Source organism: Ambystoma mexicanum, chromosome 5p (assembly GCF_040938575.1).
Source record: "Ambystoma mexicanum isolate Mex_15411 chromosome 5p, UKY_AmexF1_1, whole genome shotgun sequence".
Taxonomy (NCBI): Eukaryota; Metazoa; Chordata; class Amphibia; order Caudata; family Ambystomatidae; genus Ambystoma; species Ambystoma mexicanum.
The window spans coordinates 263,335,246-263,479,424 of record NC_090930.1 but is presented as its reverse complement, the minus strand read 5'-3'; the positions used below and the strand labels follow the sequence as shown (position 1 = coordinate 263,479,424).

Below are 144,179 nucleotides of genomic sequence, written 5' to 3'. Positions count from 1 at the left end.
CCGAGCAGTTCGGGGGCCAGTATGGCTACATGCTCTTGATAAAATTCAGCCGTTAGCCCGTCGGGGCCTGGTGCCTTTCCTTTAGGGTGACCAGATATGGCCTCCACTATCTCATCCAATGTAATAGGTGAATCGAACTATTCTCTTCTTGCGGGGGAGACCACGGTGGTGGGTATCTGCTCCAGGAGATCCCGCATCTGCGATTCACTATGTTCAGGGGGTTGAGAGTGCAGTTCAGAGTAGAAGCCTCTGAAGACTTCAAGGATTTGCTGGTCGGACCACTGTATTGTCCCCTGATTGTCCTTGACATAAGTAATTTGAGGTTGGCCCCACTCACCCCTGGCCAATGCGGCCAGCGTTTTGCCAGGTCTGTCACCCTCGCTGTATTCCGGGCGGCCTGTGGACGGCTGAAATACTGGACTTCCCTAGTGGCTTGTTCATTAAAGATTTTGAGCTCCTCACTAATCTGGGCGAGGACATTCGGGTCAACCGAGGCCAGGTGGACTCGTTCCAGGTCCCATCGTTTGGTTTTGGTGCGGGACAGGGTGGCTCTTATAGTTTTGAGGACTCCCGACTCTCTGGAGATGGACACTCCCATAATGAAGGCTTTGAAGGCATCCCAGCGGACCCCCAGGGAGGTGGACTGTGGCGCATTGTGCTCAAAATAGGACTGAATGTCGTCAAGGATGTCCGCCTTAAATACAATGTCCTGCAGTGCAGCCGATTCAAATTGCCATGTATTAATGGTAGGGGCAGGTATTCCCAGTTCCAGGGTTATCAGAATCGGGGAGTGATCAGACAGTGTGTGCGCAAGTATCCGTGTTTCCATGACCCTGCCCAGCATAGGGCCGGATAGTAGGAACATGTCGATCCTGGAGGAACTGTCATGTACTGAATAGTAGTAAGTAAACTTCCGCATTTGCGGATGTAGTGCCCTCCATCATCGTGAATGTCAAGTGTAGCGCTGTGGGTCAGTAGTCTACGTGCTGCGCCAGACAGGGACCTAGGGGCTCTATCAGACCTATCCATCGTGGTGTCAAGTATGAAGTTTATATCCCCGCCCCAGATGATCTGCACCCCCACATATCCCAACAATATGGATACCACCTGGTCGACAAAGTCGGGGGAGTCAACATTAGGGCCGTAGGTGTTCACCAACAAATAATCCCTGTTGGCTATGGCGCAATGCAATACAGTGTATCTCCCCTCAGGGTCTATATAGCTCTTGTGGAGAACAAAATGAAGCGATTTATGGATCAGTGTTGACACCCCTCTGGCACGTGTGGAATATGAGGTGAAATATCTATGTGAACCCCATGTTGGCACTATATTTTTGGTCAGAGGGCCCGTTGAATGAGTCTCCTGCAGGAGCAGTATTTTGCACCTGTGCCTGTTGGCATAAGCCATAATTTTGAGAGTCTTGGTGTAATTGCTCTGTCCCCGCACATTCCAGGACATCACCGTTACCGGCATTTTAATGATCTAGGTAACATCCCACCACCGTTGTCGTAAAGTGAATCCAGGGTGGAAGCCACCCCAGTTGAGGCCGCCCGATGCACTGTGGTCTGCTGATCCGCCTCTGCCATTTTTCATAACACACATCAACCCCATTTCACCCCCCCCACCCTCACCACCCCTTCCAAGCAGGCAGTGTTACCCCCGTCCCCCAACCATATAATACTAACAAGTCCCACGAAAAAGGGGACAACAGGTGGTTCCCAACGAGGGTCCGCAGTCCCATTGGCACAACCGGGGCCAATAACCAACTTCAAATTAACAAAATTAAATATTGCAATCGCAGTGGGGTGCGCCGTTGCCATGTGGTGGACTCTTGAAAGAATGGGAATGGCAATAGGTTACCAGCAGTACCTCGCTTAACACATATGTAGACTGATCTCACCAGGCGCATGTAGGCCAAGTCTAAGCGAATTAAAGAAAGGGGTGAAGCCAACCGAGGGGAGAGGCCCACCACGCCCCGCACTCTGCGTCCAGGCTCGCAGACCCAAGCGGGTCAGCAATCCGCAAGTGGGGCATTAGTAATGGCGGGCCGGTGTGCGTGGCGAGGAGCTGCTCCCCGTCCCCGGTGGTAAACTATGCATGGGTGATCAGCACAAGTTGTCAATGCGCGCATACTGGTGAGCCAATAAGGCCGTATTACTATCAGCACGTGTAGGAATAAGCAGTAGTAAACATATAGCTGAATTACAAAGTGGTCTAGGTTCAGTCATCAACCATAGGGTTGCCGCTGGGATTAGGCAGTGGTATCCGTGACTCTATAAATTTGACAGCCTCCTCAGGCACCGTAAAAAAGAACAGCTTGTCTTTGAAGGTAATTTTGAGCCTGGCTGGAAAGAGGATGGCATACGGGAAATTCCGCTCCCGCAGAAGTTTTTTTACTCCCAGGAATTGACGTCTCTCCTGTTGCACCCAAACAGAGAAGTCAGGGAATATTCGAATGGTGTTTGAGTCGAGGCGAAGGTCGCCCTTTTCACGCGACAGGCGTAGGATGAGGTCACGGTCCCTATAGTTGAGAATCCTGGCTATGATGGGCCTGGGGAGATCTCCCGGCTTGGGATGCGGGGACAGGTCCCGATGAGCCCGCTCGACTGTAAAGAAGGGGGAAAGAGCAGGTTCTCCCAATAGGTCTTTAAATAGATTTTCAACCGCCAACTACATGCACCCCTTCAAGGCATTTTCGGGGACCCCAATTATGCACAGGTTGTTTTTACGCGAGCGGGATTCAAGGTCATCACACTTTGACTTTACCACCTTCATGTTGCGGGTCAGGGCGGTCACCGCATCCTATAAGGTGTGAAGTTGATCTTCGTTCTCCCCAATTCTGTTTTCCGCCTCGGTTATCCTCGTTCCTGCCTGATCGACTCAGGACTTAAGGGAGGCGACGTTGGCGTTAATATCATCCAGTTTTTCATGGAACGAGGCAAAGTTCTTCCTGGGCGGATGTCATAGCACCCTGGTCTGGACGTGGGGCCTGTGATGCTGGAAATGCATCTGAGGGACAGGGCCTCTGAATCCTTGTCCTTTTTCTGTTTTTACCGTGTGTTCTGTCCATGTGGGACTCCTGGCAGTGCAGCTCTCTCTTCTTGGTTTGGTGAACAGACCCATGGGATACCCTTATGGCACCCATGGTTAGGGGTACAACCCTGTGCCCCTAGTGTATGTTTTTGGGCACCTGTGGGTGACCCCAGAGCAGGGTATAGGCTGGTGGCAGCTCCGCGCTGAATGTGACAGGTGCTCCGGGTGTCCTCCATTTTGGGATACCCCGGCCCTGCCATTGGGATCTGTTGATTCCTGATAGGAAACAAGATGGCCCCTGTGGCCTCTTGCTTTCTATGGCCTGTTATCTTGTTTTACCAAAGTCCTGGGAAGCCCTGTCTCTGTCCCTTCCCCCTGACTGGCTGTTGGGTGGAAGTTCCATGTATGGTATTGTTGTGAAGGCCCAGCTAGACTGGCTGGAGCCTTCTCAGTGACTGTATGTTGTGGGTACCTCCTGTGGGTGGGACCTGGGTGAATGGAGTGTGTGACCAATATACACTTCTTGTTGTGGTTGTCTGGTTTCTGGCATGAGAGACAAAGACTGAGACAGCCCTGCCCGAAACTGGCCTGAATGCAGTGTGTAGTGTTGACTGGCTGGGTACTTGTCCCAATCCACATTCCCTGTTGTGAGTGTCTGGAAGGGAGGAGTGTGGCCTGAATGCACTGTGTGCCTGATTGGCTGACTGACTGCATGAATGCCCTGCAGTATGATTGGCTGCTGAGTGTGTGCCAGCAGCGTGGATGAGAGAGAGGATAGTATATCTGGGGACCTCTCACCACTGGAAAAGTGTTCAGAAGGGACCTTTGGTTGAGAAGCGACCATTGTGCTCCTAAAGCAGCCAGGGAGCTGAGTCTCTACTCTACGAGTAACTGGAACTGCTGATCCTCGACGTCCAGCTGGAAGAAGAAGACTTGCTGTGGCATTTGCTTTGACCGATCCGAAGGCTGATGAATTCGTCGAGGGCTGACCCGAGAGAGGACCTGGTAAGGCGCCCTCTTCCCGTGCTCCGAGGGACCATCGAGCACCGCTCCATCTTCGCCGAAGCGCCCTGGAAGACAGACCCTCGAAAGGCTGTCGACCCGAGACGGGACCGCTGAGGAGATCGAAGTGAAGCACCCAGACATCGACGCCGTCGAAGTCCATTGCCGTCCACCAGGGTTCGCAGGTTTGTGAAACCGCTGGAGGCCCGTCGAAGTTGTGTTGCCCAGCCGTGGGAACCACTTGACGCCGTGCCGCCGACGACCGGAGCCGTCCGCTCCTTTGCCTAAGAACATTCAATCGAAGGACTCTCTCGACCGCATCGTCGATCGCTTATCCTGCCGGAGAAAGTCGAGGCCGACCAACGCGCCGAGGAGTAACCTGCCGGTGGGTTTCCCGCCACCCGACGACCTCAAAGACTCGGACGATTCGACGCCCTTGCTGGGCTTCCGTCTCTACAATCTTTGCGGTCCAGAACTATTGTCATCGAGGTGCCCCGCACACCTCCGCCTTGCAGGACGCCGACGCCCCAACGCCGACGAGCACCGCTCGGACGAAGCTGCCGCCTCTTCAACATCGTTCTACCTCGTTTGTCGACGGACGTTCGACGCCCCGTGCCTCCCGCTTGAAAGGGAAGGCATTCAAGAAGGGCCGTCGATTCCCCGTCGCCGAACAGCGAGTCCCTCGACGTTTGTCGACGCCTCTTCGAGGAGCTCGACTCCACCAGGTACATTGGGGGGGTAAAAACATTATAGGAGAGAATAAGACTTGCAGAGCAATATATGGACTGGGCTGGTGCTATATCTTTCTTTACAGGTTGCCCAGGTGGGGGGATCTCCACACAGAACTGTGCCTAGTGGTAGGGGTCAGTATTCTGCCTATTGCTCAACCATCTTATTTTCTCTCCTCTCTCTATTGCTGGTTTCCCTCTATTGGTCTGTGTGACATTGGACAGTATTGTTAATGCACTGTAATGAGATCTAGGGTGGTACCACTTTAGGATTGTAAATATTTACCATTGTAGATTTTGCCGGAGTACAAAGTGAGTTACTATGATAAATGTACATAACCTTAACTATTGATTATATAAAGACTGTGTTCTAACCAATACAGAGTGTGGATATTCCTTTGTGGGGGCTTGGGGATACACTGTACTTAAGAACCAGCCTGCATCACCTCCTGAGAAGCTAGGCCTTGATTGCTCAACCATTGCTACCGAATAGAGAATCTTGGCTGGGGTCTCCTGTGCCTCTCCTCCACCATATAGGGAGCGGAAGTACAGACACCCCCCACCGGTCGTTGAGGCCCGTCTCTCACACTGGTGGCAAGCGGTGGGATGCTTATGGTTTTAAGAATCAGTGTATAACCGTGCCACTTACAAAGGATATTTGCCCTTTATTAAATTAAGGTTTAGTTGTGTACAAGGTAACTGCATTACAAACAATGGAGTCTATTGCGAATGGCAAATTAACTCGGATGAGCTTGGAGGCTCTCCAGAGTGCTTGTGAAGCTAGGGAGTTAGACTTTGTGGATAAGTCTAGTGCGGAGCTGATAGCTGCCCTGGTGGACTACCAGACTGATAGTGAAACTCTTGATGAGGGGGGGAATGCAACCAATGAGGACTCTGCCCCTGGGGTTTCTGCTGAATCTGTTTCTGGGAATGCCGCCATTCCTGATGCCTCTATTCCAAACTCCAGCAATTCCTTAGAGCTTGAGTTATTAAGGATGAAATTGGCCTTTGAATACCGCAAGTTGGAAATAGATGCTGAGCTTAAGAAAGAGGAGTTGGCTCAACAAGTGGAGCTCAAGAATAGGGATCTTGAACTCAAAAATAAGGACCTTGAACTCAAGAGCCAGGACACTGAATGTCAGAGGATCCAGCTAGAGAAAGCTAGAGTGGAGACTTCAGCTAGAACCAGTGAGAGTGTCAGGTCCCCAGCCACCAAATTTATGAAAGATTTGGTTGGTGTATTTGTGGAGGGTTCGGATATCCTCCAATGGATTGAAGCGTTTGAAATGGCTTGTGAGATTCATGATGTGGATAAAAGAGATTGGGCGAAGTGTTTGTTAAGCAGAGTGCCTCAAACCGGGTATGACTGTATTCTGAAGCTGAGTGTGGAAGAAAGGGGTCAGTACGAGTGTATGAAGTCTGCTTTGATTGCCAAGTTCGGCAAGACACCTACCCAATACCTTAGAAGGTTCAGGGATTTTAAGAAAAAGGAGAATATGTCTTGGGTTGACTGGGTGAGTGCTGCGCACATGAACATGATGGGGTGGATCGATGGATACAAGGTTAAGACTTTTGTTGAATTGTCCCACCTCTTGTTTTTTGAGCATTTCTCTGAAGCCTGTTCACCAGAGCTGCGTCAGTATGTGGCTGACCAGAACATTTTGGACCCCTTTAAGCTGGCTAGGTTGGCTGACAAGTGGGTCTCCCACCGGGTGTCCCCTAAGGACTCCAGTGGGAAGGACAAGGACAAAGAGAAGGGGGCCTCTCAGAAAGCTGAGGAGTCCCCCAAGCAATCACAGTCGGGTAAACCAAAACCTTCCTCTCCTAAGACCCAAAAATCTAGTGGGGATAAGTCATCTGGGGGTGGGAATAAGAGTAGTGGTCCACCTGCTGCAAAGCAGGCTCCCAGTGGTTCCAGTACCGTACCCCGCACTCCTGGCGCTTGTTGGGACTGTGGGGCTCTGGATCACAAAAGGGGTGACCCCAAGTGTAAAGGTAAGGCACTTGGAGTACAGGCTGTCAGCCTGACCTACCCTTACCCCGTGTCTGAGGTGGAGGCCACGGTCCTCCCCTCCTCTGCCGGGATCACATTTGGTGCTCCGGTGAAGATTTCCTTAGTGTCCCTTGGGGCCTGGGACCAGTATGCGGAAGTACTGGCGACTATCCCCCAGAACACCCGTAGGTTTTTGAGAAGTGTCCTCCTGAATGGCCAGCCTTCTACTGGTTTGAGAGACACTGGGGCAAGCATGACAGTGGTGGACAGGACCCTGCTCAGGCCAGAGGACTATGAAGGTGCTCCTCTGCAAACCACCAGGTTAGCTGGTGGGCCTCCCAAATTATCACCTGTAGCCTTAGTCACACTCATGATTGGCGACAAGACAGCGAAGCTTCCTGTCCTGGTTCAGGACAATGTCCCTGCTAACATTTTGTTAGGGAATGATCTAGTAGAGTTGGGGTTGATCTCGGATGGTCTTCCCATGACTGCTGCTGCCGTCACTAGATCACAGGTGACACCGGGTCTGGCTGTGGGTCAGATACCCGAGCCAAAGGCGAGGCCTAAGGCAAGAAGGCGGAAGACCAAGAAGGCCACCTCTGTGGAGGGAGCACCTTCTCTTCCTGCTGCACCCATTGGGATCCATGCTCCAGACGGGCTGGGTCCAGTGGAAGAGGCAGAAGACTCTCCTGTGGGAGAGGTTCTCAAACCGGAGAATCATCCCGACCTTCAATGCTTGTTAGCTGAAGGGGGACCCTCCCGGGCGGACTTCTGTAAGGGACAGAGAGAGTGCCACTCTCTCGAGGGACTGAGGAAACAGGCCCTGGCCCAGGCACAAGGAGAGGTGCCTAGGAATTTCCGGATTTATTGGGAGGGTGAGCTCCTTGTTAGTGAGCCCACTAAGCCTGAACCTGGTGCCCGCAAGAGGTTGGTGGTACCCCAGGTTTACTGGCCCTTCCTACTGCAGTTGGCGCAAGAGGTGCCCTTGGCTGGTCATCTTGGGACCAAGAAGACTAAGCAGAGGCTCTCTGCCCATTTCTACTGGCCACGGATGGGAGTAGAAGTGGAGTCCCACTGCAGGACCTGCCCAACTTGTCAGTTGTCTGGCAAGACTGGAGGCAGTGTCATTGCCCCACTGCAGCCGTTGCCCGTGGTTGGCACCCCATTTGAGAGGGTGGGCATCGACATTGTCGGTCCCCTTGACCCTCCCACTTCAGGTGGACATCGATTCATCCTGGTCTTGGTAGATCATGCCACCAGGTACCCTGAGGCAATACCCCTTCGGACAGTTACGGCCAAGGTGGTTGCCAGGGCTCTCCTGGGCATTTTCACCCTTGTTGGATTCCCCAAGGAGGTTGTCTCTGACAGAGGATCCAACTTCATGTCGAGTTACATGAAAACCATGTGGAAAGAGTGCGGGGTAACCTACAAGTTCTCCACCTCTTACCACCACCAGACCAATGGTCTGGTTGAGAGATTTAATAAAACTCTCAAGGGCATGCTAGGGGCTTTGGAAGAACCCCTAAGGAGGAAATGGGATCTCCTCCTGCCATGCCTGCTGTTTGCTTACAGGGAGGTACCTCAAGAGGGTGTTGGTTTCAGCCCCTTTGAGTTACTCTTTGGACATCCCGTGAGGGGGCCCCTCGCCTTGATCAGGGAAGGCTTGGAAGCCACCCCTCTGGGTCCCGCCAAGCAAGTGGGGGACTATGTGTTAGGCCTCAGACGGAGGATGACACAGATGATGGGACAGGCAACAGCAAATCTCAAGGCCAGCCAGGAATTGAATAAGTACTGGCATGACCTTAAAGCCTCGCAAGTGGATTGGACTCCGGGACAGGAAATCCTTGTGATGGAGCCTACCAAGCCTAGAGCTTTGGCAGACAAGTGGACTGGACCCTTCAGGATCATCTCCAAGGTGGGCGAAGTCAATTATCTGGTTGACATGGGAGCCCCTGGGGTAGCCCCTCAGCTATTCCATGTCAACAGGCTCAAGCCTTTCCACCGGCGAGCGGAAGTCTCATGTCTATTGCTAGCCTCCGGGCAAGAAGAGGATGAGAGTGAGCCCCTTCCTGATTTGCTGCATAGCAACCCTCAGGATGGCTCAGTGGAGGGAGTACATCTCTCTCCAGATTTGACAACAGAGCAACAGAGGGCCTGTAGGGCTTTGCTCCAACAGTACGCCTCTCTGTTTTCACTGAAGCCAGGCCTTACACCGTGGTGTAAGCATGAAATTGACACTGGTGACAGTGTACCTGTCAAAAGCAGGTGCTACCGTATGTCAGATACCGTCAAGAACCACATCCAGGCTGAGGTCGCCAAGATGTTGGATCTGGGTGTTATTGAACCCTCAACCAGTCCCTGGTCCAGCCCAGTGGTCCTTGTCCCCAAGGCAAGTTCCCAGGCGGATACCAAGGATTGGAGGTTCTCTGTGGACTACCGAGGAGTCAATGCCGTCACCAAGACTGACGCGCACCCATTGCCCCGGGCTGATGAGCTCGTGGACACCATCGGTGCTGCCAAGTTTGTGAGCACCTTTGACCTTACTTCAGGCTATTGGCAAATAGCTCTGACCGACCATGCCAAGGAAAAGACAGCCTTCTCAACACCTGAGGGACTCTACCAGTTTAGGGTCATGCCTTTTGGGTTGAAGAATGCCCCTGCCACCTTCCAGAGATTGGTCAACCATGCGCTCAGTGGGCTGGAAGCCTTTTGTGTGGCTTACTTAGACGACATTGCCGTCTACAGTTCCACCTGGGAAGAGCATTTGACAGATCTGGATAAGGTGTTGCAGGCCTTGAAAAGGGCTAACCTCACTATCAAGGCCACCAACTGCCAGATAGCTCAGGGGAAAGTTACCTATCTTGGTCATGAGGTAGGAGGGGGTCAAATCCAACCTCTCTCCAGTAAAGTACAGGATGTACAGAGCTGGGAGACTCCCACTACTCAGACCCAGGTGAGAGCCTTTTTGGGCCTCACTGGGTACTATCGCAATTTCATGGCAGACTATGGGACCATAGCTGCCCCCCTGACAGCTCTAACGTCACCCAAGCAGCCTAGGAAGGTTAATTGGACCGAAGACTGTCAGAGGGCCTTTGATGGCTTGAAAGAAAGTCTGTGTAGGGCACCTGTGTTAAGTGCGCCTGACTACAGCCGACCCTTTATCGTCCAGACGGATGCCTGCGACACCGGAATTGGAGCTGTCTTGTCCCAGTTAGATGACAAAGGGAGAGAACACCCTATCATATTCATCAGTAGACAACTCAAGGGTAGAGAACTTAGGTGGGCTACTGTTGAAAAGGAGTGTTTTAGTATAGTTTGGAGCCTTAGGCGTTTTAGGCCCTACCTTACGGGGTCTACCTTCAAGGTCCAAACAGATCATAAGCCCCTGAAGTGGCTTATGCAGATGAAGGGGGAGAACCCGAAATTGCTCAGGTGGTCCATTAGCCTGCAAGGGCTAGACTTCACCATAGAGCACAGACCAGGGAAGAGTCACGATAATGCAGATGGCCTTTCCAGAAGGTATGTTGACCGTCTGGATGAGGGTGTCTATCCCGTGGGAGATTAGACACCCTCCACCTCAGTCTGGGGGGGGGCGACTGTGATGCTGGAAATGCATCTGAGGGACAGGGCCTCTGAATCCTTGTCCTTTTTCTGTTTTTACCGTGTGTTCTGTTATGTTTTCTGCCCCGGAGTCCATGTGGGACTCCTGGCAGTGCAGCTCTCTCTTCTTGGTTTGGTGAACAGACCCATGGGATACCCTTATGGCACCCATGGGTAGGGGTACAACCCTGTGCCCCTAGTGTATGTTTTTGGGCACCTGTGGGTGACCCCAGAGCAGGGTATAGGCTGGTGGCAGCTCCGCGCTGAATGTGACAGGTGCTCCGGGTGTCCTCCATTTTGGGATACCCCGGCCCTGCCATTGGGATCTGTTGATTCCTGATAGGAAACAAGATGGCCCCTGTGGCCTCTTGCTTTCTATGGCCTGTTATCTTGTTTTACCAAAGTCCTGGGAAGCCCTGTCTCTGTCCCTTCCCCCTGACTGGCTGTTGGGTGGAAGTTCCATGTATGGTATTGTTGTGAAGGCCCAGCTAGACTGGCTGGAGCCTTCTCAGTGACTGTATGTTGTGGGTACCTCCTGTGGGTGGGACCTGGGTGAATGGAGTGTGTGACCAATATACACTTCTTGTTGTGGTTGTCTGGTTTCTGGCATGAGAGACAAAGACTGAGACAGCCCTGCCCGAAACTGGCCTGAATGCAGTGTGTAGTGTTGACTGGCTGGGTACTTGTCCCAATCCACATTCCCTGTTGTGAGTGTCTGGAAGGGAGGAGTGTGGCCTGAATGCACTGTGTGCCTGATTGGCTGACTGACTGCATGAATGCCCTGCAGTATGATTGGCTGCTGAGTGTGTGCCAGCAGCGTGGATGAGAGAGAGGATAGTATATCTGGGACCTCTCACCACTGGAAAAGTGTTCAGAAGGGACCTTTGGTTGAGAAGCAACCATTGTGCTCCTAAAGCAGCCAGGGAGCTGAGTCTCTACTCTACGAGTAACTGGAACTACTGATCCTCGACATCCAGCTGGAAGAAGAAGACTTGCTGTGGCATTTGCTTTGACCGATCCGAAGGCTGACAAATTCGTCGAGGGCTGACCCGAGAGAGGACCTGGTAAGGCGCCCTCTTCCCGTGCTCCGAGGGACCATCGAGCACCGCTCCATCTTCGCCGAAGCGCCCTGGAAGACAGACCCTCGAAAGGCTGTCGACCCGAGACGGGACCGCTGAGGAGATCGAAGTGAAGCACCCGGACATCAACACCGTCGAAGTCCATTGCCGTCCACCAGGGTTCGCAGGTTTGTGAAACCGCTGGAGGCCCGTCGAAGTTGTGTTGCCCAGCCGTGGGAACCACTTGACGCCGTGCCACCGACGACCGGAGCCGTCCGCTCCTTTGCCTAAGAACATTCAATCGAAGGACTCTCTCGACCGCATCGTCGATCGCTTATCCTGCCGGAGAAAGTCGAGGCCGACCAACGCGCCGAGGAGTAACCTGCCGGTGGGTTTCCCGCCACCCGACGACCTCAAAGACTCGGACGATTTGACGCCCTTGCTGGGCTTCCGTCTCTACAATCTTTGCGGTCCAGAACTATTGTCATCGAGGTGCCCCGCACACCTCCGCCTTGCAGGACGCCGACGCCCCGACGCCGACGAGCACCGCTCGGACGAAGCTGCCGCCTCTTCGACATCGTTCTACCTCGTTTGTCGACGGACGTTCGACGCCCCGTGCCTCCCGCTTGAAAGGGAAGGCATTCAAGAAGGGCCGTCGATTCCCCGTCGCCGAACAGCGAGTCCCTCGACGTTTGTCGACGCCTCTTCGAGGAGCTCGACTCCACCAGGTACATTGGGGGGGTAAAAACATTATAGGAGAGAATAAGACTTGCAGAGCAATATATGGACTGGGCTGGTGCTATATATTTCTTTACAGGTTGCCCAGGTGGGGGGATCTCCACACAGAACTGTGCCCAGTGGTAGGGGTCAGTATTCTGCCTATTGCTCAACCATCTTATTTTCTCTCCTCTCTCTATTGCTGGTTTCCCTCTATTGGTCTGTGTGACATTGTACAGTATTGTTAATGCACTGTAATGAGATCTAGGGTGGTACCACTTTAGGATTGTAAATATTTGCCATTGTAGATTTTGCATGAGTACAAAGTGAGTTACTATGATAAATGTACATAACCTTAACTATTGATTATATAAAGACTGTGTTCTAACCAATACAGAGTGTGGATATTCCTTTGTGGGGGCTTGGGGATACACTGTACTTAAGAACCAGCCTGCATCACCTCCTGAGAAGCTAGGCCTTGATTGCTCGACCATTGCTACCGAATAGAGAATCTTGGCTGGGGTCTCCTGTGCCTCTCCTCCACCATATAGGGAGCGGAAGTACAGACACCCCCCACCGGTCGTTGAGGCCCGTCTCTCACACGGCCGCCTTTGCAAATTTGTCCATGGCGCCAACCTTGTTCGCCCCCCTGGATCTATTGGGCATTACACGTGCAATGAGGGCCGCCCGACAGGTCCGGTCAGCTTTAAGGTGGAGCACAGGGAAGTAGAGGTTAGGATCACTCCCCAGTTGTTGCAGGTCGCTATGGTTGAGCGTGGGTAGAAATGGGCTTTGACGGCGCTAAAGCGTTCGTGGTCCAAGTAGCAACTGGGCTGGCATGTGAGGGAGACAGTAGCAGCCAACAGTCTAGCCACCCAGTATGGAAGGTGCAATGGCTGGGGGGAGCCGCCTTAGGGCGATGCTAGCATGAAGTCAGCCCAGGTGGGGTATTCAGGATGGCAGCCGTGCAGTATAGCATTGTCAGAGTGTGTACAAAGCTAGCGATGGCTACATCAAAGAGTCTGCGGCCACCCGTACGTATCAGGTATGTGCAGGGCCTGGATCGAGGTGTCTGGACTCCAGCGTGGTGCAGCGCCCTCCAGGGCAGCCTGCACCATATATGGGGGCGCATGGCCGAAGGAGCTCACAGATCGATGTGATTTAGCTTGGAGGAGCTCGTAGCTCAGTGCACCCACTTGTGTCATAGTCTAAGTGGCCCCAGGGGCCCTGAGAGCGGGCCGCTGGGTAGGCGGTGAAGGCAGGCCGGACGGGGACGCGCCTGCGTCTGTAGAAAGTGTGCTGGGGCCAGGATGAGAGAAACATCCAAGAGGGCGAGCCCCGGCCCAACCCAACTCTTCACTTGGGCCGGGGTGTAGGCCACCACCCCCAGGAAGCCGTCCAGTGTCTTCCGGGCTTCCGCAGGCAGTCCGCCAGCTATGGCGGCCGCACCAGGCCACATTGCACGGCCAGCCAGTGTCGCTCCCCCGCCGCGAGCTCCGACCCGCCGGGCCGGCAGTGTGAGGCCACGGTGTCGAGGCAGGTAGGTGGGGTGAAGAAGGCACAGCACGAGCGTCACCCCGGCCACTGGGGCCGCACGGCCAAACACTGGGGAAGGCCCAGTACACCGAGGGGCCCAAGGGGGAACCACGTCGCCCCCACAAATGTTGGCAGTCGCTGGTGCAGTCCCCTCACGCCACAGCCAAATGGTGGGGAGCTCCCAGGAGGCGGGGCCCCCCCGAGCCGCGGGCAACGCCGGAGTCCTCACAGGAAAGAGGGCCGAAGATTCCAACACAGCGCAGATGGTCTCCCAGTGCCCGATTCTGGCCGAAAACACAGCAGGATGTGGAGAACGATATCGGCTTCAATCTGGGCTGGTGCAGTGCTGCTAAAGTGAAGCTTGCCGCTGATGATGCCAGATTTGGAGTCCCATTCACATGGCGCACCATGGCTAGGCGGCCATGTTCATGTGCATGTGTAATTAATTGGATGGGCTATGCTGATGAAGTTGTGTTTCTGGATTACACACCCATAGGCCTACAGCACATGATGACTGCCTTAGAAAACTAGGCAGTTTTGAATGATTTAAAAATCAACTCAGAGAAATCCAAGATCCTAGTCTTCTTCAACACTTTAAAAAAATCCCCAGATTCAGATATTTGTGAGGGGATCAAACATAACCTTATATCTGAGTTTCCATTTAAGGGCTAGCCCATCAACAAAAGCTCTGGAAATAGATATTAGAAAAAAAACATCACAATTAACAGGTCAAATGAACAATATTGTATTCTCATATTGTAGATTTTCCTTACTTCCTTTGATAAAGTTTTACAAAGGGAAGGTAATAACTATACTCTTATATGGTATGGATGTTGAGCCTTGCGCTTGGAAGGTTAATTGTACAAAAATAGAAGGATGTATATGTAAGAATTTGTTGAACCTTCCAAAGTCACTCCCAACACCTCCTTTTTGCTATGGGCTAGGCTTGCATTCATAGCAAGCATATTTTGACTGGAGGACGGTGGCACTTTACAGGTTGGTTGTGAAGCCGAAGAGGAATTCACTATATATGGTTGTAAGGGTTCACCTCAAGCGAGGGCCCTGTGTCACTCTGTCTATCTTGAAACAAGAAGTTGTCAAAATATTAGAGATATGTGAGCATTCAGAGGCCAACAAATTATAAATTCTATGAAAGTCAAATAGGCCCTTTTGACAATGGACTGGATATCTACAAAAGCTAAATTCAGTCGATCAGTGTTTTTTATATCCTTCCCTGTTTTAGACATACCAAGAGGCTTTATATTACCTTATCTGCGAAGATTCCCAAATGCAAGGTGGAGATCGGAATCCTTGAGATATCGTTTACTTTTTGTGGAAGCTAAAGAGATACAGAAATTCAGGAAAAAAGAACTACCTCAGGTGGAGAATTGTGGGGAATCATTGGTGCAAGACTTGGGACATTTATTAATGATCTGTTCAGCTAAAAAGCCAGCAAGAATAAAACACGTTTCTCGATTTGTGGTAAACGATAACTGGTTAGATAACAAGCACCTTTGGTGGAGATTGTCGGCAGGGAACAAACATTTCTTATCTTTGGGATTTTTAAGATTGCTGAATGAATTAGCTTTTATTAGGTTATGATTGTTTTAGATTATGAAGTAAAGTGTTGGTGAAATTTGTTGATGAAATATGCTGAATGAATGTTTTATTTTTGGTTTGTCATTTGTGTAACTGTGAAAAGTCGAAACTTGGCTAAACCCAATTAAAAAAAAGAAATGGTGGGCTTCAGGCACATCCTCTGACAGATTGGCGTGCTCCAAAAGCCGTTCAAATTCTATATACACTCGAAGAAGAAGGCCCATGTGCAATCCCCCATCCTTGGGGCCACCAACAACATGGGCAAACAGTTTAAAATCTGCAAGGAACTCACCAATCCTACTGCAGTCTCCACCTCTCCCCTGCCTTCCCTGTCCCTCTGTACTTCACTGCCATCCCACTTCTTACCTAAAACTCCAGACATCCTGTCCTCATTCTCCTCTATGTCCTTCGTACCCACCAGCACTCGGCCCTCCCTTGGTCCCCCTCTCGCTTTCCATTCTACTCTCCTCTTTTTTGCCCATAGCACTGGATGAGGTTTCTAGACAAGTCCTTTCTTTGAAAGTCTCCTCCAGAACTATCAAGGAAAACATTGCCTACCTCGCGTCAGTTTTGGGCGATTTTTGTAACCACTCCTTTGCCACTGGCACCTTCCCGCTACCCTCAAGCACTCCCTCGTGCATCATCTCCTCAAAAAGCCCTCTGCCAACCCTTCAGGGCAAACTCATGGAGAAGTTGGTCATCTCCCAATTGATCCAACACACTGAATCTATCGGTTGTCTCCACGACCACCAGTCTGGCCTCAGAGCAGCCAGAGTGACGGAAACTGCTCTCGTGAAAACCTGTGTAAACCTGCTGTCAAATCTCGATTCCAACTCTCCATCGGTTCTTATCCTTCTCGATCTTTCCTCTGTCTATGACATGGTCAATCATGCCACCTTGACAACTTGGCTCTGTGAAAGCCTTGGCATCATGGGTCTGGAACTGCTCTGGTTGTCCTCATTCCTCTCCGACGACCTTCCCAGGTTCAACTGGTCCCTTTTCTCTCCACTATCACACTCTCAACCTGCAGAAACCCTCAAGGCTCTATTCTCTTCTTGCCGTGGTTCTTCAACATCTACCTTACCGCTTTGGCCCACCTGATCTTCTCCTTCTCTCCTCACTTCCAATGCTGTGCAGATGACATGGATCTGTCCTTTTGCCCTCCACTGCCTCCTCTTCCTCCTCTGTCCATTTTGCCCAAGCTGCGTCGTAGCTCCTCCTAGTGGAAGGAGCCCAGGATTCAGCGATAAACTGAGCAGCCTGCGCCGAAATTCCTGGCACGGCCCAGCGTCTCCTGATATCCTGCACGTGACTAGCGGGAGTGTCCCTCTCACTCTCAGAGGATGACACGAACCAGCTGGGTCTGTGAGTAGTCGCTCTCCTTCGGGAAGGACTCTGGGTACATCTGCAACTAGCTCCATTGGCTTTGGAAACCATACTTGTGGCTTCCACAAGGGTGCTACCAATACCAGTTCCGCGTTCTCCCTCTGACACTTCGCTAGAACTCTGCTCAACATCGCGAAGAGGTGGGAAAACATAATGCAGACCTCCTGCCCACTCCTGCAGGAAGGCATCTGTCCCTTGTGCTCCCGGATCCAGCCTCCAGCTGTAATAGAGGCTCGTCTGAGAGTTGAGCCGGGAGGCGAAAAGGTCCATACGTAATGGTCCCCATCTCATGTCCAGCTTCTGAAACACTGCTGGATCCAGTCTCCAATCGCTGGAGTCTGTCAGGTAATGAGAGTTCCAATCTGCTACCACATTTAGTGAGCCTGGCAGGTATTCTGCCGTCACTGACGTCTCTGACCGTAGGCAAAAGTGCCATAAGTCCTTCGCTAGCTCTGCTAGCTTCTTGGACCTTGTGCCGCCTAAGTGGTTTATGTACCTTACTGCTGAAATGTTGTCCATCTTCAGCAGTACACAAGATTTTACTGTTCCTCTTGTGAAGGCCTTGATCGCGAAAGATCCTGCCAGGAGCTCCAGACAGTTTATGTGAAGCCCTTCCGGCTGGCGTCTGATTCTATTACCAGATCCAGCTTGTCTCCGAATATGGCACGCCCATTCCAAATGTCCATATTCTTTAACCACCACTCTAGTTCTGTAATGGAGTCCTGATCTAAAGGTACCTGTTGGTGATGCTTCAGACCCTGTTGTAGATGTTTTATCTTCAACCTCTGGAGTGCCCGGTAGTGCAGGGGCCCTGGGAATATGGCCTGAATAGATGTTGCTAATAGCCCAACTATCCTCGCCAACGTCCTGAGGGATATGTGTTGTTTCTCTAGGCATAATCTGATCTCCCTCTTTATGTCTTTCAGCTTTCGAGCTGGCAGCTCCAGAGTCGCTTTCTTTGTGTCTAGCACAGACCCCAGAAAGTCTAACCTCTGCGCTGGTATGGTGTCTGATTTCTCTGTGTTCACCAGGAATCCTAGTGAGACCACGAGGTCTTGTACCCATCTCGTTTGGTATACTAGCACCTCTCTATCTTCTGCTAGGAGTAAGAGGTCGTCCAGATAGATGATCAGTCTGACGCCCTTCTCTCTGATTGCTGCTGCTACTGGTTTCATCAGCTTCGTAAATGCCCAGGGTGCCGAAGCCAGCCCCAATGGCATTGTCTTGAATTGGCAGAACTGTGCGTGCCAGCGGAAAGCTAGGTATGGTCTGTACTCCTTGAGTACAGGGACTGTGAGATACACGTCCCTCAGATCTAAATGCGTCAGCCAGTCTCCTTCTCTTAGGGAGTCCCTGAGCTGGTGTATGCCCTCCATTTTGAAGTGGCAGTATATAATCCATCCGTTCAGCTCTTTGAGATTTATAACTGGACGCAGCTTCTCTTTCCTGTGAACCAGGAACATATTGCTCACGAACCTGGGTGTCACTTCGCATCTCTCTATCGCCTGCTTGTGGGCTAGCTGCGCCATCTCGCTGTCTAGCCATGCTTGTTCCGCTTGCGCTAGTCTCTGACTCTGTGGCCTGTACCGCTGAATTGGGGTCTCTATGAAATCTAGCCGCAGCCCTCTGACGGTCTGCAATATCCAAGAATCGCTTGAAAGCTTGCGCCAACTCTCTAAAAACATGCGCGTCCTCCCACCTACTGGAGGATACTGAACCGCTCTCACCTGGTGTAAATCCTTGCCCTCGTCCTGATCCTCTGGATCTGCAGCCTCTCGGGAGTCTTCCTCTGGATGAGAAGACTGTATCCTGGCTCTTGTTCTCCCAGTGTTGTGCTCTGGGGTTCTGAGGTCTTCTCCCTCCTTGATTACGACCGGCTGCACGACCTCTGAAGCGGCCGGTCCCTCCAAAAACTCTACTCGGGAATATTTTGCGGATCGATGCTTGGGCCTTTTCGAGAGAAGCGTATGTCCTGACGAATCGACCCATCTGCTTCCCAAAGGTCTCTCCAAACAGGAGGCCCTGGGCTCCTTCTCCCGCTTCATACGAAGAGAGATCGCTGAGTTTTGAATCTGTTTTGAGTAAGAGGCCCTTCCTTCTCTCAGAAGCGATGGCACAATTTGCATTCCCAAGAAGGCAGACTGCTCTCTGCGCCCATCCCACGAGAGTTTCAGGGTCAACTTCTTCCACCGTGTCCTTTGCCCTCTCTGCCAGGTCCATGATTTTCGCGAGAGGGCCTGCTAAGTCGAAGACTTTTTCCTGGCAGCTTTTCCAGGACCTATCATTACCCTTACGGAGATCTTTACTTGTTTTTGACACGAATGTCAGCATCTTCGGATCAAGTTCGGGGGCTTCTGCTACCTTTCCCAGGAGATCTGGGCGCGGGCATTCTGCTCGCAGTCGTTGCCTCACATCCTTGTCTAAAGGCTTGCGTAGTCTCATTGCCCTATATTGTGCAACTCGGGGGGATGGTTGCCACTCGGTGGACCTCGGATTCCGTATGCTATGCCGGTCAAACATATCATCCTGCAGCTCTAGGAGGTGTTTCTCCTTTCGTGCTCTCTTGCCCCCACTGGGTTTCGCCCAGTCTTCCTCCTCGACCTCTTAGTCTTCCTGCGAGGCCTGATCATCAACCTGCTTGTCTTCCGAGCCAGGGTCATCTCCTATACTTTCATCCCCTGGAGAGCGGGTCATGAGGTGTGGCACCACCTGCCGTTGCAGATACGTCTCCTTTAGCTTCACAAACGCATCAGGCACCTCTGGGGCCTTCTCTGCTGCCCCTTCCAAAGAGCCCCGGGGGTCGTCAGAGGCTTTCCTCTTGAGGGCTATTATACTCCCCTTGTGTCCCTCCTTCAAGGGATCCATGGGCGTGCGCTTCCAGTTTTTGGTGCTGCTAATAGGCTGTGAAAGCATGGCCTCCAGTGTCTCCAGCCTCTCTTGTAGGGGTCTTACGCCCTCTGCCACTGCATCAATAAGGGAGCTTCGCAGCACTTGCCTAAAGCTGGCAGCAAGGTCCTGAGACTGCTCCTCCTCGCTCCACTCGAATTTTGACATTCTCTGCTGTGTGCCTAAAATACCTGAGCCAGGTGTCTTAGCACACCCACTGCTCCTTCTTGATGACTTAGAGTCAGTAAAGGTCTCTTTACTTCTTTGCACTCCTTCTCTTTTTTTTTTTTTCTCTACCAGTGGCTGCACCTTATCTGTACTTCTTGTGGCTCCTGCAAAGCCCTCTTCTCTGTAGCGTCAATCCTCTGCTACCTAGCAGTGTATGAGCTCTGCAGACTCCAGGCTCTTCTGCTCTTTATCCTGTGGACTGAAGTCCCTCTATGTGCTCCCTTGGAACACGGCGCTGCAATCATTATGATCGTGTAGTGATAAATCTCCTGCTTAACTCAATATTAGAACACGGTGTGTTTAGTATAACTCGTCGCCTCAATGCTGAGTCTTCATACGCATGTAACGCGCGTCTAACTCCTCCCACCCGTGGGTGGGGGCTAACGCTGATGAGCGTTGAGCTCTTCACACGGCTCGCGGTAGCTCTGCCCACCCGGGGGTGGGGGCTGCTGCCTGTGGAGCACTCCGCCCGCCCTGCGCGTCTCGCGTAAGCTGGCTCCACCTATCCGAGGGTGGGGGCTGCTCGTGGCTGCAGGCACGGCCTGTGTTACGTGGTTCACAAGGCTGACTGAAACCCCAGGCGTGCCGGTCATACGACACGGGCCGTCAGCCTTGCGAACAATCTCCTGGCTGCCGGAGAACTTCAGGTATTCTCCTACCTATCCCTCGAGCCGTTACGAGTGCGCGCCTAAACCTGTATGCTAATGCGCATCCAATAATATCAAATTACTATTCTTATTATATTATTATTCCTTTTTTATTTTTTACACGCTATATAAGCGACTCATCTCTTTCATGCACATACAGTGCGTTGCCTAAAATGTAATACTAATCTCCCACTCAAAACCAGTCAATACACCACTGACATGCGTGGGGGAAGAAATGGTACTTATCTGCTTGAAGAGGAGTAAAAGACGAGGAGGAGTCCAAGCACAGGAAGTGGGTCGTGACTGGTGGAAAGGGCATGGACTACAGAGACTCATGGATGTTGTAGTTTAAAAAGAAAAAACAAACAAAAAAAGGAAAAGTTTGTTTTACACTTTTCATGGTTTTTTAATATATTTTTTGTTGAACTGCTGAAGAGTATAAATAAATGAAGATGAAGCATAATGCTTGCCTCCAGTCTTGCCATAGAATGAAAGGCAGTTTAGAATGTTCAGCATCTGCCTTTCATTCATTCTTAACCAATTAGGAAGCTTGCTGGGGACCTCCATCTTAGCTAGGGAAGCTCTCAGCACTATGTAAATAAAAGATAAGGCCAAACCAACCACATAAATTACCATTCACTCCAATCACACATCAATTACCTGAATAAGGAACCTGACATAGATCTCTCTCCTGCAGGAGCCTCCCTTTGAAACGGTCTCCCTGGCTCTTTCAGGCTTGAAACAGATCTCATTATGTTCTGGAAGCTATTCAAAACATTTCTTGTCTCTTCTTCCTTCACTCTCTCCCTCCCCTGCTAACACTCCTGTCTGCCACATTGGCAAGCTGCTGTCAAGACCACTGTGAGGGGGCACAAGTTGTGCCACAAGCAGGCTCCCACCAGAACCCTGAGGGCCTTCAAATCACTACAAAAGGGCTCCTGGAGCCAGTCCTGGCGCCTTTGGCACCAGGCTCATATGTAGGAAGGAAGGGATGTTCAAACTAGGTCCCATTTATGTACATGGGCCTTTAAATCCAACATGGAAACACCCACACAGTCTAGTTCTAAGAACCAAGCCATGCGGTCTAGTAGTTTCGGTGTGGCATGCCTGGAACTACTTTCCCTGGTACTACTTTACCTGGGTTTTATAAACCACACCCTGACTGCAGAACATGCTTTGTGTTATTCTGCAACCAGCAGCGTGACGCTCACCTTGTCCAGCTCCTGGTGTTCAGCATCTTCCTGTAATCCTGCAAGAACAAGAACGAGATTATTCTGTTTTACCTGAGAAAACACCATCCAGCACTCAGCATCTCAACTAAGCTGCAATCTGTGGAAACCGAGAGAAGAAGAAGCATCACTCACCTGTGAGTACTAGCTTAAGGACTTCTGGCGAACCGCTACCACAGCTGCTGTCTGATCATTGCGACCTGCAATAACGAGAAAGGGAAAAACAATATTAGAACACGCGCTTACAAAACATCGAATTCCATCAGTCTTACCTAAATTCCCTCACGCTACGCCACGCTTCCATCCGGAGCACCACAGTAACATCTGCAAAGGAAAAGAGAAATATTCAGGTTCGCTTTCAATATTAAACAACCGCACAGCGCTGCACTACCTTAACGGATTCCAGGGGCCTGTTTTTCATCGCGCTCTCATCCACTCGCAGCATCACAGCGGCCTGTGAGGAGAATAAGAAGAAAACACAGGTTAGCTTCAAAAGACAATAAAGGCACTGCACTTTGCGCTTTCTCTTACCTAGAAACATGCCTCTACTGTGTCAGGATGGACATCAAGAAGCAATCACATTTGACCTCATCAAAGCTCCTTAGTTCCGGTTGATCTTAGGGATGCCATGGTTAGTAACTCACAATCCCCCCATAGACTGGCGTGCAAAGAGACTGACCTTTTCCGACGAATGCGCCCACGCTTGCTACCCAAAATCTATACCACATGCAAACCTGAAATCTGTTCATGGAATAGCATCGCGGATCGCAGATCCAATGGACACCTTACCAAAAGAAAATCAGGATTATCAAGATGTTTTTCAGAATGAACAGGCTAACACATTACCGCCACATAGGCCCTATGACTGTCAGATCGACCTGATACCTGGCGCACAGGTTCCATGTGGTCGAATTTATGCACTTACGGAAACTGAAAATCTCCACTTGAAGTCCTATCTGGATCAATACCTGGCTAATGGGTTTATCCGCCCGTCAAAGTCACAGGCAGCCTCTACCTTAATCTTTGTACCCAAGAAGGAGGGAGATTTGAGGACTTGCATCGATTACCATGCACTTAATCAAATCACAGTAAAAAAATGCTACCCTTTCCCCTTATCCCTGAACTGTTGGACCAAGTCAAGGATACCCAAATCTACACCAAACTAGACCCCAGAAGAGCATACCACCTTGTACGTATTAAGAAAGGGGAGGAATGGAAAACCGCGTTTCGCACCAAGTATGGCCTGTACGAATATCAGGTAATAACTTTGGGGCTGTGCAACGCATCCCGCAGTGTTCCGAAACTTCATGAAAGTTGTATTATGGGAAATAATCAATGTCTGTGCCCTGTTCTATATTGAGGACATCCTGGTGTATTCCACCTCTGAAAGAGAGCATGTGGAACATGTTCGCTTAGTCCTTGTAAAACTTTGCCAGCACAAACTGTATGCTAAACTTGAGAAATGCTCCTTCCATGCCACCGAAGTTGAGTTCCTCGGTTTTGTTCTCTCGCCAATGGGAGTCAAGATGGATTTACACAAAGTAGATGCCATCCTTAATTGGCCGTCACCTTGTTCACTTAAAGGAACCCAAAGCATGCTCGGATTTGCACATTTTTATTGCTGATTTATTCCAGATTTCTCATGGATAATCCACCCAATCACATCATTACTGAGAAAAAACAACAACAAATTCCAATGGACTGAAGAGGCGGAACAGGCTTTTCAAGAACTCAAGAAAAGATTCACCTCCATGCCAATTTTACGACATCCTCGCCCTGATCTCCCCTATGTCGTGGAAACTGATGCTTCCAGCGTAGCTATGGGAGCAGTTCTCTCTCAAAGAGATCCAGAGGCAGGCCAATTACACCCAATGGCCTTTTGGTCACATTAATTCTAACCACCAGAACTTAACTATGCAATTACAGATAAAGAATTGTTGGCAATAAAATCAGCCTTCAAAGCCTGGCGGCAGTATTTATTAGGTACCAGACATACCATCACAGTAATCACAGATCACCAAAACCTTTAATACCTAAAGTCAGCAAAAGTACAATCGTCACGACAGTTGCGATGGGCTCTATTCTTCGCAGAATACGATTATGTAATAACATACCGACCGGGAGCTCGGAATGGGAAGGCCGATGCCTTGTCTGTTATGTGTGTTGAAGAGAAAACAAACAGTACCCTGGTCCCTGTTGCCATCATCCCAAGTGATAAACTACTGGGACTCACCACCACATTGACTCTGAGTGAACTTCAAGATAAGATTCGAACCTTAATGAACCCCAAGATCTTGCAGAAATGGAATTGCTAAAATGAACATCACACGGTTCTGAATGGATTACCCTACTTCAGGGAACGACTATATCTACCAAGTAAAGATCTGCAAGAATGGTTCATGTATGGTTATCATGATTCCCTGTTCGAAGGCCATCCCAGAATTGCTAAGACTCTAGCCAAGGTTAAACAGAACTATTGGTGGCCAACCTGGTGTAAGGATATTGCTCGATTTGTTCTATCCTGTGAGATATGTGCACAGAATAAATCACATAAACAGAAACCATCTGGCCTACTACAACCACTGGATATTCCACCGGCTCCTGGCATACTCCTTCTCTTGATTTTATTACGGACTTACCTCCCTGACAAGGTTTTAATACCATTCTGGTGGTTGTAGACCTGTTCTCTAAAATGGCACATTCCATTCCATTCAAAGGACTTCCTAACGCTACCGGTCTGGCAAAAGCATTTCTTGAACAGATTGTAAAACTGCATGGCTTCCCCTCAGTCCTAATCTCAGATCGTGGAAGGCATAGGCACAGCGATTAACTTGCAAGTCCTACACGCAATTAAGCACCATGAACTACAAGCTAAGCAGTCAGTATATATGGCATTCATCGATTTCGAAACTGCTTTCGACTCAGTTCCTAGGCAACTATTATTTAGTAAGCTGTCAAAGAACCAGTGCCCTTTACATTTTACACATTGGATAACAGAGTTTCACAGCAATACGTCAATTCAAGTAAGATTAACAATGGACGGAAAACTCTCCAGACCGATCAACACCTATAAAAGTCTCAAACAGGGTTGCCTGTTGGCATCTACCCTATTCAATTACTACATATCCGATGTGGGGAATGTGTTCAACACAATAACATCTGATGCACCTCAACGCAATCCCATGGTTATTTTACGCAGATGATCTAGTGCTCTTGGCGAAGACTCCCAGGGGGCTGCAAGCGTTACTTGATCAATTGGGAAAGTATGTTAAAACCAATAAACTGCGCATAAATCTGATGAAAACCAAGGTGATGAAGATTGTACCCAACTACAAGAACAAAATATCTCATCAGATCTGGTCATTGCAATCTCAACCCCTTGAAATTGTTGGACAATACAAATATTTAGGGGTCCTGATAGACAATAAGGGGTCTGATCTGCCATATCACAATGAATTAAGAACCAAAATGAGAACTGCCACCTCTCAAGTTTCCGTAATTAATCATAATACGGACGCTTTTCATTAAAACTGATCATAACATATTACTGCCAAAACGCAGTACCCACTGTGATATATGGAGCAGAGGCCAGATCGTGGATGCCTGAGATATTTTGGTCTAGATTGGAAGGCGCCTTTTGGAAAAGCATACTCTGTGTACCCAGAGCTATTCCCATGTGTTTGCTGAGGTATGAAATGGGTCTATCTTCTCTGTACACTGTATATATGTGGAGATTGTCCAGCCTGTATCGCAAATGTTTGCTGAGTCGACAGGGAAATACCATTTTACATATTTTGTCTATATATATTCCAACAACAACTCACCATTTTATGGTAGCCTGGCGAGACAAGATCAAAAATTTCCTGCAGAATGCTGATGTCACTGAAGAATTATTATTAATAAATCCTGAGAGAGAAAAATAAATACAAGATAATGTTATGGGATTGGATACACACATATGAACAGTGTCAAAGTACTAAGCATGCAACCACGCACAACATTATCACAAAAAGAATGAGAACACCAGAAACCTATGTTTTAAAATTTCCAGGAGCGATGTTTGGAGATCTCTTTCTTCGATTTAGATGAAATATATGGCACACTAAAAGTGTCCTGGCCAAGTGGAAATTAATCCCCGTAGAGGACAGTTTTTGTCGATTTTGTGAAAATGTAAAAGAACCTGAAACAATGTTACATCTACTTGCAATGTGCCCTATGCTGCGTAACAAAAGAACTGATTACTTTAAATCTCATTTTCAGGCTCACAGCTCCTTATCTGCTGAGCAATTTTGGGATTACTTTTTGTAAAATTTTTTATTTGGTTTTATTGATTTTGAAAAAAAAATAAAAATAAAAACAAAAAAATGAACAAGAGATTTAAGCGTTTCATTTGTTACAGCTCTGTTAGAAAATGGTTCCATCAACAGAACAAAACTACAGTCTCATTATACACTTGATCGTTCTTGTGTTCGTTTCGGTTCTCTAGTAGTAACAATCAGTATAACATCTTCCTTACCCACCCCCTTCCCCCTGCATGGTTGGGCAGACATCATTGCGGCATCATTTCTCTGTTGACATGTTCATAGCGAGTAATGTTTGGTTCACTATTGTGAGGTTTCCTTGATGTTTGGGTCATAACTGTCCTGTATTGAGAGTTTTTGGGATTCTTGGTTCAATTAAGATCCTGTAGCGTCTTCGGGTTGGGAGTCAGTCGTGTCGGAGAGATGTTTGCCTCGAAAGTCCGACCATAAGGTCTCACATTGCGATGCTTTGTTATGCAGGGATGCCGTGATCAATTCCATTGTGTAAATGTTGGTTGACAAATTGATCCATTCCTTCTTACTTGGAACCTTTTTGGATTTCCATTTTGTTACTAGGAGTGCACGGGCTGCTAGTAGTAGGTGTGGGGCAAGACCACTCATCCTCGTTTTTTCCATTCCGAAGAACCAAACGTGGATCAACGGCTCTATGTATGCCATCTATGTCTTTAATCCATGCCAGGACTTCCTCCCAGAATACTTTAATGCATGGGCAACTCCACCACATGTGCCAATAGTCGGCAGTTTCGCCACATTCTCGCCAACATATCGGGCTCAGGGTCTGAAACATCTTGGACAATTTCAGTGGGTCGTATTGCCATCTGTGTAGGAGTTTGATGGCGTGTGATTTGTATTGGCTGGATAAGGACGTCTTGGATGCGTTTTTGCATATCATTTCCCATTGTTCTGGGTCTATCTCCTCTCCTAAGTACCTCCCACATCTGCTTCTAAGATGTTCTGTGGACCCGGTGCCTGTTTCGATGAGTTCTTTGTACACAGCCGATATCAAACCCTTCATTTCAGACTTGGAATCCAAGAGTTGTTCGAATGGGGTGAGTTCTCTCTGCAGTTTTTCTGACTCCTTTTATCTGGATGTATTGGAAGGTGGATAATGGACCTATTCCTAGGGCTTCAGTTAAGGCAGGAAGAGTAATGAATTTGTCCTTCTGCTGGAGTTGCCCTACCCTTTCGAGTCCCGCCTCGTACCAGGATTGGAATCTTCCTACCTCAGGTATGTGATCGTTTATACCAGGTGACCATAAGTGGCTAAGTGGGGACGGCCAGGTGGTGATCTTGTTCATTGCTTTGCTTGGTTGCCATATGTTCCAGATGGTACTCAGTATCGGGTGGGCCTTAATTTTCTGTTGTATCCTTTTGTGAGGGGTCCATAGCCATTCTGACACAGTGGCCGGCGTGAAGTAATGGTTGTCCATGTGGACCCATTGTAGGTGGTTGTGATCACGTAAGTGTGGGATAAGGATATGCAGTTGTGAGGCTTTGTAATATACTCGCAGGTCGGGGAGACCTACTCCTCCTTTGTCCTTGGAGAGCGTCAGAGTGTCGAATGCAATCCTCGCCTTCTTTCCCTGCCAGAGGAACCTAAGCATAAGTTTTTTCGCTTCATCAAAAAACGCATTTGGTATCTCGATAGGTAACATCTGGAAAGGGTATAGGAATCGGGAGAGGCATACCATTTTAATGGCGTTAATCCGCCCTAACCACGAAATCATGAGTTTGTCCCACGTGTTCAGATAAGCCGGGAAGCTCTGGAGGAGGGGAGGAAAGTTGGCTTCATATAGGTCTGTTATGTTTTTGGTGATCTGGATGCCCAAGTATTTAAAGGCAGAGTGTTCGAGTTTAAGGCCTAAGGGCAAGAACTTAGTTTCGTTTTCCTCTTTCATTCCTTGCAAAGGGAACAATATTGATTTAGTCTTGTTCACCTTAAACCCAGAGAGTTTGCCATATCCTACTAATAGTTGGAGAGCGTTGGAGACAGATACAGAGGGGTTGGTAATGTGTAGAAGTATGTCATCAGCATAGAGTGCTATCTTATATTCTTTTGTTCCCAATCGCATGCCTTCTATTCTGGAGTCGGATCGTATCTTTTGGGCCAGGGGTTCTAGGGAGAGCACAAAAAGTATTGCAGAGAGGGGGTACCCCTGTCTAGTACCTCATCCCATTTCAAACCATCTGGAATACTCCCCATTAACAGAGATAGATGCCGTTGGGGATGTGTATACTGCTTGTATCCCTTTCCTAAATCTCGGCCCTATCCCCACCTTGTGAAGGACTGCCCTCAAGAATTCCCACTCCACTCTATCAAAACCTTTTCTGTATCTATTGACAGTAGGGCAGGGTCATTTGGAAGTTCCGGTGATGAGTGGATGAGATGTAGCGTTTTGCGCATGGTGTCTGCCCCTTGCCTACCCAATATAAATCAGACTTGGTCATTGTGTATGAGGTGAGAGATCAGTACTTCCAATCGAGCGGCTAATACCCTGGTATAAATTTTCGCATCCAAGTTGAGCAATGAAATTGGGCGGTAAGAACCACATAGTTTGGGGTTCCTTCCTTCCTTTGGGATCACTGTTATGAGTGCCTTTGTAAAGGAGTCGGGGGCCGTCCATGTTTCCAATATCTCGTTAAAGAGCTCTGTCAGGAATGGTGTTAGTTGGTCGCTGAAGGTTTTATAAAACCCAGCGGTATAACCGTCCTCTCCAGGGGATTTGCCTACAGTTAGTCTTTTAATTGCCTCTTGGACCTCAGGTTCGGATATCGGAGATTGTAAGAGCACAGTTTTGGGGCGCGAGATTTTGGGCATATCTATCTGGGAAAGATAGTGTTCTGTATCTGATTGCCCTGGAGTCACTTCCGAGGTGTACAACACCTCGTAGAAGTTGGCAAAACTCTCCGGGATAGTGCAGGGGTTTGGGGGGTTCGTAGGGTTTTCTTCAATTATCTCTTTCACTTTCCGTTCTGCCCTTTGTTCCCTGAGTCTGGCTGCCAATAGCGTGTCAGCCTTGTCCCCCTTCTCGTAGAATTTCTGTTTGAGGAATCAGAGTTTACGCGCAATTTGCTCGTGCTCCAATAGTCTGAGTTCTTCCCTTTTTTGTTGTGCTATATTGATGTTGTCACGGTCCGTGCCCATGTGTTCCCTGTTCTCACTTTCCAGTTGGCATATTTCGGACCTAAGTCTGTGCTCAATGATCTTTCTCTCTCTTTTTTGGTAGATCCTTCTCGTATCAGGATGCCTCTCCAGGTGGCTTTACCCGCCTCCCATATTGTCTGCTTGGAGACTTCCCCATTGTTATTCAGTTTGAAGTATTCCTCAATTTCAGTTGCCATTTCAATTTTAAATACTGAATCTTTCAACAGGCTTTCATTACAGCGCCACTTCCCTCCTGAAACAGGTAGGTCTGCCCACCTTATATCTGATAGGACCATGTCATGGTCTGACCATGTTATCAGAACTATTTCAGATAGTGTTGTGGTGTCGAGGAGGTCCTTGGTGAGGTACAGATAATCAATCCTGGTGAATGTTTTATGCGGATTGGAGTAAAATGTGTAGCCTCTTTCATCATGATGTTTAATTCTCCACACATCTTGCAGGTCATATATCTCCATTATGTCTGAAAGTCCAGTGCGTTCACTTCTAACTTGGCTTCTTATCTCAGGGTTGCCTGGTTCCCAGTCTTTGGTCAGGTCTGCCCACTGGTTAAAGTCTCCTCCAATGACAACCTGGCCGGATGCCTCTAACATTATTTTGGGTATTGTCTTTTCTAGGAACTTGGCTTGTCCTACATTGGGGGAGTATATTACCGCGACTGTTACTTTGACCTTTGCGATGGTCCCAGATATCAAGAGTCCGCCCACTTACATCGGACCAGGTCTTATCCACTTCGATGTTGATTCCTTTCTTGATCAAGATTCCGACTCCGTCTTTCCTGAGTGGGCCCGAGCCCCAGAATTCCTTTCCCCCTCTTTTTCCAAGTATTCCTCTCTCCTCCCCCTTGGCAAACTTTGTTTCTTGTAGAAGGAGAATGTCTATTTGAGATCTGCGGAATTCCCTTGCCACTAGTGATCTCTTGGTCGGCGAGTTGAGGCCTTTCACGTTAAGTGTTCCTATCCTTAGGGACTCCCCACCCTTCTGTTCTTCAATTGGTGCCATTATCAGAGTATTTCGGTTGTGGATTCGAGACCCGTGTCAAGTGAGTGTATTGGTCATAAGGACTCACATCGTCTTGAGTGATCCTTTGTGTTGCCGATAATGCTTCATCCTCTGTACATTTCTTGTCTGCCCAACCCCTCACCCTCCATCCTTCACACATTGACGGCGTCCGTGCGGACCCAGATTAAGACTCTGGTCCTGCATCGAACCACTTTAGGGGCCGTTGCTTTGGGTCCCAAAGACTATTATAACATCATAATCTTGATTGAGCCCTCATTCACCCCCCACCATGTTGACATGGTCCGAATTTCTTTTGAGCCTAGACATCCTTACACAGTTCGGGACACGGACATATGTATTAGAGTATATGTCGTCTTACCAGTGTTGTGGATCATCAGTTCTCCCGCCCTGGGGGGGTATTACCTCTACGGAATTTCCTTGATCCCTTGACTCGTTTCCTTCTGGGGCCCTGTATACGCCATCCTCTTTCTTCGTGACGCGGATCTCCCCGATCGTGTCCCTCTGCGCTTGATCCAAGGAGGTCAGAGATGTACGTCTTGATCTCCCCCTCTGAGCTTAGCTTGATTTTGTTTCGTCGTATTCAAAGGACAGAGAGAAGAGGTACCCCCACCTGTATCTTATGTTCTTTTCTTTCAGATGTTTGGTGATAGGCCCGCACATGCGTCGAAGTGCCAGGTTCATGGATGATAGGTCCTGATATATCGAGATTCGGGATTCTTGGAGGGTAATTGAGTCGCTGCCTCTTGCTTTCTCGAGGATTAGTGTTTTGTCCTGAAAGCGGTGAAATCGAGCAAGGACAGATCTTGGTCCACCTGGGGGCCCTCCGGCTCTGTGTATCCTCTCTGCCTTAGGTTCGTCAACTGCATCGTCAGCGACTAAGAGTTTGATGATGTCGTGCAGGGTGTTCTTCATATCGCTCTCCGTCTCCCCTTCTCGTTCCGGGATTCCGAAAATCCTCAGATTGTTCCGCCTCTCTCAGTTTTCCAAGTCATCAAGCTTGAGTTTGAAGCTCTCCTCGAGTTGCTCCAGTTCGGTCATCCGCTGGTCGAGTTGCGTTTCAAGAGTGTCTATGGATGCTTGGTTGTTCTCGACCCCTTCGAGCCTCTCCTCCATGGTATCTAGACGTTGGGTAATCTTGTCAATTTTGGAGCCAATGGTGGCGCCCATATTCTTTATTTCGCCCAGCAAGGCGACAATGTCCCCTTTGGTAGCTGCGGATTCACTTCCCGAGGGATTCGGGTTTGCCATGGTATGGGCACAGTTTTCGGATGAAGTCGAGATGTAGGAGAATGTGGCTGGTTTCTCCATAATGTCCATTGGTTCTCCCAAAGCTCTTTAGTGTCGCCAATGCTGTTCGATGGGGGGATGGAGTCGGGGGCAGAGGAGGCACACGCCCCTGGGTCGGGGGCCCTTCCCTCTGCACTCTGACATTGACGTTCTCTGTGATATGCCCAGGGTACGGGAGGTTCAGTACTGCATATGGGTAATCCGGGGTGCCCTTTAGGCAGCGTTCAGGTCCGACAACGCTTTGGGATGTTTTCCTCTTGTGCAGGGCAAAACATTCAGGCCGAGAGGGGTCCAAACCGCCGCTGCGTGGTGGTGGCGCTGTTGTTCACGGGGTAGATGGGATGGGCCTACCGTCTCCCCACTCTCTCCCCGCTCAGCGTTGTCTCGGGGCCTAGGCCGGTCCCACTCTTCAGAGGCTCCGCCGACTCGACCAAGGCTGTCCCGTCCCCTTTGCGGCGAGGTAGTGTGAATTTCGTAGCCGGGGTTCAGGGTCTTTCAGGTTTTCTCCGTTCGGCAGGCCTAGGGTCCGCTTCCGGACGTTTCCTGTGAGCGGGCCGTGGAGCTGTTATGTGTGACGTCTTTTTGAGGAATGTATATCTCCGGTTTGCAGGGGCCGTTTTCGATCGGGTTTTCGACCGAACGGAGGGGGGGTCCTCTGCTGGCGGCACACCGACGAAGAATCTTGGGGGGGGTCGTCAAAGTGGGGGCTCAATTCCTCCTAGGGACCCAAAGTAGCGGAGCTCACGCGAAGTCAGACCACATCCACGCGCCCCCTGGTGGCCAGTCTGGGATTACATTTTTAACAGTCAGTCGGATAAAATCAGAATAACGATTGTTAATTATCTAATCTCATTGAACATACAGAATGTGCACCTAGCATATATATGATATGCATGATCTGATGTCAAAGCCAACTGGAATCAATTTCAAACTTTTTAGACTTGAAAAAAAGAATTCTCTCTCTTCAATATGTGTCTTTTGCTTTTAATATTGTTTACTTTTTAATTTAAACTTGACTGAGTTTTGTACCTTTTACTTATCTCATATAGATGTAATGTTGATGTGGATTATGAAATATGTATCTTAAGTTAAAATGAAATTGTTGTTTTGTTTTATTAATTGGTATAATGTATTGAAAAGTTGATTATTCAAATACATTAATAAAAAATAAAAATAATAATAATATATAATACCCTGGAGAAAACTATACCTTGTACAGATAATTCATTACATGAGCAGTGTGAAACACCTGTAGGCCACTTGATGCACTTTGATCATAATTTATTTGAGAGTTGTTACCAAGGGATACTTATTATCTCCTGGAAGGATCCATTCTTATAATTTTAGTTAATCTGCTACATGCATACATAATATTGAGTAATATTTTGATTGTACTTAAGAGAATCTGTTCCTAATAGTGAACTCTGAGACCCTTGAAATAGTTTATCATTGTTGATGGACAATGCCGTAACTAACTTGGCAGTGGTTTCTGCATGGAAGCATGCTGGGTGCTCAGTAGTGATAATCACAGTGGACATGGCCTTAAACTCATGCCTGGAGTCATAGATAGACAAGTAGACAGGGGGCCACACTAAAGCTTTCCCAGGGTCAACACTAGACTTCTCACCACATTCCTCCCAAACGGCCTTGGTTCAACAGCCAAACCTTTCTCTCTTCCTCGACATCTTGTCATATGCAAATACCTCAGGCACTTTCTCTCAATGCTTTCTTCTCTTTATCTTATCCTTGTGCATCTCCTGCACTTACCCAAATCTTTGCTTTGGGCTTGCTCCTCGCCCCATCCGTGGTTTTATCTTGCATCTTCACTCAGTATCCCCCTACACTTGCTCTTTTATTTTCTTGCTTATCTTCCTTTCCTCCACTCCTTTTGTCCCTCTTGTCCTGGGAATTCTCTGTTCACCCTTCTCCTGTCCTCACTGTTCTTCACCTGCTCTTTATGAAACTTCTCATTAGACACCTAAGTAACCTCTGTCTTCTCTCTCCTCATGACTTAATCTCCAAATCACTCTCTTACCTTGGCTGGCTTCCCTTCCACTCCCAACTTAAATTTCACTTCCTTTTCCGTTTCCGCTCCTTTCAGTTCCTTGCCCTTCTACACTGGATCTCCCTACCTCTTTCTATCTGCTCCATCCCCACCTACTCCTCCTTCAGCGCCTCCTTGAAATCACTCCGTCTTCATTCCCCTATCAAGACTGGCGCTATGGGCTACGGGACTTGCTAGATGATCTGCTGTGTCTTCGTCCTCACTCGAGTTATAACATTCCCCAATCACCTCCTCCTCACCTGAATAGTCCAGTTTCTTCCGGCAAGTAAGTCCTATGTAAGGCTTATTCTTTTTTTTGAAGATCTGGTCTACCTCGGAAGGAAGCCACCGTGACTCCCAGACAGGGAAAACCCACGGTGACTCCCCTCCGCAACAGCCAGAGGGGAAAAAGCCACTGGATGGCAAAGAACCCCTGGATCCAAGGTAGTCGTGAAGGCTGTGGAAGTCGTCTGCACTGTAGTAGGTTGAATAGGTCCTCGGCCGATACCCAGGAACGGTAAGGTCGGCGTGTCTCTGCAGATCATTCGATGGAGAAAGCGGGATACAGGCAAGTACCCCTCAGGGTGGGACAAGCGAGAACGGAGAATCCGGGAGACTGAGAAATCCTAGAGCGAAGAATAGCAGCAGGGAACAGCACGGGAACAAAACACAGGAGAAGGCAAGCGGGAACAAGAGAAGGGGGAGAGCCTAACAGAAAACGGGAGGAGGAGAAAACAGATGCGTAAGGAAGGCGTGATAGCAGGACAGAGACTGTCAGAGGGAAAAACTAGCGCAAGCAACAGGGCGAGAATGAACTCAGTTGCAACGCGCCGAGCCGCCGGCAGCCGAGTGAGATAAACAAACGGCGGCGGCCATCTTGGAAACAGCTAGACCGTGTCTGGTAGACGGATATGGAACGTAACGGAACACTTCAATGGCGTCCCTGTTTCCACCTTCGCCACAAACGCCAGTCGCCGGCGGCAGTGACAGTATGCCCCCTCCGAAAGCTTCTCCCTCCCGGCCTTTCAGGATGTAGTCGGTGGAACTTGTGTAACAGTTGAGGAGAGTGAATGTGGTAATGGGGTTCCCAAGTATCTTATGAGGAGGGATACCCTTTCCAATTTACGAGATACTCAAGACATCACCGATGATAACGGGAGTCACGTATCTGAGAAACTTCATACTCCTCAAAAGCTGGAACAAGTCCATAGCTTGGGGGATGCTTGTTTTCGGGTATCTGACACAAAGGGACGTAAGAGAGATGAGTGAAACACGGGGTGAATCCGCCTGAGTCCCTTAGGCAACTTGAGGCGGAAAGCCACAGGATTGATCCTTGAAGTTATCTCGAAGGGTCCAATGTAGTGGGGTGACAGCTTAGAAGGCCGAACCCATCGAGGAAGGAACTTGGTGGACAGCATGACCTTGGAGCCTTTGTCCCAGGCAGGAACTTGACTCCGGTGTTTGTCGGATTGCTCCTTATAATGTCTGCTAGCCTTAAAGATGCTCTGACGGGCCGTGTTGTGGGCCTCCTTGATCTGCACGAGGGTGGTCTCCAATGATGGGATGTTAGTTTCCTCCCAGAAACCTGGAACTATGGACTGCGGGTTATATCCGTAGGTACAGAAGAAGGGGCTAATTCCTGTAGCCGTGTGGACAGCGTTATTGTATGCAAATTCTGCTGTGGGGAGCAGGTCCACCCAATTGTCTTGTTGTTTGTTTATGAAACACCTTAAGTACTGCTCTAAGGTACCATTCAACCTTTCGGTCTGTCCATTTGTCTGGGGGTGAAACCCCGACGAAAGAGCTCTCTCAACGCCCAATGAATTACACAATGCTGACCAGAATCTGGAGGTATATTGGCTGCCCCTGTCTGAAATTATCTTTTGGGGAAGCCCATGTAGCCTGAGAATGTCCTTGAGGAATACGTCAGCCATGACCGAGGCGGACGGGATCTTTGTCAAAGGAGAAAAATGTGCAAGTTTCGAGAAGGCGTCTATGGTTACCATTATGCAGGTACAGCCTCGGGAAACCGGTAACTCCACAATAAAATCCGTAGAAATGCATTTCCAGGGACCATGTGGAACTGGTTCCTGTTGTAACAGCCCCATAGGTTTCGAGGTGGTATATTTGCTTTGTAAGCACACCATACAGGATTGAACATAGGCTTGAGTATCGGCCTTCATGTTGGGCCAGATGAAAGCTCTTTGGAGAAGTTCCAGAGTGCCTCGTACTCCTCGATGACCTGCTGTCTTGGAATCGTGGCACCACTGAGTGACTCGTCTTCTGAGATTAATGGATGGAATGAACAGTCTTCCGTGGATAAAGTGCAACCCGTCCTTAGTGGTGACTGGTTGATTTCCCACATTGAGTGTAGGTTCTTGGAGGTAGGCTCCTCGTACTTCTTCCAAAAAGCTAGACACTGTAGATATGATCCGAGTACGAGGAAACATAAGCTCCTTGCTGTAAGGGAAATTAACATCGTCTCTGCGGGAGAGAGCATCGGCGACTAGATTTTGAGAGCCAGGGATGAATGTGATGACAAAATCAAACTGGGCAAAAAAATGAGCCCATCTGGCCTGACGGGTGTTATAACACTCTTGCTGCTTGAGTATTTGCAGCTTTTTATGGTCTGTTCGTATCTGGAACGGGTGTAGGCTCCCTTGGAGCAAATGCCTCCACTCCACACAAGCCAGCTTCATAGCTAGTAGTTCCTTTTCTATGACAGAGTAGTTGCGTTGGCTGGGATTCAAAGTCTTGGAGAAGTACGCCACCGGATGCTCGAGGTCTTTGACTCTCTGAAGAAGAACACCACCTACGGCTGCTGCAGAAGCGTCGGTCTCCAGAATAAAGGGTAGTAGTTGATCTGGTTGTTTCAAGATAGGAGCTGTACAGAACTTGTGTTTTAAGCTGAGGAAGCTTTCTTCAGCCTCATTTGACCAGATGAAAGGACCCGTGGATTTCTTGAGAAGGGATGTAATGGGAAGAGTGAGTAAGGAAAACCTCGGAATGAACTTCCAATAGAAATTTGCCAGCCCCAAAAAACGTTGAATATCCTTAACCGAAGAAGGCGACGGCCATGACAAGATGGCATCCACCTTCCTTGGGTCCATTGTAACCCCTTTGTCGGATAGGATGAATCCCAAGTATGACAACGAGGATTGAGCAAATGCACATTTCTCAGGTTTTACCAGAAGACTGTGATGTTGTAGTCTGCGCAGAACCTCCTTGACATGCAGAGTATGTTCCTCCTGGCTTCGTGAGAAGACTAAAATGTCATCCAGGTAAACCACTGTGTTAAGGTTCAGAAGGTCTGAAAACAATCGGTCCATGAATCTTTGGAAAATGGAAGGTGCATTGACTAGGCCAAACGGCATGACTTGATATTCAAACAACCCATAGGGAGTGCGAAACGCCGTCTTCCACTCATCTCCTGTTCTTATGCGGAGTAGATGATACGCATTCCGTAGATCAAGTTTAGTAAACACAACAGAGCCTTGAACAGCCTCTAGAATCTCTGAGATGATGGGCATAGGGTACCGATCCTTTATGGTCACTCTGTTAAACCCCCGATAGTCGATACAGGGCCGCAACTCCTTAGTATCCCGTTTGGGTATGAAAAACAGAGAGACCCCAGCGGGGGATTTGGAAGGTCTTATGAGTCCATTTGCTAAATTATCATCAAGGTAACTTTCGGAGCACAACCTTTTCCGATACAGAGAGGGGATACATCCTCCCAAAGGGGACCAATGCCTGCGGTACTAGGTCGATACCACAATCCTCTGGGCGATGTGGAGGAAGTTTGATGGGGGTCTGCTCCTGAAAGACTTCTGCGTATTCGGAAAGAGGTTCCGGTATGCAATGGAAGGAACTGCTTTCGACAGCGGACATGGTCTTAACAGTTGCGAATGTTGGTTCCGGAAGGCATTCTCGTAGGCAGAAAGCGGAATAACAACTTAGTAGATTCTTAGACCAATCCATCATTGTGTTGTGTTTCCGGAGCCAGCCTATTCCTAAGATGACCGGGAAGTGGGCCGCCCGTATGATGTCAAATCTTATGGTTTCAGAATACTGGTGAATGGATACCTGAATCTCCTCGGTGGTGTGAGTAATGAGTCCCGAACATAGGGGTGTACCATCCACTCCTTCAACCTTTTGGTCCTCTTTTTTCTCAATCCTTAGTAGACCCACCTTATCAGCCCAAAAGGTGTCAAGGAAGTTTCCAGCCGCCCCACAATCCAGTAGAGCCTGCGTCTCTACTTCTCCCTTCCGGAAGCAGAGTTTGATGGCTATAACCATGAGACGCAAATCTTCGCTCATCTGAGATGAAGCCACAGAAAGAGTAGTGTAGGGACAAGGTGCAGCCCCTCGATAGTCTGTTCCACTGACTATCGAGGGCGGTCGTTTCCCGATCTACTTGGGGGCACATCAGGGCAGTCTCTCAGCAGATGGTTGGCAGCTCCACAATATAAACAAAGATTCCCTTCATGTCTCCTCTTCTTTTCTTCGGCAGTCAATGGAGATCTGGTGGTTCCGACCTGCATGGGTTCATCTCTGGCGTGACGCGATGTAGGTGAGGAGGCTGACGGGGGTGTATCCAGGAAAGGATGTGGACCTCGAGCCTTCTTCTTTTCGTTTCTTCGTCAGGCGGAAATCGATTCTTAGAACTGCAGTCTGAAGATCTAAAAAGGTTTCTGGGCGAGGGATCCGGGCAAGCTCATCCTTGAGCTCCTCTCGCAAGCCCCTGCGGAATATGGCGTACTGGGCCTGCTCTTGCCAACCTGCCTCTGCAGCGAGCTTCTTGAAAGTGGAGATATAGGATAGTAAGTCGGTACTCCCTTGACGCACATCTAGCAGGTCTTCGCTAGCCACGTGTGAGCTTTCGGTTCGCAAAAAGGTGTGTATCAGTAGTTCCTTAAAGGCCGCATAGTCCTGCAAAACTGGGTCTTGTAAGGATACCAATGGAGTAGCCCATGCCAAGGCGTTTCCCGTCATGTGCGTGATCATGAAACCCACCTTGGAATGATCTGTGGAAAATGCATTTCTGCGGAGGTGAAATGGATATTACAGCCTTCCAGGAATTCCTTAACCTTTCTTTTCGAGCCGTCAAATTTACCCGACACCAGGGGTAGTGGGGGTAAATCGGATGTCTGTTGTTCTCTTGCGGCTACTCTTTGTTGGAGCGCCACGTTGTCAGCCTTTAGTGTTTGGACTTCTGCGTTGTTGGTTTGGACAGCTGTCACTAGCTCTTGCAGTTGTTGTGGCGTAGCCATAACTTCTTCTGGGCGTTGCAAGCTATCAAGACTGGCGGTATGGGCTACGAGACTTGCTAGATGATCTGCTATGTCTTCGTCTTCACTCGAGTTAAAACATTCCCCAATCACCTCCTCCTCACCTGAATAGTCCAGTTTCTTCCGGCGGGTAAGTCCTATGTAAGGCTTCTTCTTTTTTTTGAAGATATGGTCTACCTCGGAAGGAAGCCACCGTGACTCCCAGACAGGGAAAACCCACGGTGACTCCCCTTCCGCGACAGCCAGAGAGGAAAAAGCCACTGGATGGCAAAAAACCCCTGGATCCAAGGTAGTCGTGAAGGCTGTGGAAGTCGTCTGCACTGTAGTAGGTTGAATAGGTCCTCCGCCGATACCCAGGAACGGTAAGGTTGGCGTGTCTCTGCAGATAGTTCGATGGAGAAAGCGGGATACAGGCAAGTACCCCTCAGGGTGGGACAAGCGAGAACGGAGAATCCGGGAGACTGAGAAATCCTAGAGCGAAGAATAGCAGCAGGGAACAGCACAGGAACAAAACACAGGAGAAGGCAAGCGGGAACAAGAGAAGGGGGAGAGCCTAACGGAAAACGGGAGGAGGAGAAAACAGATGCGTAAGGAAGGCGTGATAGCAGGACAGAGACTGTCAGAGGGAAAAACTAGCACAAGCAACAGGGCGAGAATGAACTCAGTTGCAACACGCCGAGCCTCCGGCAGCCGAGTGAGATAAACAAACGGCAGAAGCCTTCTTGGAAACAACTAGACCGTGTCTGGTAGACGGAGAAAGAACGTAACGGAATACTTCAATGGCATCCCTGTTTCCACCTTCGCCACAAACGCCAGTCGCCGGCGGCAGTGACATCCCCACCCTAACACCTTTTTCCCCTCTCATCTTTCTCTCTCTTCCTCTAGTACCCCCGTCATAGTTCTCTTACCTTCCTCCTTCTCTCCTAGTCCTCCCCTCTTCCCACTGACTCACTCTACTGCTTACTCTCTCCCCCTCATCCTTTCCTCCCCACCCCCTCCTCTCTTCTTCATCCTCATAGGCAAATTGTTGTACATACTGTTTTACTGGTTTGATTCAAATATATTGTTATTCACTTCTACTGTTTCATGTTCGATGTATTCTTGTTGTTAAACTGTCAAGCACTTAGGATTAAAGCGCTATATAAAAACCATAAATACAAATACAAATACACCTCTAACTTCAGGGTTGGCCTCTTTCCCCCTCTTTCGTGACTTCTCTCACCACCATTTACTCTCCAATGTACTCCTCTTCCAATTTCTTCTGTTCTCTACCATCCCCCTAAATATTCATCACATTCAACCTCCAACCTCTTTTGCTTGCCTCTACTACTAATCCTTCCTCTCCACCTGCACTATCATCAACTAAACTTTTCTATGCACCTTCAACTCTTTCTGCACCTTCAGCTCCTACAAATCTACATGTTCCTCCACATCAACCACTTTACGCTGCTACTAAACATATCTCACCACTTCCTTATTAATTCCATCTGTAACCAGGGTTAATTTGGCAACCTATCTCTTCCAACTTCCTGGGCCCTGCTCTTCCCAGTCTCCTGGTCTGCTATCTCTCCCTCTCCCCAAGTTCTTGGAGCTCACATTCTCCCTCAACCTCTTGGCTCTTACTTTCATCAGCCGCATTGGTGTGCCACTCCCTGGCATCCAAACCCCCTTGATCTGCTTTTCTTTTGCCTCTTGGGTCTAGCTTCCCCAGCCTCCTGGGTTTGTCTTTCCCAAGACCCTGCTTTCTCCTCCATTCTCCTGTCTTCCCTTCTGCCCTCCTGTCTCCTGCTTCACCTCTGTATTCTCTCTTTGCTGGCCATGTCAAATTAGCTCCCTCTCCAATACCACATTCCCAATTGCTTCTGCCAAAGATCCTTCTTTTTCATTGGACACAAACCCTATCTTCCAGATTCTATTGTGTAAGGGAACACTTGTGTGTCTTCTTTTGCAGCTGTTAAGGGAATTAGTTGATGGGACCCACCCGTGGGGATGGCTTGCAACCTTGATGTTGGGTTTGGATGGTCACTCGCCATGGGTTGTCCTCTCTGCTTGCCACACCCACCCTGTGGCTTCGGGAAGTACTCTTTTAGCCTAACTGGCTTCTTGTGTATGCATGTAGAAACCATGGGAGATGATTTGTTATCTACTCAATTTGTATCTGTTGGTTTGAGTCCCACTCTTTCCCACTCTAGTTTTATATAGGATTTCTTTTTGGCACACGTGTGAATGCAGCCGAGCATGCAGGCATGGCCAGCTCTGCAAGATCTCTGCTCATACTTGGTTCCATCTAAAGGAGATGATCATATAAGGCAGTGCTGTAACTAGCTCCTGCCTCCCACATATGGCATGGTAGCGTTATCTATCCTGTCCATACACTCTTGTGGCATACCATCACATGGTTTATGGTAGCACCCTGCCTTCTTCATGACCCCAACATCCAACTACAGGCTCAGCCAGGGGACTCTATCACAGATTGCTCCATTAGATGATTCTAATGCAAAAATGTATTTAACAGAAGCATTGCCTGACTCTTCCTGAATGTAGGTCACGTCCAGTGACTCATCTTCCAGTGCATCCTTCAGTGATGGGGATGGCAAAGCCTAGGACACTCCTACCCACAACCAGTCTCAGACACACTGGCACAAGCAGCCCCAAGTTCCCCGACACTATAACCATTGCTATGCACCTCTAATCTTCCTGTGTACTGAGACAGTGGCACCATACACCAACAAAGCCTTTTCCCCACAATGAACAGCACCACCACAACATGTTCTTGTTGATAGCCGTGTGGGTGTGCCACATTTTGGGCTGGAATGGAGCATCCAAATGATGCATCATGCTGCAAAGTACTCCCTGTATTATCAGTAGAAATCAGTCATGGGGAGCAAAATACCACAGCAGTGATGGATGCCCCATTCTTCAGCAACACACTACTGTTTATATGTGAAGAGAACTTAACTTAGGCAAGTGCATGTAAACATGGCAGGTGTAATGACTGCAAGGGGGTCACATGTAGTTGCAGAAGACAGTTGGTGTATCACTGACTGCAGCATTGAAAATATAGTGAAAGTAAGTTGAGGAAATGGTTGAGGAGTTCATTGGAGTGAACGGGGCTAGACTAGACCACAATGCAAATCATGGGCTACATTTTAGCTCAAATTGTTGTGATGGCTGCACACGTAAGTTGTTTCACCTTTTCCATAAGCTATGTTATGTGTTATGTTATGGGCACTTGTAGAAGCACCTCCGCCACTTTTTTGGCACTGGATGCTTCTCTAACAGTACCAGGTCAGATCAGAGATTACTAATGGGATAATTACTGGAGAAAGCAAAAGGTCTTCAGGTATTTCCTGAGTGAGTAGAGTGGGATTGACTTCAGTCCCAAAGTAAGCATACTCCTGAGTTTAGGAGCAGAGATGCTGCACCCTCCAATTCTCGACTTCCTTAACAGTGTAGCTAAAGCCATGAAGGGTGATGTAGACAGGATGTTCGGCTCTCTGAGGGCCATTCATGTAATTTTGAAATTCCACTTCTTAATAGAAAACTGATGGAGTTGCTTCAAGTCAATAGTAACGTGCAGAATGAAGTTGAGGACAAGAAGCAAACATGCTGTCACATTCTGGACCCTGTGGTGGGTCAGAAGGATGCATACTCTTGGAAGACATTATTAGGTGACTATCTAGTAAAGTAAAGGATAATCCTATCTGTCCCTATTTCTATGGGGGATTCCCTACCAAGCCAACTAGCTAAGGTGCTCATCAGTTGTCAGTAAATGTCTTAAAGTAATATGTCCACTATCCAAATGAACCCTAACTCACTGCATCACTATCTTAACAACTAAAGGCAGGAGAATTACTCCCTTCTCCTGGGTTCTTGCTTCTCGCAAGTTTGTAGTGTAATAACTTATTTTCAAAAAGTCTCTTGTGTCTTTTTAATCTGTTCATACAGTTCCCTTAATACTTTGATACTCTTTTGTTCCTTCTCAATGTGGTGTTTCCTTGGTTCTGTTTTGATATCTTTTTACTTGTTAGTGGCTTCTGTTAGTTTGATATGTTTTTATTTAACTCTCTTTCCAAAATTTCCTCTTCTGTTTTTCCAGGGTAAGGTTATCCAACCTTTCTGAGATTTTCTTTTGAGGTTTATTTCCCTTCTATCTAATCATGCATATAGTATAGTCTATGTATTATATGCATTCCTTGATATATATATATTATTTTATCTGTATCTTCAGTATTTTGTCAGACAGTTTCACTCTCTTTGTCAATGATACTTTCATTACTTTGACTGCTACAAGTATGATTACTCTTATAATGATTATCATCCAGTTCTCTGCTTCCAGGGTTATGCTCTCAGTCTCTTGAGTGAGAGCTGTAGTAATAGTGCAATAACAATTCCCTGTTTCCTCTCCTATTTTCAGTGTTATATTCCCATTTTCCTGACTGTGACGGGTATGTGTACTCTGATAACAATTGTCTTTCACTCCTCTTATTCTACAGGTTATATTTTGTTTACATGACTGGGATGAGCATTAATATTTGTATAATGAGTCTCCAACCACTTCTCTTGTCCTCATATTCTCATTATTTTGGCTGTTAGCAGTATGAGTACTCTTATAATGATTCCTGTTCACTTCCCTTGTTCTCACTGTTATATTCTTGTCATCTAGACTGGGACGAGTATGAGTACTCATGTAATAATTCTCGTTCACCCACTCAGGTCTCCTGTTTTCCCCGTTACCTCACTCTCTCAGGGTTAACATCACTGGAGTTTCACTTTGCGCAGCTTGGGATCTTTCCTTTGGTCATTTGATTCCTTTTCCTTGCTCGGTATCTTGTACTTCGAGTCTTCCTCTCTAATTGCTTTTCATTATCCTGGGTACCGGCACATTATGCAGTTCCAGTCACGTTATGGTCTCTGCCTGGTTACCAGGATCGCTGGCCCACACTGGCTCTCCATGATCACACCAGTACTGGATGCTTTTCTCTTTCGTTGTGTTGATATTCCTGCTTTTCGCTTTCTCCAGCTGCCTGGACACTCTGTGTCCAACCCTCCAATTTCGGCTCAGCAGCGGTTTTGTATTTCAGGGTTCTGTCTGACTCTCCAGTCTCCTCCCCCTTCGGAGGTTACATAGTAATTCGGAAACAGTACTTTTTCCTCTTAGTTGTCAAACGTACCTTGGACAGTACCTGCAAAACCTCTGCTAATCTTTGATCATGCTTGCCCACACTAGCACCAGTGACTACGATATGATCCTGGAAGTACGCAACCCCCTTGATATTCCCCAACAATCACTGAAAGAAAGAGGCAGCAGAAATGTAGTCAAATGGCATCCTTCTAAACCTATATGTGCCTTCATGTGACAAATGTGATGAAATCCCTTGAGTCCAAGAGAATATGGACCTGATGATAGGCTGAGACTAAGTCCAGTGTGAACACCTTTGCACCAACAGCCAAGCTAACCAGGCCCCCTATATTGGGAAGGGGAAACCTATCCACCACTACACACTGGTGCAAACTCTTAAACCTGCACATATACTTGTGCACAACCACTACAGGAGACACCCACTTGGACGCCTCCACAACCTCTATGATATCTTCTTTTTCCAATTTCTTTATTTCAGATGAGACTTCTTTCCTCAACAATATGGTCACATACCTCACCTTGGCCACCACTGGCACGGCTCCATCCTTAAGCCGTATACAGTGCCAAAAACCCTTCAAACTGCCTAGGGAATAACTAAAAACATGTTCATACCAATTAATATTGTCACCACCTTGATATGCTCTGGTACACTGGGGTCCATGATAATGCCCATATTATGTTGCGCGTACCAACCCAGCAGACTTCCAACCTTCTCAGAGACAGACATTTGCCAATATCTTTCTGCCCTTGCATTCTCATTCCCACTGAAATAATCCCTGGTCTCAATAGTTCCATTCCTGTATGCACATGATCATAGTCTCGCTCTTTTTAGTTGCATTCCCTTAAATCCAGGTCACCATACTTTACTTGTAATAATAGTATTATCCGACCCAGAATCGATAAGCATTGGTACCAGAATGCCATTCACACTCACAACAGGGTGGGGTTTCTCACCCATCCTACTTTGGAGCCCACTGTTATGATTAGGGCCCCCAACACCCCTACGCACGCCCTGCATGCACACAAGTGCATCATATAGCCCCTAAGGTTCACAGTATCCCAGAGTGACCGAATGGATTCAGTTGGGCCACTTTAGTGCATGGATAGACAAGGGTGTAGTTTCAAGATGGCCGCCACCAATGGAACAACAGTCAGTGGAGTAGCGCTGCTTGAAATGTTGGGGGGCCATGACATCTAAAGGAAAGGTGCCCCTGCCAAATGAATAGGGTCCAACTGGTGTACAACAAAAGTTGGGGGGGAACACCCTTGTACCCCCCTAAACATATGCCCATAACAACAGTACAGGAAGACAGCAAGTCTCATGAGACCTACCAAATCACATCCTCCATCTTGGATGGGCAGAGCTATATAGGACCACCATCCTCAAGCACATGCTCAGCCTATAGCATCCAATGGTGCCCCAGCCCCTGTGAGCTCTTCTGGCTCTTTTCAGCCACTTACATAAAGGCACTACGATTATTCCTCCAGTGCCAGCTCGCCACCGGACCTGGATCTTACACCAACACCTGTAAAGAAAGTAGCTGTCATCAGTCTGAGGCCCACATAAAGAGCAGCGCACCAACAGCAAGGTCATCTCACCTGCATATCCTCGTATTCAACCCCTTCTGGGAACTCTGCCATCACGATCTTGGGCCCCATTCCATCACCTTCTTTACAGGGACCTGCAATAGAACGAACAACAGAACACAACAGAAAACAAGTAAGACATTTGGACTTCATTTACAAGATCAAGATTTTTTGGATATCATCCTGGAACATTAAAATTGAACTGGTTGAAGGAAGCTGTATTTTGGATACACTTTGGAATGCTAACAGGAAGGCAGAAGGAACCCAAACACAGCTGGACTGGGTTGTTGCTCCAGTGACAGAAATGGAGTAAGCTACTTCGGAACCCACCCAGATCACTTACTAATGGTAAGTCTGCTATCCATTGGGATGGGATTATGATGGGTGGTGGTGAACACCAAGGGCGATAGCCCTGAAACTTCTTGTTATCTCTTATGGCCACACCAACACCAGCAAAACAGCACCAGGGGACTGCAGGCTTCACATCACCAGCCTTCATGTATTCTCTCATCACTTTCCCCTGACTACGCTGATGCATCCTTGAGTGCAAACCATGGTCAGGGCACGCAGTGTGTGGGTTGTGTCATAGAGGTGCTCCACAATGCCCCTGCAAGTCCCAGACAGGTGAGCATTACACTCACTTGATTAACTGACCAACTTACTCCTTATTAAGACATTCTAGTGCGCACTGCTCTCCCATTGGTGGCAAGTCAAGCAGAACGGAATCATCTGCGTAATCCAAACAGGGTATTTTTGGCATACCTATACTGTGAGAAACTACACTGTTGATACTTAGGGCAGTCAAAAGATCACTTAAGTATAAGTTAAACAACAGAGGGGCCAAAATACAGCCTTTTTGGATTCCCACATAAGTATTAACAAAATCTGTGGTTCCCGACTGTTAGTAAGTCTAACTTTAACCTTAAGGTTTCAGTGCAAACAGACTTGCATCCTAAGTAAATCCAGCAGAATCCCCCCCGTTTGGGTGCAAGGCATTTCCCATCACACAGTGTTGAATGAGGCACTGAAATCTACATATACAGCATAAACATTACGTTTTCGCACATACCAGGAATATTGTACTAGGTTATTCAAAGTTACAATGTTCATAAGTGTGGCAGCCTTTTTGGTAAAACCCATTTGGAACTTAGGTATGATTTTTGCTTCCAAAGCCCAACTAGACAATCCCAGTAATATCACTCTAGCAAAGATTTTTGCTAGCACGTCATGTCTGGATCCCTTCTTGTGTACGGGAATGATGATAGTTTCCTGACAAGTGTCTGGAAAGATATTAGTTACGGATATACTTCTAAACAATTGGTGATGAAACCCACCGCACCACACTTTAGTTTTAGGGGCACATTACTGAGGCCATCTAGCCAAGGTGAGTGATAATTCTTCAAAGATCCTACAGTAAGATCGAAATTAAATATATCACAAGAAGAGTTACTGATATTTGCTCTAAAGACGACTTCTCATTCTTGCTTAGCCACATTTGCTATGCATAGGGTAGGTTGTCTTTTGTCCCGTACCAAATCCCAGAATGTTTTACAATTGTTCCCGAGAATGGCTGATGTCAACAGCATTCCAAATTCTGTTTCGATTGGTATATTCTAAACCATTTAGAGTAACTATGTCTACTTGATTACGTTCGCTATTACAGTGGTTCCTGCATTGGCAGAAATTATTCTTCGTAATTCCTTGCAAAGTCCCCTTTTGGCATTGCTAATATTTTTATCAAACTTTCCCCTATGCAAGAAACTGATCTGGAACGTATTATTTCCTAACGATTGCAATGACCCCAATATCGAATGCCAAAAGGACGCTATCATCCAAAGTGATGAAATTGCAATACTTATCATAGGTGCCCGTCTCAGAAGTTTGCTCCACCTTCACATGTCCTTCAGGGGTAGAACTTACAGAAGAACTAACATTCCCCATGGGCACGCATGGTTCCTGGAATTACAGCTAAACTGTATTTGCTGTATCACCTGATTAGCTTTATTAAGGTTATTCAGATTCCAAGCTATTCTGTTCTTGCCTTCATTCACTATCAGGGACCTGCTATGTCATGCTGCAAACTGGGGAGAACATCATTAAGCATCACAAGCAAACGGAAGTGATTGCTCTCCTCTCTTGGCAGAACAACCAAATCCACAACTCGCCAAAACAAAACGGGGAACATGAACACATATTCCAGAATACTTGTAGATCTATCACTGACTCCAGTGTAATTACAAAGGGAGTCTTGCTCACTTGTTCCATTCAGCATGTGTATATTCAGTGAACTTAATAATTTGGCCTAGTCTTTCCCTTTTTTATCAAAAGTATTTTGTCTTAGCACAGATAACGGCACAGCTGTGGAATCAAATAAATTAGGGGGGAATGTTGAGTTAAAATCCCCCATGAGTAAGACTGGGCAGGAAGGAGAATATCTGGCAATCAGGGAGCCAACCACCATATGAATAATTGTTGAATGGTTGTTACCCGAAAGATCATAAACATTAATAATAAGGCACGGAAACATCCTATCACCAGGAGACGCACTGGTTAAATACCTGCCAAGATGTACTCAGACGAGACACCAAGGTCTCTCAATAAAAAAGCCAGATTGCAACTGATTAATAATCCACCCCTCTGGTGACCAAGAGGGCTCTACATGCACGTTTCTGAATAGTAATCCTCCCCTCTAGGGTGACCTCCTCTACCACTCCTGTTTCCTGCAGTGTGATAATCGAGAAAAGAGACACGCTATTAAGTAGGGCATCTTCCATGTAAAGATGTGCAAGTCCTCAGGTTTTCCATGATAGCATGTCCAGACCATGATTAGGGTCGTTTTTCATAATTGCACGGCAGGAAGGATGACAGCCAAGACCAGTCTTCCAAATTCACTGGGGGTCTGGCTTCAGGATGAATATTATCTGTACCTCCTTCCTACCATTGGCATTTGCACCAATGCTGATGGATTGAGTCGTCGCCATAGCAGCATCTCTTGAGATTATTTGCTCTAGCCCCCTGTCCGTGTAAGTTTATTCCTATTGCCCCCTACTTCTTTCAAGGGTAGATAAATAAAACTGCAAGCATATCCTAGTCTATAAAAACCAGCTTGAATAAAATCAACAGTTGATAAAAGTGTATGAATATGGTTGTCAGATCATGACTGTCAGGAATTTTAACTAATTTAATATCTCTAGTTGAAATAACTCATCATTGGGGAACACAGTTACAGAGATCAATAAAAGTAGACTGATTGAAGATGAAAGTGTTAGGTCTCTGAAATAAACTGTGTATTTGTATGGTTCTATGTATAGCAAGATTGGATTGGCTTCCCGGCATGGCCAAGTTGGTATTAGAACAGTTCATAAAAGGGGAGCCAATTAGTGAACTGTAATAGGCTTCTGGGTTAGGCAGAGAGGCTTCTGGGTTAGCCATAGAAGCACTAGATAAGGTAGGTAGCAGAGATTTACAGAATCAAGGCAGTGTGTCCATTTGACAATAACACTTGGGGCAATTTAGAGTTGCTTGGGTTTGTTCCCCAGCAGCTTTCCCGTTAATCATACATGAAGTTAATAAAGAAGGATCTGGTTAAAAAAGAAGGTGAATGTCTTCTATGAATGTGGTTTCGTCAGCAAAAGTGTGAGTCGTATTTTTTCCAGCCATACTTTTATGTGGCTTGAACAGTGTGTTGCTGCCTTTAGCATAGCTGGTATCAAACAGGGATCGGCATTCTCTTTGTACAAAAATCATTTTAGAGGTCCCCTTAGAGGATTTACTTTCTTTTTCTTAGTCGGGCCTACCCATGACTCCTCATTTTGTTGTCAGAAGCTGGGTCCATAAGATTAACATTGCACACAACCTCTTAGTGTCCAGGACCAGCAACCATTTGTTGGATTTCAAATTAAGGATTAAACTTTACAGCATTGGATTGCACCAACCTTGCCTCTGACTTTGTTTGTGTTTTTTGCTAGCTTTTTTCTTGTTTTTACAGTTATCAGCAGGGGAAGTACTATGAGAGAAAAAGGGGAAAACTCAATATTAGGATTGTTGTCTGCAGTGGAGTAACTTTGCTGAAAATGTTGGGGGGACATGACAACTGAAAGAAAGGGGCAGGTTGGAAGAAGGGCGGACGGTGGTTCTGAGGGATAACATTAAACTACTACACCACACGAGTCCATTACCAACGCTCTGTTATAACTTTCATAAGACGGTTGGCGTATCATTAAAATTCAATTCTAAGGACACTCCCGTCTTCTGAAACATATAACACTACAGTTGGTCTTTAGAATTCACTGCATTGACAACAGTTAAAAAGCATGCACCCCCTCTACTTAAGGAGGGCCTGCAAGCAGGCTGAAGGGAGCTGGTGTGTGATTATTGCCACCAGGGCACTGACTCAAACAAGCATATAGACATAAAACAAAATGGATGCCTGCAAGATTTTAAAACAGCACATTAGGTTGCTTATTCTGATTTAATTAATTACTTGCAACATTCTGGCTCATTAAAATTAAGGTATGTTTTCTTGTGTTCAAATGACCACAAGCAGTAGTGTAACAAGCGGGACGTCAGACCGGGACATTTGTCAGGGGTTACCACTCCCGTTCGGCACCTCAAAGAGGGTGCCCAAATGAAAAGGTGTCCCACTAGTGGGACAATGTGTGTCAAGCGATTCCTGCTCAGCATGCCTATTGTCCTGGCAACAGGACACCTTACACTTTCCGAATGGTAGAGGTGTCCTGCTGCCAGGACAATGTCCCAAGGAGCTCCGGGAAACAGAGCGTCCTCACGTTGCTCTGTGTTAACAGAGCATTTCAATGTGAGCCATGAGGCACCGCTGGAAGGGAGGGGGCGACTATTAGCAGGGACTTTTGTCCCTTTAGAAATATGTATGGTAAGGAGTGATCAGAAGTGATAAGGGTGCATAATGCTGCAGGCTTTATGAAATAACGACTATGGCTTTAAAACCCAAGAGGGATTTGTTAGGCTCACACTAATCTGCATAATGCTATTGTGGCTTTGAATGCAAAATGGGGAGAATAAAACTAAAGTCATACTCCCATTGCTCAACATATTTCTATGACAATGTATATAGGGTATGGTAAGTTTACTATGAAAGGCTAACATATTATGTAATGTGGTTTGCTTCCATGGCATTGCCAGAAGTAATTATTTAAGCACATGAAATGTAAAGCAAAACCTTACTAAATATTTACATAAATTAAACCTGGGAAGAAGTGCACAGTTGTTTAAATTGTTCACATCCCAGTTTCACCATTTAACCAAAGTGTGTGATCCTGGGAAATTCATTAAATCACACTGTGTATTATCTGAAGCTCTGTACTTGATTCTGATTCACTTCAAAGATTATGTTAATATATCATGCAATTATAATAAAAAAATCTAATGGTTATTGAATTGTTCCATATATAACAATAGTGCAATATAGGTATTGTGCACCACAAAGTTATTTGCCACTTGGCTTACTTATGGCAACTTATTCTAAAGTCACTTCCATGGTGCCTCTATGTATCAAAGACTAATGATGCTCCCTGCAATGTCCTTTTCTGTGAAGTCACTTCTGTTGTTACAATCCATGTGCAAATTCAGAGGTCTCCATGTATTTTGCCCCCAGAGGGCCTGGACAGAGCTCTAATAGATGAGTTTCTTGCATCTGCAATGATCCTGCAGTTTTATTTTTTTTATCTGTAAAAATACCATCTGCCACTAATGACACAAAAAAGTAAATTGGGGCAGGGTGGGCGGTTTGGGGGTAGTAAAGTAAAATGTTTACACGCACTGCTTTTCATGGCTCACCTCAATCCTCACTCTTGCAATGCTGGATTATCCCTGACCCCAAATGTGGTTGTTCAAATGTGCCCCCTCACTAAGGTCAGCCTGCAGCTCAGCCCAGCCTTCCAATAAACATACGCTCAGCTCGGCATTATGTAATGAGACAGCGCGGGCCTGTCTGGGCACCTCAGCCAGGCTCCAGCTGTCCCATTACATGATCAATGAATGCAGCCCATGACCCTCCCAACAAAAGATGGGGGGGACAAAAAGGCATGCCACAAAAGTTGGGGGGGACGTGCCCCCCTGTCCCCTCCTATAATTACGCCCATGGTTGTCTGCTTCCAACTCTATGAGATTATTCAAATCTCCCACCTGAGATTCATAGTGATACATAATAACATACTTGCTATCATGTGCTTCGCTGATAATAGTATTAGGAATAGCAGTCACATTCCTGGTAGTAGATCTAATTTCGATTACATTGGTAATAGGTCGAACAGGATTAACCAATTCAAGTAACTCAGACAGGACCTTGGTATGTGCAGTAGTTGTGTTAGTGATAGAATCAGATTTTTCTGAAAGCAGATTTAATAATTGTTCCAATGCTATAAATTGGGTATAAGATGTCAGAATGTGCATTGCCAGCCATGAGATTTAATGTATATTCATTATTAGGGACAACCACAACCCTCCCACCCCCCCCAACATTACCAATAGTGCCGCCTGGCAATCTTTCTGAAATGTTTGAAGTATTTTCCTCAGAGGTGGAATTCAATAGGGGTAGCTCAGGACCATATTCCATGGCTGGGTGAAGATGGAAATGTTGAAATCAAGGTTTTATCAGAGATGCCATCTCTTTCACCAATGTGAACATCTATTGCTTTCACCACAGAGTCCACCATCTTAGAATCCAGATGACTCAATGAAGTAGTTAAGTGGGAGTCATGTGGGCTGGAAAATACAGACTTGCTCAGTGACTGAGTGGTAAAAAACCTAGTGATTTTCATAGGTTCCGAGGCTAGCACTGCACCAGCTTGGGTTGAGTAGGGGATCAAAAGACTCGCCATCCAACAGTCTCCACCTCCTAAACACAGGTGAGAAAATGTGCGTTCGCAGCGTTGCACAGACTGTCTCTCTGGAACGTTCCACGAAAACAATAGTATTTGATTATAGATTGTCAATGAGTAGTTTTTATTGGGTATAATGATGAAATATGCAGTCTAAAAATGTCAAATGATGTAGATGTAGATTTGAAAATGGCCCAGGTTCGTGTGCAATCAGATATGTTCTCCATGGGCAATGGCTGAGTAGCTAAAGTGTTCAAGCCTAGTCAGGCAAGTCTGGTTGTACTAGTTGTTCCTTAAATGTAAGCAACACATACAAATGAAATGGAAAATAATGCTAGATAATGAGAAGACATTATTTAAGTTTGTTGAGTTCTAAATATGTGTGCACAGTTCAGAAACAAATACGTTTCATGGAAGAAGGGACATTTTCCCTTATAAGTAAAGGACCCCACAAATCTATGCTAGTTACAAAGTCTGCTAGGGCATCAATACTCATAAATTCATAGAGCATTACACAGAGATCACACAGCCCTTAGTCTATCTATTGAAGGCAGTGGTGAGGTGGGGCTGGAAGGCTCTGAAACAGAGGCCGTGGTCTAACTGAAATGATTTCTGTCCCAGCCCCCTACAGCTTACCTCATTAAAAACAGAGTTATTGATGGGAACAGGATGTCCCGGCACCTGTTTAGCAGTGGTCTTGCACCAGAAGCATAACCTGATTAATAAGGTAATTCCATACACAAATAACACATGGAGTGTCGAATTCTACTTTCATGAGTGTGAGTAATCACTCATGCAGTGGTGGGGGCAATGAAAAACGTGATCCCTATCAATGCAACAATATTTGCAGAGTGACCAAATACTGACTAGAGATGTCTCTAATTGAAGGATTGCTACCTGGATTCTTTATATGCAAGGCTACCCTATAGAAATCAGATATAAACAAAGTAAGCTTTCCAGTGGCTCATGGATTAACAGAATCGCATGATTCTGTCAAAGATAACTGTGTATTAGATGAAGAGCTAAAGCTAGTGGATGATAAGATCGAGTTGCTCACTTGATGTTTCATGGTTAAATTCTGATCTAGGATTATGCCCAAAGTTTTGAATTTCCTTTGGGGCTCAATCTTACAGTCTGCTGTTATGTGCCATCCATACCTGGATGATGTTGCATATCTTATTAATTTAAATTTTGTCTATATTGTGTACAACTGTAAGTTCTATAACACATTGTGTATCATATGCGTAATTGGAAAAAGTGATGCCCTTGTGTTCTAACATGTCACAAATGGGCACCATGAAGATGTTGTACAGCCAGGGAGATACACATACACCCTGTGGTACACCATAGTCTAAAGCTACTGATTCAGACTGTGCCTTCCAGCCAGCTAGCTACACTGCCCTGCTTATCACTTAAGAAGGATGCAACCCACTGAGATGCTTGCTCTGAAAAAGATGCTGTGTCCCTCAACCTGGTGGTCAAGATGGAGTGGTCCACCAGATCAAAAGCAACTGAGAGATCAAGAATCATCAGCAGCGAGATTTATCCTATGTCCATTGCTTCCAACAGTTTAGATTTACAGGGTAATTCATAGAAAATCGCACCAAAGTGGTGCTCGCGGCTGGCGCACAGTGTGCACGTGTCAATGTCTGCGCCAGCCGCGTGCGCTAAATTCGATTTCCGCGCACAGCGTATTCATGGATTTTAGCCTCTAAAACCAGCCACGGCGCAGAGTGGCACAGAGACCCTGCAGCAGTGACAGTTACGCCCCCAAGAACGCCCTCGCGCAAGGAAAAGTCATCAAAATCCCCTATCCAGCGCAAAGGGCTGCACTAACCCTGGACCAGTTTACAGGACTGCCAAACAGCAAACGCCAAGCGGGGAACGTGTATTACTGGGGGTGCGCGTGAAGTTTCACATGCGATTGGCCTGGGTACATGTATTTCAGGGGTGCGTGGGAAGTTTCACACGCGATTGGCCTGGGTATGTGTATTTCAAGGGTGCGCGGGAAGTTTCACACGCGATTGGCCTGGGTACGTGTATTTCAGGGGTGCACGGGAAGTTTCACACGCGATTGGCCTGGGTACGTGTATTTCAGGGGTGCGTGGTAAGTTTCACACGCGATTGGCCTGGGTACGTGTATTTCAGGGGTGCGCGGGAAGTTTTACATGCGATTGGCTGGGTACGTGTATTTCAGGGGAGCACGGGAAGTTTCACACGTGATTGGGCTGGGTACGTGTATTTCAGGGGTGCGCGGGAAGTTTCACACGTGATTGGCCTGGGTACATGTATTTCAGGGGTGCGCGGGAAGTTTCACACGCGATTGGAGCAGGGTATGTGTATTACTGGGCTGCGCATGAAGTTTCACACGCGATTTTGCTGTCAGAGCGGGGAACGCGTATTTCGGGGGTGCACGGGGAGTCCTACATGTGAAATGGCAGTGTGGGTCCTCCCAGGTGTCCCCTCTACCCCATCCACAGTCCCTGCAGTCAGCCCACACCACAGGGGACTTCCCTGCACCCCTGGTCATGTCCTGCAGGCAGCCCATCCACCATGGGCATGCCCCCCAGCCAAGCCACATGTCACGTTGCAATATGATCACCAACTCATGTCTCCCAGAACCCCCACCCCCCAGCAGTGAGGAGCACCTGCCAGCAGGCCCCCACTCATGGCCCCCTGCACCCCCACCCCCAGCAGTGAGGGGCACCTGCCAGCAGGCCTCCACTCATGTCCCCCAGCCCCCTCATCCCCCCATCATTGACAGGCACCTACCAGCAGGCCCTGACACATGTCCCCCAGCACCCCCACCCCCCAGCAGTGAGGGGCACCTGCCAGCAGGCCCCCACTCATGTCCCCCAGCACCCTCACCCCCCAGCAGTGAGGGGCACCTGCCAGCAGGCCCCCACTCATGTCCCACTCATGTCCCCCTGCACCCCCACTCCACAGCTATCGAGGGGCACCTGCCAGAAAGCCCCCACTCATGTCCCCCAGCACCCCCCAGCAGTGAGAGGCACCTGCCAGCAGGCCCCCACTCATGTCCCCCAGCCCCCCACCCCCATATCATTGACAGGCACCTGCCAGCAGGCCCCGACACATGTCCCCAGCACCCCCCAGCAGTGAGGGGCACCTGCCAGCAGGCCCCCACTCATGTCCCCCAGCACCCCCACCCCCCAGCAGTGAGGCCCCCACTCATGTCCCTCATCCCCCCCACCCCCATCATTGACAGGCACCTGCCAGCAGGCCCCCAAGCTTTTGCCGGTTTGCTGAAATTGACAGGCACCTGCCAGTGGGCCCCGACACATGTCCCGACACATGTCCCCCTGCACCCCCACCCCCCAGCAGTGAGGGACACCTGCCAGCAGGCCCCCACTCATGTCCCCCAGCCCCCCCACACCCCCATCATTGACAGGCACCTGCCAGCAGGCCCCCACGCTTTTGCCGGTTTGCTGAAATTGACAGGCACCTGCCAGTGGGCCCCAACACATGCCCCGACACATGTCCCCCTGCACCCCTACCCCCCAGCAGTGAGGGACACCTGCCAGCAGGCCCCCACTCATGTCCCCCAGCCCCCTACCCCCCCATCATTGACAGGCACCTGCCAGCAGGCCCCCACGCTTTTGCCGGTTTGCTGAAATTGACAGGCACCTGCCAGTGGGCCCCGACACATGCCCCGACATATGTCCCCCAGCACCCCACCCCCCAGCAGTGAGGGGCACCTGCCAGCAGGCCCCCACTCATGCCCCCCAGGACCCCCACCCCCAGCAGTGAGGGGCACCTGCCAGCAGGCCCCACTCATGTCCCACTCATGTCCCCCTGCACCCCCACCCCCCAGCAGTGAGGGGCACCTGCCAGCAGGCCCCCACTCATGTCCCTCAGCACCCCCACCCCCAGCAGTGAGGGGCACCTTCCAGCAGGCCCCCACTCATGTCCCCCAGCCCCCCACTCCCCAGCAGTGAGGGGCACCTGCCAGCAGGCCCCCACTCATGTCCCCCAGACCCCCACCCCCGCAGCATTGACAGGCACCTGCCAGCAGGCCCCGACACATGTCCCCCAGCCAACACGTCATCACAATCCAGATCCCTGGCTCTTATGGCCACCCAAATCCCACCCCAGTCCAAACACCCAACCAAGCTTTACATCCACTCCAAATTGAAATCTCCATTACATGATAGATCACAAATAAGCAGTATTAGCACGAGTACATGTCTGCCAGACCCACACAATGGCAACACATGACTGAGAAAATCCACATTGTGACATGGATAAAACCAATGAGAGAAGACCACACATTGAAGTAAGAAACAAAAATGTATTCAAGTCAAAATGAAGGGAATGAAATCAAAACGCACAATAATGCCAATAATAATCAAAATGCAGCATGTCCCAAAAAACGATAAATAAATAAAATGAGAATCCAAATTAATCCAAATGAAAATGTGTCCAAAGTCACCATCCAACAAAGCAAATCCAAAGGGAAAGAAAACCGTAATATCCATTGCTCCATGGTGAAAAAAAAAAGATGAAGGAGAAAAATCCACTGTAAAACTATGTACAAATGGCAAATCCAGGGTCGATGAGCCCAACAACATAAATGAAACCTACAATGAAACCTACCTAAACACTAACTATATACAAAAATGTGGGGCATAGTCCATGCGCCCCAAATGAAAGAAAAAATAAATGAAACTTAACACTAATGAACTCTATACAATGGCGGCGGGCAACTCCAACAGCTCACTTGTTGATGTCATGGGCCAGGGCATCATCGAACTCCTGTTCAATGTCTTGGAGGCGGGCCTGTTCACTGGCCCCGAGGTCTTGCAGGGATAACGCCATGTCCACCTCCAACTCCCTGCGAATTCCCTCGAGGCACTCACCCAGCCTTGATCGCCCTGCGCATGAAGTTCTCCACCCTGACCATTGTGAGCCGTGCCTCCTCCGCCCGCCGCCGCTCCACACCTATCCACTGGCCCAACCGCTGCCACACGGAAGACACTCCCATTCCAGGGTCCTCCTGCCCTCCGGCTGATGCCTGCCTCTCTGATGTAGATTGCCCCGAGCTATGATGCCTCCCACGTTGAGCCTGCCGCTGCCTCCGACGCAACTGCCTCTGCACGACGGCATCCAGGCTGATGTAATCCTCCGACGCCGTCGTGCAAGTGCCCTGCCCGATGATGCCGGCACATCCTCCAGCTGCTGGGGTCCAGTTGCTGGGGTGTCCACCCCTGCTGGACCTCCGACTCCTGACTGTTGCAGGGATGGGATCCCCACCGAGCTGGCTGCGTTGGTCATGGCAGCTCCACAGGAGGCCCTGGTGGCATCTGGGCCAGAAGACGGTATGGAGAACTCCACAGAGGAGGAGAGGGCCGCCAGAGTGGCCGACACATGTACAAAACCCCCGACCATGGACACTCCCAACTGGGCCATGTTGGCACGCTGCTCTTCGTGATGACGTGCATGCTCCCCCCGGGAAGCACGCACGTCATCACGAATGTCACGCATGCGCAACGCGACACTAATCAGGACCTTCTTCATACGGTCAGGGGTCCCCTCGTCCGCAGGTAGAGGAGTGTCAGATGACATGGACATCCCCCCTACCTGTGGACGGGCCTGGGATGGGGCATCCCTGCTGGTGCATGGTGGTGCAGTCACAGTGTCAGGGACAGTGACATGCACAGGCCCCTCCACGGCGACCTGTGCTGCCTCCTGCCCCTGCCCCTGGACTGCACCACTTGCACCAGTGGTACCACCCCCACCAGGCCCCATGTGCGGCTCAGTAGCGGCCTCCTCCTCCTCTGTGGAAACCACCAACCTGGATGGCTCCACACCATCTTCCGCCATTGCAAGCCCCTGTGGGGGCTCACCCACCCCTTCCGCTGCAGCCGTAGTGGCAGACGCAGCACCAGTCCCCTCACTCCTGGACGATGGTAATTTCTGGGAGGGTGACTGGGCCTTGAGTCGCCGGCCGCTGGGGGCATCCCCGCCGCTTTGCTCCACAGCGCCATCTCCACACTCTTCATCACTTGCCGCTGTGTAGAGGGAGACATAGAACACAAGCATCAGGGTACTGTACAATGGTCCCCTAGACAGGAAGCAATAGCAGATGAGTGGCAGTGTCAAACATCACTTCCATCATGTCCCTCCACAACACATGGGTCAGTGCAGGCAAAACACATGCAGTAAAAGGCATGGCGCATGCTATGAACATTAGCATACATGTCCAAGGGACTCTTGAAACATTCAATGCTGGTTTGAAACTCACATGCATCATGGGTCATGTCTATCACATGCACACACTTCACCGTAGTTTCATCCATCTGGCCTCGTACACCCCAGACACAGTGGATGAAGGAGGAGTAGGCTGCATCAGTGAATTTTAACATTGTCAAAGACATGTGTCATGCATCCATGGCATTTACAAGTCACAGACACACAAGTCAGACACACAGACATGGACACCATACATGTCCATGACAGCAGCACCCATCTCTCACACCCCATCCATGTCCAATAACAGAGACAGGCATGCATTAATGTGTGCATTCCCCATGCTGCTCCGCATGTTGCATTGTAACACATGCACCAACCATGTGGTTCACACATTACTGGTCTCACATGCATGGCCATGATGTCCCTGCACACATACATACATACATGGCTTATGTCACACATACAGGCAAGTATCAGACAACCAGCACCCTGCAACATGCCCTGTCTCACACAGCAATGCTTGGCCACTTACCGCTCAACTCCAGACGGGTCTGCCTCTGAAGGATCTGGGCATGGAGCGCTGGGCCTACACGTTCCAGGACCCTCATCTGGATTTTACTCATGCTGCCCTGGCCCCCCTCCACAAGGCGCCGGGCCTTTATGAGGGTCCTGGACCTCAAGTCCTCCCAGCGCTTCTTGACTTTCTTGTTGTTGCGGGTTGCCACCCCCTCCGCGTTGATGGCAACCACAAAGTCGTCCCAGATCCTATCCCGTCTTTCCTTGTTGGCGCGTGATGTTCCAAAGAGGGCATCATAATGCCCCAGGACATGCTCCACCAGGACACCAACTTCCTTCTGACAGAAGCTGGTGGCCCTCTGCCCCTCTGGCTGGGGGGTCGCCAGTGGTCTCTGATGGTGTTTGCCCTGACATGGCGACCCCCAGGCAGGCATGGGTGGGCAACTGTGTCCTGGGGCTGGGCTGTGGAGAGATGGTATCCCAGTCGGGAGTCTTCTGTTCCAGCAGGGGTGGACACAGCAACTGGACCCCTGCAGATGGCTGATGTGCAGGCACCAAATAGCAGGGCACGTGGGCAGCAGGCAGTCAGGCAGCAGCAGATGGCAGGTGGGAGCGTGCTCGGGGCTCTAGGGGGCAGGAAAATGGCCTTCAGGGCAGGAGCGTGGTCTTCCGTGTGTTTTCGCATAGCCAGCTTGATACGAAGTGATTTGGCATGTGAAAAAAGTGCACGTCAGCGTGTAATTCGAGGAAAGGCCCTTAGCGCGTAAGCGTGTCAGCACGCATACACGATTTAATTGGACCAAAGGCCCTTAGCGCGTAAGCGCATCTGTGACGTATCGCGCACGGGCATTGCTCTGGCAGGGCTTGAAGATCCCACGTGGATTTCCATTATTCTGTATGTGCTTTTCGTGGGGTGTGGTGCGTGTGTTTTCCAAGCGTTGGGGTTCACACGCTATTACTTCAAAGCGGGTGGGTGTTGGCTACGCGTTCTTCTACATGCAAGGCAGACAGTGAGTGGTAGCCTGCTCGCCCAGGCCCAATCGCATGTAAAACTTCCCACGCACCCCAGAAATACACGTACCCCGCTGGCCCAAGGCCTATCGCGTGTGAACCGACAAGAAGTACAGATTTCACCCACTCGCTCTTCACAAAAAGCACGTACAAGAAAATGGTGTCCTACACGTACCTTTTAAACTGGCCCACACGTACACTTCACTTATGTGTGTACGTGCCCTTTCCTCCAATTACACGCGATGACACTCGGACGTGCAGTTTTTCCATGTGTGCTCTGTCATCATGTGCTATGAGGGAAACACCCGCACGCGTCACGTCACAGACGCGCTTAGGCGCCTAGGGCCTTTGGTCCAATGAAATCGCGTATGTGTGCTGACGCGCTTACGCGCTACGGGCTTCTCCTCGAATTACACGCTGACGTGCATGATTTTCACATGCCAAATCACTCCGTATCAAGCTGGCCACGCATACACACACGGAAGACCATGCTCCTGTCCAGAAGGCCGAATTACTGCCCCCAGAGCCCCAAGCACGCTCCCACTTGTCATCTGCTGCTGCCTGACTGCCTGCTGCCCACATGCCTTGCCATTTGCTGTCTGCAGATCAGCCAGGGGTGCAGTTGCTGTGACCACCCCTGCTGGAACCAAAGACTCCCGACTGGGATACCATCGCTACACAGCCCAGCCCCAGGACCCAGTTGCCCACCCACACCTGCCTCTGGGGTTGCCATGTCGGGCAAACCTCCATCTGGCAGCACTGGCAACCACCAGCCAGAGAGGCAGAGGGCCACCAGCTTCACAGCCACTGAAGTTGGTGTCCTGGTGGAGCAAGTCCTGGGGCAGTATGATGCCCTCTTCGGAAGTTCGTGCGTCGACAAGGAAGGACGGGCCAGGATCTGGACGGACATTGTGACTGCCATCAACGTGGAGCGGGTGGCAGTCCGCATCTTACAACATGCCAAGAAGCGCTGGCAGGACTTCAGGTCCAGGACCCTCAACAAGGCCCGGCACCTCTTGAAGGCAGTTGATGCTAAGGGGCACCGGGGCCACCTGTCGGAAGACCAAATGAGGGTCCTGGAACGCGTATGCCCAGCGCTCCACGTCCAGGTCCTTGAGAGGCAGACCCATCTGGAGTCGAGCGGGAAGTGTACATGTATACTGATTTTAAGCTGTGCGTGTGGTGGTGTGCCAGTAGTGTGCAGGTTGCACATGTGGTTTTGTAGGGCCATGTATGGATGTGTACGTACAGGGCCGTGAGGCTGCCACATGCGAGTCCTCTCATGTGTGAGACACATGGATAGAGTATATGTGGGTAAGCATGCAGGCCAAATGCAGATGTGTGATCGTACATGTTTGAATGACTGTGTATGTAAGTTGTCAAGGTTGTGGTGTAACACATAGATGTTGGTTCCAGCTGCATGTATCTGCACTGTGTACATGTGCATGTATGTGTATCTGACAAGTGTGCAACTGTGATGCAACATGGATGCACGTGGCACTGATATGTAGAAGGATGAATGGCAGATGTGACATGTATGGCGATCTCATCACTGCAACAGTTGGAGGAGATGTAGACATGCATGTTAGTGTGGTGGCGTGTGTGCATGTCTAGTGCACTCCTTGTGTTGCATGTGATGTCAGGCTGACCTTCAGCTGTTCATGCTGTTGTAATGTGTATGGAATGTGCTGCCTGGTGCAATATTGCTGTTGAAATGTTCATGTGCGTGAGTTAGAATGACATGTGTGTCGTGGAGTGTGATGCCGTGTCTGTAGTTAAACAATGCCACTCATGTGCAACTGTCATGTGTGTATCAGTCCATTGTACAGTGCCCTGATGCCTGTGTTTTATCTCTCCCTGTCTGCAGCGTCAACTGAAGAAGAGGGCGGAGAGGGTGCTTTGGAGCACAGCGGCAGGGATCGTCCCGCCAGCCGTAGACGCAAGGCCCGGCTCCCCTCCCAGATTGTCATCTTGTCGGGGAGTGAGGAGTCCGGTTGCCAGCTGCCGAGGGAAGGTCCAAGAGGCGGAGGTCGGAGTTGGACTCCTCGGCAGCAGAAGGGGCAGCTGAGACCCCACAGGGTGCGACGGAGGAAGATGGCACAGAGTTCCAGGTTGGTGGGGATTTAGTGGAGGAGTAGGCCGTGCAAGGGACAGACACAGGGTCTGGAGGTGGGGATTCCACTCACTGGTGCTAGTGGTGCAGTGCAGGGGCAGGGACAGGAGGCAGCACAGGCCACCGCGGAGGTGCCTGTGTGTAATCCTGTCCCCTATCCTGTGACTGTATCATCCCGCACCAGCAGGGATGCCTATGTCTAGACCCGTTTTCAGGGAGGGGATCCGCTTACAACAACTGGCCTTCCTCTCCCTGTGGACATGGCTATCCGGGACCGGGTTGAGCCTGTCCTGGGTGGGGTGGCGTTGCGTCAACGGGCCATGCGAGGTGACCTGCAGTCTTTTCATGAGGAGACTGCACGTCTTCTCGATTGGCTCGTTGACCGCATTGACCTACTGGGACAGCTCACCAGGGCCGGATTCCTCCATTTTTTGGACCTTGTTCCGACCCCCTCCTTAACTGAACCCCCTATTCCCCAGTCATCCTCCAGGCCATCTTCCCACCCATGTACCACCTGGGCACCCTGTGGAGCTGCCTCTGACCTTGCGGCCAGGCTGGTGGAGCACACATCCCTGCCACAGTCGGGAGTCGGATGTCCAGCAGGGGTGGCCACCTCAACAACTGCACCCCAGCCGGAGGAGGATTTGCAGGCAGCAAGAGCCAGGGCACAGGCAGAGGCACAGCAGCAGCAGCAACAAGGTGGGAGCCATCATGGCTCAGGGCCTTCGACATCGGAGGGGCAGGCATCGGCCAGAGGGCAGGAGGACCCAGGACTAGAAGTGTCTTCCGTGTGGCAGCGGTTAGGCCATGCTATAGATTCAGAGTGGCAGCGGGCCGAAGAGGCACGACTCACGATGGTCAGGGCGGAGAACTCCATGCGGAGGGCCCTGAGGCGGGCCGAGTGCCTCAAGCTAATTCGCAGGGAGTTGGAGGAGAACATGTTGTCGTCCCTGCAAACCTTCAGGGCCATGGAAGAGGACCGCCTCCAGGACATTGAGCAGGAGTTCGATGATGCCCTGGCCCGGGACATCCAAAAGTGAGCCGTTGGACTAGCCTGCTGCCCTTGTAAATAATTTTTAGAGTTAGGTTTCCTTTTCGTTTTCCTTTTATATGTGGTCAATGGACAATGCCACCCAAATTTGTATATAGTAATATTTTTAGGTAGTTTGTTAGGTAGGTTTCATTTGTTTGGTTGGGATCATGGACCCTTTACATCCTTGGACAATGGATTGTATATAGTTTCATCATGTATACATTTTTCTTTTTTTTTTGCATCATGGACATGGAGCAATGGATTTATTTTTTCCGGACAATGGATTGTAAATAGTTGGACTATGGATTGATTTCTCTTTTTTTTTATTATGAACATGAAGCAATGGAGATTTTTTTTTACATTTCCTTTGTATTTGCGTTGTTGGAGGGTGATTTTGGACTGTTTTTCTTACTAATGTTTTTGGATTGGTTATCATTTTCATTCAATCATCTTTTTCACATGCTTTTCATTTCATGTTTCATATTTTGGTATGCTTTCATTTCATTTTTGATTTTATGTACATAATACATTTTAATTTTTTAGTTCCATGTGTGGGATTTGCTCATTGGGTTGATGCATGTGAAAATGTGGGTTTACACAAGCAATGCCAACCAGTGTATGTGTGTGACGGACATGTGTTGATGTACATAGTTGACCTTTGGTTTGTGTCATGAGATCAGCATTTCACTGCTGGGGTGTGGGGGTGCTGGGGGACATGAGTGGGGGCCTGCTGGCAGGTGCCCTGCACTACTGCGGGTGGGGGTGCAGGGGGACATGAGTGGGGGCCTACTGGCAGGTGCCCTGCACTGCTGGGGGGTGGGGTGCAAGGGGCCAAGTGTGGGACATGAGTGGGGGCCTGCTGGCAGGTGCCCTGCACTGCTGGGGATGGTAGTGCAAGGGGACATGAGTGGGGGCCTGCTGGCAGGTGCCCTGCACTGCTGGGTGGTGGGGGTACAAGGGGACATGGGTGGGACATGAGTGGGGGCCTGCTGGCAGGTGCCCTGCACTGCTGGAGGTTGGGGGTGCAAGGGGACATGTGTGGGACATGAGTGGGGGCCTGCTGGCAGGTGCCCTGCACTGCTGGGGGTTGGGGGTGCAAGGGGACATGTGTGGGACATGGGTGGGGGCCTGCTGGCAGGTGCCCTGCACTGCTGGGGGCTGGGGGTGCAGGGGGACATGAGTGGGACATGAGTTGGGGCCTGCTGGCAGATGCCCTGCACTGCTGGGGGGTGGGGGTGCAGGGGGACATGAGTGGGGGGGAAGCGCACACTTTTGCACGCTTGTGCTGACATTTTCAGCGCACATTAATTCCATGAATCGGCCTCTTAAGGTTTAGACGGGCTGTCTCCATTCCATAATATTGTTTGAAACCTGATGGAATTTATTCAGTATCTGTTGCTTATTCAGGTGTGTCGAGATTTGGTTTTAGGCAACCCTATCAAATTTTTTTAGAAGAAATGGGGGGTTCATAATTGGTCTCTAGTTGGTTGTTGTGCGTGGGCATAGATCTGGAGGTGTTATCCATGTCGTTAGACCCTCTGGCACATGATTATGTGCAAATGAAGTCTTTACGAATTTGGTTAGAGCCAGTATTAATGTGGGTGCACATTCTTTAATGATCAGAGGCGAACAGGGATCCCCCTTGCAGCTAGTGGTTTTTAATTGTCTGATGATTCCTGCTAGCTCTACTTCCGTGATTGGAAAACAAATAAAATTCCTGCTGTATGTTGGGTTTAATAGTGACATTCTTAAAGTTTATTTCAGGTAGGGTGTTAAGTGTATTTTTTTGCCTCAGTGCTTTTTAAACAGTTTTCTAGTTTATCCTTCATGGCTTCCTGAATTCATGTACACCATGCCTTGTCTTCACTAGTGGTTCTGTACTGGGTCCATTAGGACATTCCTGCTCTCTTAAAATCTTAAATAGTTCTCTGCTCTCAGAGGTGACTTTTAGTATTCTATCGTTAAACATTTTTTGTTTGTATAACTGCATTTTTATACACCCTGGCTGCTTCTTTATACACTTCTAGGCTTGGAGTGTCTTGTCCCTTCCTCCAGTAATAGAAGTATTTGGTTTTCTTTGTTTTTAGTTCTTGAATATCTGCATTAAACCATTTGTTATGTTTGTGTTCTTCAGGACAGAATTTTTTCTTTAGTGGTGCAACAGTTTCTGAAATGTCTTTGAGCAAGGTGAGAAATGATATTGTCATCTCTTGTAGCGTGTCTGCCTTCCATCATTTCTGCAGTTAGTGTAGAAGCCCAAGGTTTTAGTTTATCAGCTGTCAATTTATTCAGATTTCTTACTAAGATTGGTGCCCTGCTGTAATTGTTGTAATTGTAAAACATTCAGTTTTAATCTGGAAGTATATGCAATGGTGGTCCGACCACAGACATGGCAAGACTCCACTGATGTCAAAGTTAATGTTGTGGGCAGCTACCCAATCCAGTGTATTATTTTTTAGAGGTTTTTTCCTAAGTGTGTTTGCTGTATTTGGTCGTGGTGTTTTTGTTTCTTTGATACTTCACACATTGGTGTAATGAATTATAGGAGATAATTGTTTTTATTCATGCGCTATATTAACATTTGACAGCTTCTCTTACTTTCATTGAGCGGCCAACAGTCTGTGCCCATCTTTTGATTTACATGCTCATTTAGTCAGTCCAGTCCGAGATATATTCATTTTCGTCACCATGGACTTATTTGGATATATGGCTGTCTCACCCAGAGGATCACTTCTTTTTGTTACCTGTGAGGAAGATGACAGCATAAGAGCTGAGCTGCTTCCCACTGGGCAGCTGCCAACGCTTAGTAAGGAACACATTCGTGCTCTCACCCAAATGTATGTGATTGAAACATGATTTAAACAGAAATCACAGAAAAAGCCTCACTGAAGCAAATGATCTTACGTCAATGAAAAAAATATGAAACTTCTCAACCCAGGGAGAACATCTGCTGCTGAGGAGTAGACTGATCAGGATAGTGGAATGCTTAATATACTGACGGCGATAAAGGTAGATGCACATTAATTGAAAATCACAATGCCTGTTATGAGCACAGATCTCAGAAACCTGAGGACAAGTGACGACTCTTTCTGAGATCAAATTGAAAGACAGTTGTAACAGCCTAAAGGAAATAAGAGGAGAAACCGAAATGCTTTGCGGTAACGTTTCTCTGTGTGTAAACAATATAGAAAGATTTGGAAAACTGTTAAGAGTCGGTCATGTGAGGTAGAAGTCTTGGATGGGTCTACTGTATCTACACCACCTTTTATCTTTAATATAGTCTCGACCTTTACCTGTGGGGCATCTATTGTTCTCCAAATATTCCACAAACCTCATTTTAATGTATTCTGAGCTTGTAATGTTCAATTGTTTCACGATTATGTGTACGTGTATTTTTTCTCCACTGGAAGACAGTACACCTATGTGAAGTTGGGACCTGCAAAACGCATGATTCACCGTCATTATTACCTTGACCTGATCACCCCCTGTGCCTATGATGCATTCTTCGTTTGAAATATATTGTGGCTCATGTTTCTTAATGAGTGATGTAAAATTCAAATCAATGCATTTTACGCATTAACTGTACGTTGCTCATTGACTGTATTTGTATGGCACAGAGGGGGCACGACTCATTATTTATGTTGTTGCCCCTGCATTCCTCTCACACTACGAATACTTCAGACTTTATATCAGCATGGCATGTTCATGCTGGTGTAAATGCTGTGGGTTCCTATGGAATGCCTATGGAATCTGCCTACTTTTTACACCAGCAGAAAACAGCTGGATTCCATAGGAATTATATGATATGATAGTTTATTTATATAGCGCCTGTACACAATGGGGCCGATTCATGGAACAAACGTGCGCCGAAAATCTACGCGCAAGTAGGCGCAAGCAGGCACAAGCAGGCGCAAGCGGAAAAAACAGGCGCACGCGTGCGATTCATGGAAGTCCCTGCGCGTGTTCACCGCGGGATGTGCGCCAAACCCGTGCATGGCGCACAAGTCACTGCAACATCGCGAAAGGCGTGCGCGACGGTGCGCGACGCGCACAGTGAAAGCGCACAACCTCAGCGCACACAGCAGAAAGTGGGCGGGACATGGGGCGTAACGCGCAGAATGGGGAACAACACGCGAAAATAAGGGCGTAACTGGGGATGCACTGCACGGAAGCAGAGGTAACGCCCACACGCACACGAACCACACGTATTCATGGAATGGAATAGGGCAAACCACGCACAGCCAAAGCCGCGCACAAGCTGAAACACGTCCGCCACACGAAGGCAGGCGGTAGAGTCCCAGCGCATCAAAAAAGTGGCGCCGCGGGAAGTAAAATACGCGATTGAGCGGGGTACGTGTATTCCGGGTGTGCACACACGCGAATGAGCGGGGTATGTGTATTACGGGGGTGCGCGGGAAATTCCACACGCGATTTGGCCAGGTACGTGGATTCCAGGGGTGCGCGAGAAGTTCCACACGCGATTTGGCCGGGTACGTGGATTCCAGGGGTGCGCGGGAAGTTCCACACGCGATTTGGCCGTGTACGTGGATTCCAGGGGTGCGCGGGAAGTTCCACACGCGATTGAGCGGGGTACGTGTATTTCGGGGGTGCGCGGGAAGTGACACACGCGAATGAGCGGGGTACGTGTATTACGGGGGTGCGCGGGAAGTTCCACACGCGATTTGGCCGGGTACGTGGATTCCAGGGGTGCGCGGGAAGTTCCACACGCGATTTGGCCGGGTACGTGGATTCCAGGGGTGCGCGGGAAGTTCCACACGCGATTTGGCCGTGTATGTGGATTCCAGGGGTGCGCGGGAAGTTCCACACGCGATTTGGCCGGGTACGTGGATTTCAGGGGTGCGCGGGAAGTTCCACACGCGATTGAGCGGGGTACGTGTATTTCGGGGGTGCGCGGGAAGTTCCACACGCGATTTGGCCGGGTACGTGGATTTCAGGGGTGCGCGGGAAGTTCCACACGCGATTGAGCGGGGTACGTGTATTTCGGGGGTGCGCAGGAAGTGACACACGCGATTTGGCCGGGCACGTGGATTCCAGGGGTGCGCGGGAAGTTCCACACGCGATTTGGCCGGGTACGTGGATTTCAGGGGTGCGCGGGAAGTTCCACACGCGATTGAGCGGGGTACGTGTATTTCGGGGGTGCGCGGGAAGTTCCACACGCGATTTGGCCGGGCACGTGGATTACAGGGGTGCGCGGGAAGTTCCACACGCGATTTGGCCGGGTACGTGGATTTCAGGGGTGCGCGGGAAGTTCCACACGCGATTGAGCGGGGTACGTGTATTCCGGGGGTGCGTGGGAAGTTCCACACGCGATTTGGCCGGGTACGTGGATTACAGGGGTGCGCGGGAAGTTCCACACGCGATTGAGCGGGGTACGTGTATTCCGGGGGTGCGCGGGGAGCAGCACACGTGAATTGCACGTGTGGGTCCTCCCAGGTGTACCCTCTACACCCTCCACGGCCCCTGCAGGTGGCTCACACCACAGGGGCCTACCCAGCACATGTCCTGCAGGCACCCCATCCACCATGGCCATGCCCACCAGCCAACCCACATATCAACTAGCACTACTGCCCACCAACGCATGTCCCCCTGCACCCCCAGCCACCAGGGGCAGCCTCCAGCAGGCCCCCACCCATGTCTCCCCCACCCCCACCCCCCAGCAGTGCAGGGGCAGCCTCAAACAGGCCCCCACTCATGTCCCCCTGCACCCCCACCCCCTAGCATCCAGGGGCACCCTCCACCAGGCCCCCACTCATGTCTCCCACCACCCCCACCCCCCAGCATCCAGGGGCACCCTCCACCAGGCCCCCACTCATGTCCCCCTGCACCCCCACCCCCTAGCATCCAGGGGCACCCTCCACCTGGCACCCACACATGTCTCCCACCACCCCCACCCCCCAGCAGTGCAGGGGCACCCTCCACCAGGCCCCCACACATGTCCCCCTGCACCCTCACCCCCCAGCATCCAGGGGCACCCTCCACCAGGCCCCCACTCATGTCCCCTTGCACCCCCACCCCCTAGCATCCAGGGGCACCCTCCACCAGGCCCCCACTCATGTCTCCCACCACCCCCAGCATCCAGGGGCACCCTCCACCAGGCCCCCACTCATGTCCCCCTGCACCCCCACCCCCTAGCATCCAGGGGCACCCTCCACCAGGCCCCCACTCATGTCTCCCCCCACCCCCACCCCCCAGCAGTGCAGGGGCAGCCTCAAACAGGCCCCCACTCATGTCCCCCTGCACCCCCACCCCCTAGCATCCAGGGGCACCCTCCACCAGGCCCCCACTCATGTCTCCCACCACCCCCACCCCCCAGCATCCAGGGGCACCCTCCACCAGGCCCCCACTCATGTCCCCCTGCACCCCCACCCCCTAGCATCCAGGGGCACCCTCCACCTGGCACCCACACATGTCTCCCAGCACCCCCACCCCCCAGCAGTGCAGGGGCACCCTCCACCAGGCCCCCACACATGTCCCCCTGCACCCTCACCCCCCAGCATCCAGGGGCACCCTCCACCAGGCCCCCACTCATGTCCCCCTGCACCCCACCCCCTAGCATCCAGGGGCACCCTCCACCAGGCCCCCACTCATGTCCCCCTGCACCCCCACCCCCTAGCATCCAGGGGCACCCTCCACCAGGCCCCCACTCATGTCTCCCCCCACCCCCACCCCCCAGCAGTGCAGGGGCAGCCTCAAACAGGCCCCCACTCATGTCCCCCTGCACCCCCACCCCCTAGCATCCAGGGGCACCCTCCACCAGGCCCCCACTCATGTCTCCCCCCCACCCCCACCCCCCAGCAGTGCAGGGGCAGCCTCAAACAGGCCCCCACTCATGTCCCCCTGCACCCCCACCCCCTAGCATCCAGGGGCACCCTCCACCAGGCCCCCACTCATGTCTCCCCCCACCCCCACCCCCCAGCAGTGCAGGGGCAGCCTCAAACAGGCCCCCACTCATGTCCCCCTGCACCCCCACCCCTAGCATCCAGGGGCACCCTCCACCAGGCCCCCACTCATGTCTCCCACCACCCCCACCCCCCAGCATCCAGGGGCACCCTCCACCAGGCCCCCACTCATGTCCCCCTGCACCCCCACCCCCTAGCATCCAGGGGCACCCTCCACCAGGCCCCCACACATGTCTCCCACCACCCCCACCCCCCAGCAGTGCAGGGGCACCCTCCACCAGGCCCCCACACATGTCCCCCTGCACCCTCACCCCCCAGCATCCAGGGGCACCCTCCACCAGGCCCCCACTCATGTCCCCCTGCACCCCCACCCCCTAGCATCCAGGGGCACCCTCCACCAGGCCCCCACTCATGTCCCCCTGCACCCCCACCCCCTAGCATCCAGGGGCACCCTCCACTAGGCCCCCACACATGTCTCCCACCACCCCCACCCCCCAGCAGTGCAGGGGCACCCTCCACCAGGCCCCCACACATGTCCCCCTGCACCCTCACCCCCCAGCATCCAGGGGCACCCTCCACCAGGCCCCCACTCATGTCCCCCTGCACCCCCACCCCCTAGCATCCAGGGGCACCCTCCACCTGGCACCCACACATGTCTCCCACCACCCCCACCCCCCAGCAGTGCAGGGGCACCCTCCACCAGGCCCCCACACATGTCCCCCTGCACCCTCACCCCCCAGCATCCAGGGGCACCCTCCAGCAGGCCCCCACCCATGTCCAACTCATGTTCCCCACCCAACATGTCATCACAGTCCAGATCCCTGGTCTCTATGGTCAGCCCCCAAATGCAAAACACCCACCCGAGTATTGCATCCACCCACTCATATTCTGCAATTACATCACAGAACACCAATTGCAAGTTCCAAAACAAACACATGTCCCTCACATACACCCAATGGGTGTCAGTGATTCTCAAAACACATAACATGAAATGCATGAAAACAATGAGACACCACACATTGAAGTGCAACAAATAAATAATGTATTAAAGGAAAGATGAATAGAAACAAAAATGAAGAAACAGAAATGTGAATGGAAAAAATGAAAAGAACCATGTCCGTTCAAAATAAAAAAAAAATCAAAGAATATAGAAATCCAAAGTAATGTAGTACAAAGTCAATGTCCACCAAACAAAATCCAATGTGAAAAAAAAATTATAAGCCATTGATCCATGGATAATGTCAAAAAAGAAAGTATGTACAAGTCCACAACTATGTGCAATGCAAGAAGCCAGGGTCCATCATCCCAACAAAATAAAGGAAACCTAACTAACTACACTAACTAATAAAAAAAACTATATACAAAAATGTGGCCAATGTCCAAAAGGTCCAAATGAAATAAAAACAAAAATGAAACTTAACACTACCTACATAACTATGTACAAGGGCAGCGGGCTAGTTCCACGGCTCACTTCTGGATGTGCCGGGCCAGGGCATCATCGAACTCCTCCTCAATGTCCCGGAGGCGGTCCTCCTCCATGGCCCCGAGGGTCCGCAGGGCCGTCGACGTGTCCACCTCCAAAGCCCTGCGGATTGCCTCGAGGCACTCGACCCGCCTCAGGGCCCTCTGCATGGAGTTCTCCGCCCTGACCATTGAGAGCCGTGCCTCTTCCGCCCGCTGCCGCTCCGCATCTATGGCGTGGCCCAACCGCTGCCACACGGAAGACACTTTTTGTCCTGGGTCCTCCTGCCCTCCGGCCAATGCCTGCCCCTCCGATGTCGAAGGCCCCGAGCCTTCATGGCTCCCACCATGGTGCTGCTGCTGCTGTGCCTCTGCCCCTGCACTGCCTCCTGCTGCCTGCACATCCTCCGCCGGCTGGGGTGCAGTCGTTGACGTGGCCACCCCTGCTGGACGTCCGACTCCCGACTGTGGCAGGGATGCCTCCTCCACCAGCCTGGCCGCACCGTCAGAGGCAGCTCCACAGGGCACCCAGGTGACTGATGGGTGGGAAGATGGCACAGAGGACGACTGGCGCGTAGGGGGTCCAGCTGAGGAGGGGGTCGTGGCAAGCCCCATCAGACGGAGGAATCCGGCCTGGGTGACCTGTCCCAGCAGGCTGACGTGGTCAACGAGCCATTCGAGATGATGTGCAGTCTCTTCATGAAAAGACTGCAGGTCACCTCGCATGGCCCGTTGACGCAACGCCACTCCAGCCAGGACAGGCTCAACCCGGGCCTGGATAGCCACGTCCGCAGGCAGAGGAAGGCCAGTTGACGTCAGCTCATCCCCTGCCTGAAAACTGGTCTGGACATGGGCATCCCTGCTGGTGCAAGATGATGCAGGGACAGGATCAGGGACAGGATTGCACACAGGCACCTCCGCGGCGGCCTGTGCTGCCTCCTGTCCCTGGTCCTGCACTGCACCACTAGCACCAGTGGGATCCCCACCCCCAGACCCCGTCTCCGGTGCTTGCACGGCCTCCTCCTCCACCAAACCCCCCACCAACCTGGATGACTCTGTGCCATCTTCCCCCGTTGGGCCCTGTGGGGTCCCAGCTGCCCCTTCTGCTGCCGAGGAGTCCAACTGCAACCTCCGCCTCTTGGACCTCCCCCCGGCAGCTGCGGCCTGGGACGCGGCACCGGACTCCTCACTCCCCGACGAGATGACAACCTGGGAGGGGAGCCGGGCCTTGCGTCTCCGGCTGGCGGTGGGATCCCCGCCGCTGTGCTCCACAGCACCTTCTCCGCCCTCTTCATCAGTTGACGCTGCAGACAGGGAGAAACAAAACACAGGCATCAGGGCACTGTACAATGGACACATACACACATGACAGTTGTACATGAGTGGCATTGGCAAACCTCAGACATGTCATCACAATCCCCAACACACATGTCATTACAACTTGCACACACGAGCCATACCACAGCCATGTTGCAAGTGCCAACACCATCCATACACATACAACAGCATCAGCAGCCAAAGGTGAGCCAGACATCACATGCAACACAGGAAGTGCACCACACATGTACACACACCACCACACTTGCATGCATGTGTACACCTCTGCTAAGTGTCGCAGTGTTCAGACGGGCATCCATGTCACATCTGCCCATCAGGCATCCACTTAAAGCTGTCACATGCATCCATGTTGCATCACTGTTGCACCCTTGTCAAATACACACACATGCACATTTACACAGCGCTGATACAATCAGCTGAAAACAACATACATGCGTGACATCACGGACATGTCTACTCACATACACATTCATACAAACTTGTGTGCCCACACAACTGCATTTGGCATGCAAGCCCACACACACAGGCACCATCCATGTCTCACACATTACTGCCCTCGCATGTGTCAGCCCCACGGCCCTGTACACCCGCACCCATACTCGACCCCATACAAACAGATGTGCAACCTGCACACTACTGAACAATCACCACACGCACTGCTCACAATCAGGATGCATGTACACTCACCGCTCGACTCCAGACGGGTCTGCCTCTCAAGGACCTGGACGTGGAGCGCTGGGGATATGTGTTCCAGGACCCTCATCTGTTCTTCCGACAAGTGGCCCCGGCGCCCCTTGGCATCCGCTGCCTTCAAGAGGCGCCGGGCCTTGGTCAGGGTCCTGGACCTGAAGTCCTCCCAGCGCTTCTTGACATGTTGGAAGTCGCGGACTGCCACCCCCTCCGCGTTGATGGCAGTCACGATGTCAGTCCAGATCCGAGTCCGTCCTTCCTTGTCGGCGCGGCAACTTCCGAAGAGGGCATCATACTGCCCCAGGACTTGCTCCACCAGGACACCAACTTCGGTGGCACTGAAGCTGGTGCCCCTCTGCCTCTCTGGCCGGGGGTTGTCAGTGGTCACAGATGGAGTTTGCCCCGACATGACAACCCCAGAGGCAGGAGTGGGTGGGCAACTGGGTCCTGGGGCTGGGCTGTGGAGAGATGGAATCCCAGTCGGGAGTCTTTGGTTCCAGCAGGGGTGGTCACACCAACAGCACCCCTGGCTGATGTGCAGGCAGCAAATGGCAGGGCACGTGGGCAGCAGGCAGTCAGGCAGCAGCAGATGGCAGGTGGGAGCGTGCTCGGGGCTCTGGGGGGCAGTAGTTCGGCCTTCTGGGCAGGAGCGTGGTCTTCCGTGTGCTTACGCGTGGCCAGCTTGATACGGAGTGATTTGGCACGTGAAAATTCTGCACGTCAGCGTGTAATTCGAGGAAAGGCCCTTAGCGCGTAAGCGCGTCTGCACGCATACGCATTTTCATTGGACCAAAGGCCCTCAGCGCGTGAGCGCGTCTCTGACGTGACGTGCGAGGGAGTATCCCTCATTGCACGTGATGACAGTACACACGTGGATCCCAACCAATCGCGTGTGAAAGTTCACGGGACCCCGGAACACACGTACCCAGGCCAATCGCGTGTGGAACTACCCGCGCACCCCGAAACACACGTACCCAGGCCAATCGCGTGTGGAACTACCCGCGCACCCCGAAACACACGTACCCCGGCCAATCGCGTGTGGAACTACCCGCGCACCCCGAAACACACGTACCCAGGCCAATCGCGTGTGGAACTACCCGCGCACCCCGAAACACACGTACCCAGGCCAATCGCGTGTGGAACTACCCGCGCACCCCGAAACACACGTACCCAGGCCAATCGCGTGTACGCTCGCTCCCCTCCGATCACACGCGATGACACCCGAATACGGGAAACCAACGAGTCCGCCCACACGGAGGCGTCCCGCGCATAGCATAAAAGTGCGCGCAAACAACAAACGCGTATATACAGCGACGATGAATGCCCCATTTGTTGCTGCAGTGATTGTGGGACACCGCAGGAGGAGGAGAATAGCCAGGGCACGCATTTTTGCACCACGGACAGGCCTTTTTGGGATGCCTGACGACCAGGTCTATGGCAGGTATAGGTTTCCACCCCATATCATCCTAGACCTGGTCAGGGAGTGGGAAGATGACCTCACATCCCCCACCCTTTGCTCCCAAGCATTGAGTCCCTTGGAGAAGCTGCTCAATGTCTTGCATTTCTTGGCCACTGGGTCGTTTCAGCGGACCACTGCCATAGTGGGGGGGGTCTCACAGGCCACGCAGTCACGCTGCCTACACCAGGTACTGGCAATCATGACAGCGCACCCCTCAGTCCGCAGGCACATATACATGCCCAGAACACCCGCAGAAAGGCAGGCCGTTGTCCTGGATTTTTTCAGGGTGGCACACTTCCCCAAAGTGCTCGGTGCCATAGATTGCACCCATGTGGCCTTACGTCCACCTAGGGCCACTGAGCACATCTACCAAAACCGCAAGCACTGGCATTCCATCAATGTACAGGTGGTATGCGATGCAAAGGGAATCATCACCTCTGTGTATGCAAACTACCCTGGCTCCACCCATGACAGTTTCATATACAGAATGTCCGCCCTGAGCCGGGCCCTGGAAGCTGGGCAGCATGGCGACACATGGCTCCTAGGTGAGTACTAATGCCCTTGCACATGCATGCAAGTCACACACAGACAAATATACCAACCCTAATAATCTGAACAATTATCACCTCCCCAGGGGACAGTGCCTACCCTCTGAGCAACCACATGATGACGCCAATCCGGAACCCCACCACACCACCCCAGGTAAGATACAACGCTGCCCATATTGCAACCAGGGGCATAGTGGAGCGCACATTCGGAGTGCTCAAGTCACGTTTCCGCTCCCTTGACCGCTCTGGTGGGCAACTACTCTATGCACCAGCAGTTGTGTGCAGGATCATTGTGGCAGCATGTGTCCTGCACAATGTTGCAACACGGCAGGGCGTCCCGGTGGACATGGTGGTGCCCCCACATCCCCAACCACAGGCACAGGCGCTGCCCATGGGAGGGGACAGGGCACGTGGCGAGGTAGCCCGGACCCAGCTTGTGGCCACATTTTTCACCTAAACTCCCACCCCTGCGGAGTGCACACAGGCCTGGCACATACCAGGTGACAATCGATGATGACAAAGTGACAGTCAACTGTCACAACCCTACCACCCTGAGATAGTTGCCATGGAAGTGCCACATCGTCTGCATCCCTAGCTACTTAAACACAAGCTATCCTGTGCAACCAAAATGCACACATATGACATGTGACATGACATGAGCCATACACAAGTATTACAAGGCACAATGAGGCAGGGGGGGAACAAGGGAACACAGAGAACGGTACTACTAGGCCAGGTGTCATTGTGATTGTGCAAGTGCAGGGGTAGGGGGAAGGGAAAAGTGCAAGGGTGGGGGGGAGTCCAGTACAGGGGAAGTAGGCCAAAAAATTATACATAGGTCGCCTGGTGGCAACTGCTAAGGTAAGTGCAGACGAGTGCTGGGAAGGGAGGGCTGTAGGGATAGAGAGACAGTACTGCAGTGCAGGGGTTGCCAGGGTGGCAGTGCAAGTGGACAGTGGCTGGGCCAGGGACCGAGGTTGGTGAGAGTGGCCCAGTTGCAGCTCCTGTGCAGTTCCAGTGAACAATTCTGCAAGGGAGAGGCAGAGAGTAAGCAGAAGCAAAGAGGAAGGTCTTGAGGTGCTTCCAGAACTGGAGATGGTTCCCCTCAAGTTCAAGTCAGGAAGTCTGTTCGAGGGGGAGGGCCCTGCTGCGGAGAGAAACCTACCCCCAACTAGTTGCTCTGAGAAGCGGATGACCTGGACATGCAAGGTGTGCATCACACACACCTGCAAAACAGGCCATGGCCATCACTGTCATGTCAGTCAAACCCTCCCAAACATCAACATGACATGGCAAGCAATACCCATACACCGACCCAGTAACGATAAGGTACACATTTCCATGTCCTAAATGTACAGTGGCATCGGACAATGATGCCTGACCCGGAATCCGATGAAATGACAGACCAACAAAATGTCCCACCAAAAATAAGTCGATTCCAAATGCATTACAACAGTCGTAGACGTAACATCACAATGAATGCCTGGCTATATGCACATGATGCATTGCAAAATGAACACTGCAGCTCATGTGTGCAATGTCCTACTCCTGCATCACACTGCTCAGCGCACAGCACAGTGAACAGCCATTGCGTGTGATGCACACCCTGAGCATCACATCTAAGTGACAGACTACATCAAACATCAAATTAGGCATGTACTCGAACCATAATCGGTCACAGAACATGTGCTGGCGGGACACAGTGGGCACCAGAAGGCAAACAGTGTACACGTGGATATGCAAGGGTGGGAGTACATGGAGTGCATCCGAGTGCAAGTGTGTGGTTCTGCAAGGACATGCACTCCACATATGCATGTGCACTCAAGTGACCATCAGTGTTCCCTACACATCACATGTGAACATCCACCATGTGTACACCCCAGCATGTCAAACCACTACTATCCCCTCGCACCTGAAAGGAAAACACAACACATGAACAGGCATTGATCAGCAGAACACAACATGTACATAGGACAACAACATTACAATGTCAGAGTTCCCATCACACTGCAGGGCAACGCAACTATCAACAACAACCCCCCCCCCTCGCAAATGACCATGACCCACTGAACAACTGCACCTGGGTCATGGAGCCTCCAACCCTCATTCCCACCTGGCCACAGGATCACCTTTACCCTTCGTGTCCATCTCCCACCTTGTGTGTAAAGAGATGCCTGAACCCTCAGAATCCACACTCATTTCCAAAATCACATAATCCAAGGCATGAAAAGGAACCCAAACACCCTCCAGTAGATGACTTGACATAGCAGTACGTCTCAAAGGCCAAGTACTACCACAATGATGCAACAACCAAGGTAGCACAGCAAAACAATGTCACGACAGGATGTGAGACATGTGTGGTACATGACATAGGATGATGCACCATGAATGGATGTGTACTGTCACAGATCCCCTGTACAGGCGCTGGAGTCTCATGAAACAACCACCCACACCATGTCCCGGGTGCCTGCAAGGTCAAACTCACACAGGCCCCTGAGATCCTGGTGGGGAAAGAGGTTCAGGGATATGCAGTCGGGACAGGTGTAGACACACTGGATGACTGGAATGCGTGGCAGGTGAGGGGAGTAGGAATGAAACATGAAACCAGGGAATGCACGAAAATGTACAACCTGCATGAACACATGCACAATCCAAACAAACTTGGACATCATTGTCATGGCCTTCTGTAGTCCAGGCTCAGGAGTGGTACGAACCAACCACCCCCTCTAGGGTTTTGGCGCCTGCAAGTTCGGGGCTTACACAGGCATCCGCAACCCCAGTGGGGAAAGAGGGTCAGGGAACATTGCTTGGATAGGCATGGGAAGCAGGAACACCGGGTAGAGGGTACAGGTTTCGAAATTGCATAGGATCACGGGTGATTAGGGTAAAAAACATACCAAATAGGACCACACATACATCCATGCATCAGTACACTCCCCAGCAAGCCTATGCAGGGCAGTTTGTAAGAAAATACAACAAGACACTTAGCTCTGGTTTTGAGTACTGGCCTCCTGCCTGCGCACTCTCAGGTCCGGTTACAGGAGCACTGCAATGCTGCAAAGAGAGACACAGTCAGCAACCTGTACGTGCCAATTACACAAAAACACAACACAAAACATGCCCCATAACAACATACAACTCTACAAACAGACAATCTGGTGTAGATGCTTCGTACCCATATATAACATCACCCCTGTGACGGGTCATTCACAGTCAATGCAGTAAGTCAGCCGCTGGTGGGTGCGTGGCAAATGGAACACCAATGTGTCACAATTCACACAACATGCAATGTTCCCTGGGTAAGCAGACAGACCCATATGGCAAGCCATGACTACAGAGCAAGTTGCGTACCACCATGACCAAAACAAAGTTGCCAGTGCATTTATCATGAAGTACGTGGAATAGACATGCACTGCACCCGAGTATGTCCCTTGCTGTATGTCCCTGTGAGCTGCCCCTTTCCATGTCTTGGAAGGCTACATGGTTGATACAAGTGCCTCAATGAACCTTGGTGTACCGCAGGGTATGTGCCACTGCCCCCGCATGTGTCCCAGACAACCCTACTATCAACAGCCATCAGTCCACAAACACATCTGAGCTGCATTGTGTGCTTCAACACCAATATTTGTCTAAGCTCACCCTCAGTGCTGTGACTAAGCCTGCACGTGCAACTCGCCTGGTGCAAGCTTTGCTGTCTCGTGGCCCCCCTGTGATGCTCACCTTGCCTGGAGTTCCTTGGAACATGTCAGCAGTTCTAGGATGTGGGTCTGCAATCACTGTGGCTCTGCTTGTGCACACATGTGCATGTGGGCACCAACAAACGGGTCAGGAATTACGTCGTCCAATGGGCCATGTCTGCTGGCAAAGGTGCTCTGGTGCCTCATCCCCCTGCAGAAAGTGTATGAAACACATGATTAATGCATCAAAGTGATCTGTGTGTGTCTCATCAGGCATCTCATTACTTGACCATGTCAGAGAGTCACATCACAAATCACACCATCAGTCCGTCTTTCACCTCCAAAGTGTGGAACACTATCTACAGCATGATTTGCAACAAGCACGTGTACAGGAAAGATATGAAACATACTACACAATGCATAGCAATCAATGTCCACATTAATCATGACACGCCCCACCTAGCAAAAGCTGAACAGTGGACAATTACACCTAAATCATCCCCACTAGGGGTGTCAACACAAGTCAAAAAGCACCAGACATGCCACAGATATGACAGTCCAAAGCCCTTGTGTAAAAATCTGTTACACCGAACCATCCTTGCGAGCCCATGGATAAGGGAGGCAGGAGTGGCATATGTGAGTCAAGGAACCCAAGCAGCAAACACATACACAAGACAACCATGAAGGGCCCAGCTGGAACAGACAGTGGATGCCTTCAAAAACCACAAGGCACCGCACTGTCACATGTAAGCACAATAGACTACAAATTTTAAACTAACTCAACTATTAACTAATTACACTAACTATGGAAAACCTACATTACCTATTTAAACTAACTATCAAACAGAAACTTAACTAACTAAACTAAAAGAAAAATCAAAAATGGCCACATACGACCCGGGGGGGAGGGGAGGCACCCAGGAGGGGGGAGGTACAGGGTGCTGCTCAACATCCAGATGCGATGATGCTGAGCCAAAAAAAAATACCTCCATGGGCTCAACGCCTTCACAGCACGACCTATGTGGGAGATAGATGGTCGTCCGAGTCTGGCTCATCCTGGTAAGGAGGACGTGGCACAGTAGCCTGGCCACGCCTAGCCGCAGCTTGCCCCTCGTCGGCAGCAAGTCTGCCGGACAGGTGAGCCTGGTTCTGTGTGGCGATGTTACATAGGTCTGCATGCAGGACCTCACGTGATACACGTGCTTCCTCTTGCAAGGTAGCACGTGTAACACAGAGTTCCTCCTGCAAGGCCTGGCTGGACAACCGCTGCACCTCCCGGCAAGCCTGTAGCTCAGCCGAGATGGTGCGCTCAAGCTGTGCAAACCTCTCCTCTGCCTGCTGCCTCTGGGACATCATAAGGACACCCAGAGTGGATCTGAGGGAGGCATACTCCTCCCTCAGGGCATCCATGTGCGCCTCTGCGTGAGCAGCAATTGCTTGACGCAGAGACGACATTTCAGCCTGGCGTGCCCTGTCTGAGGCCGCCATGCCCAGCCTGAGTGAGCGGGCCGTGGACCGTGCCGCCTGCTGCTGGAGAAGCACCTGCCTAGCAGGGGGGAGCACAGATCGGGCCACACGCTCCATGCTGTCAGCGATGTTCTCCATTGCTGCCCCCTGCCGTTCTGATTGGCAGTCATGTCTTGCTCCCACTCAGTATACAGCGGTTGCGCGCGGCGACCGCGTTGCCGGGCTTGACCCCTGCGGGACCCAAGGACCGGGGGTCCTCGCTGTGTTGGCACCGCCTGCGGCTGCACGACTACATGCCCCCGTCGACGTGATGTCCCAGGCACATCAGTGACTGGTGTGGAGGGTGACCCTGCGTCCCGATCCACCACGGGCGGAGGAACCAAGACTGTCTGATCCCTCAGTGCAGGGGTCGCAGACAGAGGAGTGTCCACATCAGAATCACTCACCCCTGACACATGGACTTGATGGTCATCCAACTCAACATGGACGTCAGAGTCGTCATCAAGGCTGGACTCATAGGCAGCCAGAGACAGGATGGACTGCAGCACTTGGGGGTTTTCGTGGCCTACCACTAGTGCCGGGTTGATGTGGTCTTACCAACCCTGTGTCTGGCATGACAACACCATCCTCTGCATCCATTGCGTCATCACCTGAAAAATAGAGAGGAAAAGGTCAGTACACATGTCAGAAGCACACAACACACACACACACACACCGACAGCAAAGGCATCTGGCAGACATGTGACACACAACATATGACCTTGCATGCATGCTGGGTCTACTTAGAATAGCTTCTGTGATCAGACCTGTTGAAAGGTGGCAGTTTGCATGGAAGTGGGTCTATGCAGTGCAGAAAATGTGTATGCCACTCACTACCTACATGTACAAGCACTCCATGGTGTGTGCCAGGAAATGTGAAGGCAGTGCAATGTCAAAATCAGACATCACGTGCATTGTGTATTCAATGTGTACCATGTCTAGAAGGCAAGCACCCCTCCACCCCAGTACCAAAGCAGGGATGCCTAGCATGGTATCAAAAGGCTGACCATACACCTGTGTATTGACAAGCAGTGTTGACTGGCATCAACAGCTTAATGTGATTTCAATTACAACACTGCAAATGATGCTGGGACAGTGGGCAGGACACATGATGGAAGATCCGGAGGCCGGCCACGTGTGAAGAAGACACGACAAGAGTTGGACAGAGTCATTGGCCATTGAACAGGCTGAGGCCTGTGAGCCACACAGATTGTCAGAGCCTAAACATGTGTGCAACGCAGGACTGAGCCACAGTTGACATGGGGAGGCCGATAATATGGCAGGCAATGTATGTAACCAAGGACTCATATTACAGTGATCATCCAGTCAAGGACACATAGGGGCATGTGTGCAATGCACATGGAGCATGAATGGGCACTCATGTCCCTGCGGGACATCTGACCCATGCACAGTACAAGTGGGATGCCCTGCATCGAGTACTAAGGCTGTACCACACGGCATATGTCTGGCAGTTACTAAGCTGGAAGTTAGCATCTACACAGGACACATGAACATGAAACTACACATTGGCAAGAATGTAGCAGACCAGTGCAAAGGTGGAACTGGGGTGCAGAGTGGCGGAGGAGGGGCAAGGGAGCATGGCCACATGGAGTCCCGCATGCAGGCAGAGGAGACATGCATGACGGTGGCATTGCATTACTTACACATCAGAACCATGTACAGGTCACATGTAGCAGCAATCATGCACAACACATCCCACAAGTGAAACACACACGTCCTCAACAACTACGCATCAACACTCACTGGACTGGGCATCAAAGTCCAGCATCTCTCCCACACCTTCGACCAATTCTGGTGGTATGAACTCCGCAACGAGAGCCTCATGCGGAGTGAGTTCTTCCTCCTCTGGTGCAGGCCCACCGCCAGTCACCAGAGTCAAGTTGTAATTTGAGGCACGCTTGGCCTTAGTGCTGCGCTTGATGTCATTCCAGCGCTTTTTGCACTCCTGCGCCGTGCGCACCTCATGGCCGAATGAACTGACATGTTCCGCCACATGCTTCCAGTGGGTGTCACGTTGGGCAGCCGTAGTCTGACTATTGGCACCCACTAGCATGTCACGGCTGTGTCCCCGCACGTAGTCCACGAGGAAGTCCAGTTCCTGCTTACAGAAAGGCTTCTTCCTCGACGTGCAGGAGGTCGTGGCTGTGTGTGGGGTCCCAGCCTGTGCTGCAGATGCAACCTTCCTCCTCTTGGACTGTGGCGCAGACCCTGGCTGGCTAATGCCGCCCTGACCAGTATGGCCAGTGGGTTGGGTGGATTGAGCCGAGGGAGTGGCAGGTGGAGGGATGACCAAAGGCCTGACTTGTGTCAGTGGCAGCTGGGTGCCCACTAATGGACCCTGCGCAGCAACATCAGCTGTGGCAGGGTCATTGACTGCAACGGTCTTGGTTGGCAGACTCACAACCGGGGTGCTGTTGGGTGCATCTGCCCCTGCACTTGCCAACACCCGGCTGTTCGGGGCAGCAGATGACATGACTGCCCCAGGGACACGTGTCTTGGTCTGAGCAGCCTGGCCTGCCCCAATGGTTTCCCCCCTGGCCTGTTGGAGATCTACCAAGGGCTCTTCAAGTGCCAACGCAGCCTGCGCTGGCAGACCCTGAGCCTGGGTGGCGGTGTCCACAACTGCACCTGCAGCTACCGCTACCCTTGGGCCCGTGGCAGTCGATGAAACGGACTGCCGGGTCATACGGGTGCCAGTGCCAGATGCAGGAGCTGCATCCCCCTGAACCACAGGGGGTGGTGGCATGGCTGCACCAACACATGGCACAGCATTGTGCTCAAGTGGCGCACCCCTGCCTCTTCCCCCTCTGTGGCTGCCCTGGACACCCTGGAGTCCCCCTACTCCCTGGTCACCACGGCCATGTCCCCGACCACGCCCGCCACGAGGAGGACGCCCAGCTGAGGCGCCCCTCACCTTTGGTAGCCTCCCTGCCATGGCACAGATGTAATAGTGCTGGCACAGATGGAGTGGTGCCAATGGGAGGTGTACAGCACAATTGACCTGGGCAATTGGGGTGAAGGGGGTGGGAAGCAAGATGTTAACAGCCCCCCTGCACCTGCAAGGCTGTATGTGACCCCGGTGATGTGTTGACGGGTCACGCAACGCTCAGGCACCCCAAAACTGCAGTAAAACCGTGCACGCAACCCTGCAGCCTACGTGCGTGGATTAAACCTCCCGCAGTACGCGGTGGCACCCAGTAACACGTATAACGCGTACGCGTGGGACACGCAGGCTACGATGACATCGAAAATGGGTGCGATACACAGGGGCACCCGCAGTGGGAAAAGGAGCGTTTGCGACTCACCGTCTGACTAGCGCGATGCAGAAAAACACGCGTAGCCAATACCCCCGCCAAAAGAAGAGATACGTCCTTGAGAGCTGTGAAGTAGATGGCGCGCGAAACAACTGGAAGCAGCAACACACGTCGGTCTCCACGAAAGGCACGTACAGCGAACTGCTGGGCCCGCTCACCTTTAACCCGTGCTGAGGGAAACGCACGCGCGCGTCACGTCACATGCGGACGTGCACTTTTTCACGTTTGATTACGCGCATTACACGCGGACGTGCAGTTTTTCACGCGCGCACGCTTATGCATGGGCCCTTTCCTCCTATTACACGCGGACGTGCAGTTTTTCGCACGCGCTTACGCGCATTACACGCAGCGTGCAGATTTTTCACGTGCCTAATCACTCCGTATCAAGCTGGCCACGCGAAAACACACAGAAGACCACGCTCCTGCCCAGAAGGCCAATTCACTGGCCCCCAGTGCCCCAAGCAGCCTCCCACATGCCATCTGCTGCTGCCTGCCTGCCTGCCTGCTGCCACCGTGCCCTGCCATTTGGTGCCTGCACATCAGCCATCTGCAGGGGTCCAGTTGCTGTGTCCACCCCTGCTGGTACAGAAGAGTCCCGACTCAAATGACATCGCTCCACAGCCCAGCCCCAGGACCCAGTTGGTCACCCACTCCTGCCCCTGGGGTTGCCATGTCGAGCACATCCACATCTGACACCAGTTGCAACCCCCGGCCAGAGGGGCAGAGGGGCAGAGGGGCACCAGCTTCACTGCCACCGAAGTTGGTGTCCTGGTGGAGCATGTCCTGGGGCAGTATGATGCCCTCTTCGGATCGTCCCGCGCCAACAGGGAAGGACGGGAGAGGACGCGGAGGGGGTGGCAACCCGCACCATCCAGAAGGTCAAGAAGCGCTGGGAGGACTTGAGGTCCAGGACCCTCATGAAGGCCCGGCGCCTTGTGGAGGGGGGCCGGGGCCGCATGAGTTCCATCCAGTTGAGGGTCCTGGAACGCGCACACCCAGCGCTCCACAGCCAGGTCCATGAGAGGGAGACCCGTCTGGAGTTGAGCGGTAAGTGGCCAAGCATTGCTGTGTGAGACAGGGCATGTTGCAGTGTGCTGGTTGTCTGATACTTGCCTGCATGTGTGACATAGGCCATGTACGCATGTATGTGTGCAGGGACATCATGGTAATGCATGTGCGACCTGTAATGTGTGAACCGCATGGTTGTTGCATGTGTTTGAATGTGACATGGGGAGCCCTGTGCAGATTGCACACATGACAGCATGGAAGTCTCTGTTCCTGGACATGGGTGGGGGCCTGGTTGAGGCTGCCCCTGGTGGCTGGTGGGTGGGGGTGGTGGGAGACATGGGTGGGGGCCTGGTGGAGGCTGCCCCTGGTGGCTGGGGGGTGGGGGTGCTGGGAGACATGGGTGGGGGCCTGGTGGAGGCTGCCCCTGGTGGCTGGTGGGTGGGGGTGCTGGGAGACATGGGTGGGGGCCTGGTGGAGGCTGCCCCTGGTGGCTGGGGGGTGGGGGTGCTGGGAGACATGAGTTGGACATGGGTGGGGGCCTGGTGGAGGGTGCCCCTGGTGGCTGGGGGGTGGGGGTGCTGGGAGACATGGGTGGGGGCCTGGTGGAGGGTGCCCCTGGTGGCTGGGGGGTGGGGGTGGTGGGAGACATGGGTGGGGGCCTGGTGGAGGCTGCCCCTGGTGGCTGGGGGGTGGGGGTGCTGGGAGACATGAGTTGGACATGGGTGGGGGCCTGGTGGAGGCTGCCCCTGGTGGCTGGGGGGGTGGGGGTGCTGGGAGACATGGGTGGGGGCCTGGTGGAGGCTGCCCCTGGTGGCTGGGGGGGTGGGGGTGCTGGGAGACATGAGTCGGACATGGGTGGGGGCCTGGTTGAGGCTGCCCCTGTTGGCTGGTGGGTGGGGGTGCTGGGAGACATGGGTGGGGGCCTGGTGGAGGCTGCCCCTGGTGGCTGGGGGGTGGGGGTGCTGGGAGACATGGGTGGGGGCCTGGTGGAGGCTGCCCCTGGTGGCTGGGGGGGTGGGGGTGCTGGGAGACATGAGTCGGACATGGGTGGGGGCCTGGTTGAGGCTGCCCCTGGTGGCTGGTGGGTGGGGGTGCTGGGAGACATGGGTGGGGGCCTGGTGGAGGCTGCCCCTGGTGGCTGGGGGGTGGGGGTGGTGGGAGACATGGGTGGGGGCCTGGTGGAGGCTGCCCCTGGTGGCTGGGGGGTGGGGGTGGTGGGAGACATGGGTGGGGGCCTGGTGGAGGCTGCCCCTGGTGGCTGGGGGGTGGGGGTGCTTGGAGACATGGGTGGGGTCCTGGTGGAGGGTGCCCCTGGTGGCTGGGGGGTGGGGGTGCTGGGAGACATGGGTGGGGGCCTGGTGGAGGGTGCCCCACAGTGCTGGGGGGGGGTGGGGAACAGGAGTTCGACATGGGTGGGGGCCTGCTGGCAGGTGCCCCACAGTGCTGGGGGGTGGGGGTGCAAGGGGACATGTGGCTTGGCTGGGGGGCATGGCCATGGTGGATGGGCTGCCTGTGGGACATGACATGGGGTGCAGGGTAGTCCCCTGTGGTGTGGGATGCCTGCAGAGGTCGTGGAGGGGGTAGAGGGGAGACCTGGGAGGACCCACACTGCCAATTCACGTCTTGAACTTCTCGCACACCCACCACCCGCGCACCCCTGAAATCCACGTACCCAGGCCAATCGCGTGTAGACTTTCTCGTGCACCCCTGAAATCCACGTACCTAGGCCAATCGCGTGTAGACTTTCTCGCGCACCCCTGAAATCCACGTACCCAGGCCAATCGCGTGTAGACTTTCTCGCGCACCCCTGAAATCCACGTACCCAGGCCAATCGCGTGTAGACTTTCTCGCGCACCCCTGAAATCCACGTACCCAGGCCAATCGCGTGTAGACTTTCTCGCACACCCCTGAAATCCACGTACCCAGGCCAATCGCGTGTAGACTTTCTCGCGCACCCCTGAAATCCACGTACCCAGGCCAATCGCGTGTAGACTTTCTCGCGCACCCCTGAAATCCACGTACCCAGGCCAATCGCGTGTAGACTTTCTCGCGCACCCCTGAAATCCACGTACCCAGGCCAATCGCGTGTAGACTTTCTCGCGCACCCCTGAAATCCACGTACCCAGGCCAATCGCGTGTAGACTTTCTCGCGCACCCCTGAAATCCACGTACCCAGGCCAATCGCGTGTAGACTTTCTCGCGCACCCCTGAAATCCACGTACCCAGGCCAATCGCGTGTAGACTTTCTCGCGCACCCCTAAATCCACGTACCCAGGCCAATCGCGTGTAGTCTTTCTCGCGCACCCCTGAAATCCACGTACCCAGGCCAATCGCGTGTAGACTTTCTCGCGCACCCCTGAAATACACGTACCCAGCCCAGTCGCGTATGGAAACACACGCACCCCCCTGGAATACACGCTCCCAGCTCTGCGTTTGCTGCTGCCCTTTGCGCTCGGTTGGGGATTTTGATGGCTTTTCCCTGCGCGAGAGGCGTTCTTGGAGGCGTAACTGGCGCTGCTGCAGGGTCGCTGCGCAACTGTGCGCCACGGCTGGTTTTGGTGGCTGGAATCCATGAATACGCTGTGCACGGAAATGGATTTTAGCGCACGCGGCTGGCGCAGGGATTCGCACGCGCACACTGTGCGCCAGCCGCGTGCGCCACTTGTGCGCTGAATTCTATGAATCGGCCCCAATGTGTTTCAAAGCGCTTCAAGGCTTCAAGGCAAGGGAGGGAACAAGGGAAAAAACAATGACATTCTTACAAGGCATGAACAGTAAGGATGTGAAATTAACTATCGTACTCGGCCTGACGACATTTCAGATAGTGCAAAAGCTAAGACATAGATAAGGAAGGGAGAGGGAGAGTGCGAAGGAAATGGAAACAGACAGGCGACTACCGTACTAGGCCTGACAACATTTCTCGTAGAGCTTGAAAGCATACATACAGGAGCTGAGGGAGAGGAGGTGCAGAAAGGTAGGGGAGGAACAAAACAAGCGACTATCATATTAGGCCTGACGACATTTCAGATGGGGGGTGGGGAGAAAAAAAAAAAGTAAGGGGAGGGAGGAGGTTACAGACGAGGTTGCTATCATACTAGGTCCAGGGACAATTCTGATAGAGTAAGTGCATAGAAGAAAGTAAGGGGAGGAGATAGGAAAAGGAAGTAGGGAAAGGAGGAGAGAACAGAGAGTTAGCAGTCAAAAGAGTGGAGAAGCAAGAGGGGAGAGTGAATACAATTGCAGAAGTCAGTAGTAACACATAATGTTGCAAGCCAGGATACAAGATGAAGATGGGAACAGCATGAATCAGGGCCACCATGAGTACAAAATGCAAAAGAAGTTCACCATGAAAGTTGAGAAAGGGTGACGCATCATGAATGAATGAAGTCCATAAAAGTCAAATCCATCATTGTCCACCGAATCCACTGCTTGCTGTGCGTAAATGGAAGGCATCTTTTCTGAGTTTGCACTGCTGAGTGCAAAAGTGAGGCATGATAGCGATTTGCTTCACTTTGACACCCTTGCTTTACATCGCAAAGTAAAAATGATGACAATTACACATCGGGGACCTGTTTGCATCTTAGTGCAAGCATACATGTTCCCCTTCACAAAATTAGCCACATGGTGTGGATGTTTTTGTTGAAATCCCTTCCCCTCATGCGTGCAGACACACCGCGAGTCTCACATGGCCTCTCAGTCTCAATTGCTGCAATGCAATGATGTTTTTTGTTTTGATAAGGTGTTCTATAATTTTGAAAACATTTCAACATGATTAAATGATTTGGTTGAGTGACCATTTACCTCGCTTTTCTTAAGCATGGAATCCCAACGAATACACGGCTTTAACCGATGACACATCTCCTTTCTAGCTTTGAGCAGCTAACCTTGCCTACCCCTTAATGCCATTGCATTGTTAGAGCAGTACACATTGCTTTTTGAAACACATAACCCACTACTCTGTCATTCTTTTGTTGCTGGTGCCCTACAACCTACATCTATCTCGTCATTGCTACATACTATTGTATTCAAATCAATCTAACCACGTCATATAGGTATAATAAGACTGAATATTGAAAACAATAGAGTCCAGATTTAGGGTAGATACCCAACCACATCAACTCCATCAAGTTTGTAGTGGGCATCATCAGCACACTACACTACCCTACACTGAACTGTGATGGCACATACATGTGCGCTAACTGTGTGATACATGCATGATGCTTCCAGCAGCATGTGAATCTTTCTTTTTTACTAACTTTTTTTGTTGGTTCCTGGAATGTACACATTTCAGGCTGTGTTAATAAAGTCATTGTTAATAGCCCTCTGTGGTTGTGTCATCGGCTGGACAGCCTTTTATTCTGTGCCCTGCTTGGTAATTTCTCGCTCTTGTGACTTCCTGTATGTTGGGCCAGGTCCCGCCCCCCATTAGAATAGAACAGTGGCTTGGAATGGCGGTACAGAAAATTAGCTCATGTTACATAACATTATCATAATCTGCAGGGTGTCTTATACAAATGTATACACATGTAAAAGTACTGTAGCAAGGAATGTTAATGTGGATATAAATGTGTCCATGTACATAATAAAGTGGTCAGTTCTAGCCCAGAAGCCAAACGTATTTCTACAGGAATTTAGATTTCTTAAAATAACTACATATAAAAGCTGTAGATGTGTGTTAATTATTCAGTAGCCAATGAAGTGCCTATTTGGCTAGCAATGTATGTATGGGTAAAGCATCATGCATGTGTACACAAAACATGTTTCTATATGCAACCATACGTTCTTCCACGGTGCAACAACATGCCAAAGTACACACTTTGTATACCTAGCAGAAAATGTACAGACCCTGTATGCTGCATGCTATTTTACCTGCATTGCATGTCTGGGAACAGCTTTGCATGCCCAGGTAGAGCCGTTTTTCCCAGAAAGTGCCATGTTTACACTGACACTGCCTCGTATGCTTAGCTACAAATAATGTTGTCATGTGTCGCCAGGTATAGGAAGAGGTTGAGACTTTTGTATGTCACAGTGCTGACATCACGTGTGACACCATTCCCATCCCCAACAATAACAAAAACCTAATTTAAGGTTCTGCTTTTCATCTCACAGATCGCATTTCATAGCTGCGTGACATGTGACATGTCACAGTGCTGATTTTCACCTGGCAATTCCCCATCTCCCCCTTTCATAGTAAAGATGAACACAACAGGCTGGTTTGCATCACACATGCCCCTCTGCAGCGCTTACGTTCCATTAGTCAAATAAAACGTACCTCTGCAAACAGCACTTTTGGGCATTTGAGCTGACATTAAGGTGACCCACTTTCTATTCTCAATAATGTTTTTCAAAACGACAGCATCCAGCCATATATTGTTTTTTAAAAGGAGAGATGTTCGTCATTATTTAAACTGGCATATGTGAAATTGAAATAGTTTAGTTGTGGGACGTGTTTTGTACCCTGGGCCTAGAGGTATCATGTATCTCAAGGACCTTTATGGAAACTATATTAAATAAGGACCTTTATGCAAACTGTATTAAATAATCAAATGATGCAATGTGTATGAAGCACAATTTATTGTTACTATTATTATCACAATAAGGGTATTTATTGAACATGGATCTAGTTTTGGGAACGAACGGAGTGGTTTACAAACCATTGGGAGAAGGATACAGTGAGGGAAATAAAAATACAAGGGAGCGGGAGGCTAACTACTGCAGAGGCGGAAGGGTAGGCAATTTGGCAGCAACGGATCTACAAGCAAGCACAGGAGGAAATAGTGGGGATAACCCATCCTGAGGTTAGGTGGGGAATGGAGGGTGCATGGACCTAGTTCTTAGGAAGGAGCCATTCCTTGAAGAGGAGGGTCTTGAGCTGCTTCCTGAAATGTAGAAGTGAAGGGGTGTGTCTGGTGTTGATGAGGAGGAGGTTCCAGAGTCAGGGGGCGTAGGCAGACATGGCCTGGTCTTCTGGTTCTTTCCTTCCTGCCCTGACAGAGTTCAAATCTGCACAACTTCACTTCTGGTGGGTCTTAGGCCACCGGAGAAGCTGAGTTTCAGTAAGGTAGCCTGGGGAATTCAGGGCGATAGTGTTGTAGATAATGCCTCAGGATTTCAATCTTATAACTTGGTTGCAGCGGAAACCAGTGCAGTTTTATGAGGGTTGGGGTGTTGTGGTCCACTTTGCACTTAAGTTGTACTGCAGCATGCAGGACACATCCCAAGGGAGCCAGGGTAGTCGCTGGAGGGTCTTCCAGAAGGGCATTGCCACCATCCAGGTGGGAGAGGACCAAGACTTGGACAGCAGATCTGAGGTCATTTTCTGGATGAAGGGCTTGGTTTTCCACAGGAGAGAAAGTTGGTACCGAGCAGGTTATGTAGGAGAGGTGTCTGTTGATGTCAAACCCAACAGACTTGGTGCAAGCGGCCAGCTGGGGTGTGCTAAAAGCAAGCAGCGGGGAGGAAGGAGATCGGGAGATTTCACATTCCCTGTAGAAAAATGTCTGCTGCGTCCCACTGCCTGCCAGAAGAAAACATAATGGCTGGAACCAATGATTTTATTCAGAGCAGAGGGAACATGTAATGGCCATCAAGTTATCAAAAATCATGGATGACTGAAGTAATTCCCATGGGTGATATTAAACAACCAGATTTGTGCTAGCCTTTTATTACAAGGCTTATATTTTGCCAATGTGTGATAATTGTGTTTGCAACTACCAAAACAATTAAAACGGCTTCCGAACAGTCTGATATGAAGATCTAAAAGTAGTAACATAAGCATACACGTTAGCAATGAAAAAATAAGCTACTTTTTGTATGTTTTTCATTTGCACGGTCCTACAAATGTCGAATCACAAATAAATGCCCCTCATCATTTACACATTAAAATGTGTCCTCCATGAAGCATTAACTTCAATGGAAGTGCTTTGCACTATATTTATTGCTTTAATTCTATTTCTCTTTATGGCAACATTGCATTGACTTAAAGTTTAATTTAGGATTATGCTAACACTTTGCAACTCCACCATAATTGCTATCAGCGAAGTAATGAAAAAAAGTCCCAGAATGCCAGAAAGGGCTTTCAGAGATATAATAAATCTGGTAGCTAATGGGAACTCACAAGTTAATGGAGTGCATTGTGGCCACAGTTGTATATGCTTGGGCATGCAGCATGTTCAGTATTACAGAAACATTAATGAACGGGCACAGTAATAGAAATGTGTTTGGGGTTATTTTTAGACGTCATAAAATTGGAATTGTATTTCACTGCAAGAAATAAGAAACAGAATTTCATTCACCAAAACATGATGTGGCGATCTGTATTGCCCAATTACATACAAGGATGTTCTGATAACGTCAATCAGACCTCTGTAAATAGGGAATGAAATGAATCTGATCATGTATTTTCATTGAATTTGATAAATAGAAGGGGCGAAAGATTGAAAACCTAAACATTGTAATCCTTATTACCACGCTCAGCGGGTGCGTCAACCAATCACATTGTTCAAAACCCAGGCGGATTCCAGCAATCGAAGCCCGAGTTCTGAAAAACCTGAGCAGAAGAGGCACCTGCTGGTGATCTTCCCACTCGCTCCGTGCTCTACCCATCTCAGTTGCCCCGCCAACCCCACCCAACCCTGCCAACCCACACTCACCTGTGCAGCGCCTCATCTCACCAGTCGACACCAATGGCTGCCATGAAAATGGAAATGTGGCTCCACACAGGGCCCCACCCACTTTTCCATGGCAGCCATGTCAGGTGAGGCTGCCTTTGCATTAATCAATGGGTCGCCTGCTAGACACGACCTGTTGATTCATACATATATATGGCTGTTCGCTTCCTGAGTGTTAACCTTGCGGTGCTAGTAGCAATAAGCAGCCGTTCTTGGGACGTCACTGGTTAGTAACGACGCTGGGGTCATCTGTTAAGACCCTCCCTTTGCTCTGGCCTATAACTTGGGCCCTGGGCCAGTACTTCACAATGAAGCCGTCCAGAGTAGTTGCGTATTGCTATACTAACAGTGGACTGAATATTGGGCAAGTGAAAAGTAGATCATTGAGGGCACTAAGATTTAGTCCAAATACTAGTGCATGCATATGTCACTGGCTGGTGAAATTACTAATTAATCTGATCAAATTAATTTGAAAGATTTTTTTTAAAAATATATATTACTTTTCATAATAGCTAGTCATATTTCATTAGGAAAACTATTTTATGTGCACTGCTGACACAGATTATCAAACAGTGCTAGCCAAAATTACAAATGTGCATTTGTGGCTCCCACTTCTAACTCTCTGTGAAGCCTGGTGAGAATCACAAGCCCTCTGTAACATGTCCACTACTGGATGAAGGAAATGTACCTCTTCTTCTATAGTGCAAAGCATGCATATGGTGATCAAGAAGTTGTGGAGCACACAGCCCTATTAATAATTCACCCACCAAACCTAAACGCATGTGACCATGTCAAAGGGCTACATTGACCTGGCAAGTGAGTTTGTCCTTGCCCTGATCTCCTCACTCTGCATGGTCTGTGGCAATGCCTAGTGGCTACTTTGATGGGCCAGGGAACCCTTAGCAACCTGATAGAAAAGCTGGGCATAGCCTGTGGCCAAGCTCACTGACCGCCGGTAATGGCTGGTCCTTCAGCCCTGACACAGGACCCCCTGATCTCCTGTTGAGCCAACTAGGCATGGCATCTGGACCTGGGCAGGGACCAGTGGGACAGGTCCTCTCCAGGTACCACACTTTTACAGGATAGGTCCTTTGGTCTCGTCATGAGAATCTTTGAAAGGGCCTGACACGTCCAGTGGCTACTTTGGACATGCAATGCCCTTCGAACATGCCCCAGGCCACACCAGTCCCCCCAAGGGTCCACTTAACCACCCTTTCAAGTCTATATGAAACTTGTCATGGCCTTCAGCGGAGGCCAGTGGTTACTTTTCTGAGGAAATGGCTTTCAGACATGATATGGCCTTGGCAAGCATTCCAAAGGGGCTACAGGTCCAGGGAATCTTTTGCTGCCAATGGCTATGCAAAGGCCAGTGCTCATGGCACTGGTGGGTGCACAAGGTGGCACTAGCTCCGCAACGCAGTCTGCATGTTCGAGCTTGGTGCATTTCTTTGTGTTGTTACTCAAAAAAAGATTAAACAAGCCATTCACTTTTTTTTCGTCTTGGGATTCATGTGAAATGTATACAACCATATGCATTTTTGTAATTATGTATATTTTTGGCTCCTAAAGTCCAGCTCAAGGTTTGGCTACATGGATGTAATTTGTGCAATCATGAACAGCACATGGCGTTGGGGGAGATATGTTTGTTTTGCACGGGTGTTTTCTTTAGAAGTCATAACTGAGAAATAGTTTTATTTCTGGCTCTGCAATGCTAGCATTCTTTTTAAAAAGTTGGCACACCAAATTGGATTTTTGCCTTTCACTGAATATATTTGCGTTTTTAATGATCTACAGTATCCTAGCACAAGTTGCTACTGGGCATGTACTGGACCATTAATCCATGTACCATCGATTCTTTGATTGGGGCAAGGAATTCTGCCCTTCCAAAAGCACTGCCTTGCTACTCGACCACCAGTTGGGCTATTTGGGCCATGGCCAGTAGCAATTTTGATTGTGGCGGCAGCCACAACCAGGTGCCTATTTAAATTGGTGCAGGTCCTTTGATCCTGCTCTGGGAACCCTGAGACACCCAGATTACCCACTGCCCTTCCCACCTTCCACAGACAACGCATAATGACCTTAGTTTCTTTTCTGTGATCTTTGGAATGACCCAGTGGGTCGAAAAGGCATGACCTGTGTAGCCTTCCTTAGGGGTTACTGTGTTTGGAAAATGTTGTTGGGTCATGAGGGAGTCACCTTCCCGCATTTCGATGGGTCGATCCCGGATGACCTGTGACAATGCCCTATGGCTAATTTTATCCAGGAAAGACATTTCTCCATCCCAGGCAATCCCAAGGAACCTGTTTGCAGCAATGGTCATGGCCTGCAACCATGCCCCTAGGGATCTTTGACTGAGCAGTGCATTCAGCACTGACCCAGGAAACGCTTGAGCAAAGCAATGGCACTGGACGTGGCCTGTGGGCATACTGACCTACTAATATGTATGTTGCATGACCTTATGGCTCTGCACCAGAAACATTTGAAGACCAAACAGAACCACTGGGCATGCCCAGTGATTACTTTGACAGTGGCAGGGTCTTTGGTTCTTCCCCATGTGACAGTCTCTACTTCTCCTGTCCCCTCCCATGCCCTCTGCATGGCGCTAGCTTCTCACTTCATTTCAAAAACTCAGGACATCCTGTCCTCACTCTCCTCCTATCACCTCCCCCCTCTATTCCCTGCTCTTCCTCTGGCCTTTCTGCAGCCACCCCTCCTCCCTCCTTTTCCGCCTTTCCCCTTTTCTCTGCTGACGAGGTTTCCAGACAAGTCCGATCTATGAAAGTCTTGTCAAAACAGGTTCACCCCTGTTCCTCCAAAACTATCAAGGACCACATCGACTCCCTGGCTCCTGCCCTGGCTGACATCTGCAATCACTCCTTCACCTCTGGAGTCTTCCCATCCCCCCTTAAGCACCCACTTGTGCACCCCCTTCTTAAGAAACCCTCTATCGACCCCTCATGCCCGGCTAAGTATCGCCCAGTCTCCATCACTCCCTTCCTGGGCAAGCTCCTGGAGAAACTGGCCATCTCCAAGCTTAATCTCCATGCTGAATCTGTTAGTTGTCTTCATGTACATCAGTCTGGCTTCAAAGCTGCCAGAAGCACGGAAACTGCTCTCCTGAACATCCATGAAAACCTGCTCTCCAACCTTGACTCTAACACTCCGTGTGTTCTCATTTTGCTTTATCTCTCTTCTGCCTTTGATACTGTCAACCATGCCATCCTGCTCAACCGTCTCCGTGATGACCTGGGTATCACTGGTCAGGCTCTGGCGTGGCTGATCTCGTTCCTCTCCAATTGACCCTCCCAGATCCAACTGGGGTCCTTCCTCTCTGACATCTTTTTCTCTACCTGTGGTGTCCCCCAGGGATCTAACCTCTCTCCCTGGCTGATCAACCAATATCTGGCACTCCTTGCCCACCGCATCGCTGCTCTCTGCCCCAACTTTCAGTGCTATGTGGATGACACCCAGCTCATTTTCAGGCTACCCTCAGCCTCTCCTTCCCTCATGTCTGACTGTCTGCCTGCTATCCAGGAATGGTGTGCCGCCAATGACCTCTGCCTTAATGCCAGTAAGACTGAAATTCTACTCATCGGCACACCCACTCCCTCCTTCCCTGCAGCTCTCTGGCCGGCCTCTCTTGGCCCTCTTCCTGCTCCAACCTCCTTCTCTCCTCACATATCTGACGTCTCTAAGAAGTCCCACTACCAGCTGCACCTCCTCAGAGGTATTCTCCCTTTCCTCTCCTTCCCCCAGAAGCTCACTGTCTCCAGAGCCCTGGTTCTCTCTAAGCTGGACTACTGTAAGAACCTCTATCTAAATCTGCCTGCCTCTTCTCTCCGCCCTCTGCAACTCATCCAGAACAGGACTGCAAGACTTGTCCTTGGCCTCAAGCCCAGGGACCGTATCTCTCCAGGACTGAAATCTTTGCACTGGCTCCCAGTGGCTGCGAGGATTAAGTTCAAAACCCTCTGCATTGTCCACAAGGCCTTCTGGGGCCTGGGGCCAAAATACCTTCAACTCTCTCTTCCTAAATATCTTCCTTCTCAAGCTCTTCGCTCATCCGCCTCCAACTCCCTCAGGGTCAGCCACTTCTCCAAGCAACGAGTTGGGGGTAGGGCTCTCTCTCTGCGGAAGGGGCTTCCCTCTGGAACAGCCTTCCTGCCTCCCTGAAACTTGATGAGAACCATCTCTGATTCCGGAAGCACCTCAAAACCTTCCTCTTTGCTTCTGCTGAATCTCCCTCTCTCTCCTGCTAAATTCCAGACTGAAACTGCACTGAATCTGCAACTGGGCCACTCTCACTGACCCCGGTCCCTGGCCCAGCCACTCTCCCCTGCACTGCCTCTTTGGCAACCCCTGCACTGCGGGACTGTCTCTGTATCCCTACAGCCCCCTTCCCAGCACTTGTCTACACTTACCTTGCACTTGCCACCAGCTGGCCCTTATTATTTATCTTGTTATTCTACTACCCCTGTACTGCACTTCCCCTCTCCCTTTCCCCTTGCACTTTCCCTTCCCCTCTTCCCATGCACTTGCGCAATCTGATTGACACCTGGCCTAGTAAGATCGTTGTCCCCCCTCCCTGCCTTGTTGCGCCTTGAAACACTTGTGTATAGGCGCGTTACAAATGTCATATCATATCATATCATTCTTATCCAGAGCAAGGAATGTTGACCTACCCTATGAACTTGGGAGTCAATGGGCATGGGCTGCAGCCATTCACAGTGGCTATTTTGAGTAAGGATGGGCATTCAGACACTCCCCAAGACCCAGCAACCCAACTGCCGAAGTAGCTACTGGATCCTTGGTACACTGGCCATTGCCACACCTTTCCCAGGGCATGTACATTGACAATACCACAGGCCCCACAAAGCCACCCATAGTGGCATTTAGTCGTGGACTTTGGCCAGATCCAGTGTCCATCTGAATACCATTGCAGCTCTGTGTGTCACTGACTATGGATTGAGACTACTTCCAGTGGCCACTTAGCTGGGAGCCTAGATTTAGCATGCTCTAGGCCCCAACAAGTCAGTTAAATTAGTATCTGTGCCTGGCATGGGACTGGGCCATGTGACCATTGTGGACCTGCAAACCACTGATCATCACTTTGTTTGGTCTTCAGGATAGTTGTATCTGCTGGACAAAGACCCAAGCTTGATCTTTGAGTCCAAGGCAGATTGAGGGCAGGGACGAGGCCAGATCCTGTCCCATGGGTTGGCGTGTACACTGACACAAACTCGTCTGTGAGCTCTGTCAATAAACTAGTTATTAATTTAACAATTTGGGCTCATGCCACACCCGTATGCCACATCCCTAGAAAATTCCTTTTTTATGTGCCTATGTTAGAAGCTGTTATATAACAGAATAAGCAGGGCCGAAAAAAAGCCAAAAACATCAATGGTGGCCGCCTGAAAAATGCTCTACCCCGTTAACCACGGTGCCCAATCTGGTTGCCCCTTTCTTGGTCAGTGGATCCAAATGCAGTACCCCTGGCAGAATCTTCAGTAGACAATCATGCATTCTGTTATGTATGTGAGGGTTCTTGTACTATATTCTATACTGGGCGAACATAGGTGATTGATTTGGGAACTTTTAAAAAATACGACTGGGCAGATTTTAGTCAAAGCACAAAAGATTGTTAGTTAGATTAGCCGCAAAGTTCTCGCAAAGGTTTTACCCAAATCTGTCAAGTGGTGCAGGCTGTAATTGTTATGACATTTTGATTGCTGGAAAAAGATGGGAAGCTTGCCCAACATACCCCAATACTCCAACCACAAAGATGTCAGACTATACTGTGCTGATAATCTCTAGTAATGATGAAACATGCATGCAGTTGTCTGCATCCCTGACAGCTGTCCGTCTTGGGTTGAAAACGCTATGTATAAAATGTATTGCCCTATAAGACAAAGGCAATATTTCTGGAGTGAAAGACTTGCAGATACTTTTCATACCCATACCTGTACACTCACAATGCATTGCTCATGTGTCAATGACTGAAGGTGAACTTCCAGTGATGGCAGTGATATGCTGAGTGTGATGTAGTTGATATATATATATATATATATATATATATATATATATATATATATATATATACATTAAAGGGCGGGGGTCGCCACCCTATATTTAAGGAGATTCGGCCTCCCATAGGAACCTTAAAACATTCCATTGTTATGTTGTTAATAGCTTTTGATTCGAGTAACGGATTTGGCCGAAATTCTGCACGAGCCCCCCCCCCCCCCCAGACTGCAAAGTTTGGTAAAGATTTGGTAAACAATAAAAAAGTTAAGAATAACAAAGAAAAAAAAAATGCTGCCTACTTCCTATTCATTTTCCCATGCCATGGACAAACAAAGTCAATATTCACTGGAACACACCGTCCAAACCTCTGAACAGATTTGGACCAGGTCTGAAACAACTTAGGCATGAAGCATTTACTGGAGGCCGTTTGTGGTTTGGGGTTATTCCGTGCAGTAGTTTATTAAATATTTGATGGAGAAAAGGGGACCCTTTCTCCAAAATAGATAGATTTTTCTCTGATAAATTGCCCTAACTGGGTGTTTTAGGAAATGAAACAGCCGCCATCTTGCTTTTTCTCATGATGAGAGAGATAGGCGCAGCTATAGCCGAGGATATCTTAAAATGAAACGCTGGAAAACAGCCAGTTGTGGGTCAGAAAACTTGAAAATTCCATCAGTCTAGCAGTGAGAGGTGGCTAGACGGCACCAAGTGAAAGTTGGGTGTTGGAGGGAGTCTATGGACTGAGATTGCAACACAAAGTGTTTCTGTAACCTTGGCTACATCCACAAAGAGCTGACATCTGAAAACAACCTGTTTCACAGAAACAGCACGTGTTGTGGGTGAAATGGAGGGCGACAGAGGACGTGCAGCGCACATCTGGGGAGTGGGGGAGCTGGCACGGATGAGAAGGGCACTTGGTGTCGGTTTGTGGGGGCAAGAAAGCATTTTCCTTTTCAGCCGTTTTTCCGATATTCACAGCTATAAGAACTACATATAACCAGTGTTATCTGCTGTCCATACATGAAATGACTACCGATAGTCAACAGAGTCAGTAGTTCTCTATCCGCTACTATAGACAAAACTTTTTTTTTTAAATAGCAATCTTTTACAGCACAAGTGACATCAGTGGTAAGAAATCACTGGCCTTGGCCAGTGACATAATAGCCATCCAGGTCTCCCATCCATGTAGTAATCAGGACCAACCCTGCTTTGCTTCAAAGTGAGGAAAGGGCCAGCACCCGCAGGTCAAGTTGCCTAATACATGTGCCTAAATTAAACGACCACTTAGAGCAACATGGCCTGAGGGTACTGTCCCCTTCTTCGCTTCCACTAAGAATACACACAGCATCCACATTTATTTATAAACTGTGCTACTGTCAGTCCTTAAAACCTTTGCACACATAGACCATTTCCTCTGCCTTTTGATGAATTGCATTCTGGTATTTGTAGTCTCCCTGTCAAGATGGTGGGAATAATGCCACAATTGTACACATTTTGCCTAACGTAGTTTTATAAGGATTGATTTATTTGAGTGTCACTATGGTACCTGTGCTTTTCAAGTTATCTTTATAAAGCAGAGTACTGTTGAAAACCAGACATGGGGGTGAGGAGGGCAAATGATGAGAGGGTAAGTCATGCGTATTTGCCCACGATGTGGCAAGAAATTTTGAAATCTTGAACACTGGTGCAATTATTTTCCCTGATTGAGGCTGCTTTTCAGGGTACAAGTAATGGACACATGTGGGTGGACAGCATAACTTTGTTTCATTGGGTGGACACAACCTCCTGGGTTTGTATGAGGTTTACAAGCATGATCAAGTATTTTGCTACCACTATTTTGTTCAGTTGTCATGTTTCCAGTACAGACACTTACCCACAAGACCACAAGGACTTGTTTCGTTTTGGGATTTTGATTTCCAGGGAATATTTCATGACAGATTGCTGTATTTAAATGGTGAACATCTTTTATACTTTGGCAGCATAGATGGTCATTTTATTTTACCATTTCCGTGCTGCTTAAATGCAGTTAGCTGGAGTTGTGTAGTGTGTTACTACAGTCCCCAAGAAACCGAACATAAAACAAGGGGCTTGTAGCATGCTGCTTACAAAAAGTGTGTGATACTCTGCAAATAATTTAATATCACTGCACATTGCCTAAAACGTTGTGAGTTCTCAAAGCCTGCCATCTTTTTATACCGAACAATACCACTATTGAAAACAGGTCAAAATCAGTTTGTGATTCATGAACGTCCTTGAGTTATGGGTTGCAAGATTTTTTTTTATATAGCGTGGCCGTGCCCACTGACCATGGAATAACAATAACAAAGCCCTTGAAATTAAAGGAAATTAACTTTAATTGCAGGGACATTAAAGTGAGCAATACATTGTAACAAAGCCTTTGAAATTCAAGAACAAACTTTAGTTGCAGGGATGTTATGCCATAGAATTTAATGCAACAAAACAACTGAAATTCAGCTAAATCTACCTTCACCTTGCGCTCCCAGTTGCAAAGTCTATGATCACAATTATTTAATCACAGATGACCTCACAGATAACATCACTGGCAACATCACTAATGACATCTATGACATCACTGATTGCATCACTGATGACATCGCTAATAGCATCATATATGAATTCAATGATTATTTACTCTACATATTTGCCCATATTTAGACCACCCTACGTTTCTACAAATGTCATATTAGCATTTTAGAATAGTTCATAACAATGAGTGCATTGTTTAAAACAATAAACAGCTACACATGTCTCATATCACTACTTGTGTAGCTTTCCTTTCCAGTACTTTGGTAAAAGATGATATCTGAATTAAAGATAGTACACTGCTTAGAATGTTCCTGTTTGTGCAAAATATGTCTAAGTCATGTTCACTATAATATAATCTGTATATACTAGTATTTTTCGTGGGGTTGTTATGTCATTCTGCGCTTACCTCTTAGTAAATAATATACTGGGACTGTCGCTTAGAGGGATGTTTTACAGAATCCCCATCCCTTAATTCAAAAACATTATACACCTTATCACCCCGGAACTGCGCATGTTCACCTTGGTTTCAATTATTTGACTTGATTTTGGTAATTGTACACCAAAAAAGATTGATTATTTATTCAATTGACCCTAGGTGGACACTCTTTAAGAACAGGCTATTATGGCATATATACAGTTGTGCATTTAAGATATCAGTAATGTAAATGATCATGCCCATATCATTGTAATATATTGTCATGCAAATAAATAGTGGTGAGTTACCATTTAAGTATCATACTTGCCTCCCAACACAAACATCATGAAACAAACATTAAATCAAAATTCAACATTAATTCTTCCAAGGACATAGTGTGCCAAACAGATCAATTTAGACAAAAAAAGAAAAGTTTTGTTGGCATGGGGATGGTTGGTACAGAGAGAGAGACAAGAGGTGCACAAATTCCATTCGATACAAAAAGGCATTTTTGTATAGCATATAGTACCTGTGTTGGCTTCACTTTATTCGTGCTGTGCACGTAATGTCACACGTTCATTACAGCCATTTTGCTGTTGTTTGTCACCCTCGGCTAATGTTACCGTTAGCTAATTTGTAGGAAATGCTGTTCTATAGCTAAACATTTCAGAGCGGTTGTTGCACATGTTTATTCAAATGTGTGTTATCCACATGGTATAGTAACCATGGACATATCACCTGCATGCTGGTTAGTCAATTCTACATTTTGGTGTCATTTTCCCATGGTTTTAATACATGTTACGAGCCACATATTCTTATCATATTACTGCCCCACGTATGTGTAAAAGTTAATTATTATTATTATTTTTTAATATGTTTGCTGTGATTAATCAACCTCTCAATTTCAGTTTACATACAACCATATGACATATTACAATAAATTCAATATGAAAGCATTTTCATGATTCATATTTAAAATCGATTCAAAAACGACATTTCCAACCTCTAACATAATACAATCATAATATAACTTCAATTACACAATTTCATAAAAGGTATTAGCGTATTTACTAAACTCAAGAATCTAAAACACAAATATAATCCATAAAAAATACTCTGAAATAGATCCTGGAGTATCAGTCTTTAGAATTCAGTTTAAGAGATTCAAGAAACTACATTGTTAATTATAAAAAAATCCATATTTACCTCTTAATTTATCAAAATCAAAAATGATTATTGTGCAACAAGCACATTATGTGTATATTTCTCTACAGGTGATTCTTACCATTGCTGGCAACATTCCTTCTAGTAAACACTATTATTAGAATCCTTCCGTCTCGTTATGGACTAGTTTAGTTTCCAATAGGAATATGATCTCATTGTGCCTATCGTGCAGTGAATGGTAGTTCATACTCGGGCCATGAATAATCCAAGTTGTATGCTTTTTTCTGAGCATTGCGCAACGAATTCGAATGTTGAAATTCTTGTTTCATAAATCCAACACAATTTTCAATTATTCTGAATAGTATTCAAATTTGTATTTAGTAGCTTATGTATTGGCTATTGTTGCCCAAACAAGTAGTCACAGTTGGACAGTGTATTCCTCTACTTTCTTCCATCTTTGAGTTCTATTGTGTGAACACCTTCTGACCTGTCCTCTACTTGGTTAAGACTAAGTTGTTGCAATGTAATCCTTTTCATGAGCGCCCATACTTACTTCACTGAGGTTGTTACCTTTGTTCCTTTGCCTAATTGTCCGGGCTTCCTTCATTCAGGAGTATTGCCTTATGTCTGGTCCACACTTCATTCTAAACAATTGTTGTGTTAATCACTACTGAGAAGATAAATCATTCACATATACATGTAAGTTAATACACAATTAAAGAATTCTCATTCTTCATCATTTTTGATTACAGAGAAGAGAATTACAATACTTCTTTATCTATGGACATCAGACCACATTGGATTGTTCACATTTTAAGAATACAACCATCTCATTTTCTATTTTCAGTCCGGATTCCGAATTGCACATTTTACATATCATCTTGACCTCCATTTGCCTTAATTTCAACCCCTGTCCCCTCCTCTTTTGCCGAAGGGTAATCATTTTGAGACCAATACAATTTAGGTCCTTCTTGTCATCTATTTGATGTACGACCTGCCAATGTGCGGCCAATGGAAATTTTGGATTTTTGCGTACAATAGTCGATGTGTTCCCAAATATGGATTTTTAACTCTCTGATCGTACTGACAATGTAAATCTTCTGACATTTGCAAACAATCACATATACAAAGAACTTGGATCTACAGTTGTTCACAGCTTCAATCTTGATCTTAGTGTTTTTATGTGCGTATTTGCATATAGTACAGGTGTCCCATCTTGAGAATCCAGTTCTCGTTGGTTGTAGCCAATTCAGTATTTTGTCCATGCTTGAAGGAAAATGCAGGCTCAATTTGTTTTTTTTATGGTTGCTGACACAAGAGGGTGAATAACAGTATCAAGCTATTATGAGATATTTTCAGTAACCCAAAGTTGAATTTGAAGTGTGTCCAATAACCGCTCATTGAAAGTTGAATTTAGAAGTGTGCCCAATAGCCGCTCATTGAAAGTTGTATTTAGAAGTGTGCCCAATAGCCTCGTTGTGAAAAGTTGAATTTAGAAGTACATTTAGAAGTCGAATTTAGAAGTGCATCTCAGTGAAAGTTGAATCTAGACGTGTGCCCAATAGCCTTTCTGTGAAAGCTGAATTTAGAAGTGTGCCCAATAGCCTCTCTGTGAAGAATTGAACCTAGAAGCGTGAAATATGTGGATGGAGTGCATAAAACAACTTAGAATACACAAAACAGATCGGAGTAAATAGAGCGCAGTTGAGTGCGTGTGACGGACAGGAGTGCGTGTGACGGACAGGAGTGCATGTGACGGACAGGAGTGCATGTGACTGGCAGGAGTGCGTGTGACGGACAGGAGTGCATGCGTGGGGCAGACAGGAGTGCATGCATGGGGCAGACAGGAGTGCATGCGTGGGCAGACAGGAGTGCGCGTGGAGGACTGCAGCGCGCGAGGCGGACTGGAGTGCATGAGTGCGTCGAGCGGACCGGAGTGTGTGGAGCAGACTGGGGTGCATGGAGTGGATAGGAGTGCATGGAACGGACTGCAGCACATAGAATTGCGTGACATATATAGTATGGTTTGGAATGCAGAGAACGTTTAAAGAGCATATAACCCATCATATCACACCACCATGCTTACTCTCTCCTTTACACCACCACTCAACTAGAACACAGAGATACTATGACACCATTCAGTATAACCAGTGCTTTAAGTGGGCCGGGGCCTGCCGGGGCCGGGCCCCGCCAGTCTCCAAAAAGTGGGGCTGAGCCGGGGCCCTGCCGGGGCCCCCGGTCCCACCACGCCATGGCAGGACGCATTATCCCGCCACGGCCGCAGCCGCGACGGGAGATGCGCCCGCCAGTGTAGGACAGAAGTGCCAGCCAGCCACAGCGTCGCTGAGGCTGGCTGGCACTTCTGTCAGTCACTGTAACTTCCCTGATGACCCCCCATCTGAGGGGTCATCAGGGAAGTTACAGTTCCTTTGTTGGCCATCGCCAGGTCACTGACCCTCTTTGAACCTGCAGGCTCCATGATTTAATATGTAGATTAAATCACGGAGCCCGCGGGTTCCCAGAGGGTGAAAGACACCTTGGGCTCTGTGATCTCTGCTCAGAGCAGTGATCACTGAGCCCGAGGTGCCCGTCTCCTTTGGCAAATCTTTATAAAAGATGCCTTGAAATGTGTACGTTTCAAGCCATCTTTTATAAACGTAGAAATATTTCTACGTTTATAACAGACGGCTTGAAACGTACCCAATTCAAGGCATCTTTTATAAAGCTTTGTCGACGGACAAAACCACCTTGGGTTTTGTCCGTCCTCAACGCTTTATAAAAGATGGCTTGTACGTTTCAAGCCATCTTTTATGAACATAGAAATATGTTACAAATGTCTATGTTTATAAAAGGTGGCTTGAAAAGTACACAAACCGTAGTAAGGTAAGCACACAAGTGTGCGCAACTTACTATGGCTTGTACACTTTCAAGCCACCTTTTATAAACATAGAAATATGTAACATTGCAATGTTTATAAAAGAAGGCTTGAAAAATACACAAACCATAGTAAGGTACGCGCACAAATATATAAATGCTCTACTACATTTATATATTTGTTTGCGCACCCTACTATGTTTTGTGCACTTTTAGGTCACGCCCACAGCGGATGCCCCAAAAGAGGGCCCCCCCTCAATTTCTTACCCCACTTAAAGCACTGAGTATAACTGTTCTCATACCAATATCTGCCGCATACTCCCCATCATTCTAAGTAAACACTGATGGTTACACCCCCCCCAGCCAGGCGTTTTCCTCAGGCCTAACGCAGCCACATTAGGTCTGGATAAATCCTGCCAGAACGAACACATACTCCTGATCTCTCAACCACCACACCTACCGCTAAGAAGCAGCTATTACATGAATACCGCACCAGCTGCACACATACCGGGTGCTCACACGCACCTTTGACTCTCTCTACTCTCTCTACTGATCTGAACTTCGGTTCCCAAGGGCGTTCAACCTACCAGCGCCTTCAGACCATACCAATGGTATATAAGGCGCTATATAAATGCAAAATAACATAACATAACATATGAGAATTCTGGAGAAGACTTGGAATCTAATCAAAGTTGAATTGATAATAAGGTGAACACACACTTGGCTGATGCAATGTTAATAGATAATGTACCTCAATTAAGAAGAAAAATGGGAGAAAACATACCACCAAGCATGACAATGTATTAATCACTAGCATTCAGGTGGAGGGACAACGTAAGATTAGCACTGAACAAAGACTAAAATGTTAGAAATGGAGTGATAATGACGAAGTCATGATGACTAAAGGGAAGTAATAACCACAATTGGATTAACAAGGCAACAAATCATAGGAATCGGGATATTGGTTGAGATGACAGTCAGGCTCCATTGAAAAGCAACGTTTCCATATTGCAACAACAAAACATCAGAGAGCTTAAGAAGTAGCTTAGCAGCAATACTCTCACAGCACCAAACATTAAGGGTAGTACACTTTCTGCCATCTCAGGGCATGATGAGATAGGAGTGAACAGCACATATAGGTCTGCACCATTCTGCACCAGAGAGACCGTCATACAGTATGTATATATTCATCTATATTGATTTCATTAAAACAATATGTGTGAGCTATTCCCCAAAGTAATGTACTCACCAAACAAATGGCAAATCTGGTGAAGAAGAGAGCAACACCCACCACTGCAGCAGCCTAGTAGCAACGTTGGCCCTACATTACCCATATATTTGGCCACCACTCACCTTGGTAACACTAGCAATGTGAACAAGATAACATGGCAAATGTCTCAAGCAGTTGAAAACATATTTTATTACGAACTAGCTGATATACCCTGCATTGCACGGGCTTTCATTCCCTCACAGGTACAGGTAACTCTGCAAAGTTTGGTGCAGATTGGTGACATGGTGTGTAATTGTCTAAGGAACAAAGCTTCACCAAGCCACAAACCCACAAACAAATGTTGCCTTTTGCTAAGATCCTGCGAAAGGGGTGGGGTGTCCAAATGTCATGTAGCCAGTAATGTCCAAAAGGTCCTAACAGTTGACTGTGCAGAATGTGGTGCAGATTGGGGAAACTGTGTTTAATTGTATAAAGAACATATGTGAAGCCACAAACCCAATGCCAATTTTTCACTTTTGCTGAAATATGGGGAAAGGGGTGGGGTGGCCAGATGTCATGTAGCTAGTAATGTCCAGAGGGTCCTAACAGGTGACTGTGCACAGTTTGGTGTAGATTGTGAAGCTTTGTGGAAGTGTGTAGGGAATATACGCTTTGCAACAAACCCACAAACGCAAAACTTTTCACGTTTATAAATAGATATAAATAAATGAATACAAGCAGTTACAACTCTGCAACAAAAAAGTTAAAGCACAAGAAAAACAGTCCAGTCACACGTTACCATAACTAAAATGACATGCCATGTACAAAGGCAAACAAATGCAACAAGGGAAAGAACTATCGAAGGCCATCCTTGCAGAAGCTTTCCCTAGCCTCTTCTTGAAACACCAAATTCAGGGCCTCAATATAGTGCCGACACTTTTCCATGTCATTAAACTTTTCATTTAGTTCTTTTCCAAATACATTGAATACTGTAAAGGCGGTAGAGCTGACAGTCGAAATGGTGGCAGGCCCACCACCATGCCTGAAACTAAGCCACTTGGCTAGAGTCACTGCAGGCTGCTTACTCTTAAGAAACCGTTCCCACACTCATTTAATGGTGCATTGTCTTTCTGGCACCACTGGAAGTTCCAAAGTATGCCCCCTAATCTTCCATCTGAGAAAAGTAAACATGTACAAGTATATTTAGTATAAAGTATACAGTATATGCAATTATGCATACATATTGTTGGCACAATTCAAGACACATTTTTATTCCTCTGTTATGTAGTGTGCTTTTGGCCAGTGCTGCAAATGCGTGTTACAGTGTTATGTATATCACCTTTGGCTGGTGTTACTAACCACAATTTCATGATTTTTGCTAACATTAGCCATTTATGTGTGCATAGTTGAGCCTAATAACGCCCACTTTATTTATGATGGATAGCATAGTATATTGTATAGTTTAGAGTTAGTTTAGAGTTTAGAGGGTTAGTTTGGATTTACAGATAGTTTAGAGAGTTTAGATTTTAGATTTCAGAGTTTAGAGTTACCTTTGTATCACGTAAGTTAAAACTCATATTAGCCGCAGTTTTCACAGTTATCTTTCTTTGATTTAACTCCCCTTCAGCTACCCTCACATGCCTGGGGTTCACTTTCACAGCTTCTCATTCATGTACCTGCATGCCCAGGCTTTTAAACAGGTCTGGTTCCCAGGGGAACACATCATCCCACCGATGGATGTCCTGTGTGTGGGTGTACGTCATGCCAGCCTTCACCTCATCATAGAAACCACCTTCGATTAGAATCTCTTTCTTTCTTCAAAGTGGCATGCCTTCTATCTCACTCTCATGTGCCATGTGAATTAAAAGAGTAAAGCTTTGTGGATATCTCATTAACTGTTGTCCATGCATTTTCAGTCTATGTTCCAATAGGTATTTTACAAACCACCTATTTGAGCCATGTAATTGATTTAATCAATATGTTATTCATAATATAATTCAGAGTGCGTTTGTGGCGAGGAATGTGGTGCAGAGCGGGAACAGTCTTGGCAGTCAGACCTGCTCTTCCTGCTCTACAATAACCGAGGACTGAACGATTACCTCAGACATGATTTGCTTTGGACTGCAACATTTGCCTGAAGCCTTTGTCTTTCATGGCGCTGCCCATTTGCGTGAGCGCGTATGTGGCGATGAGTGTAGTGCAGAGTGGATGAGGTCTTGGCAGTCGGAGCTGCTCTTACTGATCTACGAGGACCGAGGATTGAAAGAATACCTCAAAAATGGTTTACTTTGGGCAACAGGATGGAAATCAACCCGTTGCCTGAAGCCTTTTTATTCACTGGCGTGTTTGTGGCGAGGAGTGTGGTGGAGAGTTGGCGGTTGGAGCTCCTCTTCGTGATCTACGATGAATGATAACTCAAAGAATACCTCAGAAATTGTTTACTTTGGGCAACAGGATGGAAATCAACCCGTTGCCTGAAGCCTTTTTATTCAATGGCGCGTTTGTGGCGAGGAGGGTGGTGCAGAGTTGGCGGTTGGAGCTGCTCTTCCTGACCTACGAGGAATGATAACTGAAAGAATACCTCAGAAATTGTTTGCTTTGGACTGCAGGATTGAAAATCCGCCCGTTGCCTGTAGCCTATTTCTTCACTGGCATTGCACATTTGCGTGAGTGTGTTTGTGCGAGGAGTGTGGTGCAGAGTGGGTACAATCTTGGCAGTCTAGGTTGCTTGGATGCTGAGACATGGGCCGCCATTGGCAGAAGCTGGGAAACTTCGAATACGAGCTCTTCAGGTGGCATAGTTGAAGACGCAGACGAGGCTTAGCGTCTGAGATTGACGGTGAGTGTATGGCTTAATTGTGTGAATAAATGAACAATCTAATGAGCAAAGCGGACCCAGGAAATGGACCACAGTCATCCAGGGATATTCTCCCGGCCTGTGAAGTGGAAAACATGTCTTCCTTTTGACCAAATGCTTCTGGCTTGCGAGAGCAAACTTGCCCTTTGTGCAAACACAACTTTCCCTGGGTTTAAATCCTCATGAACAGTGACCCTTAATCAGCTGCAGGATGTTACAACAGTGGTCTCTCCTATTGCTTCACTAGAGACCTCAAGAATGGACCACCAAGAGCTTCACTTTACACTCACTTCTACAAACATAAACAAACATATTGATGTTTTCTCCAGGGGAGGAGTGTAAGCAAGGGAGACAGTATTATCAATAATGACTTTATGGTGTCTGTGCACGATTCCGGATGTAATATGAGTGGGTTAATTCCAGAAACTTGGAAAAGGCTACAGTCCTTTCAGTAGAACCATTGACTGATTCTCAGGGTTTTATGATTAAGAACAAAATCGCAACTTCACCTTCTCGTGTGTCACTAACTACCTCTGGAGATGTATTTCATCACAACAGATTAAGAGCAACGTTATAGAGAGACCTTGTCGGCACCCTCATGAATTGTGGATGACATGTATCTTCCGTTGCCTGATTATTTTAATCAGTCCCCACTTGCTGCCTTAAACTTTTCATTGGCAAAAGTGTTCAAATTATTGATGGAAGACGTTAACGACCAGGCATCTTTACTGACAGAACTTCAAAGAAATATTTTCAATTTAGTTGTATTAAAGACGGACAACATCGATACTCCTGTGAAGTTGGACTTGCTTGGAGAAGAAATAAAAGGGCAAGTTCTTATGTAGACTGATATACAGAAAAAAATAACTTTGCTGGAGCCACATAACAGGAAGGAATGTGCTGTTGCTCTAAAGACATCAAAACGTGTATTATCTCTGTTAATTTTACAAAGGGAAGAATTGAACTAACATCAGGATGATCTGAATGCTCGAAAACATCTTTTCAAATGTGTAGAAAATAGAGTTGCAAGCGTAAAGTAATTCTCTCTGTTAGGTGTTATCTCACAAGTCACTCATCAACCTGCTCCCCCATCGCTTTTATTGGAAGTGATTTTATATAACGATACGCCTCTGTCTTTATCGTTCCTAGAGGAATGTATAAGACTTGTCTCAATAATATATGTTGAGTCGGAAGAAAACGTAGGGAGCACAGCAGTGGAGGTGGCCCTAAGTCATCTCTTGATGACATCTGAACGGCCCGCTCATTAAGACTTTGAATCGCCAGTCAGCAAAGGAAACAAGTTTGTTAAATGGATACGGACGCCCAATTGACTACTAGAAGGGCGCATAAGAAATGTACATCGAGGGTCCTGCCATATGCACCAACAAAAAATTGAAATAAAAAAGCGAGTAAAATGTATTCATTCTATCAGGAAGGAAAGCATGGTTGGTTTGTCATTGCCCGCTGAAACAGGATCACAAGCTAAACTCCTACTTTTCTAAATAATAAAAATGGTATTAAGGTAAAAAATACAGCCACTGAATATTCTGAAAAAGACAATTCGGTAGATTTGGGATTGAAAGCAGAGATTCCAGAATTTTAAGGCCAATAATGGCTATAGCAAGTAAGGCTGCCACTCAATATTCTGAAAGAATAAACTCAGCAGATTTGGAGATAGTAGCTGAGAGCTCAGCGCAAAGTATTTTAAGAACAACAATTCCTGAAGCCACGTAAGTATTGCAATTATGTTAACGAGATTAATTACAACAAGATAGAAGAAAGATAGTGTGAGCGCCATGCAATAGGTCCTGTAGCTGTACCTTCCAGTCTCAATAGAGAAATGCTCCCACAAGTAATCATTCAGCAAGGGGGAAGTAACGCTCAATTTCCACTAGTTTCATGTCAAATGCAGAGGGTAGAGGAATTGTTTGGTCTGCAATGGAAGGAGATGACATGTTATATCTTGGAATCCATGTTTCCAATAGGGGACAACATGTGTTAGAATCATTGGACCATCTTATGGATTTTACAAGATATTCCCAACTGAAATTGTTGAATTCATTTGATATTGCATGCATATATTTTTTTTTATGAAAAAAGAGTGGATATAGTGATGATAGTAGGGGGAAATGAGCCCTTTCATCAACAGTAAGCGTTGACAGCTTTCCACTCCCCCCTATGACGTAATATCCGGTCCCTAGGTCGTCTGGGACGGGATATGACATCATAGGCTTTGACCCGGAAGTTATGCCTGACTAAAATCCCAACCCGGAAGTGATGTAGGTGTGTTAAACAGGAACTTGGTCCATGTTGTGGTTGTACCACAGAGTGTTTCGTTATAGGGGGTGTTTGTCCGGTCCCCCAAAAGCCTGGAGCCTCTAGGGTGCCCCACGTGGTTTCCGGCGGATGTTCCCATATGTGGGGTGCCCTAACCAGGAAGTTGGTAAGTGTGTTTGGTATTTTATGTGAATGGGTGTATTCCATGAAGATCCGGATGTGCCCTCAGAAAGAGCCGGTAGTGGGGCCTAGGGTTTTAGAATAGTGGGGCGGCTGAAGATGATGTATATGGGGTGGGCCCTTTAGGGGTTGAGCATGCCGGGTGCATATATATACAGCGGGGGTTTGGCTTGGAGGTACAAGCCTCTCCTGAAACCCTGGGCAGCTCTGCTTAAACAGCAGCATCAGCTAGACCTGTATGTTTGGTAAGGTAATAAATAAGGCTGTAACTCTGAGTGTTGGGCATGGTTGTTTGTGTGTTTACATTTATAATAAGAAATGGGTAGGAAAACCAGAACCACTATGCTAAGATTCTAAAATAAAAATAAAAATAATAATAAATAAATCAATATAATAATATATATATTAATGTTCATAAGCACTGCTGGTGTAAGGGTGGAGTCCATATGTTTTATGAAGCAATGCTTGCATGCTTTGAAAAGCCATGCCTCTGGACTTGGGTAACAGCGTTGTTCTCTGGTCTATGTGTTGCAGTTAGGCTGTAGCTTTGCCAGGCGCTCCGTCCGAATCAAGCCGTGTTAAGAGACACGTGCGGCAGTGTTTATATATAGTTTGAGCATCTGATTTTTAACAACTGTCGAGTTTTGCATTGGCCGCTCCAGCTGTAATTTATGTCATAGGAAGTGTTTGTGTGCGCCTGAAGCAGGATGGGTAATTACTTAGATTTTCAAGAACACATGTGGTCATGAAAATCATATGTTTCCGGACTTGTGCTTAAACTCAAATCCCCACAGCCGGACGCGTGATGAAACGTATATGCCTCAGTATGCTTAGACATATCCGAAGATGGTTTCCTTGAAATATCCGGCAGTAACAGCATCCGGGTGCCCCTTATACAAGACGCACAGGATACGCGTGTTCATGAAATCCCAAGGTCAAGGCTTTAAGGGTTAACGCATGGATTTGCTACGAAGTGGTTCCGGGAGTGAAAAGCCCGCCACATTTGAGATACGTCCTATAAATATCACAGCATAGGGGAGAGAACAGCCTCTGCTGAATGCTGTTCAGGAATTAACCAGGGCTACCTCGTGTGTGTCTCCGATTTGGCTGCTAAAGTTACTGTCATGCTGTAAGTCAGTCTAAAAGTTATGTATTTATGTAGCCCCGACTGCTCCCATGTGAACGGCCGGCTAACGGCTTCTAATTAATTTATTTCTAGGAACTCTTTCCCGAACTCTCACATGGGGATGTTTAAAATATAATGAACACGTCAGGTACTATTTTTAAATAATTATTTTATGGCATGCCTGCAACTCTTTAGATTGTTTATACCACTCATTTCATTTAAATAGAAAGTGTAACTGGAAGCTACTCCCGCGCCTTCTAGTTACAATATACCATCCGTTAATGAGTCCCTGCAGTGCAGAGTAATGCAGGGCTATCCACTTATCCATGGTGCTGCACCGTATGTTTTTTTTTTTTCTTTTTGTTATAAAAAGAGGGGACGCCGTCAACCACGTGGCATACCCTTCTGTATATTTAACATTATGTTTAAAGCCATATGAGTTGGGGAGTCTAGCACCAGGGACTTCCCAACCTATGTGTCTCCTGCATATTGCCGTTTATATATTTATTAAAAGCATTGCCGCGGCTTCTGTTTTAAGCAAAATGCTTTTTTTTTATTTTTTTTTTATTTACTCAGACACATGGGGACAGCTGTGAAAACATGCCCTCATGTGTCTGATTACTGAATAATGATGGCCCTCTGTTTAAAACAAATGCCTCATATTGCCGCTGCTTCTGTTTTAAACAGAAGTCCTTCTTTATGCATTACTCAGACACACGGGGACAGCTGTGAAAACACAAGCGCAGCCCACGTTTGTCTGAATGTTGAATAATGAAGGCCCTCTGTTTAAATCAGATACCAGGGTATTCCCGTGTCTTTTTATTTATTTTTTAATTTTATTTTTTATTTGAAGCATGTGGCAACACTTATTTCATAGACAGCCCGTGGGGTCCCACGATTCTTTTGTTGGCAACGCAGACTGTCAGGGCCTGCCTATGAAATACGTGGTGCAACCTAATTAAACACTTCTCAAGGGCTGACTCACCCGGCTTTGTTAGGAAGTCCAGGTTTAAACAACCGGGACGCGGCCACTAATATAAAGGTACTACTAGCGCTTGAAAGCGTCTGTCAAGGCACTAAACTTCAGTAGCGTTTGTAGGAGAAGGGGTTTGAGTGATACGGTCCAATGAAGAACCTATTATAATTAATTTATCACAAACTAACACTATCTTAAGCTCCAAAATGCAGTATTTCTTCTGGGTGAGATTGTGCTTTCCCGCCTGCCGAAAATTAAGAAATTCTACAAAACCCTGGAGCCCCGGTAGTTTCCATTGGGAACGTGTACTTGGAAAAGAGGGATAGAGCACCAAACTATGGGACAGTCCCTGCAAACCGTGTCTTCTGGTTACCCTAATCTTTGACAGGCATCTGTTTCATAGCTATGCTATAAGGAATCACGCCTGAAAAAAAGCAGACGCTCTAATATTGTGCGTCTGATTCAATTGTGGGTATGCCTCGCTCAATGAAAGGGCGTAGCATAACCACCCAAACAGTACAGATGGCATGGTCATGCTGCCCCTTTTTTAGCCATTTATATAGGCCGTGGTTCCGTGTTGGGCGGTAGCACTGATGTCTGTAGGTTTTATCCCTGAGACCTGTTCTAATTTATAATTTCAATGCAGACCCTCAGGGGCTGTAGTTATGCAGTAATACTAGTCAAAACGGCTATACTGAGAGTCCTGACATGTCTGGACATGTCTGAGGCATAAAAAAAAAAAGTCAACATTTTATTTTTTTAAAAAAAAGTGTTTCAGTATCCAGTGGAAAACAGAGATCCAATACTTATTTATTAAATTTCTCAGCAGATGACTATGATGCGGTTAATGGCTGCTTGGAAGACGTCAATATTAATTCGGAAACCCTAATAGCGATACTACACGAGAATGGCCTTCATACTATCGATAGTTCTGGTGGGTATTGTTTCAGATTATTTGATTATTAACATAGGTCTTTGATAATTAATATTGGGTGTTAATAGCTGTAATGAGATTTTAATTTTCTCGGCATAATTATATGATAACATAGGCATTTTGTTTTATTTATCTTTTTATTAGCTGTCACACACGACCATATCTATGACGTACGAACCGTTGATGCTCAACAGCTTGAGGTTGAGGATTATGAGTCTGGAACTTTTGAGCTTGCCCGAGATGCATCGGTTTTTATAGCAGGTAATGACCTCGGGTACTTTAGGTATGATTGTTAAAAGCGTAACTGCCCTGCAAAGCCGCTATATTTATTTTTTTAAATAAGGTCCTGGGTGTCTTCCACGATTCGAACCCTTAGTGTAAAATATAATTATGCAGATGTAATACCCGTTTTAGTGTAAAATATGATTATGCATCTGGAGTAAATGCAGGGTCTGTGACACACTGATGTAGATACAGCTGTTAAATGTTTTCTTTTGGCTTTATTCTAGATCCACATTCAGGAGGTGCAGCACCATCATCAAACCGAACAATTCCCCATACCGCAGGGATCGTAACATCTGATGACACGGACAGACCCAACCCCGGAGGACCCGCACCACCAGCTAAACGCTCATTAAAAAGGAAGAAACCGACTGTGGAATCACCTTGTAAGTTTACTTCTAACCAATAAAATTAACCCTTTTTTTCCTCACAGGCGTGGCCGTTAATATTTCAGGGTGTCTTTTGTAAAACCCCATAATGGATAGCGCATGTTGTTCTACAGGATTGTTTTTACTATTTCCAACAGTTAGAGTTTTTAAGATTATAATGGTTTTGTTAACCCTTTATGTTTACTGTAGCATAAAATTGTAAATCGCTGCTTGGTCTTTAATACAATGCTAAAACCTTTTTTTTTTTTTAATTCTAGGGGCCTGTGTTGCGGCTGAAGAAGTTACAATGCAAACACCCTCGGTGATCTCCCCAGCGGCCCCTCCGGCACCTACAGGTCAGATACATACAGGGCTATTGTACAATGCTAGAAGGATTGATGCTGTGTTAGACGGGGCCGTAGAGGCTGTTTTGAATAAAAGAAAAAAACACTTATCTCTTAACAGGGAGCGGGTGTCTCAAGGGTGTGGCGCTGTTCTAGGAACCTCTAACCCTCAATGTGTTATTGTTCCCAATAATCATATACCTCTGCCTATTGAATCACTCATACCTGTAGCATATGTGAATGCTGAATATCCCCAGGAGACACAGGTAGGGGGTGTGATTACACAGGGCCCGGTGCTCCCGGTAGTGGGCTCCGAAAACCTTTTAGACAGAGGTCCGGTTAGCCCGCGTCTGTGGACACCGAGCTGAGGTGAGGCCATGCCCCCTCATTTGTACTCCCCAACAATCCCCAACCGCAAAGCCTCCGATAGTCCGCTACAGGGGTCCCCCTCTTGGGGTGAGATCACACCACCTCCGGTGTACTCTCCAAGAATTCCCGCCCGCATAGGCTCTGGTCATCAGATACTGTGGACCCACGGCTCTGGAGATATAACACCCCCCCATGCATACCCACCTACAGGCCCCAAACCTGAGATATCTAGTAATACTTCTGAAGATATAGAACGGGTGGCTGTTTACCCGAGCACCAGTGTCGTACTAGAGAAGGCTCCTATTATAATAATTTCAGATTCCCCCATAAAAATAGATTCTCAAAACTGCATATATGCATCTGTTATCCGTGAAACAGGATCCATTCTAAAACCGCTAGATCTGTCCTATCGGGGCCCCAACGGTATAAACAAACAACGACGTACATCAGTCATTTATTGTAGAGAGTCTAATATACAACCTTTAAATACTCCAAGACCTGTGAATCTCAATGCGGTCAACGGTTTTGTAAATATTCGTGCTTCTAAAAGGGATAGTGTTGTAAAAGAGTTATTTCGGCCCTCAGGCTTAAAAAAATTGAGAAAGGAAAAACACTCATCAGGAACCTATAACAACTATAGACTATGACGCCAGGCCTGTCGCTTGAGACACACGCGGGATAAAAAAGTTCTAGTCGCTTTACGTAAGCGTGTGTCTAAGACTAAGGACGTCCTTTACACCAGGGGTTTTAAAAACAACATGAAAACACCACTTAAAAAATCAATGAAAAATAAAAAGGCCCCAAAGCCTAAAAATAAACAGAAAAAGAAAAAGAAGCGGTTGCAACAGGTGCCTATACCCCACATTCCTAATTTTACAGAGGTCCCAGAGCTTTTAAGATCAGGTGTAGCCACCCAAGTGTGTACAGATGCCAACACCACAAGCGGCGAGTCTAAGACCCCGCTGTTATGATTGAAAGATGCAAACAGGTCCTCAAAACGTGGCAAAAAACGACCCATAACTGTAAAAGATTTACCGGCACGTCGTTTAAAATGGTTTCAAACCAGCAGGCAGCGGAAAATGTTTCTGAAACGCTTAAGAAAAGCAAAAATAATCATCATGCAGCGCTCACTTAAAGATTCAGATGTCCAGCCCCAAAACACACCAGCGCCTGTTGAAGCTGACACTGTATTGTTACAGAGTATGGGGACATACCAGAGAGATTTGCCAAAGTTTAGAAGTGTGAATACTATGTAGTTTTCCGCTTTGTAAATTTAGAGCGGCTAAGATCTACCGGGCACGGTTTATTGATGATTACGGATGCAGTTGAAAGGCTTGTCTCCCAGATTCTTGAAACGGTGGGTCCTAACGATTTCGTCCAGATACGTCTAAACAGCACCGCTTTAAACAGGCCTCTTTTCACAAGGCGGTCGTTTCGGCAGACCTTTGATGTTCTGCAGTTTCTCGAAAACATTGGGAAACTGCTACAAAGTAAGGCAGAACTCGCTGTAACAGAACTGCTGAGACTTGTGTCGGTGGTTGTTCGGGGTAGAGAGGGCGGAGTGTACAGACCCCTGAAAAAAACCTTTATAGCATGGTGGTGTCTAAGAAGAAACGATGGCTCTTGGACTTTAATTACGGAGACGTAAACATACGTATGGCCGCGAGCATTATAGGCTTGCTGGAGCCTAGAACGATTACGGATGGGTGCATCCAAACAAAAGCTGTGGAGTTCACAAGGCTCTAGGTATACCCCCGGGCATTATGGTTGGCTTTAACGAATTGTGTTTATTTGAAGAACACTTTGACGTACCTATTAAAATCTTGTATAATGAGGATCGGGTTTGGAAATACATTCCGGCCGGTGACAACGTGGATAAAAACACTATATATATTTTACACCACGAAAAGCATTATTATGGGATCTTAAATCTTCAAGGTTTCCTAGGGGTTCGAAATGTATGCCCGTATTGTTGTCACATATACAGCAATAAGATGGCTCAGAGATGTCAGTTACACTGCAACATGTGTCAGAGAGACGGTTGCATTGTGATAAGTGAATCAGAATTTAAATGCCGCCGGTGTAAAACATTTGCCCGGTCCAGAGAATGTCTCCAAAAACACCTTGAAAAAGCAGCTCAAGGTACTACTATATGTCCTCTTAAAGAAGACTGCAAGTCTTGGGGGCGTTTCATAAATGCTAAACATAACTGTAAGGGTAGGATCTGCCCCCGCTGTGATGAGGAAGTGATTTCTGTGGATGAGCACCAGTGTTATATGACACCTCCAAAAGAAGTAGCCAAGACTGAAAAATATATAATATTTGACATGGAGTGTATGCAAGAGACTGGCATACACATTCCCAACTATATCTATGCGAAGCATCTAATCTTTGAGGACTCTTGGCACTTCAGGGGTCCTGACTGTGTTAGCCTGTTTATAACTAATTTTCTGTCAACGAAATGTAAGGGGTATACCTTTTTGGCTCATAACAGTCAGGGCTACGATGGTTTCTTTATAATACAGCAGCTAATTAAAGAGAGAGTTGACGTCAAACTGATAACGCAGGGTGCAAAACTGAAGCTCTTAGCAGTACCAGATCTTAAAATCTGTTTTATTGAGTTTACATTTTTTACCAATGAAGTTAAGCAAACTGCCTAAGGCTTTTGGCTTCCCCGGATCTAAGGGGTATTTCCCACATTTCTTTAATACTTTACAGAATCAGAATTATGTGGGAGTCATCCCCCCTGTTGAGTATTATGGTGTTGAATACATGATGCCTTCCGATAAGGAGGCATTTCTTAAATGGTATACAGAAGCCCGTACTCAGGTTTTTGATTTTAAAAGAGAGCTAGAAACATATTGCTGTGAACATGTCAATATTTTGAGAATGGCCTGTAACCGTTTTAGAGACGGCATCATTGATCTGACCCGCAGGGTGCACACTACGGAGGACCTTGAAAACCCAGGGCAGGAGATAAAACATGTTACCTACGTTGATCCCTTTACATTTATCACACTGGCTAGATGTGTCTACATATATACAAGCAGCTGTTTCTAAAACCTGAAAAAATAGCATTCGTACCACCAGACCTGTACCACTGGAAACAAAAACGTTTCTCAATGCCATCCATTCAATGGCTGATATATATGTCTGAGCAGATTAAGACACCTATACAGCATGCTTTGCGTGGTGGCGAGAAAAAGATTGTTCCCTACTTTCTAGATGGCTATGTTTCTTTAAATGGTGAACAACAAGCCCATGAGTTTAACGGCTGTTTTTATCACGGATGTCCACGGTGCTATAAGAAAGACGACTATAACACTCTGACGGCTTGTACTTATGATCATCTATACCAAAGAACGCTTTTAAAAAAGAATTTTCTTGAGACCAGGGGTCTGCGCATTATTACACATTGGGAGCATGAGTGGGCTGAAATGTTAAAAAAAGATTTAGACTTAAAGATGTTTCTGAAGCATACAAATTTACCAGAGCCCCTAGAACCGCGTGACACACTTTTTGGAGGTAGGACTAATGCCATTAAACTCTACACAAAACAGCCCCTGGGTAGAAGATAAACTATTTGGATTTTACTAGCCTATACCCATCTGTGAACCATTCAAAGCCCTACCCTTTAGGGCATCCCTGTATCATCTACGAAAATTTTGGGGATATTACACAGTATTTTGGGCTGATCAAATGCCAAGTGTACCCCCCTAGAAATCTTTATTTCCTGGTCCTCCCTCAGAGGATTTCTGGTAAGCTCATGTTCCCTTTGTGTATGGCATGTGCCGATTCAAAACAGACTGCAAAATGTACGCACACCGATGAGGAACGCTCGATCACAGGTACATGGTGTACCGTCGAGTTAGAAGTTGCCTTGCAAAAAGGATACCGTTTGGGTAAGATCCATGAAATATGGCACTTTGAGAACATCACGGTAGAACTCTTTTGCAAGTACATTTGCATGTTTTTAAAAATCAAACAAGAATCTTCAGGATACCCCGAGGGTTGCGATGACCCTGTCTCATGCCAGACCTATATAGATGAGTATTACAAACATCAGGGTATCCGTTTAAGACCAGAATTCATAGAGAATAACCCCTCCAGACGCCAACTAGCTAAGCTGTGTTTAAATTCTTTATGGGGCAAGTTTGCTCAGAGAACAAATTTACCAAACACCACGATCATAACTGATCCTGAAAAGTTGATGGCCTATCTTTTTGACGCCGGTTATGACATTTCAAGTCTGCAGTTTATAGATGAGGAAACAGCACGCCTCTGTTGGAGGTACGCGGCTGAGTACCCGACGTGCTCCAAAAATATAAATATATTTATTGCATGTTTCACCAGAGCCCATGCCCATCTGGAACTGTATACCATCATGGATGCTCTCCAAGAACGATGCTTGTACCATGATACCGATTCGATAATTTTTGTTAGCGCCCCCGGTCAGGAGGATCCACCACAGGGCGATTATCTGGGTGATCTAACAAGTGAATTAGCGCCTGGTGAGCACATTATAGAGTTTGTTTCCACAGGGCCCAAAACATATTCCTATCGTACATCCACGGGTGCGGTTTGTATGAAGGTTAAAGGTATCACATTAAATGTCAGCAACAGCATGAAGATCAATTTTGACAGTTTGAAAGAGCTAGTGCAGGAGTACACTTTAAACAACACAACCAATACTATTGTGGTGCAGCAATCATCCATATTGCGTGAAAAGAGGCGTTGGGAAATTAGCACCCAGACGTTGCAGAAGACTTTGAGAGTAGTGTTTGATAAACGGGTGCTCGCAAATGACTACAAAACATTACCGTACGGCTACTGAAAAGGCAACAGCCTGCAAGAAGGGCACCCGCCTTCAACACCCTTTTTCATGTGTGTTAGCAGGCCCTTCCAACTGTGGTAAAAGCTATTTTATTAAGCAGCTCCTAGAAAATGCCCACACCACGATGACAGCAACACCGGATAATGTGATTTGGTTTTTTTCTTGCTGGCAAACCTTGTATGATGAATTGGCCTCTAAAATACCCCATCTGAAGTTTGTGGAGGGGCTACAGATTCTCTGAATGACGACCTTGTTAATATGATTAACGTAGATGATCTTATGATGGAGGGTGGTCATAGCTCGGAAATCGAGAAAGCTTTTACTCAATATACACACCATTGCAACCTTAGCATTTTCTACATTGTACAGAATTTATTCTACAAGGGCAAGGGCAGCCGCTCAATTACGCTAAATGCCAGCTATATCATTCTGTTTAAGAACCCCAGAGATAAAGAACAGCTTTCGGTTCTAGCGCGACAACTGTATCCGGGCAACAGTCGGTTTTTCATGGAAGCCTTTGAAGACGCTACCAGGAAACCTTATGCATACTTATTGGTGGATTTAAAAACAAATACCTTAGAGGACTACCGGTTGCGCACAGGTCTTTTTTATCCAGATTTACCAGTCGTCTACATTCAAAAGCCCTCTAGAAAAACCTGATGATGAGAAAAGCCCTCTTCATTAGTGCCGGAGACTGCCCATCATGACAGCCCGTATACGTCGAAACTACGCTCTCCTTAAAATGCTAGTAACGGCATTGCCACAACAGCGGAAGGCCACTCTATGCTCAGCTTCTGATGATTTAGTATCGACTACTGCTGAGATTGCCTTCAACACCATCAAGGGGAATGTTCCGCTATCCAGCCGTCAGCTAGGAGTCTTAAAAAGGAACAAGCTCGTCCTCAAAAAACTAGGTAACAAGCGGTCATCCCTAAAAGTTAAAAGAGAACTTTTAAAACAGTCCGGAGGTTTCATAGGCGCTCTACTAGGTGTTGCACTGACTCTGATCACAAGTCTTCTCGGAGGCAGCTAATGGAGTACAGTCAGAAGATGTATCTGGTTGACAAATGTCAGTTGGACGGCCTGAGCAGCCAAAACCGTGAAGAACCGGATATTCAAAAATCAGCCACCAGACGGTTCGATTCTGAAATGCAAGAGGTCCTAAGGCGCCAAGATTTATTGGACTACGACAAGGTTACCCTTTATTCATCTATTCTCCAAAAGTACTTAACACACTTTAGACAGGCCGAGAATGAGAAGAATAAACTAACATTGTACATGCCCCCTGAAGAGACCGCAAGTCGTGCCGTCACAAATCCCTGACCCAGCGCTTCAGACCCTATGGTATCGGAAATCCTAACCACCATTAACCCCCGCTATCGTAAAAATACTAAACTATTGTTGAACAAGATGACCGGTGACAAGGGGTTGGTACCCAGGAACACAAAGGGGGAGTTTGTTTATAAAGGGATTGCAGTCAAAGGTTCAAACGTCCATGATTTAGTACGCAGTATTACAAATCTTCAAGCTTTTGGAAGACATAAAAAACCTAGAGGTTGGGATCTGTTCATGCAAGCGGCTGCGAACTTAAATATCCCCGCGACTTTAGTAGGAAATATAGGTCATCGGGAGCTGCTTGAGACCCTAAAAGACTCGGGTCTTCAAACACCTCCTGACGATGCTGACTCCCTAGATATTTCATTTAAAACAAGAGATAAGAAAAAGAAACCCAAATGTTCGGCCTGGTTTAGTGTGTAACGGGGTGTGTTTTTTAATTTTAAAACTATTTTAACCCATGTAATATGTATATGTATAAGCGTTTATGTAAATGTTTTATAAGCATACCCAGATGAATTAATTAAACAAATTAAAAAAAAATATTTTTAAAAATGTTTGTAATACAATGTGATTATGTATATGCTTTTATATGTGTACCCCTAAAAGCTGTATAAAGAAAAAACTCTGTTTCTAATAAAATACACTTTTTATTTATTCGAGCCAACCGTCTTGCGTCTAATTATTTCAAACATGATTAACAGACTCATTTGCTTGTTTTAAAAAAAATATTAATTTAACATCACACAAGTAATCAGGAGACGTTTTGTTTAAAAGTACAAAATATTTTTTATTTAGACCGCTACACATATCTACTGTTTAGTGACAGGCTTACATTTTTGACAAAAGCTAAATACATTTCCAGGGGTTCGAGCGTATTTACGCTTGTTCACAAAATCAGTTACCATGTGATCATTTTGCATAAGATCAAGAGAATAGGTTTGCATAACATCACGCATCGACTGTTTCTCAGACATTTTAGATACAAAGTAACAAGAATGCTGACCACATGTCACTGCTTCAGAATGCTGCACTTGTGCCCTATTATAATGTAATACGTGTGCTATATCTTTAACATAGTCCAGGAGTGCATCGTCGTATATAGGGTGGCTTGAAAAGCACCCCAGACTATCAAAAACAGTTATTGAACCAGTGTCTATAAACATAGCTATCCGATGTGTGCCTTCTTGATGCTGGGGATCGATGTTTATCACAAAGCTGACGGGTCGCGCAGTAGGTATATTCCTAGGAATGTTATCACATGAATACACACCCCGGAATGTTTTCATAGCCTGTTTGCCTTTACGCAAGAAACACATGACCAGGTAGGTATTCATTACATATCGTACAGCACCTGCCTCTGATTATTGAGTTCTATGACTGAGTCAAATATGGCCATAATAATAAGATTCACAGTGTTTTGTAAATTTACAGCAAACCGAACTTCGATGTGTAAATTACCATTTCTAATCAAATTATAATGGTCTGATGATGTATTATCGGGTCTCAAATCAAATGCCATCAGAGTGTAGCCGGCGTCGTAGTCGTCACGAGGTATCACAAATCCTTTATCACGCATGTGCTTCCCGCTGATAGAGACTAGTCCCTGATACTCCCTAACCGTATTTTTGTTTTGAAAACTGGGGCTGTAGGGTTTAGCTGGTGTGACGACCCCATCCTTAAAAAGAGCAGTGTAGTTAATGTGGTAATGTTTAAAATTAAAAGGATTGCTTGCGTAGTCCCCTGAAAAAGCAGTGTTATCCACAAAACCAACAACAATTATTTTAGGTAGCTGTCCCAGGAATAAATTATCTTGACTGGCGACCCGACTGCCCGCTGGTACACTGAAGATTTTCAAGGATGTCCTCTCCACCGGGTATTTTGAGTTAGATACTTGTAGAGCGTCAGCATGAGCAAGTCTGACAGGTGGTGACACGCTGACCCTTTTAATAAATAAGCTCGCCGAAACTATTACCAGTTTGTAGACCTCTGCATCACCACTGTTAAGACAGAAGGCGTCTTTATTTCGAGAGAGTTTAATTTTCAAATCAACACCATTCACCATGAGTTTCTCCTGGAAAAACAGATCCGTGTGTAGCCGTCCTAGTAAATCAAAGTTACTGCTAGCGGTCGCATATGATGCTCTCTTTATAAACCCCTTGTTGTTTCCATCAAAGGCACAATCCTCCATATGCCCCGCCGTGTCCTTATAAAAAAGACCAGCCGTCAGTTGTGTGTCCAAAGCATCATTGCTGTAATTCAGAATGCTTTTGATGTACGCTCTATAGGCGTACATGTTGTCACTCTGTGTAATCAGGCGATCACCTAAAGTAATGTCCACCTGATTAAAAAGGGTTGCCACTGGGTATGCAATCGTGGCCACCTTCGCGGCTGCGCCGATAGCTGACCCATCCTCTTTTGTTATTTTACAGGTTAGGTAGAGTAATGTGTCATTCAGATCCAGGTACGTCTCCGTTGAGCCCGATATATAAAACTCAATGGGTGCTAACAGAGAAAGTGCAGCGAGGGGCACAACTTCCATGAAAAAACTGTTTTCGATGCTCGTCTGTGTCGGGGGTACACCAAAAAGGTCTAGTTCCGATTTCACTCACTCTCCCGAGGCACAGTGGATAAAGGCCATCTTTTAGAAAATATTGATGTTGGATCTGTTTTTATTTTGCTTGCCCCGTCTCTTCTTTGTCGCGCGTTTTCTCTTCTGAGAGGCATTAGTTGTTGATCTTTGTTTTTTATGCGGCTTCGGGGGCCCCCAACTATGCGATGACTGTCTTTTTCTTTTTGCAGGACTTTTACCCACATAAACCAGACCAGAGCCCTCTTGCGACGGTTGGTTGAAACGATTTGCGATGGATGTTGTTGCAGTAGACACCACATCCTTGGCAATGTTTGTAGCAGCTGTTTTCATATGGGGCTTGACTAATTCAAAACCTTTGCGCAGGAAGGGCATGGCTCTCCGGAATAAACTTCTGAAAATACTTCCTAACCCCTCACTATACATCACCGGCGCTCCTTGAAAGTAGGGTTGATTTCCATAACCGGCTTGTCTGCAGTAATAATCCCTATAAACGTGCGGCTCCCCATAATTCTTCAGGAAAACCATGTTCTAGCTATCTTTCTCGCGTCTAGGACGCACGTGTAGTTTCACTAGAACCTTTCCGTATTTAAATGAGACCAAGGCCCCCTGATCGTCCCTTATCCGTATGTTGATGGTGTCAAAATGACGCTTAGAAACTGGAATATAATCCAGTTTTATGTATTGTATATTAACTGAGCTGTTCTCATCAGGGGCGCGTATGAATCACCAACCCTTTGGTACTCAACTATATCGGTGTAAATCATAAGACTGTAAAATCCACCGTTGATATCAGCGCATGTTCTGTCCAATGCCTTATTACTTTTCTCATGTTGCACAGTTCCCAGCAGTCTTGCGAGTTTCCAACTACTGATAAACTCGGTGGTAAGATCGGTCGATCTTAGAAATACTTTCCGCGGGAGTTATTTATAAACAGCTGTACATCTGCATAGCGCTCGAGACTTGCTATCGATTTGTTGATAGTATCTAGCAACGCTTGTATTGTGGGGTAGAAGCCGTGTGAAAAACCCACGAGTATCAATTCTGCAGGTTCTCCACGTCTGATGGTATACCAAGCATCTTTTTTGTCCAGGGTGTCCCACGTATGGGGATATTGAACTTCCATCAAACCCGCTTCCCATCGTCCTTGTAAATCAACAGGCTGCGCCAGCTTAACCGAATAGTTCGATATTGCATTGTTGGGGAATGTATCTAAAGATGCGTTGCTGGGCAATGTAATATAAAAACCTGTGTTTTCCATCTTCTCAGGGAGCGCCTCTGCTTTTTAGATCCTCTAGAGATGCCGCTTTGACCCAACTGTTGAATTTCTCTGGCCAACCCACCCATTTTACCAGTTATTGTTCTTAGACCCTTTGCCTTTACTATGAATAGTTTTCTCAACCCTATGAAGATGCTGGGGATTGTCGTTCACCTTTTGTATCTCCTCGGTATAGAAACTACCGCTTACAGCTTCACCAGCATAATCAGTCAGTTGGTATATGTACACCCCCTCCTTCGCTGATACATTTTCCACTATAAAAATGTCATCCATAAATTACTGTTGGTATCCTTTTGTAAAGATCTCTTTTAACCGGGATACTCGGACATGGTCCCCAACGTGAAAGACGGCTTTCTTGATCTTCTCCGATAACCGGCTGGCATACAGATTTCTCCAGGCATCTAATGAGTTTTCAGCCGTTACAGACCGGGGTGTCATTTTAATAGACCGGTGTTGACTGTCTATAAACGCATGTAATATATCCACATAGCGCTGCGTATTATAGGCTGTGAAATTTCCATAGTTTAGATTTCAGGGTTCTATTAAAGCGTTCAACAACCGCTGCTTTAACCTCTGTGTGGGTTGTGAAATGATGCACTCCGTGTTGTTTTAGAACGTTTTGTAAGGGTCTGTTCAGAAATTCCGTACCAGCATCAGTTTGTAATTTTACAGGTACTCACCCCTTACTGAAGATATGCTTAAAGGCAGCTGTCACTCTTACCCCAGTCTTATCCCTCAAGGCCTCTGCAAATGCGTATTTTGATAAAACATCAATCACCGTCAGGATGTAACGGGCCCCGTCGTTCTCCTTTTGAAGGGCTGCAACGTCCACGATGTCTGCTTGCCATTGTGAGTCTATTGATGCGACAATAGTCATTCTTCTTTTAAAACGTTTTCTAGCATTTTTATGAAGGGTATATGTCTCCTGACCAGATAACCATTCCTTAATAGCTGCCCGTGAAGCGGGGTATTTTTCATGCTGCAACTTTCAATAAAGAGCATCAACACTCCCATAACTACCAACACCACTTTTATCATAATAGCTTTTATACAGTCTTGAATGCAGGCTGTTATCCATTGAAGCATTACATATAAATAAACAAACTCATGGTAGGTGTAAGACATTTTATTTTTTATGTATTTATTTATTTATTTTTATACTGGTTATTATGCATGTATGGGGTGACAAACAGTTACCACCATTGATATTTTATGGGACGCATACCAAAGCAGACTATACACATCCACATGGTTGTCCCGCCTGTAACTCTGTAGACACCATATACTTGTAGCGTTTAACAGTTCAGATAGTTCGGAGGCTTGTAAAACATCCCCTTTACAACGGAGGTATTTTGCATACATTTTGCCCACATAGTGAAAAAAAATCGCTCTAGGGTCCAGGTATAAAGATCCCACAGGGTAGCGGAGTGGTGAATCGTATTGATCACACACAGGCATCTTGATGATGTTGCAAATGTCACGTATACACATTGAACTTTCACAAATTACTGAATATCCAAATGGCCGCGTGACAAACCTCCACAAAAGATAGGGGTTGTTTTCAGCTATTCTCGCTTTTAGCATAGTGTATAAAAGGTTTTCAACACACATAGCTCCGGGCTTCAGGTTGCGCTCCACACCCCCGTCTTGTCCTCGAATAACGCTAACCTAGAAACAACGGTACACGTATAAGGGTTAAGTTTATTGTATTTTTATTTTTCAAAAAGCTTTCGGCGTACCGGACACCCCGGATGACTCTTCCTAACACTGTACATGCTAGAAAAGCTTCTTTCCATTAAACAAGCTACCTGGTTTCTAAAAACCACGGGGCCGGCCATCTGTAAAGTTTTCATTTTTCTCTGAGGATTGCAACACGTATATATTTCCAGGATTGTTAAAATTCTTTGGCAGGGCCTCCACAGGGATAACCGACTAGCTTTCACACAGCTCATGCACAGCCGCTGCGTCTTCTGGGTCCCTGTCGACGGATAGCGCTGGTGCCGGCGGACTTTCAGGGCTGTAATATTTTTGAAGGTTCTTATAGGCTTCGGCATCGGTCTTATTCTTAGAATAGTAGCTGTAGCTCGTCATAATTCCCGGTATCGAGGGCGCTAATGTTTCAGGATTTTCCATGGCTTCAGGAAGGGCTTGTACCTTCAAGCCAAACCCCGCTGTATATATATGCACCCGGCACGCTCCACCCCTAAAGGGCCCACCCCATATACATCATCTTCAGCCGCCCCACTATTCTAAAACCCTACGCCCCACTACCGGCTCTTTCTGAGGGCACATCCGGATCTTCATGGAAAACACCCATTCACATAAAATACCAAGCTGGGTCTTTCAGATAAACACACTTACCAACTTCCTGGTTAGGGCACCCCACATATGGGAACATCTGCCGTAAAACCACGTGTGGAACCCTAGAGGCTCCAGGCTTTTGGGGGACCGGACAAACACCCCTATAACGAAACACCCTGTGGTACAACCACAGCAGGGACCAAGTTCCTGTTTAACACACCTACATCACTTCCGCGTTGGGATTTTAGTCAGGCATAACTTCTGGGTCAAAGCCTATGATGTCATATCCCGTCCCAGATGCCCTAGGGACTGGATATGATGTCATAGGGGGGCGTGGAAAGCTGTCAACGCTTACTGTTAATGAAAGGGCTCATTTCCCCCTACTGATGATTACTCTTCCATCAAGACTTGTCAGGTAGCTTCTGGTATCATCAATTGATTTTTATGTTAAAAAAGCCCTAATCAATGTGTATGATAAATCCTATCCTCTGTCCTTTTCTTGTACTCTAAGAAGTGATAATTGTAGAACTCTTTCCAATCCAGCCAATGACCTTAAGATGCAATCGAGTACAGACGATTTGTAATGGTTAGCTGGGAGCTTGGCAGCTTTTGGTGTAAAGGAGGGGTGTATGCGGCCAGGCTTTTAGAATTTGTTCTTGGAACACATGTGGTTTTAAACATGTGCCTGATTAGGAAGATACTGGCTTGGCTTTGAGCTAATACGATGTTCTTATCTGCCATCAAGAAACTTTGTTGTGGAGAATGCGATCTGGATGGCTCTAGTTCATATTTGCAAAAAGCTGTCAAAGGACATACTGGTAGGTCTAAGGTTGGGGAGACTCGTGACATTGGTGCCTTCATATCGACTTTAAGAGGCCTCCATTTGGCGGGCATTCCAGCCATACAAGTCAGCATTGGCCAAGGGGAAAAGGGAAACGACTGCTGGCGATACATTTATACTGTAACTATTTGCACTCTAGTATAGAATACATGATCAATCATATGGGGTTTATTCTCCTATCCTGGTATTCAAAGAACTCAGGAGACATAATATTAGTTGGAGACTTTAACGCTGATTGAAGGTCTCAGGATGAAGATGCATTCTTTCCCTCAAAGCACTTTTCTCAGTATAGGAAAAAGCAATCTTTGCAGGGTTTGAAATGGGGAAATATTTTAGAGAATGGAATGTATCTTTATTATATACTGAAACTATCATATCGGGAAAGTTCTGGTATGCATGGTGGAACTACTTATTCATGTATTGATTTTACTGTAACTTTCAAAGCTCATTTGGCAGATTTGGTATATTTTGAGAAAAGGGAAGGGACTCCTAGCGACCATCATTGAGCATTATATGAAGATGGTCCTCGTGAAAAAATGAAAGCTTCGTTGGTAAATACTACTGGTGTTGAAGGGGAAAAGTAGGTTGATTTGGCTCCTGAATTGAATCGATATATTAGTGATACAGTGAAGCTGTCTAATGATGAGAATTCACTGGCCTTTTTCAATCCTGGAGCATTCCCTTACTTTATAGAAAAATATTTGAACCTATTGGTCATTAGTAAGCAATTGACAATAAAAAAGCAAGCATTTAAAAAAGATATTCAAGATCTTTAAAGGATTTTAAGGAAAACCCTAAAACGAGTCAAGCAGTGCATTACAGATACAATCAAGCAAGAAGTCATTGCAAAAAAGGTCAAATTTAGTTATAAAAACAAGGTTCAATCTCTACGCTCTCTTCATTACGAATTACATGGCAAAAATATGCTTGCTTGTGTTATTAAGAAAACAGACATGAACTACTGGAAGTTAGTCAACAATGTGGACAATTTCCCATCCTTGGCACAGGCTAATCCCATTGAAGAAAATACCTTGGTGAACCCTTTCTCTAAACTATATAAGGACCAGACAGAAGGGGGGAGTACTGGTCGAATTGAGCAGTCTTCATTTTTTATGTGAAAATATTGAGGCGTTCATAATTAGGAGTAACAAATACAGAGCTCCAAGTCCCAGTGGACTTTGGAATTTTGTCCTGAAAGACAATCCTAAGTTATGGGGAGCCATATTGTTTAATTTATTTCAAGAAATCGTGAGGATTGAACAAACTCTGCCTAGTTGGAAACAATCTAATTAGGTGCCCATTTAAAAAAAAAAAGGTAATAGAGTCATCAAGTGACAGTCCTATAGCTTTACTCTATGTGGTTTCAAACATTGTTGCCTCGATTTTGTTAAAGCAACTAACTAACTGGGCGAATTCAAATAACATCCTTAGCCCAAATCAAGTTGGCTTCAGGGCAGGTTTGGGCACAACTGTTGCCAGTTATGTTATTGTTCATATTCAGAAGTCGGCATGGAAACAGAGTGAATATAAAATCTTTGCTGCTACAATTGACCTGTCAATCGCATTTGACTGCATAAATGGAAGACTTCCATGGGCCACATTAAGTGATTGGGGTTTTGCCTAACGGTCTACTAAAAATGCTAATCCATTTACACAGTGATACCACAATGAGAGTGAGGTCATCAAATCACAGTCCTATAGCTCTACTCGATGTGGTTTCAAAAATCTTTGCCTCTATTTTGTTAAAGCAACTTACCAACTGGGTGAATTCAAATAACATCCTTAGCCCTAATCAAGTTGGCTTCAGGGCAGGTGTGGGCACAACTGTTGCCAGTTATGTTATTGATCATATTCAGAAGTTGGCATGGAAACAGAGTGACCATACAATCTTTGCTGCTACAATTGACCTGTCAATCACATTTGACTGCATAAATAGAAGACTTCCAAGGGCCACATTAAGTGATTGGGGTTTTGCCTAGCTGGCTGCTAAAAATGTTAATCCATCTACACAGTGATACCACAATGAGAGTGAGGTTAAATTTAGGTGTAGATTTTACATGACCGGTGCCGGTAATCCCTTACCGCCCTACCACGAGTTCCCTTGGCAGGTCCTTCCTTAACGCCTGTTTTTTTCAGGCGTTAATGAGGCCCAATATATGTTAAAATGTTCCTATTTAAGGTTCTCACCATGCAATGTATCTTTATCCATTTAATAATTAGATGTGTAGAGTCCAATTCAATTGTATAGGTATACTATTCATATGGACATATATTTCTCATTCTGTTAAGCTTTGCAATTTGTTTGTATTCATGCTCATCTCAACCATCAATGTGTTTGTCAGACATCGAATATTGCATATGCAATTAGATTTTCATAACACTTCTTGGTGTTAACTCTATTTTAAGGTGCACTACTGTATACTCAGTAGTGTGCATTCACTATTCACATGTATTTCCTCATCAGTATCCTGGACATTTGTTAACCCACAGAGGTAATACTTAGCCCACACCACCACTGTTCCTATTCATAATACCTACAGCAAACAGATCTCCATACAGCCATCCAAAACAAATCACTTAATGACTGTGTTCCTATAGGACTCGGTTGCTTTAATTTGCTGTAAAACAATAACAATCCATTAATCCAGATGGTAATGTAAGTAAGACCCAGGATACATATTAAATCCACTGTGCTCTTTTTTAGGAACTTTAGGTGATTGCCATTATTGCTAACCACGTTTACTGTCTACTAGTGTTCACTTCTAAATGACATGCTGATGTTGTCCCTAATAGGCTCTTCAATTTACTGGTCGTACAATAAATAATGTTGTACAATTCTTTACAATAGTATAATGGTTTCTATTCTATTCAAAACTCCTATTTCAAGCTTTCCATTTACCACTCTTCATCTCTGTAGTAATTGTAACTGATTATATCCAAGTTTGTTCTCTAAATCAAACACGTTTAATCACTTGAATGTAAAAGTCACTATTACTTGCATTGCTATCTCTTACCTCTGTAATGTGGTCTGTAAATGCACATTTCCTATCCATTCCCAAACGCTACATGCCATGATGTGTAGGTGACGGTTTGGAAGCCATTTTGGATCATTTTAAATAGTACCATACTAGACAAAGGACTATCTGCAATCTACATGTCTAGACACCATCTTAAAATATCAACTTGACATATGAAGCCCTTATTTAAAATTCCATTGTTCCTCTTTTCCCTCCTCATAACATTAATAGATTAGCGTCAATCAGGATTAAAGCTGTCGTGACTTTCTTTTGCAGTATTATAATTCATCTCTCTTAGAATGCAATATATGAATGTTTTTCAAATTCAACTCTGCTATGTTTCTGTTCATTACATATTAGAATTATTCATTATTACAACAAAACAGTTTCCCATTAGAACTAAAAACAGGACTATTCAGTGTACTCGTTGGTGAACTAGTTCCAGAGTTCAGAACAGCAGCTCAAAGATCGATCCAGTGCCAAAGGCAGCTCGGATGGTCCTGTTGGTTCAAACAGGCTAGAATCATGGCTCCCAGAGTTTTGACAATGAAAACGCAGGCTTTCCCAGCTGTCTTGACTTTCAATCCAGGGACTCAAGGATGAGATTTTTCTCTACGCTTGGGGTGGCACACACACTGCAGGGGACCTTCAGCGCAGTGAAGTCCTGGGTACAAGTGTGACTGGCAGTGAAGCAGGTCTTGGTCTAGTAGCAGGTCAACCCCATTGTTCCCTGGGGATGGTTAAGGAGCAGAGCTTGCCTCTCTTCACCTCCAGTGGAGGGCTTTGGAAAATCAACTGTCCCAGAAGGGAATTTTTCAGATAGTTCTACGAGAGTGAATCCCCTGTTTTCTTCTTACTCCCAGTATAAAACAATACATAATTTACCATACCGTCTTCTTGTATACTTTCTAACTGTCCCGGGCCACCTCCTGCACTACTTCTGGATTTATTTCATCCACCTCTCAAGGACAGTCATCAAGATTATCAGGCACCAGTAACACCTCTTGTGCCATGTCAGCTGAATCAACATTCACTTTTATTTTAGTAGCCAGTAGCCTGCAAAGGGTTAGTCACAATAACACTAACGTATTTTCCAATACAGACTCCTGACATAAAACATCCTTATTAAAACTGTCTGGGTTTCTGAGCACCAAATCACTATCCATCCCGTTATTATTACTGGTAACCAAGCTCTTTTCCACTATATATCCCTCTAAAAATTCCATGTTGCAAATAAAACATGTAATACTGATGTTTTCTCCTTTATACTTGAATTAATATTATCATATGAGTGAACCAGTGAGAACAACACAGTTTAAAGCCGATAAAGTTGAGGCACCCATCGACGGCCATGAAATGTGAAATTCATGGGGTAGGGGGGACTCTTGCATCGGGGTTGAAGTGCACAATGAGGAATCATCCCTTCACGTAGGGGTATTATACTATACCGGCAAGACTGTGAATGATGCCGGAAAAGAAGCTCTAAGGTCCTTGGTGCCCTCTGTTGTTCTCCTAACTGCTAATCTACTAGGTTCCCCAGTTACCCCTTGTTGCAATGTCTCACCTGTCATACCCACTTCATCCTCATTTGGTGGGTGTTGTTATTGAGTTACAGATTTCTTAGTCAGTCCATCATAAAAAAAGTGATATTGATAGTAAATCAACTCCTTCCACTTCCATGGATATGTTAAAGGGCTGCTTAAATACCATGATTGAGCTACTATCCTTGGTCCTTCTCTTATGTTGGAAACAGAATCGTCTGTAATTTGCACTTTCAAGCACTCATTCAGTTCATTATTATCCAAACTTTCCGTAACCAATAGCTGGTATTATTACGCAATCCCTCAAACCAGAATTCATATTTACTTCTTCCTCTGCCACGGTTTCTGTTTCTGATTGCAGGCACATCATTATCTCTTCATCCAATACAATATCTGCATGCTCTTCCTCATTACTCCCTTCCAAGCTTTCTTCTGTTAAAAGGGAGGGGGAACCACAGTCCGATTTGGGTTAATTGAAGGCCTTTTTTTCCAAATGTTGCAGCATCATAAGGGGACAGAAAAGTTTGGCAGTTTTACCTTACATGGGCTTTCAACTTAATTCATTCTGGTCAGGGCATATTGTATTATCCAAACGCTCTTTAGTTACAGAGATCTGGGGTCCCATAGGGACTTCATCACTACATTGCACATACCCGTCATTATGTACCTCCACACGTAACTGCATATTTGACCCAGACTCCAGTGTTTGGAGGAACCCTGCCTCCTGCAGGCATTTGCTTCTTAGTAAATAAGTAGAGGACATTTTGGTAAACTTTATTAGAGCTCTGTGTTATAAAAGATGTGCCTAAAGGTTTTTCCAACACACTTTCCAAAGTCAAGCAACTGAATAAGCAAAGGTTTATGATTCACCAGCACCTCTGCGCCAGCGCTATGCACCCTGTGGGTGGTTTTAAATCCATTCTCCTCTTCTTCTTAAAGGTGCAGCCACCAAATACCAAAGTAAACACAAGCTGCTTTCTTGTTCACCACCAAGAGACAATCTGCTGTGTGACTGCTACACTTCTGCATGCACACTTCTGAGCGGGTACTAGATGCCACACTGGGGGCTTTAAACCCATCCTCTGCTTCTTCTTAAAGGTGCAGCCACCATAAATTGAAGCAAGCACAAGCTTCTTTCTTGGTCACCACCAAGAGAGATACTGCCGTGAGGACCACTGGATTGTCAGGAGCAGCTGATGCATCTGCGTCTTGTGCAGCACCATGATTTGACCTACATGTGAGGGACCATTCTGAGGTCCATTTCTCCAACCACTCAAGCATGCATAGTCTGGTTAGCTCAGGCGCTTGTTGCCCATCCATCTCGCAAGAGCGTATCTGTGTGCCCTGAGAATTAAGATCTAATTCGTGACCCTGGGGTGACAGAGCAGAGTCTGGCGCCCACAGGGCTCTTCTAAATTGGGACAAGGCAACAAAAAGGAGCACAAGGGGAGAGGGGTTCCTCGAGTCCCAGGTTCCCTGCCCTGTCCTGGTGGGTGGCAAGGAAGGAGAGCCAATGGTGGCAGTGGTTGTATTAGCATTAAGCATCACATTCCAAGCATCACATTCCAGGTGATGTAATTACTACACCCCCTACTAAATACCCTCAGTGTCTGTGTGAAGTGTAGGGATATATGGTATTGATTCATTATCATTTTAAAAGCAGCCAACAAAATGTGTGCATATGACGGGCATTTTATAAAACAGCCAGTCAAATGAGTATAAATGCAGATGACAGTGCTTTCAATAGAAGTAGCCGGCAAAGTGGGTGCAGATGACAGTCATTTTAAAAGCAAATGGGTGCAAGTGGGATACAGGGATACAGGTTAGCATTTTAGTGGAATTAGTCTAAATGCAGAAAGGATATGGGAAATTATATGAACCAGGTGAAATGCCACATTGGTTCATTATAACAGTGAATAAGGCCTTACATGACAAAGCAGAATGCAGAAAAAAGACAGTGAACTCAAAGTGCAGTATACAAATTATGAGCATTCCCATCTGTGTAAAGTTGCATCGAAAAAATTAACACATATAACCAACTAACTTCCCTATTAACAACACACCAGTAACTAATTAGTTCTCCTGTATAACACTGCAATGCAATGTCAATGAACATGGATAGAAATTATGTCTTAGTGTTTTTCCATAGAAGAGAAAGTTGCACAAACAAAAAAAAAATTAGAAAAATGAATAGCTGTCTCTTTGTGCATTCTGAAGCCTCTTTGTGCAGAGAATAAAGTGATACATACATGCTCTGCTCTCGTGAGAGGATTGGTCAGTCGGATCAGGAGCATAGGAGGTGTTCAGATACGTCATAAAGGGAGGCAGTTTTGTGGTGATTGACAGGCAAATTAAATAAATAGAGGTGCACACAAGGGAGGGGGCTTTTTGTCCTCCTGGTGCTGCAGCCTGCTGATGGGAGTTCGGAGAGAAGGCTGGCTGCCCTGGCATTGAAGCTTGCTGGGATCCCAAGTCTGACTTTGGGGGCACAACCAGGCAGCGTAGGGGTTGTAACATTTCAGCATAGATAAACCACGGCAGAAAGAGATTGTTCCAGGCAAAGCACAGAAGTCTCATAACTCATTGTAAGTGAAGTTCAAACATGAGGAGCGTGGACGATTGAATGCGGTTCATATCAGTTAGCACAGGATGTTATTTTTAAAACAAAATGTTCTATGTTTTTTTTTACACGCGCTAAATGACAAAAGAACAGAGTGCCATGTTATAAATGTTTTCCATGTACTTCAATGCCTGTTTGTGTTTCTTCTCTTAGGTTACCACAGCAGTGTTGATGTGGGTAAGATTTGGGGAATGCAGTGTTGCCAACTGAATTATGCTTTTATTGTAAATGACATGATGTTTAACAGATTCATAAAGTGTGAAGACTGACTTGGTGTAAGGATTTTTTTCTTCTTTTTATGTGTCTAAAGCGTAATATCTAACTAAGGGGAGATAACTAAGAGGTGCTACAAGCTAGAAAGTTGGTGTGGTGTGAATTAATGTGAATGAATTCAGCCATGCATGTCTGGGCTGAATGGAGCCCCCCAAGGGAATAGACTGGTGACGCAGATAAGTCATTGGCACAATTCATGTGCGATTCTTGACAGTCTGTGTTCCATTTTAAATGTGCTTAGCCTGGGTACATGTTTACAGTCAACCCAAGTACAGGACACAATTATAAAATGGAGAAGGTTTGTTTCCTCATATAGGGCAGTGTTATGAAAGTTATGTGCACCACTAAATTACCACCAAAATGAGGTAATGCCAATTTACCGCCAATATACCACAATACTAAAATACCGCCAAGTTAGGTAATAGGCTTAAGACAAAACCTCTTACAGAAGGTAAGGTGCTCAGTGACTTTGGGGAGGGTGTGAGCTGGGCACACTCGGGCAGACTGGTAAAGGAGTATATTACCCAGCGATACCCTTAAGTGGCGAGCATAGTGAGTGCACTGCTCTGCCGTCCTTGGCTAGATTGGCAACTAAGAAGATACACCACCACTGTTTGATGTCAGTTGAGTTGGTAGGATTACATACTAGTGCCTGCGAGGAAGTGGAGTTCTGTGGAGAACATTGCGGGATGTGCTGTTAGTCTGTTGTGGGTTATTATTGGGATCTAATCATTTGGTGTATTACTATTTACGTCCCCTTTGACATACGGTTTGCAAAGTCCCATACAGTTACAATCCCTTCCCTGGACTGTTCTACCATTTGGGAGGAACCCCATGGATACAATTCGGTTGAGCAAAGCAAGATTCAGCTGGCAGAGTAAAAAGCCATCTTTGGCATGGGGGCGTAGTTTGGTACGTTCTCATCATGCCGGCAGGGTCAAAGCATAAAGAGGATAACTACAATCTGCACTCCAAAGATAAGAGGAAAGACACTAAGGATGGAAATAATAATGCTATCTGTATTAATGTGGAGGGAACACAGTGTAACGCTACAAGGCAGACCCTGAAAGGAAAATAACAGTACGAGTAAAATTACAAGCTATTTCAAGGCACAAATAAATGCCCAGTTGAGGAAACAGGCTTCTTTAACCACCACAGAATACAATACAAAAAATGAATCAGGGTCAATTGTGATTGATAATAATAATGTGCTCCTCGAACTCTGCTACGCGCTACAAAAAATCATCAATGGTTACTCACAAGCAGTCATACTGGCACTACTGGAGACTGAGCCCATGTTGACTGAAGCTGTCCATTTGGCCCCTGCGACTACATGAGCTTGCTTATCTGCCTCACCAGTGATGTTTGTAGAGGAAAGCAATGAGGAATCAGTAATGGAAAGCAGCAAGGCCACGTCTAATAATAACTTGGCATTGAAGGCCATACAGTTTGCAATAAACGTGCTATTGCAACTGTACAGCAAGATGCACTCGGAGATAAATCTTCAGAGGGCTGCTTTGATGCACATGGGGAAAGGGCAGTCTACCTGAAAAATAGAGGATGCGAGAGTGACATAGAGGTTAGCCAATTAAGTATCAACAGCTGACAAAGAATTGAATCACTTGGCCCTGACAAATGACCACAATGAGCACAACCTTTCCAGATTGGAGAAATCCCAGGAAAGTAATGACTGTATTCTACTAACCAGAAGAGAAAGAAGGTTAACAATGGAAGAGGCACTGCAACTGAAAACAGCCTCCGATAAAACAATCAGCAGCAGTAATAACCAGAAAGAGGTAGTGAAAATAAACAGGCAAATGGCCAATAAAAAGGCCAGAAACAGAGCAAGTCGAAAACAGAAAAGAGCTGCGAAGAAGGTACCCTGACCAGCTGGCTTGGGAAAATGCACAGGGCTCACACTGATACTGTTGCTGAGGATATTGTTGTGGATTAAAGCAACATGAAAGTATTGTGAGTTTGATGGAGGAGTCCTTACAAATGGGTGTGGGACCTTGTCCTGCACACTGGGGAATGAGAAATGAGCCCTATACCACTGTCACCAAGCCAAATTTGTACTCTAAGCACCAACAAGATGACGTCCCTAAAGGAAACAGTAAACATTTTGTCATTCATAATCTGTTTCCTGGTGCCGTGTACAAGAGGCTAAATTGGACGGTAATAACGAAGGAGTACGTTCTATACCTCAACTGCATATAATGGAGTCTAGGGATTTGGACTGTGAAGAACAAGTTGAGGATAGCCAAAACTTAACTACCCTTGTCTATTGTTACTCATATAATATGGTTTAATTGATTGAACAACATTCATCATGACTGCCCAAGTTGGGATACGATTTTGAGGCTGTCATAAATTATCCCAGTTCCAGATATATGAATGAGAATTATGCCAATTTAAGGAGAAAGATTCACACTCTTGGGCAGCATACAAACCTACTAAATATATTGAGCTAGCCAGGGATCGGGGAACAGTGACCCCATTAAATACAGGTGAAAGCAGACTCCAAGCGTTTAATAAGGTGATTGAGTCACTTAAGGCTGCCCTACAAGAATGACCACAGCCTATGGGTCCAAAGTTAGTAAATGGTGGTGATCAGTTGTGATATGTTAATATTCTTACTTAGAACACTCATGTTGGTCACACCCATTTCTTGAGTGACCAACACACCCATATATATGCTATTTGACTATGAGCTATTCCTCTTACAAGACAATTGGCTGTGTAAAGAAATACGAGTGCAATGATATACTCTGTACCAGGAATTTGGGATTAAGCTACCCAAGGGGCGGCCTAAGGGAGGGTTGATTACTGGTGTTAGCAAGGAGTTTTCACCAAGGAAACTTACTGTCAACAACACTAAAACTAACATCTTGGTGTGGAATTTTGTCTTAGGTAAAGGAAAATGCTATTATTAAATGTATATGTGCCCCCGGGAGGCTTGCTCATTACTGAAATCTGTGACACCATTGGCATTATCATGGCAGAATGGAGAATGTCAACTGGTGAATGACTGATCATTTTTGGAGGGGACTTCAAGGTGCATTGCCTTGAATTATTACCTATGGTCCCTACTAGTGATGGACCTCATCATGGAGGATGTGGTAAACCAATTAATAAACAAGGCAATGTCTAAAACTTGCTCAAGAAGGGATATTACTTTGGTCAACGGTAATGACAGGCTAAAGAGAAATACTAGATACAACTATACATGGAATGGGCTTCATAGGGTGGCTATTCTGGACTACTTCTTCAGCAATGAAAATACTTTCTATATCAGAGCTTTTCGTACTGAGTTCACTAAGTATAGCGATCACGCCATGACAACTATAAAAATCAATACTGCAAGTTTTGTACCTACATAAAACAAAATTTGGGACGTAGAACTAAATGCCGGGGAAAACCAAATTAATAGGTCAGACAAACATGTTGAAAAAGTAAAGAACTACATTATTGGCAATGTTAATGCTGTATAGTCTCTACATGCTTATGCCAATGGTGAGCACATAGTGGTGTGGCATAAGTGTCTGATACACACTTCCATTCCTGTGGGTAATAGATATGTACCTAGGGCAAGCCGGGAAAGACCAGATGTTATGAACCAACAATCAGGGCAGCCAAATGCAAACAAGCATTAGAAAGATAAAAAGGCACATTTCTGACGTACACATTTCTGGCCCACTCATAAGGAAATTGAAAAAACACCCATAGGAACTGGCTGAAAAGATGGAACACTAATATTAGGAATGCAAGATGGCAGAAAATGCTGGAAATTATGACCCCCCACTGAAATTAAGCAAATGTGCAAAGCTTTCAATGAGGTCTGGGGTAATAAAACGGAACATCTAATTAACCCTATGGATGAACAGACCTGGATTAGATATATTTCTAAAGTGTTTGCAGTACAACACCCTGTTAGAGCTGAGGGGCTCCAAAATAGAATTGGCTAATTAAATATGGCTTTTGATAAACTGTCCATAGTAATGAAAATACAAGCCTTAAAGGGCTCTCGAGTGCCTGGCCCTGATGTGCACTCAAACATTGTGATTAAGAGTGACCCAGAGATGTGGGGGATATCTGGATGCTCCTATTTACTAAGATCTGCAACGAGGGAGGGATTCTCCGGAGCTGGCCTAAAGCAGTAGTAATCCCTATATACAGAAATTACTGCTGGAAAGATCCATCTAACTGAGTGTCATACGTGAATAGCTATTAAGACCCACTATAGAGGTAAGCCTCCACACCACTCTACACACCACTCTACATACAATCCTCATGTCATTGGATGCCATTAGCTATTATACAGCTGCTACAAGTTTTTTCTCAAAACGAATTGTGAGCCTTATGATAATTTTGGCCAGACTTCATGGAGAGTTGATGTAATATCATTCTCAAAGTGACCTTGATGGGTTGACTTTAGAATATACTTGACATCAGACAGTGAAAGGTAAGATGATTACCATATTTTGCTGAAATGTACCATAATTCAGTTGATACAAGGCTGCACAATTACACCTATTAACTTTTTATCTAAGCAGGTTGGAGGAGAGTTGACATTAAGGCCCTCATTATGACCCTGGCGCTGATAGATTGTACTAGTGATATTAGGATATACATACACATGAGCACCTCTTACTAAAAATAGTGTATTTTCTATTTTTCATTTTCAAGCTTTAGATTACTGTGAAGGTTGTTGAAAGAAACAGAGTGAATTATTGCTCCTGAAGAAAGGACAGAAGTCGAGAAATGCATAGAGCAGATGTTATTTTTCTTGTTCTTTTTTAATTTTATGCATTATGTATTAAATTTTGATTAATTAATACATCCCTATGTTACAATTACTCATAAAGAAAACCTGTGTTTTGAAAAAAATGGTGTGATTGAACGTATTGCAGATAATACTACAGATCAGTAATTTTAATTGTTGTTTGTTTTACAATACTACTAGGTGTGCAGGGGACGCAAGTGTTCCACAGCCAGTGGACACTGGTTTCTTTACTATTATACATAAAGGGCATCAAGGGGTCAATGTGCCCCTATTAACCATCTAGGGGAGTTGCATAAAAAATGGCATTATGGATATGGAAAAAATCAAGAAGTCGTGTATGGAGCTATTTCAGTATATAGAATAGATTCCAGAATGGGACAAGGATGAGCTCAGTCTGAAGAAGGAGTTCACAGACAAACTGAAGGTTGGGGACTTGGGCCGGATCCATACACACCTGTTGGGCTCAAAGTCTTATAGGGATTATTTGGAACGTCAGACCACCTATTTGAGGCCCAAGTCATATTAACTTCGATCTCCTGCCCCTGCATTAAGAAGATTTAGAAGATTTGTCATGCATCTCTGTTTTTTTTATACATTTTATTTTCACTTCCACAGGTACAAAACATTTTTAAGCATTTTCAAATTATCCGTCTTACATGCCAATTTCACATCACTCGTATCAAACATGCAGCATCATTACTCATTGATACCCTCTTCGTCACTCATACTATCAGCCAAATATTGTTTATATCTATCCCAGATGTTTCTGGGTCTCATTGCGGGGTGCATTAATTCAATGTACGTTTCCTCATTGTCTTTCGCCCATAGCATGTTCTTATCCCAGTCACCTTTGGTGGGTGGAGTCCTACTTTTCCATTTTAGGAGTACAGCCCTTTTTGCTAATAATAAACCAAAGTTTAACAACTTCCACCACGTGGGGTTCATTTTCTCTGTGGCTCCAAGTAGGCACAACGTTGGGGACCATTCAAAAGGTTGATCTGCCATTGCTTCCATCACACTACGTATATCTGCCCAATATTTGAATAGGCGTGTGCACGACCAGAACATATGGATGGTATCGCGTCCTCAGTCCCGCACCTGGGACATGAGCTATCTGTCGTAGGGTATATGCGTTTTAATGGTGTGTAATGTATCCTGTGTATAATCTTGCAATGTATCAGCTTGCATTGTGCATTGCATGAAATATGCTTGGTTAGCCCACAAATCTGTGCCCATTGATTGTCAGTGATTAGGTGACCTAAATCTAATTCCTACTGCTTTCTGGCTCCATGAGCTACCGGTAGTCGGGTGGCAATTATACATTTGTACAGTGTCAAAGCTGTTATTTTACCTTTCCCCACAGTGAACATGCAACTTATACCCAGATATATTGCTGGTTCTGACGGGAATGTCTTCCACACCTTTGCAGTGGCAGATCTCATCCTTATGTAGTACATTCTTTGTTTTGGCGTGTCACCAATTATCATTTTATAGCATCTCATTCTATGAATGTTTTGTCTGGAAATAGGTCACCCAATTGGTTAAGGTCTCTAGCACCCCAATGCGTGGCAACTTCGAGATCAAGGAATGTAGTAAGCGCCCCAGATTAGCATGCTTGGATGATATAACGTTTCTGGTCCCTGTATTTCAGCTATTTTGGCCCAGGCTGTGCGCGTTACCAGTGCTGGGTCTATTGTATTATAGCATTTGGGGCATGCCTCTGTTAGTCCATGGAGCTGCTCTGTAAATTTCGGGGTCGGGATGGCGTTTGCAGTGTCTTGGGGTCAAGCTAGTCGGCTGCCCACTGTGACGCGTGGTGTGCTTGAGCTGCTAAAGAATAGACCTTGAAGTATGGTGCTGTCAGTTCCCCCTGTGGATATTGATCTGTTATAATCCGCCAGTTTAGTCTTGATTGTCCATTCCATACCAATGAGGTGCTTGCGCTCTTTAGTTTCGAGAAAAGTGCT

The 144,179-nt window shown here is 47.4% G+C and overlaps 2 protein-coding genes across 2 annotated transcripts; one reads left to right on the top strand and one right to left on the bottom strand.

Moving 5' to 3' along the window:
• Positions 1 to 53,839: 53,839 nt before the first annotated feature.
• LOC138480517 (uncharacterized) lies at positions 53,840 to 123,629 on the top strand. The gene is made up of 5 exons (XM_069612278.1): positions 53,840 to 53,939; positions 115,328 to 115,435; positions 115,580 to 115,696; positions 115,945 to 116,103; positions 116,364 to 123,629. Exons 1-5 carry the CDS (start codon positions 53,840 to 53,842, stop codon positions 116,795 to 116,797), a joined length of 918 nt encoding a protein of 305 aa, XP_069468379.1. The 3' UTR covers positions 116,798 to 123,629.
• A 674-nt stretch (positions 123,630 to 124,303) lies between these two features.
• LOC138480516 (uncharacterized protein F54H12.2-like) lies at positions 124,304 to 125,509 on the bottom strand. Its single transcript, XM_069612277.1, has one exon. It carries the CDS (start codon positions 125,507 to 125,509, stop codon positions 124,304 to 124,306), a length of 1,206 nt encoding a protein of 401 aa, XP_069468378.1.
• Between the last annotated feature and the right edge of the window lie 18,670 nt (positions 125,510 to 144,179).

Coding starts and splice junctions, on each gene's coding strand:
- LOC138480517 (XM_069612278.1), top strand. CDS start 53,840: ATGGAGTGGTCCACCAGATCAAAAGCAACTGAGAGATCAAGAATCATC. Junction 115,436..115,579: donor TCATACTATCGATAGTTCTG/GTGGGTATTGTT, acceptor TCTTTTTATTAG/CTGTCACACACGACCATATC. Junction 115,697..115,944: donor TGCATCGGTTTTTATAGCAG/GTAATGACCTCG, acceptor GCTTTATTCTAG/ATCCACATTCAGGAGGTGCA.
- LOC138480516 (XM_069612277.1), bottom strand. CDS start 125,509: ATGGAAGTTGTGCCCCTCGCTGCACTTTCTCTGTTAGCACCCATTGAG.